At 32.9% G+C, this 144,179-nt stretch overlaps 1 protein-coding gene and 1 pseudogene across 1 annotated transcript; both read right to left on the reverse strand.

Moving 5' to 3' along the window:
• Positions 1-2,425: 2,425 nt before the first annotated feature.
• On the reverse strand, positions 2,426-2,575 carry LOC126780073 (U4 spliceosomal RNA; annotated as a pseudogene).
• Positions 2,576-19,503: 16,928 nt separating this feature from the next.
• LOC126776441 (neuroligin-4, Y-linked-like) lies at positions 19,504-89,901 on the reverse strand. Its single transcript, XM_050498964.1, has 11 exons — positions 89,838-89,901; positions 41,424-41,934; positions 40,553-40,770; positions 28,527-28,679; positions 26,991-27,191; positions 26,397-26,895; positions 26,149-26,239; positions 25,274-25,447; positions 24,150-24,301; positions 22,067-22,185; positions 19,504-21,104 (listed from the first exon to the last, which is right to left on the reverse strand). The coding sequence occupies exons 2-11, from the start codon at positions 41,786-41,788 to the stop codon at positions 20,110-20,112; spliced, it is 2,967 nt and encodes a 988-aa protein (XP_050354921.1). The 5' UTR covers positions 41,789-41,934; positions 89,838-89,901; the 3' UTR covers positions 19,504-20,109.
• Positions 89,902-144,179: the final 54,278 nt, after the last annotated feature.

Consider the following 144,179-nt stretch of genomic DNA (forward strand, 5'->3'; position numbering starts at 1 on the left):
ATAACCTCTAAGTCGTACACATCATAAACGCAACTTAAGTTCACATGATAATATTATTCAACTCCAACGATTTCGTTCTCCACGAGATATTTAATTTTGTTAAATTAATACAAAACACTGTGTTTTTTATACAGCTAAAGTATTTACGAAAATATGAAAAAAATAACTTTATTATCATTCTACTGCCCTATTATATTCTCATTATGTATATATTTCTTTATAAGCTACTTACTTTTACTGCTAAGTAATGTTCCAATATGCTTTTAAAATGGTAAATAGTGCTTTATTATATAAAAATGCATGCATATTAATTAAATTTTATCGTGTTTCCAGTTCAGAGTCGCCTCGTTTTGTACCCTTTGTTAAAACTTTACAATTGCGGCGAATAACTTCACTGGTAGTACATTGGTATCAACGTACGTTTGAGGAACAAGCTTTGTTTTCACGAAACTACGGCTTTATTCAATCAGACTGTTAAAGGAACTTGTATGGTATCAAAAGAGCAAATTCGTTGAACTTTTCAGCCTATGTAAATGGAATTACAAATTGAAATATATTTAGCACAAGCTTAGTTCTTAACTTCCTACGTTTTGTTATTTATATATAAATAGGCGAATATGAAACAGTTCAATAAATATTTCTCCTCTGTGTGGCAACCAATTTTTTTGGTTTGGTATCGTTTTTATTAAATTAATAGTAATATAAAAATAAGTATTTACAATATATTACGAAATATTTAAATTAAAAAATATATGTATTAATCACAATTTAAATAATAAAGTAGTGTGACGATAAAGTGGTGTGTTTGGAGCTTATTTTATCACATACATGAGACTGAATTTCGGCAGACACAAGCAGGTATCTTTCAATGTATTTCTTCACCGTTGAACAAGAAGTTACATTATAAATGCGAAGTGAGTTTTTTCGATTTTTACGCATTGGCGTCTTAACTACGCAATCGATCATTATATAATTTTACACGTTGCCAGGAGTAAAAAAAGAAATACCTAACGATTACCCCCAAAGGCGGATGAAACCGTGGGCGAGACTTTATAAATAATAAAAATAAATTAAGCACTCGAAAACTGAGTGGTGCTTCCCCGGGTTGAAATACAATCTTCGGTTTTTTTTTTCTGCAAATAGTCTACGAAATTAAAAAACAGCTGTATGTAATCGAAATTAGCACAAAACTCTACGATATCATCATCTATACTACTCGTAATATTATAATGATGTAAAGTTTGTGACGGGGGGTCACGGTCCCCCTACAAGGGGTAATCTCTGGATCTACTTAACTGATTTTAAAAATTCTTTTACCAATAGAAAGCCACATCATTTGTGAGTGTCATATGCTATATTAACGTGAAAAATGAAAAGACTTTTTCGTGGTAGTGGGATTTGTAAAGTAAGTCGGAAAAAAAACGGTCGAACGAAAACGTTTCTTACGAACGCTGCTTTAACGATGAGAGATATATGATTGGGTTCTAGAAAAAGTTGTAGAGCTGGATAATGTCTACAAAAAAGTCAGCAACAGCACATGTCTAACTTTTATATTTAAGTCACAAAAAGTTGTTTTATGTATTAAAAAAATCATTACTTTTACTGCATGTAATTTGGACGAATGGTTAAAGAGATAATATGACATAGGTGATGTAGCCGTGACCGTGACGTAATTTCGTATTCTATTAGACTGTTTTTTCATATACGTTAATCTATTTAAAATAAGTTACTTTATTACCAAGGAAATTTTATTTAGATAAAATTCAATTTTTGCAGTGTTTTTTGGCGGCATAGTTTAAGAGATAATTTAAAATATCAAATGCGCGAGACTATTTTATTAGTGTTCGGCCAATCGATCACAAGTAAAAATGTTTACCACCCAAAGAAGTGGGCACGGGTCAGCTAGTACATAATATACAGAAAAACAAAAAATCTAATAGTCTTTGTAGCAGTACTGACGAAAATCGTACGTTTGCAAAAAATAACTAATAAACCTCTTCGATAACATAAGGTTGTTTGTGTAGATACGTAATCGTGTAGACTTGGAGATTGGACGATTTGTATGAAACACTCATAAAATATACGTAAAGGGAAATCAAAATGGTTGCTCATCATTATATATATTTATTATGTTTACATTGAGCTCGCATTGGATGTATTTATAAGGAACTAACGCAAGCCGTGACTTTGTCTTTATGTTTTTTTTAAGAGTTTCATTTTACAGCATACATCTGCTGGTATCAGAGCAAATGAGTAACTGAGTCAACTCTTAAATATTGCCACTGAGAGATAATTCGATTCTAACACGCTCTTAAAGAGCACGAACATCACTAAGAAACTACAAAATCAATATCGATAAAAAGGTGATTATTCTGTAATTAAAAAAAAAAGTTGTAATTGAAATCATCGATACCGATTATCACGTTAATGAAAAATACACGATATATTTTTAGGAGTCACCTCTATACTCACCGTGTTATTGATGATTATAAAAGCCTTGATAAATAATTTCAACTAGCAATAATCGCACCTCGGATTAAGCTCATTGGTTACGATATTGCCTCTGCGCAAAGCTGAAATTCTACCACATGTGAATTCTACCAAACCGCATTGGAGCAGCGTGGTGGAATAAGCTCCAAACCTTCTCCTCAAAAAGAGGAGAGGAGGCCTTTAGCCCAGCAGTGGGACATTCACAGGCTGTTACGGATAAATAATATAGAGGGTATATGATGGGTATTTTAAGCACACATATATGACAGTCCAAGACATGGTATTATGATTAAAAAATTGCGTCAGAAAAATAGACACTGGGATACATATCCCAATTAAATCTGATGATCTAAATCGTTCGTTAGAAAATGTATTCTGTTGACAAAAAATTTTTTTATTAAAAACATCAAATTTATTAAATGAAAAACATTTATAGTATGAAAAATAATAATTTCACTTTTTACAATAAGTGGATACAATAAAATACCGAATGATCAAGAATGAACGGAAATTAAATAGTAAAATAAGGCAATAAAACGTATCGTTCACCCGATCCTTGAACTATAATAAAACTAAATTTTTCCTTTCCTTTAATTATTCAATTCAATTAAGACCTTCTTTATTGGCAAGCAATACGTTGTCTGACTGAAAAAAAAGATCGTTACGTAAGTAGATACAAAGAATATCAGCTTATTTAGGTCAATTTATTTTTAAAGGTTCATAAAAGGTTCGAATACCATTACGATTGACGGATTGTAGAAGGTTTGTCTGTCAAATAATTTGAAAATTATTTGATTATCGCAGAAACTGAATGACAACAATTTATTTCTGTTATTGTATTTGATCAATATTGTAATTAAGGAAGATAAAGATGCCGTGCCTCGAAAAGCACGTAAAGCTGTTGGTCCTGCGCCTGAACACATTCCGGTCGTGTCGGGTTGCCGTCCCATCGGATTATCAGAGCTAGGGAATAGAGAGAGCACCTGTATTGCCCACACACTTGTGCATTATAATAAATCCTGCGTAGCTGGCTAATCTCTCTTGAGATTGGCCGCTGTGGCCGAAATCGGTCTGGAGGACATTATCATTAAGGAAGATAATTATTAAAAATTGACCAACACAGACACCAAACATAGATGTCAATTATTACAATACATAAAAATATCATGCATTCTATTAACAAAATTAAATTGTCTAGTTAAGCCGATATATTTGGGTTATATAGGATAAATAATCGGATTTTGTGTGATTCTTTCCCACTGTGATGGCGGTCACTGGTACGGATCGGAGAGTCTACGGGATTATTTCACATACGCATCCAAACCTACTTAGTGGAAACCTTCAAGAAGGTACCCAGCTCCCATGGGGCTATGAGGGATTCTCCTCACTAGTGGGTACTACTCCTCAGGGGCTGCTGAAATAGGACACGTAAGGTCCTACCTCATTAAGGCCCCAGGGTTACGCCCTATCTTTTAAGGTTGGCAGTATCGTTTCGACGACGCGTTTGCTCGCGTACCGTTCTTCGCAGAGACGGTCGCGCCACGTTGCAAGAGCCCTCCAAAGTATCGCAACGCATCCAAACCCTCCTATATCGTGTTCCACTCGTGGGTCGGTGGAGGACACTAAAGGATATAATAAATACAGCGTGACGTCACATAACCTATAACTAGAGAATGACCAAGATGCTTTAAGCAAAACCTCAAATTATAATTGACAGTTTAGAAATACGCGGAAACAGATGAACATACATACAAATAGCCTGGTGAAATTTTATAGTCTTCATAACCGGTAGTAAGTAAAAAAATACATCAGTAACATTTAAATAATATATAATGCAACGATCAAGTACTATCGTTATGTTTATATTTCATGTATATATCAAAACGCTATTGAAGCCATAACAAGTAAGTTTTATAATGAGTAATTAATTACAGAGCAATGAAGTGAAGAAATATACTATATTTATAAAAAAAAAATCAATCTAACTTCTGAAAAGGAACTTTGATTCGGCTTAAGGACTGTGTCAACACGAATCAGATTAGTTCCAAGTCAATTTGTTGGAAGCAAGTTAAATGTTTAATATCTTTTGAGGATCCTCAGCCGAACCAATACGCTTTTCATCTTTGACAAACCATTTAAATTTTCAGGTACGAGTATTTTGAATTATCAATTTTTGTTAAGGTCACGGCTTAATTAATTTCTCGAAGTTTATAAAGATTAGATAAATTGCTAACTTTTATAATTAAACTTAAATTAAGTAATTGTGTATTACGAGATGATATAGCTCTGCGGATTGAATTTTGTGTGTGTTGCTACATTGTGGTCGACCTTTTTTTTTTTTTTTTTTCGGGGAGGAAAGGCATTTACGCCTGCCGCCCGGTCCGGGGGGACCGGGACGAACTAAAACCTCCCCGGCGGGGTCACGGGAACGTTGTGACTTACAACCGCATCCCTGATGTTAGGGCGCGCCTCCCTCCTCTCTGTGCCTCCGTCCTGTTACGTGACGGACTCCCCCGAGTCCGCCACTGGAGGCTGGGCGTCAGGGCTTGAAGCCCCTTAAAGGGCTTGAAGCCCCTTAAAGGGCTTGAAGACCTCGAGGTCCCATGGCGGGCTTCCGGCGAGCAGGCACGCCGCGGTGTACGCCCGAGCCGCTCTGAGCGCCATCGCTCGCTGCGGACGTCGCAGCGAGGCGACGTTACGGGCGCTCAGAGCGTCCGCCCATATCGGCGCCCCGTAGAGCGCCATCGAGCCCACGTTCAGGAGGATCCTCCCTAGCGCCACCAACTTTGGGGCCAAGCGCCGGAAGTGCTCTTCGAACTTCCACCTTCCGTCGAGCACGAGTCCCAGGTACTTCATCGTCGACCCGACGGCGATGGAAGTTCCGCCCACCGTTATCGCCGCCCCCGGAGGTGGCGCGTTCCGAGGTCCGTGAAAGACGAGGGCCTCGGATTTGTGTAGGGCCACCTCGAGGCCCAACGCGAGATTGTGGTCGACCTTTGTGCAAGTCATTCCAAGTAGGTATTACCTAGTCCACCCCACCTACTATTATATAGTTAAACAGCAATATTATTATTATTGTGTTCCAGTATGAATAATGAGTGAGTCACTATAAATACATAAGGGAGATAACATCTGAACTCCCAAGATTTGTGCCGCATTGGTGGTTTAAGTGATGGTAAATATTTCGAACAGCTCTAATAATAAATCATGATTTATAAGTCGAACATGGAACCTATGAATAACCCCAAAGCAGAATTCTATATTAAATTATAAGTTGTATATGTAATTATAGATAAATATTTTCCATTATTCTTAATTAGCAAGCCTGATTAATTAAATAAACAGCCTTAACGGGAAAACTATTATGAGAATTAATTAAATTATCAAACACTGATTTCTTCATTCACCTTCTAATTATTTACTGGCAAGCGGCCAAAGCCTAACTTTTCCATTACGCTTGGAGATTAGGAGAGAAGCTATTTACAAAACAAAAGTTTCCACCACTTTCTTAGCAACGACATTCGTGTTTTAAGGACAGTCAACTAAGCTATTTAAATTGTTACGCGGAATTGAATCTTTTTATTGTATTGTTAAAGTCTTTGTTGCTCTGTATTGATTCAACTACTTTGCACTTCCTGATTTAGTTAGTATGCTGAAGTTATTTTTAGTTCCGTGAAGCGCAAACTTCTAGCTGATTACGTTTAAAGGACTTACAACTTCTTAATTCAACTCCAAATGATTGAATGTGATTGCACCAGCACAAAACTGGCTCGTAATAAAAATAGACACGTTATTAAAATGATTTTAATTAAAATGATTATATATATAAAATTGGTATTTTTTACCGAATCTCCGGTTATACAGCTTCATGTGTGAGGTGAATATCCGGGTTCCACACACGGTCTATTGTAGATGTCCCACGGTTGGATAAAGCCTCTTCGTTTTAGGCTTATTCCACCACGCTTCTCTAATGTGGATCACTGGATACACATGTAATAGATTTTCATCCAACAAATTCAGATTTTTTCTCGTTTCCCTTCACCGCTGAGCTCGCGGTGGATTATAAAAATAAATTCACCAGATGAAAATTCTGTGGTGATTCCGCAGGTGACAGGTTCGACCCCCCAGTCTTCAGTTAAGATGCCGGTCCAACGAAGTAACCAGTGTAACCTATTATCCATGTTGAAAGACGCTAGAGTATTAAGTGCCAATTCTTTAAGTAAAGTAGTTCACTCAGCATCAGGTGGATATATTTGATTGTCTGTATATATAAAATAAAATTACGTACGTATTAAAAAATCATGAATGTATCTAAAAAAAGGTTTGATAACGAATGCGTATTCCTAAATAATACAAAACAATCGTTTTCTCGATTGCCAAAAGGTATTTTTTTAGGGTTTTCAAAGAAATAATACAAAAGTCACAAACGAAAATTCCCAGCTTAGTTTCCGATGGATCCATTTAAGTTGAACGTAGAGAGCGTTTTGTATTTTTTATCTATATTGCTTTTAGTGTTTCCGCACCAGAGCTAATGGACAGGCATATCTGTGAAAGCCTTTTAAAACCGTCCCACACCGGTAGAGTAATAAGAGAAAATAATTTGTACAAGCAACATACTGCTGAATTAATTATTCCCGTCTTACTTTTAACTTAATTAAATAACTGTTTAATTTTCAGTTTCACTTTTTTATCCAATTACAATGGACAAGTAGATATACGTCTTATATACGTACTAGTGTTTGCTCAGTGGTCGAAATACGAGCATAATTATTATTGAAAATTGAATTTGACATTTTTTTGACCCTTCAAAAGGAAACTAGAAAAAAGAAAACTCGGTTGACAAAGATAAGAGGAAATAGTTACTGAATGAGTAATGAGTGAGAATGGTACTGAATTGTTTGGTTTGAATGGTTGAATTGAATTTTACGTAAAGTAATGTATTCGTACTATTTATATATTACCGTTTTCTTGTATTAAAAATGTCTGGTATTTAAAATTATTATTTGATCCGAAAATCGTTACTAATAATAAAACCCGTTAAGTTCGTGGTAGACTTAATAGAATTTTGCTTGTTTACATTTAAGGAGGGCTTATAGGAGAAGCACTTGTTAAGTAGATTTCCAGTCTTTTGTCACCTTTAATATTTAAGTACTAAGTAATTTGTTACTAAGTTTTTGCTTAAAACAAGAACAAACAATAATATTTGTGTAATAATCAAGTCCTATATCTTATGAAAACTTTACAAGCTATTAAAATTATTGTTCGTGTACTAGCTAGAAGTACTGAGGGCAAGATCACCTACGCTACCCGAGGACCTTTGCCGAGTCACGAGAGGAGTCCAGCGCTGAAAGAGACGTGGATGCGTTTTATCGATACGATAACACACCCTCTCCGATCCGTACAAGAAACCGCTAGCGCAGTGGTTGTAACGAAAGTGCGCAGTGGTTGTAAGAATCCCACATAACTCGGCCCCAGGATGTCGTCCTGAAGGTTTCCACTATGTGAATATAAAAAAAATAATAATAATAATAATAAAAAAAAGTCTAACTTAAATCTACGGATCCATAAAACGTTTTCGGATTTTCTGTCAAAATATTCTCTTTAACAGGCAAGCACGTAAATACGTTGGTCATCTATCTTAATTCTCTCTGATCATGTTAGATTGCCGTCCCATCGAATTATGAAAAGAAAGTTGTTCATAATTAATTATTTTAATTTACTTCACTTATTTTTTATCTATTTAAGAATAGCCACCGTAACTGAAAAAACTCACATCGAAAATTGAGAAAAACTAATTTTAATTTGCATATTTCAATGTTCTATATTTAAAAGTTCAATCTTCATGTTAAATATAAACTGACAATAAAACTATTCACTATATATTCAAATATCAAATATTTCATCCATTCCCACCAAAAAAAACTTGGTATCAGTCATGTTCAGTCAAAAACGAAGAGTACATGCGACATAAAACATTTATTCAATTCATCTGAGTGTTTCTGCTCACATATCACATATGTTATTTTCAGATAAAAATTTAAAGGTCTCTCACAACATTCGGATGTAGAAAATAATGTATTTTTTACGCAAAAGTTCAGGTCATATAAATAAAATATTGGCCCAGTGGAGTGGAAATACGACCATAATCATTAAAAAAAAAGAAGAAAAAACTCACATCGAAAATTGAGAAAAACTAATTTTTCTTTCTAAAAGTTCTATATTTAAAAGTTCAATCTTCATGTTAACGATGAGGGTACGTAAGATGAAATATAAAACAAAAAAAGTGTATTTAAGTAACACTTTTTGTGAATTTTTTCTCGACAGAAACGACAAATTAATACAAATCTGACTTGGAAATTTTAGTTTTTTTTATTGCATACGTAAGTGGCTGAGCTTGTGGGCCGGGCCATCTGGTGGTAAGTGGTCACCCACACCCATAGACATAGACATTGTAAGAAATGTTAACCATCGCTTACATCGCTTCAAAACGGAACACAACAATACCATTGCATTACTCGTTTACTCTATATGCATATATAAATTTTTAAAATTTTAATCTCAAAATATTATCTTGGATATAAATTCCAAACTCAAATCTTTGTTTCATAATCCAAACATAGACAACTTAAGCAATGGTAACCGTAACACCGATAATTTAGTTACAAACTTTTGGGGTTAAGTGGAGGCTTTAGTGAGTATAATTATTATATTCGCAGAGTTCAGATTAAGAGACCTTTGGAATACTTACCATATATAAGACAGATAATTCCATCATATTTGTTTTAGAAAACAATAATACTACTCTATAATAATACACAGTGGTTAAAACACACCAATTTTAACTGAAGATTGCGTCTTTAAATCTTAGCAAGCACCTTTGAATTGACGTATTTTTTGTATATATATAAAAATTAATCATGGCTATGAAGAAATACATCGTGAGGAAACCTGCATGTGGAATGAATATGTAACTAAACAGCTTTGGAGTAGACTAAGCTCAACGCCTTCTGTTCGAAATGAAACAGAGGCCCAGTACCGAAGTATTTATATGCTGTTTTCTTTACTTTTATTTATTCACGATAAATATGTACTCGTAGATTTTAAAATGCAAAAGAACATAGAGATAATAATAATGAGCAGTCTTATCGGTAATTAGCGATCTATTTCCAAACAACCCTACGGGCTTGAAACAAAGTTTATATAAATGTGAATGTTACGTTATATAGGTATAAAAATAACATTAATAAGAAAATAACAAACCTAGAAATGTTAAGAATGTTAAACTATTATATGTTTTTACTAATAAAATAACATATTAATGGCCTTTATTTATAAATATGGCTATTAATTAAAATTGTCTGATATCGAATAGCAAGGAATTTTACAACTTTATAGCCTTGTTTTTATAATATTATATGAAAATATTACTAGCCAATCGTTCTTGCTTCACACGGTTAAATAAAAAGTAAATGTGTTTTAGATAAGATCCGCGTAAAAGCCGATTTATAGTGAGCTGTGACAAATATCAAGTCAATCGGACGGATAGTTTAGATATCGTAATGAGTGGTATTTCGCTTATATATATATATATATAAATAAGAATAGTAATTGATGTTCGAATTTCTGAATTATGAACTTTAACTGTCTTTGAATACGTCTATGTAGAATAGACATTTTCCATTTATCAGTTATTCATGCTGCAAACAGCAATACTGTGTTTCGCAGTACTCCTGTTTTAAGTTTGAGTGAGCGAATGTAATTACAAGTACAAGGAACTGCGTTGCTATTCTGTAAGAACTCTGTCCTTACTCGTGAAATGTTGTAAGGCGAATTATTATATTAGATATGCTATTGCGATGCGTGTATACTTCAAATGTTATAATCGTTATATTCAATATCGTATCTTTCTGTCTGATATTTCACGATCGTGTTCTATGATGTTTTCATGTTTATCTAATAAAATATCAAGAATCTTAAAGATTTCGTTTCTAATTATGATTCCTTTGTTATTTTAATTCTATATTTAAATTTGTCCTAGAATATACGTAGCATGATTTATATTATTTTCGCTTTCTAAGTCTGAATATATAATGAGCCTTGCATAGAGAACCATAGAGTGTGACATGCTTGGCCTTAACCTTATAGAACGATACGAACCGATTTCGAACAAAAGTGAAAATATTTGAAATCGCATAAAGGGGTAAAATGATGTAAGACGCCTAATCATTTTGGGCAGGTTTCCTTACCTGGCTTGGGAAAAAAATTACAAAGATGGAGCAAGACAATAGCTGGATGAATCACAGAACTGGTTACAGAAACTTCAATCGTCCAGCAGCAACATGAGGAGATGATACAACAAATGCCTTACAGCTTACAGCAAGCCAACCAGAAACCGAAACAGTTTTTTTTATTTTTATAGAGTAGGTAGGTGGTCGAGCTTATGGGCTTCCTGATGGTAAGTGGTCACCAACGGCCATAGATATTGGCATTGTAAGAAATATTAACGATCTCTTACATCGCCAATGTGCCACCAACCTTAGGATCTAAGATGTTATGTCCCATGTTGGCATTTGAGCCGATTGGCGTGGTTGGTAGAACACTTGCCTTTCACGCCGAAGGTTGTGGGTTCGATTCCCACCCAGGACCGACATTTGTGTGCATGAACATGTATGTTTGTCCTGAGTCTGGGTGTAATTATCTATATAAGTATGTATTTACAAAAAAAAAGTAGTATATGTAATATATCAGTTGTCTGGTTTCCATAGCACAAGCTTTGTACAAGCTTAATTTGGGATCAGATGGCCGTGTGTTAAAAATGTCCCAGGATATTATTATTATTATTATTATGTGCCTGAAGTTACACTGGCTCATACACACTTCAAATCGGAACACAACAATAACAAGTACTGCTGTTTTGCCTTAGATAGGTAACACTCACTCTGATGACTGGGTGTTACCTACCCAGATGACCTTGAAAAAAGCCCAACCACCAGTGAATGTAGATGTCTATATCAGTGAATGAAATCTTGCCGTGGATGATGAAGACGATAAGATTTAACGTACATGCGAGGACATCAATATGAAGAGATACCTGTTTTGATGGCAATTATATTAACGAAGTTAATTTTATTAACGCTACTTATATTCTTCATTCGTAATAAAGTCTAGTGTAAGTACTGCAAATAAACCAATTTCGCCATTACAGATTTTATTGGTTCCTTTAAAATGACGCGTCATTTTCGAGTTTACAGCGTGTTAAAGTAATATTGTGTCTAACTTTGTTACTTAAAGTTGATGCGTATTTTTATTAATCTTGTAAAATAATTGGAAACATTTCAAACATTGATGTAAGTTTGGCTTATAATAATTATAAGTGTGAGTTTGAATACGCGAAGATGGCTATTTATTATCAGATGACGTCTGTAAAAAACTGCATATTAACTTGGTAAATAATAAATCTTAAAGTATTTTTATGTCAGACTATCAATATTTCTGTATACATGTTTCCACATCGACCTTATTATCTCAGTTTTGAATCGGTTCGAAAATTATAGGGGAGCCTATGTAAGCTAACACGCAAGTCATTTCGCTATAAACATTCCTTAAAAAAAACGAAATAGTTCAAGCGAACATGATTTATTAATAAAACCTCCTTAATGACACTTAATTATTTCCCTTACAATAAACCACAAACACGTATTTATTTATATTTCACAATTACAAATATTTATTCTTTAATGAAATAAAGCTCTGTTAGAATATTTTATGAAAAAATATATTCCTCGTACGAGTATATCAAGTAACTTGGTATAAAAATTATATATATATATATATATATAATTATATATATATATATATATATATATATATATATATATATATATATATATATATACCTTAAAGCAAGGCAACTATATATATATAATGGTAATACACAACTATATATATATATATAGTTGTGTATATGTATATATATCTTGTAATCGGCATATTGCTTAAAAAAAATTAAAATCAATACATTTAATATAAGTGAAATATTCCACTGTTATATTTAACTATACATAGAAACGTTGACCTTAGATTTGACCTTGGAATTTGACATTTTGGGTCAGTGACCTTAAAATTGTAAGATCATTCACCCAAAGTCGTAAAGAATGAAGGTACTAAGCCTTCAGTCTTTACGATTTTGGGTGTAGAGGAAAATTTTATGAGTACTATATGAATTGTAAAGATCCATACACACGTACATATTTTCGTACGTAAATACTCCGCACGTTAGATACTTGGGAAGTATTCGAGTGCCTCTTAAGTTCGCATATCTTCGATGCCAGAATAGGGTCATCAATCAAAAAAAAAAACATTATATTTAAATGGATTTATGAAGAGCACACTTTTAAGGCTTTATTTAATTATTTACACTTAGTTGTACTTGTTTTTCAATAATAATATTAAATATAGTTTTATGATCTATCTAAGCCGAGATGGCCTAGTGGTTAGAACGCGTGAATCTTAACCGATGATCGTGGGTTCAAACCCGGGCAAGCACCACTGAATTTTCATGTGCTTAATTTGTGTTTATAATTCATCTCGTGCTTGACGGTGAAGGAAAACATCGTGAGGAAACCTGCATGTGTCTAATTTCATTGAAATTGTCACATGTGTATTCTACCAACCCGCATTGGAGCAGCGTGGTGGAATAAGCTCTAAACCTTCTCCTCAAAAAGGGAGATGAGGCCTTAGCCCAGCAGTGGGACATTAACAGGCTGTTACTGTGATACTGTGTGCTCTATCTATATTTATCGATGTAAAATAAAAGAGGAAAGAATTTTCATTCATCGTCAATATTGTTAATGCAAGCGGTGCTCTGAATGCGTGCGATTCAATTTCGAAGGAAATACTCTCATATAATGTACATGACATGACAATTGAAAATGGCTTGAGGAGCTAACTTGAGTAAAGTATATTTTGATTTTGACCAACAGAACTATCGAAATTGACATTGAAAATATAAGGAGTAAGGCTTAATTGATTGCTTATTACGGAAGAAATAGAAACTTGTATAAAATATTACTGAGCAAGAGTTGTAGAAATACAAATAGACTAATCACAAAGAGAATATAATATTGTATTAAATAAGTAGCTTAGAAGATGAGCTAAGTGAATTAATTACTTCAATCGTGAAATGTCAGAAAGTGTTATGTAACCTTGATGGCATTGACGATGTTATACGTGCTATCTAATGTTATACATTGATCAAGGAACTGATTAAAGAGATGAAATATGTTTTAATGAGTTCATTTCAAATCGAAGAGAACTTGTTTTATTTCTTTTCTTAGTTACTTTTTTTTAACAAGCCGTATTGATTTTCGCGAGACTTTATATTTATATTTTTCACGAGTATCAATTTTATGATATTGTTAGAACAACTTGAATATATGAAAAATACTCATTACAGTATGAAGGTTGTATTATTAATAACATATATTGTTTTATCACTTTATTGTACGTACTAGAAATTAAGCAGAAAAACATAAGAATTAAGTATTTCTAGAAAGTATATCGGAAGACGGAAAATGAATATAAACATAAATAAAGAGTATATAATCATACTAAATCTAAAATGAAGAATTACAAAGATTCATCCGATGGTATTCTGATGTGTTCGGACATGTATTTTTAACGTTAAATATGTCAAAAGGATATCCATATTTATTATGAAAATTCAACGCGTACCCAACAATATTGTTAGTCCAAATCTCGTTAGGTACTTTCATAAAACGGCATACAGTCTTTGTATTCCAACAGCGTACGAATATGAGCAAAAAACGTTCGACAGAAACTAAAAATATTACACTGGACTTTCAAATTCAGTTTGAGAATTTCACGCGAAAAAAAAAGTCATAATTGTACTAACCCTTACGAAATGCATACGTTGCAACGTTTTAAGCATCCTTCAGTTTGCCGGAGGGTTTGTAATTTGGGTCAGAATATAAGCCTATATCTAGCAAAAAAAATGAATTTGATTACGCCTCACATTTTGAGCAACCGTTGAGGTGAATTATTCCTATTTATTTTATATGTAGCGTTCAAAAAGAGGGTTATTCTTGACCTGGTTTTATAGAACTTAATCGCTAATTTTAGACTGCTTCGGAACATAATGGGTACATTAATATCTCTGCTAAGATGAGATATATATTAATATAGTGGGAAGGAATAAGCTTTGTTATAAAATTCTTATTGATAGCATTATAGTGATAAACTCAATAAAATAATAATAATTTATGTTTGGCTGTATTGACTGATCATAAATGTGCGCCGCTTTCTATGGAATTGAGCAATGCAAGCAATGGTCGACGCTTCTTAAAATTACAATTTTCGTGAGCTGACATTTAAAAATCACCAGCAGTCATCTATGAACTAGTTTCAATAAAATGATGTATCTCTAACTCCAATTCGATTTGTTACTATTTTTTATCGTGTTGCTTTAGCAAAATGTTATATTATATTGGATCTAATTATCCAACTATAAATTATCATTTATAAGTTGAATTATATTAAGAGTGCTTTAAACTAATCTGATCAGTGAAGAGGTAATTTTGACGGACAATCAACAATCTTCAGCAAAGCAGCGTGAGGAAAGCTCTGTATATATCTAATAGAAACTAAAACTAGAATATCCAGCGAGGAATAAAAAAGTCTTATTTATAGTGAGCCCTTGTTTTATTTTTATCTACTATAAAGGATAGCATTTATAGCGTAAAACCGTGTCAGATTTGCTTTCCCATTGGCACATGAGTGTGAGGGTTATAGAGAGTACATCTGTATTTGCACACACACATACACTTTAATATATGTAACTTACCAATGCAAAAATTTGAAACTGGTGGTTGACCGAAATTAGTCAGAAGGACATCACATCTATATGTAAATAAGCAGACAAATATAATATATAATATAATATAATTACTATGTGCACCACGTACCTCATATCCTATGAGTAATTTTATACACCGTTCGTTGCTTGGAAGAGATCGCTATGTAGTGATAAGGATATTTACTGGTAGTAAGGCTTTGTGCAAGTTCTTCTGGGCAGGTACCACCCACTCGTCAGATATTCTACCGCAAAACGACAGTACTTGTTATCGTCGTGTTCCAGCTTGAAGGGTAAATGAGCCAGTAATTACAGGCACAAAGGACATCTTAGTTTCCAAGGTTGGTGGCTTATTTTTTTGTTAACATTTCTTACAATGAAAATATCTATGGGCAAAAAAGGTCGCCAAAGTCATATGCTACTCATAATTAGGTTGTATCTATGTTCTGTAATATTTTTTTAATCTTTGTGGTGTACAAGAAAGTATAATGTAGTTAGGTTAGGATAAGAACCTTTTTTCCTCTGTTTCCCAGCCGATGTTTTTTTATAGTTATTGACGAGCTTAAGTACTATCAATAAGAATAATGCAATAAAAGTAAAAAATATATATTTGTAACAAACACAGTTCATATATGTTTTCTTAAAGTTCTCAATAAAATTATTATCGTTCGATATCGACCACTGGGTGGACAAAAAGTTAAGGCGTTACAAGTGAGATCTCTAATAAACTAGCGTAGCTTTGAAATCTATAAACAACGTACATTTGTGGGGTCAGCTTTATGTGATGATTAATTAGATGTAGATAACGTTATTACTAAGTATTTCTCTTGTAATTTGCATATATAATTACCTCAAAAGTAATTATTGTATCATGTTTTTGTTCAAACTTTTTTAATGTTTTTTATTAACAAGTCTATTAATATTATAGTAAAAAGTTTAAGGTTTTAGATACAATATAAAAAAATATATCAATAACATAATATGTTTAAAAATAAGTATGTAAAAAAAAATGAAATAAATGTATAAAAGTTATTTTATTTATCTGCTGTCGTAGCACTACTACAAATGCGAAAACGTTTCCAAGCTGATTTTGTTTTCGTATGAAAGATATCTAGTATATAATCAACTTACCTTTTGTCAAAATCAAAATTCAATCAAATCAAATTTTACTTGCAGTGCTATTCTGCAAGAACTCACTTCATTTTTCACCCGTGAAATGTTGACCACCGACTTATAGCGATATACTATTTTGATGCGTGTGTTCTTGAAATGTTATGATTATTATGGTCAATATCACTTTCAGACATTTCACGGTCGGTATTGCAGTATGTTTTGAGTTTGTCCTATGAATAGTGCCTGTTATTAAGATACTTCTAATAATTACTGTTGTATCGTCTATTCTTAGCAAAAAAATTAATTATATAATTACAAAATAAAATTACTATGAGCAACTGAAATGAGTTTCTGAGTTTTATTATGTGACAAAACATCTCATTAAACGCCGGCCTTTACCTGTGTCACATAAATAGCTCGAGTCGTTTGTTCATATAAAAGCAGTATAAAGAATATGAAATTTTAAACAAGCTCACGTGAAGTATATACGTAATGAAAAATGACCTTTATGTTAAGGGTATTTAGAACTTGTATTCTTCAAATATGTTTTACAACATAATTCATTAAATATTAAATATAATTAGTGAGCAGTATTTTATTTTTAGGTAAAATAATTATATAATTAAAATACTAATGCCGTGATACAGTTTTAGTTATTTTTTATGTATTAGCCTTTTCGTCTCGGCTTTGCACAAAAGCAAGAGTTAACATAAAACTTTTCTTACTATTATGTATGCAGTCGATTTGCATGTGTGTGTGTGTGTGCCTTTGATGCTATCAAGTGTGATTATCAATATACGAACTGAACTGAAAAATAATAACAGATAGAATGACAAAACTTTATTCATTAGAGTAAAATTAACAGAACCTAAATTGTCCACTATTAGTCAAAGGCTCTTTAGGTTTCAGTCACCTCTGATGATTTGGAATGGTGTGGTGGAATAAGCTTCAAATCTTCTCCTCAAAAGGGAGAGGAGGCCTTAGCCCAGCAGTGGGACATTAACAGACTGTTACTGTTACTACTGTTATTTTATGACGACAAAGCTTATTTAAGCTTAGCAATATAGCTTATTACAAACAAACAATCAATAAAACGTTTTGTACAAATATTTGTGTTCTTATTTTAAATTTCAAATTTAATATATGTGTTGGCCAAAATGGCGGCCATAGGGAGGGAGTGAATAAAAGTTAGTTTGTTTAAAGGAAGCCTGAGGCAAACCGATTCCAGTTTTATATTTCCTGATTTTAATTAATATTGTCGAATTAATTTGATTATTAAATTAAATCAATGATTTTATATGAAATAGTACCACCCACTCATTAGATATTCTACTGCCAAACAGCAGTAGTTGGTATTGTAGTGTTCCGGTTTGAAAGGTGAGTGAGTCAGTATAATTACAGGCACAAGGGACATAACATCTTAGTTCCCAAGGTTGGTGGCGTATTGGCGATGTAAGCGATGGTTTACATTTTTTACAATGCCAATGTCTTTAGGCGTTGGTGACCACTTACCATCAGGTGGCCCATATGCTTGTCCACATACCTATTCTACAAAAAAATAATAATATAAGGCATGATTAAAAACTCTTTTTCCCTTTATTAAATTTAAAAAAAAAATTCATACATAAATAGGCATCGTATGGTTTACATTATTTGTATAAAATAGAATTTATCGTTATATATGTCTATCAATTTTCATGTAAAAAAGGATCCCTGGACAGACAGCAGATAAATTGTCAAAGGCTCGCTTTATAGAGAAAATAGTTTCTCAAAAGCACTTAGCTTTTAAACGTCTTCTTTTTACACCGTTTGACTTGAATTCCTTTCTTTCTCTTGTATCTTAATCTAGATTTTCAAAAGTTATTTGTCGGATGCAGGTTTAATATTAAGAATTAGAATAGTTTTGTTCTCGCGAGAAATTCCATTCTGTACCTCTATACCAATTAGTATTACTTATATTTGTTTGTATGGTTTATAACTGCTATCTAGGCTAGTTTGTACTGCTACTCACCATATGATGCCAATGTCTATGGTAGGCGGTGTCTTAAGATTTAGAATAATTACATTAAAAATTATTACAGTTTTGAAAGGATTTTCTTATTTCTGACTTATTTTGTATTATATATTTATAAAAATATTTTATACTTGTTTATAAATCTTAAAACCATAAATAAAATCCTTATAAGCTCCAATAAAATTGACGTAAGATTCTCGATAAATTTACAAAATTGCTTGAGTGTGGTACTCAAATTTAAAATTTTATACTTCGGTTAGGTTGGATAATTCGGTTGTCCTGAGGAGGACGGCAGACGAGATGGCCTCGCGCTGCCGTACGCACTAGTGATGAGTGCGGCGAGACTACCTTCACCCCCTGAGGAGAGCTCCGCCGAGCCACAAGCGGAGCATAGGAGAGGCCACGGATACGTTATATCAAAACGATTCCGTAGCCTTTCCGATCCATGCGGATGATGGCCATCGCAGTGGTTTTAGTGGGTAAGAATCCCACATAACCCGGTTCTACCCCCATAGGATCTAGGTATCTTAGGTACCTAGGTACCTAGGGGTACCTGAAGAATTCCACTGTGAGAAAAAAAAAAGATAATTCGGTTGTAAATTTTTCAAGAGCCATCATAGTTTTTTTACAATTTTGGTACTTTATATCTTTTAAACAACCACAATATAGTATACGCAAACGATCCCGTGACGTTTATCCAGCGAGAAAAAAAACTTAAATTTTCCTTTTCAGTATTGGTTAGGAAATAAATTATAGGTAGGAAAATAAATAAGTATTTCCATTTGTTATGATTTATTCCATCTTATTTCACGTTTCATTTAATACTCATAAGATTTTAGTAACTGTAAGATAACATAGCGGTTTTCAAAGCGTTCAACGAATAGATGTTTTAGTTGAACAATTGATATACAATTGATTACATAAATACACAAAATTTACAGATACATAACGCAACCAATACATTTCACATAAAACCAACAAACAATTTAACACCCAACGAATATTACACATTTAAATTATTATTACAATTTATTATTTTAACATTTTTAATTGTATGTAATTGTGAATTAAATACTTATCGAATATTCTGCAAGCTTCGCACTTGAAAAGGATTACAGAACAAGGAATATTATAATAAAAATAATTTACATTAATTAAGAATTTTCAAAGGTAAATACAGAAAATTTGACACTTAAACTTGGATCAGTAACTTTGCAATAATACAGTCTTTAGGTCCTAAACTATATACAATGACGTCATTCAAAATGACTTTATTCTAGGGCAAGAACATTTTAGTATTTGATTTTTAATATTGATCTCATGAATATTTTTAAACGATGAAGTTTAAAATTAAATCAACAATGTTACGTAGCTTCGTAAATCCATTTATAATGGAGATGACCATATTTACAACGGGAGAGTTAAATATACGCATATTATGACGTCACGTTAATGAATACAACTATGAACCTTAAAATGTTCATGTTACGGTTCACATTAATTACATATATGTACAAGGATTTATACGATATTCACAACTATGTTTTGTTCAGTGACCATATTATTTTGTGTCCGTATCACAACATTCACTTTACACATAATTGTAAATATCTTCCATTTCTCATACGTTCATTTCTGACATCGCTGCTTGAGGGACCCTCGATTTCTGGGAGAAGTGCTGAGATGGCGGAGAAGAAGATGGAACTGAACCGTTCCCTGGTGTTTGCGACTGTCCCGTTTGGGCCTGCACATCGGGTAAGTTTCCACTACTCACGAATGTAGCATTCTTCGGTAATGTCATACAATTCGACGCATTGCATATCTGATTCTGATAACTGAATCCTACTTTTCTCGGCAATGTTGTACACTGACCTCTGTTCGTCGGACTGGATTTCTGCATTAGATTCGACATTTGAATCCCCGTGTGACAGACATTAGGACAGTTTGAGCTCGTAAAATGTGGCACTCGATTTGTCATAGCGATAATCGCGTTCTTATCTTGGTGATCGATATCGACAATCGTGCTGGAACTTTGAGAATGTCCCACGAAATAATGGGGATGTTTCGAAGATACGCTATCAAAAGTTGCGTTATGATTCCTCTTCTGTTGTTGTAATGCTTTTACTTGCAATCTGGTTTTATCTCTTTGGTAATAAACTCCGGCGAATATTAGAACATTCAAGATTAATAGGGAACATCCAATAGCAATTGTGACACTCAAGGCTGTCGAGTATGCCGTGTAACCAGCGACCTCTAAATTGGAAACGTCTTGAGAATGAGAATTGTTGGTCTGGCTTTGAGTGACAAGTGAGTCGGGTCGGGGCGACATGACGCTGATGCAAGTAGTTACGTAAGTTTCTATCGTAGTAGATGCTATATCGAGACTGACGTTATAAGGTCTTCGATAAAGCTCCAATGTTGGATCATAGTAGTTAGCACGGGTGAGTGGATCAGGCCGAACTAAACCGTCGTACAATTCCGGGTCATTGTGGTTGCGAAATAGGTTGTGTTTCGCGACAACGTCCTTCATCCCGGCCCGATGGATTTCCGGGATTAGCCGTAGCCACACGGACAGCTGGTGGGCTCGGTAATGGTTTTTCATGCGCGGCTTCATTCCTGCAATTGAATTTTCGGTTAAGGCTATTTGGGCAAAATCATTTTTTCTTTTAGATTTTAAAGTACCTTATTCGTTTCAATCGTGTGGGAAATTTTTCAATTAAAATTGTAATAAACTGAATACATTGTTTAAGTTCGTTAATAAACAGGAGTAATATACGGAAGTCGAAATGCCAATAATATTAATTAATGTCATCGATGTGTTTGAATATTAAAGTCATCATTTAACTGAGCTGACGTTATTTAGTAATTGCATTCGACGCATCAATTTACGATATTAATATTTATTTATGCGAGCGTAACCATCGTTAATACTACGCGTAATGCAATATTTTATAATAGGGTTTGATTTAAACAACATTTCCGATTCGTGACACGTAATTACTGTTATTGTGGTGTATTTTATCGTGAATTAAGAATCATTCGTTGATTTACATGAGCAATGTGGTGACATATATCGAACCAAAATGGCGTCCAACTTACTACTACGATTATTATTCACACATTTAACTGACCTATTTATAACTGAATTATAAATTTAAAATTTTTGAGCCGATATGACTACTTAACACTTACACCTTAACACCACTGAATTTTCATTTGCTTAATATGTGATTATAACATCTCGTATGAAGGTGAAGGAAAACACCGTTAGGAAACCTGCATGTGTGTTCACTGAAATTCTGCCACATGTGTATTTCACCAACCCGCATTGGAGCAGCGTGGTGGAATAAGCTCCAAACCTTCTCCTCAAAAAGGGAGAGGAGGCCTTGGCCCAGCAGTGGAACATTCACAGTACACATAACTGATAAAATTTTCGATGAATTTAATCAGTGTTATATTGTTTATATTTATAAAAATAATAGAATGATTCATTTATTTAAATTTTTGGTGATACAACTTATTCTAAATGTTAGGATATTATACAACAGTGTGTTAATAATAAACATCAATAAACTTACCAATTTCTAAATACTTTTGATGTAACGTGTCATACTCGTCCCAGAAGATGCTTTTAAATTTATTTCGTTCTCTTGATATCGGCAACACAGCCTCCTGTTTTTGGGCTTCATTCGGATTTCTAAGGAATAAAATTTCATTAATCAAAGTTAAATATTACATGAACAAATTTTTAAAAGTTTTCCTTATATTTTGAAAATGCAAAATTTAATTTACCAAAATCAATATTGTTATTGAGCTATGTAAACATAATAAATTACGATTAATAATTATTTATAGTTTAAAACTTTATTTATATGAAAATATCAAAACATTTTAGCTTATGTAGTTTAATTAATAAACCTTTATTCTGCCATGAAAAGCCTTTCAGTTCAAAGGAAGCTTAAGACAAAATACTAAAATACCACATGTCCAATATTTCACCATCAAAATTCAAAATCGTGCAGGCAACAGTTGTGTGTAAGCACCGAGTGACCAACGATATAAATTACATTATATTAGAGGCGAGAATGCGGTGAGCCAACCTTTACACAGAGGGAGGCTGTGGCATGCCTACACGGTAGACTGGCTATTAGGATTATGACAATATTTATCTAAAAATATTCATCGTTAACTAAAAATACCCTGTGATAAAATAACAGTTATTTGATTAAAAGTTGTGTATAATAATGATCTCTGTTTTTATTATGACGCAGTTTTGGCGGAACCGGAATTCGTACATTTTCAATGAAGAGAAATATGTTATATTCTTAGAACTAGGATCCTTTATTTTCTACGTATATTAACGTAGAACGAAATTTCAGTGAATGAAATGAATTTTTAATTTCGATTCAATGTTAAATGTAAATAAGTTCGTACGATTTAAATTATATTGGAATATCATTTTTTTATCAAATAACACCAAATACATTTCAAAGCAGCTAAAATACTATAACTATACTAAGGTGCAATGTAAGAAAAATCTTGTCTGAAGAAAACACAAAAGAATCGAGCCATTATATCAAACTACGCTCTTTAATAATTTTCTTTTTTTTCTCAGTTATCAAACGAGGTAAAACGTAAAGACGACTGTAGTTTCTTTTATATTATTTCAGTTTATTCATCTGAATGAATTTTTCTGTGCAATCTGTTGAGTTTATCGTATTACGATAATCAGCTGTCTATTAGAAAATTGGTCTATTCAGTGCATTTTTCAATCTGTATTTTGCGATACTTTATTCTATTGCAACGCTTCAGGAAATATGTATTAAAATATTTTTAAATTATCAGCTTTTAAACGTCTCGACATTGGATAAATGCATTTTATTTTGTTAAGGAGAAGGTTTCGACTTTATTCCATGTAGTTAACGTATTTAATATAAACATGGAACAATTTAATCTGCTAAGTTTCTTCACTCTGTTCTTTTACCAGAACAAAATCCACTAAAAAGTTTTATTAATTTATTAATAGAAACTTTTAATTATGAAAAAGCCAAGTAAACCAGAAAATCTAGGTCACATGTCAGACTATGTTTTTATAACAAAAACTTGCCTACTTTTTAAAGTCAAATGTCAATGTTAATGAAAATATACCAAAGGACACGACGGCTAATGTAGATATCAACATAAGAAGACAAATACTGCACGGTATAGCTGTACGGTTGCTATACTTCTCATTATATAGAGAGCGAAAATTTCTTTTTTGTTTTCTCACACAATACATTCCCAATTAGCATTATTGAAATTGCATACATCTTGTACACATTTCGCATTGTTCCTTTGTGTGTCATTAGTTTTATCTGTATTATTTTCTTGCACACAGGAAGTCTATTGTCTCTTTGTCTTTTAATGTGAAAACTGCTTCGTTGGCGTTTCATTTGTTCTATAATTCAAGTTCTTTCGTTTCAGATTAAGAAACCAGTAGAATCGTATTTTTTATCTATTATCACTTTTTAATTACTACCTAAATACATTATACACTGTATTTATTAGACAAGAAGATTTCTTTCTTTGTGATACAGAAAAAATAATCATTTGTTTGATATTTGAAACTTTATAAATAATAAAAATATTATAACAACAAAATGTGATAGAGACATTACTTACCCAGTTCTTACGAAATTAGCTATATACAGTATAAAAGCTTCAGATAATGCAATTTCGGATTTTGTATAATTCTTGGGGAAGTGACCAAGCCCTTCTACTAATGGTGCTCCAAATAAATATGGCAGTTCTTCTCCATGTACGGAACCCATGCGCTAAAATTAAAGTAAAATTATCGTTAGATAAAATTGATACATAATTAAAATAAACTGATTGTGACTGAGCTTAATTAAAATAAGGATAGGATATAACTAATTGTTGTTTTATATATATTAACAAACAAATAACCACATACTTTAAATATCTGTTAAAACTATAATAAATTAACGAATAACTCTAGAACTATTTGGAATAAAACTTTACATACTCAAGTGTAAAATAATTTATTATTTAATTATAATAATATTTAGACGATTTGTTAAAATATTTCATTTAAATATTATTAATATTCTGTAACAAAACTCATTGAACTGTTTCAATCAAACTAAAATAGCAGATTCAATCATTCCAATTCACGTTTCATTGGACAATGAAAATACGCATTGTCGAATAATCATAGAGAAATTGGTCAATTCTTTTTCATCAAACAAATATATTGAAAATTATTATGTCAATTGAATATGAAGTGCTTTTAGATTTAGTAAATGAAGATTTCACTTCAATAAATTCAAAGAGAAAATCTATATAAACACATTTTGATACTTAGTCATGTTTGAACAGTAAATAGGACTGTATTAATATTTATTCACTAATTTAAATATCGAAGTCTAAAGAAAAATTTAATTAGTAGTCTTGCAAAAACAGGGAGGTAATTAAAGGTATACTCGTTTATTTATCTTTATCTCGATTCTCATCTTAAATTATATCAACCAGCTTTTTGCACTTAATAAGAAGAGTCTAGATGATTAATTTTCAATTGTGCAATAAATGCAAATTTGACATAGCAAATAATGTAGAACAAAATAAATGTTAATAATATTCTTTTAAAGCGTATTCTTTCACTGTATATTTCTTCTTGTTCTAATAAAACTACTATAATCCTATCAATATCCTAATATTACACAATATTAGTATAAACATTATTATTTATAAATATAAAACACTTAAGGCTACTTAATGATACGTACTTGAGGATAATCTCCATCTTTAGTTTGATAATCGAATACATAGAAGAATGTGTTTGGACCAGTTCCTACAGAACTTTTACTGACACTCAAAAAATCTCCTGTCTGCACCAGCGGAGCTACATACTGAGCGTCCGATATCGCCAACACTGCCGCATCTCGAGTATTGATTGGATGCTGTTAAATAAATTAAGGAATACAGCTGTTTTTATAATATAAAATCCTTATCAAATATAATTTTAAGTGACGTATAAACATATTACTTTTTCGTGATAACAGAAACAAGAAATAACGTTTCTTACTAATGAGTTTCGAAAGATTTATTTGTGTAGAATCTGAGGTCTTTGTGATGTGACACAGTTGTTTTGAATCGACATACAATCTAATGGTATCGAATCTAATCTTCACTAGATTGTTGCCAAATGACTTTTGTTTCGCAGCTCACTTAACTTCAATATAAATTGTTTTAGGAATAAAATTGTATCAATCTCGTTAGGTCTAAGTTCTTATTGGACTATTAGCAAAATCGCTTTATTTTATTCGTATCGAAGATTGTCTTGATGCTGTGTGTTTTTTTAAATGATTCCGTGATATTGCAAATATTCTATTTGTATGCTAACGGTACTTTGTTAATATCTTATGTCCAGATGTCTCACTAGAACTATCTTTATTGCAATTTACTACCAAAGTCCTATTACTTTAATTTAAAAAGGCCTGATCTCGGTTTATTTTTCCAATCACGTATGTAAGTAATGTGAAGCCGATAGAAATACTCTGATCAAGAAAATAATACGACATGAAAGGGATTGGCAATCTATGCTCTGACGGGATTTATTGTAGTGCGTAATAAGAAAATATATATAAAGGCGAAATCTCACCTGAACTGTCCGCTCCCAATCTGTATATTCGTTGACAATAGTAAAGAATATTTCACTCAAATGATATGTGTAAGCATTTCTTACATAAGTCCTGCAATATTATAAATATGTAAGGAAAGTTGATTCAGTTTTATATATACAGAAATGTAAGCATTTTATATTACTAGCGATTTTATTCGAGCCATTAGCAAAAGCTATGAAATTTCTTAAATTGCATAAACTCCAATTTGCTATATAAACATCCTTACCTTATTATTCTATCCCGCCTCTCACCCTCGAATCCGTTTTGTATGTCTTGAGCCGAGAATTTCCAGAGAGCTTCGCTCGTTACCACTCCAAATAGCAGATCATATTTATTTTGCCCGCCTCTTATCCCGAAAATCCTATCTCCGCTCCTTTTGTCCGCCTTGATATTGTTGACACCGGACACACTGGTAAATCCTTGGAGGTCGTTTGGTATGAAGAATGTGAGCAGTTCTTTCGCATAGTCAGTCTTTACAACAACACCGTCTACAGACGGACCAAATGCAGTAAGGTAGCTAGGTGTACTAATTTCGGCTGACATGAGTTCTTGAAGAGGAACCTCTCTAAGGCAGTCTACGATTAGTTCGTGGTCTTTGACAACATCTTCAGGGAGAGTGCAATTGGACTGCTTGGCTAGTTGGACGGAATAACTGACAGGATCTTCTACAAGTGCCCATGAGCTCAGCGCGGAGCCTGATAATAAGATTGCTCTATGGAAAAGACCTAAAAGAATATTTGATTGTGCTTTTATATTGGGATACCTATATAAAATAAATTATTTAATTATTTACTTTCTAATTATATAACCATTTACTTACCAGGCATAACTGTTGGTGAGATCATTAAGAAGTTAATACAAGCTGCTCCTGAACCATGTCCAAGCATTGTCACATTGCCAGGATCTCCACCAAATAGAGCAATGTTCTGTTGAACCCAATGTAATGCTGCTATTTGGTCCATTAAACCATAGTTCGCTACTCTTGCTTTCATATGTGGGATGGGATTTGCGTTTAGAAAACCTGTAATGTCTTTCATTTAGCAAACGTAGATTATTTTGTTAATTAGAAAACGTGCATCGTTCGTATTGTATAATATTAAGCATGTAGATTAATATTATTATTCATATGATTTGTTTTCTCATATCCTGTATTCCAAAATAAATATTTCTCAGATGTTTACGGCCAGTCGTCTATCTGAGTATATAGAAATGTTTTTGCTGGTAGGCTAGTTTCATCCTTTCAGATGGGCTATTGGGGCGCTTAGTGCTAATGCTAAGTGCACGTTTGCGTTTACCAGTCCTACAGGCTTAAATAGGTTGGCTATTATTTTACTCTGCCTGGAACTTCCAAATTAATAGTTGCTAAATATTATTAACATTTAATTTATTAACGTGCTTATAATCAGAAAAATACATAAAACCAACGTTAAATTATACTTGAAGAAAAATTAAGACCGAACAGTTTTATTTTACTCAGTTTTATTTTTATTTGGCTCCAATCTAATTATGCACAGCTCTTGTACGATAGCTTCGTCACGTTTCACTTTACTTAATTAAACATTTCTTGTAGCGCTTTTCTATTACAAAATAAATATTACGCGCACATGGAATATGCTGTTCTATTTCTAAAACGTAGAGTACATTTTAGTTTGACGTTCAAGTATACTTTACAATTTTAATGAATTCATTTTCGCGGCAATTTAGAGTACGTGTGCATTTAGGGTGTCACATCCTCTGGGTTCTGAATGACCTGATTACTATTAAATTTAAATTTTGATCTCATGGTCGTTAAATAAAATATGTTAATAATGTCATCAAGCTGAAATATTGTCTAATTAATATTATTACGATACTTGCAACATTTTATTAGAAAAGAAGATGATAAAATTTGATTATATTCATTTTTCGACTAACGTAGAAAATGTTTTTCGTAAAAGCAAATATTTTTCGATAAAATAGTTACTTGGGATTAATTTTAGAACCTTATGCATTAATAATGTTGTTATGAAAGCATAGATTTTCATACATTTTTCAGTATCTGTTAATAAATTAATTTAATTTTAAGCATTCATAAGGTTAAAACTATACAAATAGAAGAGTACAACAAGAAAATTCAATCAAAATAAAATTGGTTAAATATCGATCGAATACATTACTAGCTGGTCTATTTTATTAATAGTGTCAAAGCAAGCAAGTTTTGTGATTTGCTGTCCATTTACGTTTTACGTTTTTAAAAGACTAAGAAAGATAGAACTTAAAGATTTTCTTTTCAAATCTGATTAACAAATATAACCCGAACATATTTTGAAATGAAGTATACAGAAGACCACTAGCTTTCCGCACATGTTTAGCTTACCCAATATTCCGAGACGATAGTTGATAGTGATGACCACAAGGCCCGCATAGCTCGCCAGAACGGCGCCGTCGTACACGTTCCCCGAATTCCACTCGAACGATTCACCGTGGATGAATATCACCACAGGATATTTAGCTTGAAGTGTTGGACCAACTGCAAGAGGCAATTATTTCAAGTTTCTTGGCAGCTTGCAAAACATAAGATGTTAATGAAGAAGCTTTGTGAAACTATTTATACGACTCTCAAACGGGAAGTTTTATTATTTACTCCTATGTTTGTATAATACATCTGTAATCTATAAGTATACATAATATTAAGCTACTGTTCAAAACAGACTAATATATTAATTGAATTGAATTTTCATACTATCCATATTTATTCAATATTAAAACTTGTAAATTTCATTCAATTTCACTTACTATTCATTTTAAACCGAACGATACAGTAACACGTAACCGATTGATCTTAAATATTGCAAATATGTTGACAATGAAATATAGTACAAATTTTATTCAATTTTGTAAATGGATTAAATAATATGCTTATAATAGAATCTAGATGGTACTGTAACTTGGATACGTGCTTTTACTGAAGATTGTTCCACCAAGTTTTCGTGTTTTTAATTTGTGTTTATAATTCATCTAGCGCTCGGCTTGGAAGAAAAATATTTCGGAAAAGTTTTCAATGAAAATCGGTGAAGGAATATATTTTACTCTACACTAACCATTATTGAGTATTATTAAAAAAAATCAAATCAAATTCGTTATAATTACGATTGATTCGCAACAATTAATCCTATTTTATCAAAATATGAACGTTTACCAAATCTCAAACATAATCCAAATATACACTTGCAAAAAAAAATTATCTTTGTTCGAAATACTAGTTTGAAATTGCTTCACATATCGCACAGGAAAGAACCTAATCTTTCCAAGTATAAACAGGGAGACAGTTTATAAATTGCATACAATAAGTTACCCGAGTTCAATTGAAAACTGTCTGTATCTAGCCTATAAAATAGAAGCAACCATTCGATAAAGTATCACACTTTAAGGCAAAACGTGACCCAGATAAAAGTCAATGTCTTTGAGTCTGTTGTCAGCGAAGGTAGGCTTTGTTTACGCTATCAGCGTTTCGCATGACAGATTCGAAGCGTTCCAGATAAATTCCTTCTTTGGACACAATCCAAGGCGATGAAATATCTTTTTCTCATTGAATACGAATGAAAGCGCTCATATTGTTTAAGAAAATAAAGCGGGATTAATATTATGTGACAACGTGCTGGGAAGTATTAGTTCTATTTATAGGGATAGTCAGTATAGTTTTTTTTTTTATAGTCAACTCAATATATTATATATTGTTTATAGAGTTGACTATTTTAGAAAAGTGAGAACAATCTTACTAAGAGAGTACCGTGTTGAGTATAAGTTGTTCATAATTTTATTTATATAATCAATAAAGATTTAAGTTTGTTTATGGAGTCAGCCATTTTAGCAAAGTTGGAATAATCCAACTTTATATTGTGTATTAGTGTGTGTGTAGTAAGAGTATTTATGCAAAAGTTGATCGTAATTGGAAGTTTCTAAAATAACAATGAATGAAGGATTAACAACATTGTTTTTATTCTAAATAAAAGGAATGAAAAGTAAATTTTTATTTAACTTAAATAAATATATCAATTAAACAAACTGTACCAAAAAAATATTGGCAATTGAAACGTAAATACTGTTATATTTTCTGATAAATGTACAATTGAAGCGAAAACACTAAATCATGTGGAGTATCGTCGATAAAATTTTCAACAAAAAAAATATAAAACATATTTTCGAATGCACTATCCGATAGGTATAAGCTTTCAAGTCAATAAAAAGTTTATTACGACCGGCCCTGGTTTACGGAATATAAAAATTCAGTAAATTCAATATGGCGCAAAAAAAATAACTCTGTTAAAAAGTGATTACTTTTGAATATGTTCCGGATACATGTTTGTAAAAACTGTTTACTGCTATTTTGTTTATGATGCCCTGGTTGTATGTATTTTTTTAGTTATTGAACGATTATTTTAAGAATTTGTCACTGAAACAATATTTAATAAGTTACATATGAGTTTTTTTTACAATGAAAACTTTAAAAAAGAAAAAAACAGTGTAAAATCATTTGGAAGACCGTATGTAATTGTGGCAAGAGTGATATCACTAGGCCTAGGTGAAACTCTCCTGCCAAAAGTGTGACACATTATCGGAGATGGCGCGTCACACCCTGATGGACTGTGTCGCATGTGTGTCCTCAGCCTTTTTCCTTGGTGGCCATCGTAGGTGGAAACCTTTCGATGCTGAGCATGATAAACGCCGTTTTTGGTAGCAAGAGGTGCTGGAGGATATAGACACCTTGTGTCATATCACAGTAGCAGGCTGCGAAGCGGAGGCGTGAAAAGAGTGCCTCCGCTAACTTCCTTTGCCAAAGAAGACCGGGGAGAAGGCGTTGGCGCTTTACTCACCATCTACTGCAAAGAATATTAACCAATCAATGCACGACCAGTCATGCGAAGAAAGATGTATTTACACTGACTCAATCACCCTTTAAAGTTGCAGAAAGCAAAACAAATAACGAATGGTTGGCGGTACAATAATCAATGACATAAGGGACTTTGCAAAACAAATATGTGTAGTTACTGCATAGTCAGCTGCCTGAACAACTCGGTTGGTATTATCGATAAAGTTTTTCTAAATAAATCGAGGTATGAGAGACAACAAAAAATAGGTCTCAATAGTGAAGTAGAATAAACGTCAGGCGTCATCACTGCGTCGGACTTGACGCAGGACAGACCTACTTAAAGATATTTTCAAGCAAAACATTGGGACGAAAAATTGTGAATTCCGCTGTCGCTATGCGGTTGTCCAACTCTATTCTCTGAAAATATCCTTTATTTTCTCCACTATTTATCTAAAGTGGTTCTACTTTCAGAATCTTTTCTACGAGGTTGTTAACCTCGGATCCGCACGGAAAATATGTACGATAATAGCAGTTCAATCTTTTCCTTTAATATTTATTTTGTTAAAATAATGATAATTGAGGCATTTTTATTTATTCAAACAATTGATACATATCACAAACAATATATACGATAGGAACTACAATAGTATTAAGCTAACGCCTTCCAATTCGACAGCATATTTATTTAAAAATTTGTTCAATGTAAATATAAAAATAAATATAATTTAATTTAATAAAAACAAAAATTTACATACACATTTTTTTAAATTGCTTATAATAATAATTTTAATAGTCTAACATAAGTAAAATAAACAGTGTTATTTCAAGTTTTATTATTTTTGCGTTTTATTATTGTGGAAGCGGAAAAGTAAAACTCATTTTTTGCATTTTTAATATTATTTACGATTAAAACTAATTCAAATTATATGGATGATTTGTTAACTCGTATACTTACACTATCATTAGACATGGAGGACGATAAGCTGAAATCACATTTGCTTAGCACTTAAAAAAAAATCTCAAGTTTTACAACGAAAATACTATGAAATTGCGGTACTGTATCATACTGACAGTTTCCGTCATAACAGCGGAAATGTATTAAGCCGTTTCGTTTAAAAGAAAATACTTTTGTCGACATTATGACGGAAGATATTATAATGTACCTGCACTCTATTCATAAATAATGTAAAAACGTACATCTTCCATAATTGGTTGTGTACAAAAGCACTCTAACTCAGGCACGAAATGTGGGTCACGTGACGTGACGTGATATGTTCCACATTTACATGCAGATGAGTCTCGGCGCGTCACACTTGTAGTTTACGTTCCCCGCACATCACTGTATTAAATTTCACTAACTGACTCGTGTGGTTTTGACACTACATTATTCACTTGAAATTTCGTGCTTCGACCTCGAATATCTTATTAGTTTTCTGGTTCAGACAGAGGCTGTAATGAAAATTAATTGACGTGAAATAAATTGTTTCATAATAACATAAACTTCATAAATAGTTCAGGAACTATGAAAATGTATATTACATAAAATATGCAAAGGTCTCGACTCCCGATGTTTGATTTATCAATTATTCTATCGCCAAACATTGCCTTAATACAATGGTTAATAAAGTTGTATTTCGACTTATATCGGTAATAATAATGTCCTCCATGAGCTTAGCCAACTACGCAGGATATATTATAGTGCACAAGTGTGTGCACAAACACAAGTTCACTTTCTATTCCCTAACTCTCACAATTCGATGGGATGACAATCCGACACGACCGTAAAGAGCTGAACTCTTTTGCTGGACCAATGGCTTTACGTTGTTTCTGAGGCACGGGAGGGTACACACTTCCAACTTCCAAACTCCTGGCTGCTACTGAGAATTTTCTGACAGGAAAACCCAATAACTTTTTATTGATCCGACCTGAACTGAACCTGAATTGAACCCAGGACCTCCGGGTCTGTAGCCTCACATCAAGCCACTGGACCAACGAGGCAATCACTATATGTTTAGATATATCTGTATTGCCCATCTAAAGGTAACTTATCATCGGATAACACATTTACTCGTGCATATTTAATTAAAAATAAAATATTAAAAAAGCGATATATTTTTTATTATAGCCGAGTTCTAAGAAAAGGTTTGAATGAGTCAAATGAACCTAAACATGGTCAATTATCTCACTGATAGCCCCTAAATTGTTCTAGAATCATCACATTAGGTGGGTAACGATTTAGTCTATTGACAATAATTGTGCGCTATTCATTTTGAGGAGTTTTTAGCCTTAAAACACCACGCTGGACAGGTGGCTTGGCGAGTCTTCGTCAAGTTGGCCTGTTCCTTACCAGCTCCTCCCACGAAGAGAGAAGCTGGTGAGCAGCAGTTACTAAGAGGGAGCACTGGGAGGTGTGACTCGGAATTGAGTTTCTAACGCCATATTGGCGTAAAATATTGATACTGACACATGCAGCATCGCTATCTTCCACCAGTTTGCCGTCAGAAGCCCTATTTTCCCCCGACGGAATGCGATTACCACAGGACCGGGAGAATTGGCGCACTGTGAGGAGGACTGTGTCCAGCACTGGATTATTGTAGCCTGAATATGATGATTCTGAATTCTGCTAACAAATTGTCACTTTATCGCAATTGAATCGAAATGTAATCGTTGCAGGTTATCCTTTATTTGTATTATATAATTTAATTATTGACTACTGGAATAAAAATTAACAATTAAGTTTGTTGTTGACATAACGGTATAAATGTTAAAAAAATATCGATTCGGTTCCGATCCGAATAAATATAGAATAGAAAAAGTTGGATTAGAATTGAATCGGGAACGTATCGTATTGTTATAGATTAGTAGGATTGGCTCCAACTTGAATTTGAGCAAACTACTACGTGCCTCGGATTCTCGGATAGACTAATAGCGTTATTTTGTTTATTATTTGTTTCTTACTAATTATTTCATTATAAAATGCATACAGGAAATTGAAAACTAATGTCATGCAAAAAACAATGACACAGTTAATATAATGACAGCTGAGGAATGCCATAACTCTACGGAGAAATGTTTGTCTACATAAATAATAGTATATTCAAAAATTTACTCTTCAACATTTACTCATTTACTCTTTAATGAGAGGAAAATAAATTTCGCGTTTGAGATGAGGCTAGTGATATAATATCGGAACGAAATATCTTTAACATAAATAATTTGTAGGATGAAAGCGAGGATAAGGATGAACACAAAATGTCTGGAAATGATTTGATGATTATGAAATGTTTTATCTTACGTACCTATAAAAATTAATTGTTTAATTATTTATGTGCTGACGGTACACGACTACGAACGTAAAAAATGTCTAGAAGTTTTTTTTTATAGTATAGGTAGGCGGACGCCCATATGGGCCATCTGATAATGAGTGGTCACCAACACCCATAGACATTGGCATTGTAAGAAATGTTAACCATCGCTTACATCGCCAATATGCCATCAACCTCGGGAACTAAGATGTAATTTGGCTTTATAAATCTGTAAAGTTATTATTGTTTATAGTATTTGGTTTAAGTAACCAGTAGCAAGACAAATTAGTTACGTGTTTGTTTGAGAATTCATTCCTGCTCATTATAATAACACTCCGTTATTAGGCATAATCTACATGAGTTGGATTAAATTCTGCCACATATATATTCCCTAATCACTGTACCAGAATCGTGAATTTCAACCCTTTTCCTATGAAAGAGAGAATTTTGCCCAATAATAGCATGCGATGTATTAATTTTACATCGATATTAATTCCGCAAAATGAAAACATTTTGCCCTCTCGTTGTTCATCGTGTTTAAAAGCACTTGTTTATCAAGTGTGCTTCATAATTACTTTCATGTTTGGTTCAAATTTCGATTCGTCTAATTTGTTTGTCGATAATCGTAACTGTTTAGTTTATATTATTAAAGAATTAGTTTTATCCGTATTCTAGTGTAAACTAATATTCATATTTTTTTTTATTATGAAACACATTTGATATGATAATAAATAATAAGTCAGAGATGACAAGCCACAAATGAAAAATTAAAAAAAAAATATCTTTGACAAAGATGGTAAATCTAAAAACAATCAGAGCTGAACAATCAACAACTATGATGTGCACATATATTAAATGTACTTAAAAATTATGTTGAAAATGAAGGCTTTTTGTTTACGCTGGAAAAACGCATTACGCGTTTCCCCCACGGAAACAGTGGGGGGGTATGTGGGCTCGTCGATGTCCGAGGTGCCGAGTGCGCCCCGAACAACGGAATACCCACTAAAAAACCAGCGGTACCCTTTCCGTCATAATGAGGAGCGCCACGAGATCGCTAGAAAATGGAGACTGAAGATTTATGTTACTGTTTAACTTTGTACTGGTTTTTACCGTCGACATATTAAGAGCTCGTCAAAGCTAGCGAAATTTCAGATTTCACCTTACCCCCTCTCGAAAGGCGATCTCATTTCTAAGTTTTTTTATCTCATATATATTTAAAAAAGATTATTGTTTTTTTTTTCGTGTTGAACATATTTTACAGATTATTCTGAAGAATATGGTGTAGTGTTTTTTTTACTATAATATGTTACTGAATACAAAATGCGGTCAGTATTTTTAGCCGCCGCAGCAACTGATTTAAGAAACATATATACTGTTTACAGTACGGGTGTCATGCGAAAAGAGACGATGTTTTTCGCGAAAATAATAATAATATCCTGGGACATTTTTCACACACGGCTATCTGATCCCATATTAAGCTTGTACAAAGTTTGTGCTATAGAAACCAGACAACTGATATGCTACATTTCTTTTGTAAATACATACTTATATAGATAAGACCCAGACTCAGGACAAACAGACATGTTCATGCACACAAATGTTTGTCCTGGGTGGGGATCGAACCCACAACCTTCAGCGTGAAAGGCAAGTATCTACCAGCCCCGCCAACTGGCTCGTCAAAATAAAATATAGTAAGCCACAAGCCGTTTTTAGTTTTATAAAAATAAAACGAAAGCGTCATGAAAAAAAATCCCAGAGGCAGCCCTAGACAATTTGTAAATATAATTCATTACCCAGTTGTTGTCTTGATGATCTATATCATTACGAGTATAAATCAAAGGAATGTAAATATTAGAAATTTTTCATTTTACCTAACCTCCTTTTAAAATATTTTTGAAAAAATTTGAAAATTTGACAGTCAGTGAGGTAAGTGAAAAAAAAATTGTGTCTGAACTGATGTTAATAATTAAACAGAATATATTTGCAATAAAGAAAGATCTTAAGGGACTGATATTATAACAAATATGTTATTACTATATATGGCTGTTCATACTACTCGTAAGAGAAAAATCGGTACAAAGATTAAGACGCATTTAATATATTATAATATTTAAAGTGTAGTGTATTGTAAATTTTGCACTTATCAAATTAACAATGTAAATATAATATAGTGATGTGCCATGTGGGGAATGTAAATTGCAAGTGTGACGCGCCTAGACTCATCTCCATTTAAATTTGGTACATAACAAATCACGTGACCCGCATTACGAGTAGGTAAGATATTTTCTTAAATATTTATTATAGTGTGGCGTTTTTATTCAAAATTAAGTTGATAATAATTATTTTTTGAACAAGCTTAATTTCTTGATATACTTTTAAGATGACCAAAAAATATATATTTGTACATGGAAATCTGAAACTCTGATTGATAATAAACTAACCAAATAAATTTCTGTAAATGGCCAAATAACAAAACATTTTTCTTTTCATCTTTAGACGAGCCGGTTGGCGTGGTTGGTAGAACACTTGCCTTTCACGCCGAAGGTTGTGGGTTTGATTCCCACCCAGGACAGACATTTGTGTGCATGAATATCTGTTTGTCCTGAGTCTGGGTTTAATTGTCTATATAAGTATTTACAAAAGATAAGTAGTATATGTAGTATATCAGTTGTCTGGTTTCCATAGCACAAGCTTTGTACAAGCTTAATTTCGGATAAGATGGCCGTGTGTGAAAAATGTCCCAGGATATTATAATTATTATTATCTGTTTTGGAAAGTTCGTTATAATAAACTTAACAGTTTTTTTATTAACTATTTTTTTACATATAAATATTTATAATATACTATAAGGCTGTAAGCCTCGAACATAGTCATACATACACATACATAAATAGTGCAACAGTCTATGATGAAACTTTTGCCTGGATGATGTCTAATATATCATACCACAATCAACAATACTACAGTTTATAATTTGCGAGCATTTTTTCTATCATTTATATATATACAAAATGTAACCTTTTCACAGAATCATTTTCATAAAAGGAATTCTTTATAAAACCATACTAGAATGGATGCGCCATTGTAAACTCTGATTAAAATTTTTCGTCTTGAAACGACCGATGGCTGCGGTTTTCAATAGTCTATTGACATCAAGTATTAAAATTTACTGCAGATAAATCACAATGGAATCCCCTTTCATTAAAGCGTTAGACCAGAATTCATTTATTGGTTCGCTTGTTCAAGAAATATGGTTCAAGCTATTGTTTTGTTTGAATTACACTTGATGTGAATATTCAGTACAACAATACGGATACCTATGCAAATAGGTCAGGTTTTTATTTAATAACAATTTTTTTTTCTTCAATTAACGTAAACAGATATATTTTTTCATAATCGTAAAATATATCTTATTTTAAATCAAGTTAAAAAGAGAGAAATCAGTGTTTCAAAACACCTTAACGTTTATAAGTTAAACCGTTAGATTCTGCTGGCTTTCTAATTCCAACTGCATCTATTTCTTCCTCGAACACAAATTAATATTAGGCTATTGATACACGATCATATTTAAGCTTTGTTTGCTCGTTAAATCTAAAACTCAAGCTTTGCGAAATATTTAAAGACGAATTAAATATATCACTAAAACCAAAATAATAAGCTGTAAGGACAATATAGAAATCGATAGGTAGGGCTTTGAGCAAGCTCTTCTGAGTATGTACCCACTCATCAGATATCCTATCGTAGACTAGCAGTAATTGTTGTGTTCCGGTTTGAAGGGTGAGTGAGCATATGGGTCACCTGATGGTAAGTGGTCACCAACGCCTATAGACATTGGCACTGTAAGAAATGTTAACCATCGCTTATATCATTAATGCGCCACCAAACTTGGGAACTAAGATGTTATCTCCCTTGTGCCTGTAATTACACTGGCTCATCCACCCCTCAAACCGGAACACAATAATACCAAGTACTGTTGAGTACCCAGACGAGCTTAAAATTCTTCAAGTTCTTTGAGTGAATATGACCAATTACCATCAGATGCTCTTTTTATATAATGGATATATTTAAATAAATTAAAAAATATATAAAATACCAAAGACATAGTTACGATTATTTATATAATGCACAATTCGACGAATATTCAAACAAAGCCAATTATAAAAACAACGAATAATTCCAGTCATATAATGTTCATTATATTTGTGTAGGAACACACGTTTCCATGCCAGCTTCAGGAATATATACGAATAAAATATACTCATAATATGCAGAATGAAATATTATTACATCGAAATTCAAGCTACGGAATTGCGTCGTCGTTGCATTTTGTAATTTATGAAAGAGAATTGGACCGTTGGTTGAATAAAATATAATAAAAGTTGTATTATTTCTTTCATTGTGACAATTATGAATGATAAAATGATTTATAGGAAAAAAAATATAATAAGTACATATAACTCTCTACCAAAAGACGACGAATATACTCTTCAAAAAACAGACTATTCTGAACTCTTCGTATATAATGAAATTGTAAGGACTAAGTCTATCTCATAAATAGTCTGATTATATTATGTACATATTGAAATAACGCAATACATTTTAATTTACTGGTGGTAGGGCTTTGTGCAAGCTCGTCTGGGTAGGTACCACCCACTCATCATGTATTCTACCGAAAAACAGCAGTATTTGATATTGTTGTGTTTCAGTTTGAAGGGTGAGTGAGCCAGTGTAATTACAGGCACAAGGGAAATAAAATTTTAGTTCCCAAGGTTGGTGGCACATTGGCTATGTAAGCAATGGTTGACATTTCTTACAATGAAAATGTCTAAGAGCGTTGGTGAGTACTTACCATCAAGTGGCCCTATGCTCGTTCACCTTTCTATTCAATAAAAAAAATACAAAATTTAAAGCAATAATATTTTATGATTCGACTAAAATATAATTTGAGGTTATACAAAATACGATGTAAAATGCACTTCAAAGCAAATCTTCAAAGGGTAATAGAATTGCTGCTATTGTTCTTGACCGGATTCTAATGTTAATCAAAACTTAATTAGGCATTAACATTGGAATAAAAAAAATGTTTTGAAATCATCTTTTGATTTATGTCGAAGAACAATTATTTCGATGATTTATCCGCTTCTGTGCAATATTAGGAAAAATAAAATTATTAACAGTTTCTGACGTCTTAACAATTTTATTACTGTGTCTAGTGTCTGTACTGAGAGTGTTAATCCAAGCCAGAAAGGACAAAATATTCGATATATTTTTCTTTAATTTTTTTTAAGAAAAAATCTTCATTCCATCTCATATTTCATTTTGGTCAGAATGTACATGTACGTAAATATTTCTGACAAGGTCGAAGTTGACGGGAGTGTGAGATTACATAAATTCAAATGTATGGCAATTTTTGGTATTGCTCTAAATCGAATTGCTATTTTGAATTTAATTGGTATAGTTTCCGATAACGTTACGATCACCATATAATTTCTTTGACCATTTATCCCGTGAACCCTTAGATGTTAAGTTATTTTCTTCCATGTGACCTAACATTTGCAAAATAACCACCTCGATTGAGTGAAAAGTTTCTATTTCCAAGATAACGCTATGTGCCATTTGTGGAAATGTATTGAATACATTTGTGCGTATTCCCGATATCAAGTGTTCGAGGTTGTGTTTAGGTTCGCCCAGCTAAAATATACATGTAAAAACATTGCGGAAACAGCGAACGTGAAAGGTAGATAAGCAAGTGTCACTATTGTATTGCAAAAGACATTTTCTTCTGTATTTTATTATTTCACGTTACTTAGAAATGTTCAAATTTAGAATTTCAAAAAAGTTAAACTTGTCATAAATTTACCTTTATAATTGTAATAATTTTACATTCGGTTGCTTTTATTTTATGCCCACAATAATACCAGATTCGGATAATTTTTATTTGTTCATTTTCCAATTTTAAATTAATATATTGTATCATTTTTAAAAGAAAAATATAAAAAATGTTCGTGTTCATACAGAAATGTCAATTGTATAAAAAGGAGCTATATTTAGAAATAGCCTGTTTTTTTTTCTATGGGGAATTAGCTTTTCTTTTGTCACAAAAGGTTTCTATAATACTTTATAAGTTTTAATGAAGAATAATGTGTAATATATGGAGGATCTATCGATATTAGTCAGTTTATAAGAGCTGCGTTTAGTAAATAATATTATATAAAATATTGTTATTACCTTGAACGGGTGTATAAATATTCATATACAGACAGTCTTCGCTTTGATTTTTTAATCTGGGCAATAAGCGCCTCAAATACTCGAGTCTTCCTTTCGGCATCCTTTCAAGGGTGACGGTCTCGTTCGAAATGTCGGGTAATCGTTGCGGACAAGCTGGTCCCATTTGGTCGACTGTCTTCACATCATCCCATGGTGCTGGCGCCCGAGTTGGGGCAAACCTTCAAAATCATCAGTCAATAAATTTGTTTCGATTATGATTTACAAATAATTCCTAATTTGAAAACCGTTGTTCGTGTAGTTGGGTTAAGATATTTCATATTATTAATTTATATGATTTCTTTTAAACTAATTTCAAATGTATGTTTATTGCATGATCAATCTTTGATCTTGTAGATGCTAAATTAATCAAGTCTCTAGGTTATCATATGAGCCGTTATGATAATAATTTATGTATGGCTCGATAATATATTATAGTATATATGTATAACCAAACATTCAATTCACGTTCTACAGTTTCAGGACCCTCAACCATAAATTATTATTAATCTAATTGAATTGCTAAACTATTGGATTTGTCATAATATTCGCTTGATACGATATATTTTGCTAAAGTTTGACAATGAAATCCGGGCAAATAAACTCTTGAAACCACTTAACTCGATTCACCATGTAACTTAAACTCGAAGTATTTTATTCAAATTATCTAAATATGATTGAAAGGTAAATTACTTTATCATAGATATTATCTGGTTAATTAATTTCTTGAGTATAATTTGAATGCGGAAATTACTTTAAAATTTACTTCCACTATGATTCACACAGTAGTTCATTGTAATTTAATGTAAAATATTAGTATAATTGACAGTCATACCTATTAGATCCCGTGGGAGGTGTTGCGTATGGAACTCCTAAATATGCTTCTACTGGTTTTAAATATTTATGTTGATCCATAGGTAGTATCACTCCTTGTAATTTACCGTACCTCGTACCTATAATTCTGGTCCTTAGCATAGAATTTCTACCACCACTAAAACTGTTTCCACTCGAATTCACACTTAGCAGTAACACTAATAGTACGACTAATGTAAATCTCTCCTGAGATTCCAATTTGCATTTTCGCTTCACTATGCTCTTCCGTTGAATTTTTAATATTGGATTTAACAAATTGTTCAATCTTATAAACAAATACTGTTTTATTGAATTGCAGATGTGTAATGGCAATTTATTGATAGCCATTGTCTTCGTATATCACCTCTGCGAATACATTTCCTAATTTATCGATAAGTTTTCCTATAATAATTTTCATTGCATGTTTACTTTGATCATGTTAGGAGTCGTTGTCCGCTGTCCGGCTGAGTCGTTGGAGTTTCCTTTTATAATACCTGTAACAAAGGAATTGTTCTAATTGTATTCAAGTCCAATTAATTCAAATCTGTCAAGAGTATCGAGTTAAATCTCGCTTTAATCTCGAGTTTCATCCATCGTTTAACTTATTTGACAAGTTTATACACTAATTAAATTAATTCTAAGTAAACAAAGTCTAAGATAATTAAAACGAATTAGATTGGTCTTCATTTAAGGGAGAATAAATAGCATTTAATAGAAGTTAATTAATTTATTTTCTTCTTATCTGTTTTTTTTAAGTCTCTCTGATCGCATCGTATTGTTGGTTCACCAGATTTTTATAACACGAGAGTGTGTTTGTCGCCACCTTATAAACTATAATATATCCTTTGCATTGGACAAGTCTCCGTTGAGAGTAGTCAAAATTGGTCACGGTAACATATATCCGTTTTAATGATTAACTACTGAGTTTCTAGTCGGCTCTATTGTCTGACTTTGGTTTATGACTTTGATTAATAATTTATGTATCATAATAATTATAATAATATCCTGGGATATTATTCACACACGGCCATCTGATCCCAAACTAAGCACAGCTTGTATTATGGAAACCAGACGACTGATATACTACATATACTACTTTTCTTTTGTAAAAACATACTCATATAGGTAATTACACCCAGACTCAGGACAAACAGACATGTTCATGCACACAAATATCTGTCCTGGGTGGGTGGATCCCACAACCTTCAGCGTGAAAGGCAACTTCGATTACTAGATACTTATACTATATACTATACTACCAAACACACCAACCGGTCCATCTATTGTCTGACTTTGATTAATAATTCTTACTTTATTTTTAATCAAGATTTTTTTTGTTGGTTCTTAATATTGTAGTCATACAATATTCATAAATTAAAAGAAAAATGCTTCAAATTGATATTTCCGAAATCCACAGTAAAATGTTTAAAAAAAAACAAAACATGTTTGTTAATAAATATGATAATAAGGTGAAAAGTAAATGATTTTTATATCATTATATAAATAAATCTTTAAATGAAATGATAATAAAATTAGCTCGACAGTAGAGCTAGCAGTACGTAAATACTTCATATAATTTTATTAACATAATAAAAACATATAATGACCTTAAACACGATAAAATATATATAAATTAATAGCCGTATTTTGTTTATTATATTTTACGCGTGAATTTTAAATAGAAAGGTTCTAAAAACCGGATATAACGTTCGGGGCTACACGCTCGTTATTGTAAATTTATTATGATAAAAATGTATTCATTTTTCGAGGCTAAAACGATATTATGATGTAAGATATTTCTTAAAAACACACTTAGCGTTTTTTAAAAAGACCGATTTATTATTATTACTTGATATATTTTTTATGTAAATGTAGGCTGTCGGACTAATGCCCATTAGTCCGACAGCCTACACAATGGCGATGTAAGAAATATTAACTATTCCTAAAATCGCCAATGCATCACCAACCTTGGAAACTAAGATGTTATTGTATATATAGAATGCATCGTTGGTTTAGCTAGAATCTCTTGAGATTGACCGCTGTGTCCGAAATCGGTCAGGAGTACATCACATGTTATCTCGCAGAAATCATGCGCTTTGCACGTTAATAAGTATTTTGTAACATAATAACAGATTTCAAAATATAAGTGATAAGAAGTTATAAAATAATTTATTAGGGTCAAACAAATGCATTCAATTCGAGTCGAAGCGATTTTTATCACAGTTATATTGGTAAAACTTTGGTCACGTGACCAAAGTACTTAAGTACTTTTGTCATTTCGAATTTGTCAATTGATATGTCTGGGCTCACTGCTTACGATTTAATAAGTTCCAACGTGTACATTTTTTATTGGACGTCCTAAAAGAATCATTTACTTTTTATACGCTTTGTCGTAAAGCTGGTTACAGACTATTTTGTGAATCACAGTGTGAATTTGCGCAGCGATTTTTCCGCAAAATCAGCGTGAAAAACATGATCCTCGACATTCGAAATTGTTTTCACAGATTTAGTTCAGTTCGCCGTGTAATTTACGCACTCAATGAGCTTACTCTAAAATTTAGCTAATGCTATAGCTGTGATTCTGTGAGTTTTGGGTAACTATAATTACGTGAAAATAAAATAAACACTCCTAGTGCGAGTGTGGATGCGTTTGCGTTCACGCTACGGTCGCGGTCAATAAATAAGATGCGAACTAGCGTTAAACGCGTAACAGGCGTGAAAATTATCCACTTTCGAGAATGTGGAACTAGTATTTAAAAAAAAGTTACGAACACAGTTTAATTGTATGGGAATACACACATATGCACACAGATTTGTTTTATACATAAACGAACTATTAAGACCGCAAAATTTGGAAAAAAAAAATGAACTAAGATCAATATCATCAAGTTCTATGATACAAGTAAGCAGATATTCTTGTTAAGATTTGGCTTAGTCTGTTAAGTCAGAATCCCTCTGCACCTATTCATCCATTTACACTAAGCACAATAACACCCATAAAAACTCAGTGACGTAATTATTCCATTTTTAAAAGAGTGTTCCATTATTAAAAATAAAGCAACAACAAAAAAGGTTAGCTTTTATCATTAAAATACCAGAAACAATCTTGTAAAAAACATGAATCCGCGAAATGATTACGAACGAAATTCATTTTTAATTACACAGTTAATATAATATTAAATTGAAAACCTTTTTGTTTCATTAATTTACGATGTTTTTTGGACAAAACTGATTCAATGTAAGCCTTTGATTACGTTGGTGAATGTAAATCAGAGCGAAATATTTTATTAATAACGTTTTTTCGTGTTGGTTATAAATCACGGTGGGTCTTAAGCATGAATCATGGTTCTAAATTTAGTATATGACCAACAACCTCATTGGTCTAGTGGCTAGGTTGCAGGTTTCGAGTTTCTGGTATTAAATCCTGAGTAGCACTAAAAAGTTATTGGCTTTGGGTTGTGCCCCGGAAAGCACGTAAAGTCGTTCTTGTGCCCGAAGTTTCACCGGTTCTGTCGGATTGCCGTCCCACCGGATTATAAAAGTGAGAAAATAGAGAGTGCACCGGAGTTGGCACACACATTCGAACACTCGTGTCTCTTACATATTATACATTCTCTGTCGAGAAGAACAAGTGTGAATGGAACCAGTCAGGAGGACAGCTTCATATTATGATTTTATTATTTGCTGTTGGTTGGCGCTCTATGCAATCTATGAATAACAATACTTTGTAATAGAACTAATTACAAAACGAGGGTTGCAAATTTTAATCCATTTACTCAGCGTTCGCATCTTTGACGGAATTCATAACTGTATAGCAAAGACACATGATAAAACAGTGTGTCCGTTCGTGTATGTCTGTTCGTCTGTCTGATGCAATAAACTCAAAAACAGCCGAACGTATTTTCATACCCATAAAATATCAATATACTTGTAAAAAAAGAAAGCTAAAAAAGACCCTGACTCAAGTCTGTGGACTAAGTAATTAATCTATTAAGAAGAAAAAACTTTGTAAAAATATATACTGTAAATTAGATATTAAGGGACATGACATTTTAGTTCCGACTTTTGATGTCGGTTTGGTAGTATAAAATATTAAGGCCTTCTCTCCCTTTTTTGAGGAGAAGGTTTGGAGCTTATTCCACCACGCTGTTCCAATGCGGGTGGGTGGAATACATATATGGCAGATTTCAGTGAAATTCGACACATGCTGGTTTCCTCACGATGTTTTCCTTCACCGTAAAGCACGAGATGATATAATAATTACAAAATTAGATTATAATAACAATATTAGCACATAAAAATTCAGTGGTGCTTGCCCGGGCTTGAACCCCCGATCATCGGTTAAAATTCACGCATTCTAACCACTGGGCCATCTCGGGTTACAAGAGACTCTCTCTCGGATCACAAGAGTATAAGATTTAGTTAACATACCTAACAACGCCATGTAGTAGTGACCACTAAATATTTGGTGGACTGTGCTCGTACTTTTCGATTATAAAATAACAAAAATTACAAAGAAAATACAATATCATTAAAACTATTTTCGTGAAATTTTAAATTTAGAATACAAAAAGTATTTTCAGAATTAAATCGAGAACAATACCTCTTTCAACAATTCCTCATATTTCTAGTTCTCTTGAAATAAGCAAAGTACGAATTGTACGTACAACAAAAGCCTGAGTAATCAGAATTCAATCTACGGGCTTTTACTAAATGGTCCTTCTACTGTTAAAGTTTTAAGACTTCAAATCTTAATAAAAACTTGCTAGTTGTCTTCACTTTCAAAGTACAAGAAAAAATTCAGTATTTTCTATTTTCTAATTTGTATTATAATTCAAAAATTGATGATTTATCTAAAGCCCTTTTACACTAAATATTTAGTAAGCCACTTATCACAAGTATCAAAGTGCTTAAAATATTTCAGCTTAATCGGTTAGGTTGAATTCTTAAGATTGGTTAAGATTAATTATAATATTTACTTGACATAATAACCTCTATACTTTTGCTTATAATAAAACTTAAAAAAAACATAATTAGTTCGTAATGATTTTCACTAGTTTATGTTAATGTCGAAATTCAGTTATATATTTTGTTAACTTAAATAAAGTTATAGATTTCTATTTTTTTGTTTTTCATCAATTAGAGCAACAACTTTTATTTTAATGTTAAATTAGTCTATAATTGATACATATTTGGTAACACTATTTTATATACGCGATAAGAAAATTAATTTATTAATATATAACGATGGCTTTCTAATAAATAAATAAACTTTAATTATCAAGTACAAATAAAGCAAACACACATAATAATAATAATGTCCTCCAGACCGATTTCGGCCACGGCGGCCAATCTCAAGAGAGATTAGCCAACTACGCAGGAGATATTATAGTGCACAAGTGTGTGCGCAAACAAAGGTGCACTCTCATAATCCGATGGGACGGCAATCCGACACGACCGGAAAGAGTTCAGTCACAGGACCAACGGCTTTACGTGCTTTTCGAGGCACGGGAGTGAACACACTTCCAACTTCCAGACTCCGGGCTGCTACTGAGAATTTTCTGACAGAAAAACCCAATAACTTTTTATTGGCCCGACTTGGGAATTGAACCCAGGATCTTCGGGTCTGCGGCCTTACATCAAGCCACTATACCAACGAAGCACTCAAAACACACATTAACATACATATGAAGAATGTTCGACGAATAACAATAAGGAAATAAAGATATTATCGCTTATTGAAACATACTTCAAAGTCAATCTGAATCAATGGGTGCCATCGTTTATTAAACGATGAGGAAAAACGGTTGAAAGTATACTCTAAGTCCCCAAATCTATCCCTGAATGTCTGAAATATGACGGATTGCTCATTCGATATTCCTTGCGAGAGCACCCGATAAATCAATAACAGCCGTAACTTTGAAGGCGCGTTGATGAGGATATAAAGAGCATTCTAATCAAAAGCCTTCGAAATATAAAATACTATATTTATGATGTAATAGAATAAATTAATCACTTCACACGTTCGCGTTTATCTACGCAAAATTATTGCGCACGATTATGTGCGAATAAATTTCAATTTGTGATGTATAGGGGATGATAAGCAAATTTAATTTCAGCTTATTTGAATAGTATCAATAAAATTCAAACTTTTAATAACTGTGGTTTTATAACATCCGTAAAGTTTATCGTTGAAGTTTTTAATTGATTTAGATTTGAATAGTTACGGGATGTCTAAAACTTGAACGAGTATTCGTTATAAATTTTCAATATTCGATAATCCGTAATGACTTTAGAATAAGTTACCGGCAAAGCTTTGTACTAGATGAAAATTTGTCAGTTAATGTTTATATAATTATAAAGTATATTTCTATATATTTTTTTTTAATTTCCGTTATTTTAGCCATATAATAAACATATTGTATATCTCTTTATTTTAGGTTCGAGCTGTAAAACTGTTCAAGGTTATTTTTTAATTGGCTAGTAGTTTTGTGAACAAATTCATATATTCTCTAATAAATCAATTGACGGTTCTGTATTGAAAGAAAATTTGATAAATAAAAATAAACAAATAGCTTTACCTTAACGATATCATGTAAGAAATTTATAAATTAAAAAAAAAATTAATAAGAAGCGAGATTGTGACTGACTAGAAAGTTTAACCATCACCAATCATGTGCTTAATTTGTGTTTATAATTAGTCTTGTGCTCCATGATATAGGAAAGTATCAAGAGGTTTATCTATTGTAAAGTATAAAGAAAGTATAGTAACAGCCCAAAGTCGCACTGCTGGGTTAAGACCTCCATTCCTTATTGTGTTTGATTTTTGTTCGCCACATAAAATTTTCGTTCTTTGCCGACCGCGAGATGAATTATAAACACGAATTAAGCACATGCAAATACAATTGAGATTCACGTTCATATTCTTAAAAAATGACTCTGGCTCACTCATATTTCAAAACAATACAAGTTTTGCTGATACGGCTGATGAGTGTGTGGTACCTAACCAGACTAGCTTGCATAAAGCCCTACCTAGCAAATGCGGATCAATTGTTCTATGCATAAAATGGCCGTAAAATGAAAATATATTCTTTTAAGTTTGAAAGTACACGTAAGGAATCAATATATGTCGCATAATGAAGATAAGAGCGTCAAATCTAATTGATTTGGGCGTATTTGGAAGGGGCGATTCATTACCTGGAGTCAGAGCAGAGGATATACGTAGAGCCAATCTAATTCCGATTTCACCACGTTCTGAAGAGTAATTTGTACACACGTGAATTTTTAATTGTTATTAATTCATGTAATTATACCTATTTAGTGCACATGGATATTTAGTACATGGATAAAGAAGTTAGAAGCAATGATCGCCCACATACACTCAGGTTATATAGAATTATCTTAATATTATATACCCTCACACACTTTATTAAACGTGCAAAAGTTGAAATCGATTCTGTACATAAATAAACGCATTCGTTTATTTTTTCTGTAGAAATATAATGTTTAGTAAATTGTTGTGTTTATTATATTTCTCTATGAAAACGAAATATATTTAAGATATTGGACTGTCTTTTCTTTTTTTAAATATTTTTATGATGTAGTATGTGTAAAATAAAACTTCTATTCGACTATTAGTACGAAATATTCACGATCGCGGTTCATGAACACTTCGGGCGTTATTGTATTATTTTGTTATTTTGCGTTACTTAAGCTGACTTAACCATCAAGCTATATACGCCCCGTATATTTTATTACCTCATATGTGAGCTATATTAAAAAAAACTTAAGCTATTTGATATTTACTTACATATTAATATATTTTATTAGGCTATATTAATACATTTTAGGCTTAATTTTAAGATTTTAATTTAAAAACTGTATAGTTAAGATTTTCTAAGAAAATTAACAAACAAGAATCTTAATCGAAGATTTCTTATACTTGATGTGTGTTTAAAATTAATCTCGTGGTTGATGATGAAGGAGAACATGAGGAATGAGACCCAAACATTCTCCTCAAAAGAAGAGGAGGCTCAGCAGGATATTAACAGGCTGTTACTTTAAGAAAATATGAATACTTAAAAATATGCGCTAATTTTTTTAAGTTATTATTATATATATTATTTTAAAGATTAACGCCGTCCTGAAGAAGTCATCCATGTGTTTAAACAATATGTCGATTTGTACGTAAGAATCCTTGATAAGGTAGTTTAATAAATATACATTACAAACAAGTATTCTTTTTTGATTATTATATAGCTTAAGTGAACGTGACGTCATCAAATTTTAGTCCTTCAAGACTAATTATTGTCAAAGACAAATAAATCAGCGGATGCTGTGAACAATCTGCGTATAAATGGAATATAAATTGACGTTTGAGTAAGATCCATCGCCTCGTGGAAATGTTGCGACATCCATAATTGATTTCCAATCATCCCTCACAAGCTGACTCCTATTTTAATCTCATCTTTCAAATTGTAATAGCGGCCTAAAACATTCATCGTTCAAATGAAATGTTCTGTCGTCGTCGTCCGTCTAAAATAATTATGTAAAGAAAATAGCAAACCGCGATGTTTGCTTCCGTTTTTATTTACATTTTATTTTTCAACGTACTAAATAAAATCGAACTGTTCTTGTTTTCATTATGATTATTAATTAGTCAATAGATCGAAATAAATTTTGTTTAATTAAAAACAAATAATTAATAATTAAAAACAAGCCGGTTTAACACTTGAATTAAATAAGAAAAAGCAACTGGTTCGGATTTTTTTTCTTTTAATTTATTTAACCTGATTGATAGTGAGTGGCCAGTTGCTATTAGTATTTAAAACCACGTTTCACACCGTTAATAAACCACTACACGGGTTACTACGTAGTAGCACTTCGTGCAAGTTCGTCTGAGTAGGTACCACCTATTTGACAAATATTCTACTGCCTAACAGCAATACTAAGTTATTGTGTTCCGGTTTAAAGGGTGAGTGAGCCAGTGTAATTACAGGCACAGGGATATATCATCTTAGTTCTCAAGGTTGATGGTGCATTTGCGATGTAAGCGGTTACTATTTCTAACAGCGCCAATGTCTATGGGCAGTGGTAATTACTTTCGATCAGGTGTCATATTGGCCCGTCTATCTAAGTTTCGAAAAATACTAAAATGCTATATCCCTTGTACCTGAAGCATACTGGCACGTGCAACAGTAAAAATAAAATATACTAGAACCACCGTATTGCTATTTAATAAAACATACGAGTGAGTGGTACCCAGCTAGTTACACAAAGCCATACTACATGCACGAGCAAGTTGAATTTTATCAATTTATCTAGTCTTCTTTTAATTGAAATCACTTCAACCCAAATATCACTACGCGATATTTATTTACTTAAACAAGTAATTATTTTATGAGTACCTTCTTCATACCGCTCGAGAGCAAAGAGTATATGCGGAAACAAGATACCCGGCTAGGCTGTCCGGACGTGACAGCGGATGTGACGACAAAACCAAGTGCTACGAGCAGAAGCGCTCTCCACTATACTGACTATGTTCGAGCTCAGATGCAATCTTATATGAATCCGCCTTGGGATCGGGATCATTTAGAACCCAAAATGGTTTCAAAGTTGCTTAATATTACAAAGAGAGTGAGAGAAAGGGAGATAGGGTGTTTGAGTTAGTAAAGGAAACAATATAACATATAAACGCGGCCGAGAAGCCCAGTAGATGCTTAACATCAAACTTGGTGATTACTAAGGAATTATCGATATAATGAATATGGAGTAAAATAAATACATAGAATAAAGTTTTTTTTTAAATAAAATAAATATATTTTTCTTACCATTGTAATAATACTTAGCAACGAAGTATACTATATGCGCCACGTACTCACAAATAAAAGCGGTGGCGGACAATAGGCATGACGGCATAAGAAAGCCTCATTCCGTTTGTTATCACGGCAAAAGAGTCTGTCTCACCCGCGAGCCGCGATAGACGTTATCATTAAAAACAATGTTATTTTTGCTTAATTAATTTACTTTCTAATCAACATTTGTTAAAATGCGCTCAGGGGGCATGACGGCTTAAGAAAGTGTCATGCCGTCACTGGAAACGAGTCCGTTTAACCCCCAAGCCACACCAATAGACGTATTATAACAAAATTTAATTAATTTACTGGTTTCAGGGCTTTGTGCAAGCTCGTCTGGGTAGGTGCCACCCACTCATCAGATATACTACCGCAAAACAGCAATACTTGATATTGTTGTGTTCCGATTTGAAGGGTGAGTGAGCCAGTGTAATTACAGGCACAAGGGACATAACATCTTAGTTCTCAAAATTGGTGGCGCATTGGCTATGTAAGCGATGGTTGACATTTCGTACAATGCCAATGTCTAAGGGCGTTTGGTCACCACTTACCATCAGGCGGCCCATATGCTCGTCCGTCTTCCTATTCTATAAAAAATATATATATATTATTTGGGCGTGGTTAGCCCCCAGTAAAATTATTTTATAACTCAACGATTGTTAAAATTCCTCATATCAAATTTGGAATGCCTTCTTCATTGAATCTTACTTAACACACGATACAATATATCCTCAACTATTTAATATAAGTATATATTTGCTACCTACTAATTATTTATAATTATATACTCTAAATTAATTGTTAACCTATAACCACTCAAGTCGTATAATCAAAATCTAATTGATTATAATTGTCCTTATATAATACTAAATCATATATTTTAAGTATGTAAGCGTTGTGACGTATTGCTGATTGGTTCATTATCCTTTTCAATTTACTTCGTGGGTCTTCCGAATAAGTAAATTTTTGTTCTCAATAAACTACAAATCACTTTATTTTTTATTGGAATAAAACACGCTTGTCCACTTTCTGACAAATTATTCCTGTCACTCTTTTTGTCGAATTCTAGAGTTATAACATTCTACGTAATCCGGTACGAATGTTATATTATTTCGTAGTTATTCGTCCCGGTTTCTCAGGGTAGAATAACGGTCAACATAAAATGTTTATATCGTAATACTTATAACTCTACTGGATTACGCGCACGTCACTAAAGCTGCCAATTGATATTTTCCGGCATCTTCAACGATTCCCGTCATATTACAGCCAATTTCCATAAAAACCTTATGAATTATACTAATAAACTTTGATTATGAATTACTACACTCATTGGAGAAAACTCTTATGTAATCAGTTAAGTAGTTTTTTAATTTATCGCGTACACACAGAATGACAGACAAACCGACGTGGCAAGAGGATTTTGTTTTATGTGGTGATTTGGACAAAAGTAACACCGATTACGCCATAGCAAATCATAAGAGCTCCTCACTACGCGTATCCTTCTCTTTTAGAATCCTGCTGGTATGCCAGTTTGACACTCTTGGCTTAAATTTGCCGCATTGCACCAATTTTATTGTCATTCTCAATGGTTGGGGAAATAATATTTTAATTTAATTGTGACGTCATCAGTCATATAAATTTTCAAAATTTAGTTCACACATCATATATTCACCTCCAACTTATATCACCAAGCTTAGAATTGTTGTATTCCGGTTTGAAAGGTTTGTGAGCCAGTGTAACTATAGACACGAGAGAAATCATATCTTAGTTCCCAAGGTTGGTACCGCATTGGAGAGGCTTGATTTATATTTTTTTACAACGCCAATATCTATGGGCGCTGGTGACCACTTACCAGTGGCCCACTTGGCGGTCTGCCTAACAATTGTATAAAAAAACAACACAGCTTTAATTAAAACAATTTATAAAATTGTTTTACCGGTATAAAAACGTAAAGTCTAACAGTTACAAGTCGCATGTAAATGAGACGGTTTTTGTGGATATGTTGTTTTGTTTTACTCGCTCACGTTTCTCGTTTTTGCGTCTAAACAGCAACTTACCCGTGGTCCTCTCATTACAGGAACGACGACGTGAATATTGCGCAGAGATCTTTTTACAAGCGTAATGAATACGTCATTTAACATAAAACGTACGTGCGTGTTTTATGTTTAATGGAGTACATTTTGACTAATTAAATGTAATAAAGTTGCTATACGTGTGTGAATGTGTTAGTTAATTTATGTTCTTTTCTGTACCACTGATATCGTGTACGTACAATTTCATACTAATTTGTTGAGTAGTTCATGAGTGAAAGCGTAACAAGCTTACTCACATTTATAATATTAGTTTTCGCCGGGTATATCAAGTATGATGCATTTCTTTTGATTTCGTTCGTAGATTTATGACAATCAATAAGGAAGTGTAAAATTTTCCTTTAGAATAAAGATATATTATGTTGTGGCTAGTGGAAGTTTTTAAGTTATTATATAGTTACACGATTTAGATATATGTGTATATAACCATTTTAAACTTTAATTTTAGAGAAGCTATGAGCACTATTTTAAAAATAACGTTAGCCACCGTATAGTTAAACATAATTTATACACCTTACTGAACAACGGGATTAAAATATACACATTAGTTCGAGATGAGTGTGAATATTCCAATAGCTAGACGCAGGCTTTAATTGATTATATATTATACTGAATACTGCCAATTATATTGTTAGTAATCTGACTTCAATATATTACACACAACTCTCGTCTAATATTTAAGCAATTAATTATTCATATCAACGAATGATATTAAATGTCAATATATTATATCAATTTTCATTATTTCAATTCAAATGTCTCAGTATCAAAAGACAATTATCATAATACACACATACATACATGCATATAACCGTAATATAATATTAATTTGAATTCTCATTAATCATACGCCTTAGTGATTTCAAATTATTAATTTTACTCATGATAATGTCAATTGTACGTATAACGGTGTTCTAGAACCATCTCGAATTCATTTGTAAACAATAAATAAAAAAAATAGTCTTGAATCACAAATTGCTTAGTATGAAAACGTTGTAAAGATTGAAGTAATTAAGTATTATATCGATTATATATAGCTATGAATAAGTTAATCAAATTTTAATTGAAAACACGTCTTGACGATATATTTTTAATTAATTTTAATGATTCAAAATGTAAGTCGAGATTGTTCAGTTGCTTAAGCACGGTAATCTCATCAGAAAGTCTCGGGTTCAAATCCAAACGCACCAGTGTGTTTAGTTTGTTTTTATAATGTATCCACTTTGTGTCAACTAAGGTGTAAATCCATTAATCCCAATTGGAGGAGAAACTGAAGAGGAGGAGGCGTTTGATCAGCAGTTGAAAAATATTAATTTCTTTCACTTTACATTAAATCTTTATTATAATAATTTTGTTTTTATCAAAGCATAAGATGTCAAAATAAATGACCAGATGGAAACTATTGTCTAAATATGATTATTTTTATGTATAAGAATTCCTGAATATATTCTACCCATTACAATTGAAATACTGGGTAAACCAGTATAGTCTGACCCATAATTTAAATAGAAATATATCTATACAAGGTCCTGTCGATTAATAATGAAATAGTACAAAATTACCCGGAAAAAATAATATTCAATTTAAGTCCCTACGTTTTTACATCAAATTCTAGTCGATATAAACTTTATATTTCAAAAAACATTTCAGAATTGAGTTTGGACATATTTATAATAACAATGGCATTGCTGAAATATATCTAATGGAACAAATAATATTTTATATTTGTAATTTTTTTATTTATGTTTATTTTTTATAAATAGTAATAAGTTCAAAAATAAATAATAAGGCGTATAGCCTTACGTCTTTCATTTAAGAATGCTTCCTGGAATTTTATATACTACTTAAAGATATACGCATTTTACATTTTACTGGTGGTAGGGCTTTGTGCAAGCTCGTCTGGGTAGGTAAAACCCATTTATCAGACATTCTACCGCAAAACAGCAGTACTTGATATTGTTGTGTTCCCGTTTGAAGGGTGAGTGAGCTAATGTAATTACAGGCACAAGGGACATAACATCTTAGTTCTCAAGATTGGTGGCGCATTGGCTATGTAAGCGATGGTTGACATTTCTTTCAATGCCAACGTCTAAGGGCGTTGGCGACCACTTACCATCAGGTGGCCCATATGCTCGTCCGCCTTCCTATTCTATAAAAAAAAACTGACGAATGACTTTTATTGTTGACAACAGTTTCATTATTGGCGACATTAAATGTCGTCTATTTAAAATAAATTTGGCATAACATCATTGAAATGCCAACCAAACAAATACTTTTTTATTGTTTATCCTCGTCACTGTCTCGTGTTCACTCATCCTTCAAGCTGTATGCATTCCGATTTGAAATTATACTTTTCTTTAAGTCGTAAGTTGCAACTTATTCATGCCAAGATGGCTCTATAGAATTAAACCATCTTTGTGACTATTTGTTACTTTAAGAGATACGAGTACAAACATTGATAAAAATAATATATTTAACATTTTTTCCTATTTTCTATCTCTTTCTCGCAATCACACTTACCAACTAAAATACTTAATAAGATAATGCTTACATAATGGTCGCGATGGCTCAGTGGTTAGAATACGTGAATCTTAAAAAAGGATTAAGGGTGCTTATAACTTATCTAGTGCTTTTCATTGATGGAAAACGTCGTGAGGAAACCTGCACGTGTTTGATAAAAAGTCTGCCATATATATCTACAAAACTGCATTCAAGCAGCGCGGTGTAATATATTCCACCTTCATTCCTACCTCCTTCTCAAAAGTAGAGATCTTAGCTCAGCGATATATACAGACTGTTACTTTAATTTTTACTTTTATGTAATCCAGCCTTTACAAGCACATGAATTAAAAGCTCATGCCGTCATTCGTAAATTACGTCGACGACTTCGTGATCTAAATTTCGTAGTCTGTAATTAGTAAACTGTACGGTTGTGTAACTTTGTAATTAACTCAAATACGCTTGCGGCTTCTTTCTCTTCCGAGCAAAAATGTTTTTTCCACGTCTCGATTGCTTTATATTGGTTAATTTTATCTAATAAATGGAATTCGTTTTCTTTAGCTCTATATTGTTAGAATTTTAATGGTTTTTTTAAAAAGGACTTCAGAATATCTTATCCTCGTCGTATTCATCTATATTAGTAAAAAATAATGTTATTTGTATTTTTGTCTCTATCTGTTCCTAAACCATTGACCTTATTGTGATAAAAATCTCGCGTGTGGTTCTGTGTAATCCCACGAAGGTTTCTGATTAAAAAAATGTTTTTATTTTTGTATGTTTGTCTTTCTATACAGTACTTTGATTATCCGCGTGAAACCGGAACAGGTAGTTAGTTAAAAAGTGCTCGCAAGAAAGTTTTTATTTTATCCTCGGACATTTGTTTTCACTCACGACCATCTGATCCCAAATTAAGCTCGTACAGAGCTTGTACTACGAAAACCAGACAACTGATATACTACATATACTACTTTTCTAGTGTAAATACATCAATCAATCAATCAATCAACAGCCAATCGTTGTCCACTGCTGAACATAGGCCTCTCCCAAGGTGCGCCAAAGCTCCCTGTCCTCCGCCTTCCGCATCCAGTTGGTGCCCGCCACCTTCTTAAGGTCGTCGGTCCACCTGGCTGGAGGGCGCCCTACGCTGCGCTTGCCGATTCGCGGTCTCCACTCTAGGACTCGTCTGCTCCAACGGCCATCGGTCCTACGACATACGTGACCAGCCCACTGCCACTTCAGCCTGCTAATTTTGCAAGCTATGTCGGTGACTCCGGTTCTTTTCCGGATAATCTCATTTCTGATCTTATCCTTCAAAGATACTCCGAGCATAGCTCGCTCCATAGCACGCTGAGCGACTTTGAATTTGTGGACTAGTCCCGCAGTTAGTGTCCACGTTTCGGCACCGTATGTCATGGCAGGTAAGACGCATTGGTTGAAGACTTTCGTCTTCAAACATTGCGGTATAGACGATACATACCTATATAAATAATTACACCCATATTCAGGACAAAGAGACATATTCATGCACACAAATATCTGTCCTGGGTGGGAATCGAACCCACAACCTTCGTCGTGAAAGGCAAGCATCCACCAACCACGCCAACCGGCTCGTCAAAAGTAATTAAACAAACTGTTGATATTAATTTTAAATATTGAGATTTCCATTAAAAAACATTAGACATTTAGAAATATATAATGCAATATTTAATAGAATCATAAGAAAATTTCGATTGAAATATATGAAATTGGAATCAATGACAAAGAACGCTTGCGTTTGAGTGAAGAAGGACTGACAGATATCTATGGCTTAGTAATGATTTGACAGTTCAATTACTTTATTGGGACTTAGAAGTAAAATCGATTCAAATCATGATTGGGACACCCTCTGCGTGAAAAGGATGGCTATATTTTACTCTAATAAAACATATACGATGTCTCTTTTTATTAAGTTTATATTTATGTTATAATTTAATACAACATCCACATTCTTAGCGATTAATCTTTCAAGGTGAGTTATCATTTATTTTTTTAAATTACTAAAATCTAATACATATATAAAGCATTAAACTAATTCATGAGAACCTCGAAGGTATTAAGCTCATTACAACTTTTAAATAAAACGCCTTGAGCTTTTTTATTTAATTCTTCATCTTGAATACTCAAGAGGCTGTTGATCTCGTTAATATTTTTTTTTTTTTGATTTTTTTCTGTATATCCATTAAAAGTCTTATTTTCAATTTATTGTCTAATTTCGTATTATTTTATGAATGTATAGATAAGAAATTATAAGAGCTTGTAATAATTTTAGTTTATCATTATATAATCATCATATAATCACAATATAAATTTAAAAAAAAAACTTTAAATGGCAGGCCCATTTAAAGAAAGAAAAAAATGATAATTGCCCCATAGGCATTGGCACTATAATTAATTGTCTGTAATTAAACTGGGTCATTCACTCTTCAAACCGGAACACAACAACACTAAGTTAAATACTTAGATTTATTTATTTTATACTTATTGCATAACATATAAATAACATGCGAGTAATAGGAAACAATCAAACAACAAATAGTGCACAAAAGCGGTCTTATCGCTTATAGCGATCTCTCACAGACAAGCTATGGTGAAATAAGTTTTGTAAAATCTATAAAAAATATGTATAATATATAGGGATTTTCTGCAGTTGCTTGTTAAGTATCATATCAATCTATATCTAAAAATATATGCAATGGCCGTCTTAAAATAATAAAATAAATTAGTGTAAAAGTTCCTAGTCAATAGAATTAGAATTTTTTACGTGAATTGATAAAAATATAGCTCATTGTAATAAATTGTATTTATCGAAATATATAATGATAATCATATATATAACAAGGAATACCCTTGTTATACATAACATAATGAGGATTAAAAATAATAGGAGAACGTAGGAGTATTCGATTACGGTGTAACCAAAGAAGATAATGCTGTTTGCATTCCATTCTGCTTGGACGTGCTTACATGTTTCACAGAAAGACATTAGATGTCGTTAGTTTAATTGAAATATTTAGAGTATGACGTCACTAAAATTTAAGCAAAATATTTTAATGTTTTTCATTGAAGAATAATAATCAAACAATAAACATTAATTCAAAAATTTTAAGAAAGGAAATTTCTACTTCAATAATCCAGTATATAGTATACAAATAAAAAAAAATTGAAGTGAGTGTCTGTGATTCCAGAATAACGGCCTCTTTTTAAGTTGATATGGCTATGAGCGAGTTGTTAAATCGAAAACAAACATTTTTCTCCGTCTGTCTGTTTGTCCGGGGTAATCTTAAAAACGGCTAAAAATTACAAATTTAAATAACTTGAAGCTTACAAGTTTTTTGTCCACCATTTTAGGCTTACTTATACAACTATCGCTGCTAGTTAATAATTTAAATATTTTTATATATAATTTAAATTGACATTAAGTACGTTATAATGGTAGGATTTGAAGGGTTTTCATTACAAAATGAATTCCACGCTAGCGAAGCAGCGGGTTTTGCTAGTTAATAAATATAGCGCTGTTTGGCGTTAGAGTATGTCCTAAGTGGGTGGTACAGCCTAGACGAGCTTGCAAAAATCCCTACCACCAAGTAAACTCAACCCTTATAGCTTACATTTTAATAAAATTGGTAATCTTAAATAACATTTTGTTCCAGAATTTTCTTTTGTCTCATTTACACATCTCATAGTATATCTCATTTGCACATTTCTGATTCGTATAAAATGTTCTTTCAAATCATTAATAAAATATAATCATTTAATCACAAATTACCCAGCTACTCACAATGGAATTTTCTTTTCAATTCGCAAATAGAATAACGCTTCCATTTCGGTACCGCGGACACTAACCTCGGTAATAAGAGACGATCTTAGTTAATATCTGTGGAAAGAAATCTCCCGCTTGGCAAGCAGCAAAATCCGCAGTATTACACCCCTAAGTAAAACGGGTCAAGAAACACTAGTATCAGGGTTGCCAGCTAAAAATGAAATTAAATAAAACTTTCGCTATAAAATATACTACATTTTGACGTTTTAATTTTTTATTTATTGTGTGCAATTCACTAAATTTCATTTGTACGGCCTAATTAATATAGTTTTACTACGTACTGACGTGAATACATTCGAAAAAATAAACGAAACACTATCTTTGGAAAATTGAAGTTTTCGAGGCGATCCAAACTTGAATAACTGAGGAACTAATAATCGTACAGCGATGATATTAATATAATTTAAACAACATGTTCTCGAAGTTTTATTTCTGATAAATGTTTTGTAACTTCTCTCCAATATAAAAAGCGACGTGACCTTGTGTTTGTTATAAATATAATAACTGTAAATTCCGATACAATTTTAAATACCACTTTATATATATTTTTAAATACAAATAATCCTTAAGGAAAAACCAAAAATATAAAGCGTATGCTTTTATCTTCGCCTTTCAAGTTCCCAATTTCTTCCACTTTGTCAGTCTCACTCTTATAAAAAAACATCATAACCCTTTCCATTCTAGATTACAATAGAAAGGTCGATAAAATTGGATCTTTTACTAATAAAAAATTCACTAAAACAACAAAAAGACAATGCGACAATCGACAATTCCACTTCCACTTGGAAGTACTGCAGGCAATGGCTAGTCCGATGATCTATATTTAGCTAATAAATATTCGCTATCGACAATTGTGCCAACCCTAGTTCCAACGCACTTTTATTGCCTCGACCCCATTTAAAGCCGGCTAAGCGGTTTTTAGCGAATGAAATATTTTATAATGTCCCTTTTTGCTTGTTTTTTCTTTGAAATATTGTGACAACTGCCTCGTATTTCGGATGTTGGATACAAGACACGACCCTGTTTTTGTGTCTCCCCTTAATTATTTTAACATTTAATTATCTCGTTATATTTTGACATTTATTACCAAAGGTAAGGTAGCTTGGGTTTAATATGAGACTGATGTTGTATTCTTTATATTCTTTTATCTTCTTCTACCGTAAATATAGTTTACTAGTTTTGTTTTTTGTAAATACAAATTATTATTATTAATATAATAACATAAATTAAGTATTATTATTATAGATTTTCATGCAAAATCTAACTTGGTATCGTATTGTTTTATTTAAATCTATCCACTTGTGACACCAGTGGATAGGTTTGACAGTTATCAGAAATATTTTTATTTTTTTTATTGTATAAGTAGGCGGACGAACGCCCACGCCTATCGATATAGGCATTGTAAGAAATGTTTACCATCTCTGTCTGATATATCCCTTGTACCTGTTATTAAACTGGCTCACTTACCCTCCAAACCGAAACACAACAATACCAATGACTGCTATTTGGCGGTAGAATATCTGATGAGTGGGTGATACCTACCCAGACGAGCTTGCACAAAGTCCTACCACCAGTAATCTGATACATTGCTCATAATAATTCTAAAATGATTATATTGGCTAATAGACTTTCTCAAGGAAAATTATTTTTAAGACACGAATAGCAATATGTGAATGAGGTTTCAACCTCACGATTTTTTTATGACACACGTTCGTCTAAAGTTTTCCTGGTTCTGGCAAGAATCACCAGTTACTCTTACACGCTAATTAGATTATATAATCTATTTATTACTAGTACATTTAAAATTTTGATAAATACAACCTTTCTATGTAGTAATTGAATTACTATGTTTCCATAAATATGTGCTAGTTATTGTACCAAAGATTGCTACAATTATATTTTCTATAAATATCTTATCCATTATCATCTAGACTTGAATACAATGCATGATAAAAATAGTTCTTTTATAAGAAAGTTCATGTTACCAAGATTCCATTAACTAAACAAAGATAATTCATACTTTGAGTAAAATTTCCTTGGATTTTTATATTTTTTATTATGTCCATAATTTCTGAAGACAATGCTATTGTAAGAATGTTTTGATTAGAAGTGACATCAAATATGACGTAAGCTATTCTGGTAACATTTTTCAATGATAGTATGAGTCGTATAAAGTAATCCATTCATGTTTTTTACTCAAATATAATATATGATAATATGTTTTCTTATAATTAAAAATAGATCGCGTTAGTAGTAGCGTAATAACTTGCCTTGCAGCCCCGTGACGCTTTAATAAATGGAGGGTCCAACCTTCTTCTACCAAGCTTTGAGCGAGTTGATGGATAAACATGTGACTGATTTTTTTTCGACGGATATAGGTTTTTTATCGTGTTGTGCTTTCGATCACCGCCAAGCACGAATTACATAAACACAAATTAAGCAATTGAAAATTTAGTCATATGTCTCTTTGCTCTAAAGCTTATGATTGCTTGCTAGAAGTATTAAGTACTAGTTAGAAAGCATTATTTGTCTAGATGGGTGACGAGCCGTAGAGAGCCGTAGCCTCCTTCTGTGAGACCGTCATGGTCCAGAAAGATGGCGGAGCGGAAACGGGAGAGAGCCGATCCTGCTTGGTGGAGACGACGTCGGCGTCGTTTCCCTACAGCCCCGTCGCCCGGGGCTTAGATAGGGCGTAACCCTGGGGCCGTGGATGCGTGAGGTAGGGGCCTCCCGTGTCATATTTCAGACGGGCCCAAGGACAACAGCAGCCGGGATGGTCTCGCGCTAGCGAGGAGTGCAGGGCAGCGAGACTACCTTCGCTCCCTAAAGAGAGCTCCACCGAGCCATGAGCGGAGCACAGCACGGGAGGGGCCGCGTATGCGTTTTATCAACACGATCCCACAGCCACTCCGGTCCATGACGAGGACGGCCATCGCAGTGGTTTTAGTGAATAAGAATCCCACATAGCCCGATTAGATGGGAGCCGGGTACCTATCTGAATAAAACCGAGATGGTCTAGTGGTAAGAACGCGTGAATCTTAACCGATGATCGTGGGTTCAAACCCAGGCAAGCACCACTGAATTTTCATGTGCTTAATTTGTGTTTATAATTCATCTCGTGCTTAACGGTGAAGGAAAACATCGTGAGGAAACCTGCATGTGTCTAATTTCATTGAAATTCTGCCACATGTGTATTCTACCAACCCGCATTGGAGCAGCGTGGTGGAATAAGCTCCAAAACCTTCTCCTCAAAAAGGGAGAGGAGGCCTTAGCCCAGCAGTGGGACATTAACAGGCTGTTACTGAAGGTTTCTACTGCGAGAAAAATATGGCTTACGAGCACGGCATCCTTGAAATATCACTGTGAATTTGTATCAAATATATTAAATGTAGATCATGTGTAGTTACACTGCTTCACTTACCATTCAAACCTGAACACAACAGTACTAAGTATTGCCGTTTGGCGGTAAAATATTGTACTGTAATGGGTATCGTAGTGAGTGATACCTAACCAGATGAGCTTGCACAAAACCCTACAATAACGCTAATAATATGTAGAAGAATGACTCAGTCAGTCAGTAACAGCCTGTTACTGACTGACTGAGAAGAATGACTACTTAAAGTAAATATTTAATAAAAATATCCACTTCTATTATCTTATTTAACAGTCAAGTAAATATTTCTTAAGCGTGAAAGAGATAGCATGTACAGAAACTGCCGTTATTTATTATCCGACCTTGAATTTACGTTTTATAATTTGAACTCAAATAATTCCCGTTCAGCCTAAGGTCTGTGAGGGTTGTAAAAACTTTATGAAGACTGAACAATACCTCGATTTTATCTTCGAAGTTAAAACGCGAACGCTCTAGATACATATCTATAGTACGGTATTAAAACTGGTTCCTTAATTAAGATATCTTTTTACTCTCTGAGAGGAAAAAACATAGTTTTATCTGGCTTGAAGATAATTTACATAAAAGAACGGAAAATTTAAGAAATATTATCACATTCTATTTTTCATAAAAGATAATATTAATCTTCCATTTTTTAATATAACGTCTAATTTTTAAAGACTAGCTAAAATTACAAATTGTAAGATTAATGAGACTTATTTATTACTCGATAATAGATTTTAGGTGATTCAATGTGTGGTGTTTATTTCCATTAAGAAATTATTTAAGTATGTAATTGAAGTGTCGGGAAAAAATAACTACAGAATTTCTTGTCGGTTTTTATCAGAAAAAAATATTCATTTTAAATTTTAATTAATCGTTTATAATAATGATTCAAATGTGCTCGTAAGAGACTGCTTTATAGAAAAAGTATATTTTGATTTTATTTAATGAAATAGATACTTTTTTTTTTTTATATTCGCCGGGAGGGCAAATGACTCTACTCCACCTGATGGTAAGTGGTAGTAGAGTCCAAACGCGACGACGGCCAGTACAGACGGGAAAAACGTTCTGCACTAGCCGCCATCGCCTTGCCGGCCCGCAAAATGCCTCTTCACGCCTCGTTTGAAGGAACCCGGGTTGTAAAAGGAGGGGAACACGTGAGCTGGTAAGGAATTCCATTTTTTGGAAGTGCGACAAAGAAAGGAGTTGCCAAATTTCTTTGTTCGCGATGGAATTGATGTCACAGTAAGGCGGTGACATCGAGAACCAGCTCGCGTGGACTTAAGAAGGAAGGGGGAAGCAGGAATTAGAGAGAATAATTCCTCAGAGCACTCGCCGTGATATAGTCGATAGAAAGCGCTCAGTGCTGCTATCTCACGACGCAATTGTAAAGGTTCAAGGGTGTTTGTGACCTTTACGTCGCCAATAATGCGTACGGCACGTCGCTGCAACCGGTCCAAGGCCTCAAGTAGGTACTTAGCGGAGCCATCCCAAAGGTGCGAGCAACATTCCACGCAAGACCGTACCTGTGTTTTGTACAGCAGGCACAGTTGTTGTGGCATGAAAAAACGCCGCACCTTGTTCAGAACTCCGAGTTTCCCTGAAGCTGTTTTTATAACAGCCTCGATGTAATCCCTTGGACTCAGGTCGCAGCGAACGTCAATCCCCAGCATGGCGATTTTGCTTTGCATCACCAGCGGAATACCACAGAGGGAGGGAAGAGGGGAAAATGTTGACTTTTTCGCCGTGATAGCGCATACCTGTGTTCTCTTGGCATTAAACTCAACAAGATTATCAGAGCCCCATTTGGCGATGAGCTCTAACGTTCTATCGAGTTCAATGACAAGATTCTCCCGCCTCTCCTCAGTTTCCGCCCGCCCAGCCACTGCGCGTCCGTGGTATCCACCATGCACTGTACTATCATCTGCATAGCAATGTATGTTCCCAAGGGAGAGCATATCATTGATATGCAAAAGAAAGAGTGTGGGAGATAGCACAGATCCCTGGGGGACCCCAGCATTCACTACATAGAATTGTGAAGCGCAACCATCTAATAAAACACGAAGGCTACGCTTGTGTAGGAAGCTGGCAATCCAGGTGCATAGCTGAGCAGGCAGACCATATGCCGGTAGCTTGGAGAGAAGACTTCTGTGCCAGACCCTGTCGAAAGCCTTGGAGATATCGAGGCTGACAGCCAACGATTCTCCATGCTTGTCGATAGCTTCACCCCAGAGATGTGTTACGTACGCTAGAAGATCACCTGTGGACCGTTTTGGTCGAAACCCGTACTGACGATCATTAATTAGACAGTGATCTTCTAGGTAATGGATCAGTTGGTTGTTTAAAATCCGTTCCATCACCTTACAAAGTACTGAGGTGATAGCTATTGGCCGATAATTTGCCGGGTCAGACCGATCCCCTTTTTTGGGAACCGCTTGCACATTAGCTCTTCTCCAAGCCTCCGGCACACTTCCCGAAGAGATAGAAAGTTGGAACAGGCGCGTTAACACAGGAGACAGCTCCGCTGCGCACTTCTTCAGCACTATGGCTGGTATTCCATCGGGACCGCTAGCTTTCCGTACATCAAGTGATTGCAGCTCCGCACGCACATCACGTTGCCTAATTTTAATGTCAGGCATCGTATGGCCACATGCAGGTATTGTAGGTGGCAGTGCACTACAATCATCGATGACGGAATTGTCGGCAAAGAGTTTAGCCAGGAGATCAGCTTGCTCTTGCGGACTGTGAGCTAGCGATCCGTCCGGATTTCTGAGCGGTGGCAGCGAAGGTTGGCAGAAATTGTTTTGCACAGACTTGGTCAGACGCCAGAAGCTACGGGAGCCCCTAGGATGCGAAACAAGGTCATGTACCAATCTGTACAATGCGCTGTGCATCCGCTCTTGTGTATGCCTTTCTACAGGACTTGGAATTTTTATTACAGCCGTTGATCCACTTGCGATATGCCGCCTGCTTAGATGATACAGCATCGGCACATTCACGAGTGAACCAACGGTTACGCGTACTCCTACTAACGAGATCTGAGCTAGGAATGTAGTATTCCATTCCCAGCATGATCTCGCCAGCAACAGCAGCGGCACTAGCTGTCGGGTCATTCCCACTGAAGCAACGTTCCTTCCAAGGGACCGACGCATAGTAATCGCGCATACCGTCCCAATCCGCCGACCTATAGTGCCAAACGCGACGTTTGCATACCGCTAGTGGCGGCAGCTTGGCCTGTGGCACTCTGGTAGAAATAAGGCTGTGATCCGAAGAGCCAAGAGGAGCCTGAACCACAACCTGATATTCCACCGGGTGAGAAGTCAGCAGAAGGTCCAGTAGAGAAGGTGCTTGCCCATCAATGTCTGGGATCCTGGTGGGCTGATCAACCAGTTGGGTCAAGTCATGTGTGAGAGCAAAAGCATGAGCAGTCCTTCCAGCATGGTCAGTTTTGAGGGATTTCAACCAGGATTCGTGGTGAGCATTAAAATCCCCCAAAAACACCAATTCCGCGTTAGGAAATTCCTCTTGCGCAGCATCTGCCACCCGACTAAGATGGTCAAATAATCGGCTTGTCTCCAAGTCACCATTGTGACTACACTGACTGTGATACATAAACATTTGAAATTAAATAATTTATAAGTAACTATATATCCGCTGCAACTTCCGCTTTCGACTCGATATTTAAGCAAATAATAATATTTATATGTTATTATATCGAAGACTTAAATAAATGCGTAAATACAAATAATCTTCGTGTCCTCGTAGAGTGGTTGCTAACAGCTTTTCTCCTTTGAATTGCAATTTTAATTCTCTGGGTGAAAATTAATTAGCTCTACTGTCACTGAAATAAATTCATAATCATATATAAGGAAAACTTTTTTTCAGTCTTTTGCCGTCCACTGCTGGATGGAAGCCTCCCCCATAGAACGCCAAACATCCCGAACCTGCCACCTTTATTAAATCATCGGCCCATCTTGTCACAGAGTGTCCTACACTACGTTTGCCTAAGCGTGGTCTCCACTCTAACACGTGTCGGCTCCATCGGCCATCAATGCGCCTGGAGACATGACCAGCCCACTTCCACTTTAAGGAAAACTTAAATGAAGAAATTTAATATAGACAGTTGAGATTGACAGAGCTTTGGTGTTATTTTTTAAAAAGTTTGCTAGCGTTTGCCAGAAAATCACTCGAACCGACGATTTAACCCCAACTGCTCCGATATAACATTTTTTTTTTATAGAATAGGAAGGTGGACGAGCATATGGGCCACCTGATGGTAAGTGGTCACCAAACGCCCTTAGACATTGGCATTCTAAGAAATGTCAACCATCGCTTATAGCCAATGCGCCACCAACCTTGGGAACTAAGATTTTATGTCCCTTGTGCCTGTAATTACACTGGCTCACTCACCCTTCAAACCGGAATAACAATATCAAGTATTGCTGTTTTGCGGTAGAATATCTGATGAGTGGGTGGTACCTACCCAGACGAGCTTGCACAAAGCCCTACCACCAGTATATGTGCTATCTCAAATATTGTACATTTTATAGCGTGAAGAAATAATTATGACACATAAGACCTTTTGGACGATAATTTTTCTACTAAAATAAAACAAATATATTTTTTTATAAAATATATTCTATATATTAATTGAAATTTAAATTCGGTTGCATAAAACCGCCGTGAAATATTAATTAATCGTATAATTAAAACTGAATCGCATAAAAATTTACACAAACTGCTCAAAAACGACGGTAATTTTCAATGTTAAAGCAACAGGGCTGGTATCGTCTGTATCACGGCTAAATTTATCGTGACGTAACATGAACAGCGACGTCAGGTTTGAGCAAACTTGGTAATGAAGCAGGTGTTTATACATTAACTTAGCTTAGCAAGTCAACTTTTAATGTCGTTAATAGCATGATACGGGTATTAATTATTCATGAACATAATGGTACTGAAGTAAAATGTCGTTAAAACTAAAAGTAAGTACTTAGCACTTTAAAAAATAAGCGTTTAAACTCACGCTAAAATGATAAGTAGATTGCGTGGCTGTTATTAGAAGATCACGTTGATTATCTGGTTCATCATTCAGCTATGAGATGTGCTTAATTTGTGATTATTATTCACATCATGTTTGATAGTTAATAAAAACATCGTGAGGAAATCTTGGATCGTCGGATGTAATCTTGCCACGTATGAATACACAAACTTGCTCTGAAGCTCGAAACACATTTAACAGGAAAATATCGCTTCGTTAAGCAACCGGAATTTGCTTCTATGGCTTCTCTATTTTTGTTAAAGGAGATGATACAGTACCAAAATGCGTCAGACTTCTAAATTTCCGATAGTTAATAAGTTTTTATTTTTTTTATTTTGTCACACGAGTTATTTTAGTAACATTTAACGTAAGGTCCTAAAGCAATGTTTGATGTTTGCAAGACAAATCCCGTTGGTGTATAAATGTAGTCGCAGTAATTTAGCAGAAATAACAAAATTAAAAGTGAAATGGATGCGAAAGTAACAGCCTTTAATTATCTCACTGCTGTGCTAAAGACTCTCCTCATGAGGCAACGTTTTGGAGCTCATTATGCGCTCCAACCCACCATATGTGCCAAAAAAAATTCATCCGATACTTGCGGATAACTTCAATCGAGATCAAAAAGTTTATTTAGAGTCATTTAGGTAGACGAAGATAACTCGTGCAGCTGACAGTCAGCTTGTGACTATTAAACAATTCTATCAAAATGCAGGCAAAACAAATGATCGCGGTTAACCCCAAATAGAATATTTAAAATTGATACTATACATCTCTTCTTCTTCCTGCCCTTATCCCACTACATGGGGTCAGCACAACATGTATTTTCATTCCACTTCTCTCTGTCACTCGTTATTTCAGTACTTACCCCTTTCATACACGTATACTTTCTTACGCAAACCTTCCACACTTTCTTCGGCCTCCCCCGTCTCCTATATCCATCAACATTCATGATACAATAAATCTATAAATATGAAAGTGTAAAAAGAAAAAATAACTCAAATACACATATTAAACTGGCAATTTGTATAATTATATCAATTTATATAATAATAATATCATAATGGCAAAAGGCTTTAAGCTATATTGCTAAATGAAAATTAATAATTTGATAGTAAAGTTAAGTAAGATAAACGATATCAATAATAAATTCGCTTGGAATAACAGAAATGATTAGTCTCACGTACCGTTTGACATAATATTATTATAGTTTTGAACCTAAAATTAGTTTAATAATCGTAATTAATTAATCAGATTGCTGTTTTGGTTACTTACTTTAAAATGAAGCTAAATAATTATTATATTAACGAGTACGTTGGCGATAGGATACTGAAGCCGTGAAAGTAGTTGGAAAATAATGCCTTCTCATATAAAGGGGTAAGTTATGTTTGTTTGTTGTTTTATGCAAAAAGTATTGATGCGATTGAACTAGTGATATCGAAATGTTTATATTATTTAGTTTATAGCTAAATATTATCTATTTATATTGTTACTACAACTTTTTTAGACTTTTAACTATTTTAGAATCTATGCAAATAAATAAAATTGAAGTTTATTTCTGTTTTTCAAAATAACCAACTATTTTAAAGTTAATATGTAGCCATATTGCGAGTTACCAAAACCGAAATAACACTCATATCATGTGTGTTTTGATTATTATTATAATATTTTGGCCTTTTTATTTCGTTTAATTGGATTTTTGATTATGTCGCTATGGGTGAAGCCGCTGGTGAATCGCTAGTATATATAGCATGTTATTTGATATACACCACGAGACAATTCAAAATTCTAAACAGTGATTTTAGAAATATTACGGGATGTAAAAGCTGAGGTGGCTAGTGGTTTGAGCGCGTAACCTTAACCGATAATCGCGGGTTCAAATCCAGACAAGTACCACTGAATTTTCATGCGCCTAATTTATGTTTATAATTTGTTTCGTGCTCAGTGGTGTAAGAATACATCGCGAGAAAAGTCGTTGAAAAACGATTTTAAAACAAACATCCGTGACTGTAGTGTCGAAATCTTGACACGATTTTTCAATTTCAATATTATATTATTTTAATGTTTCTTTCATATTATTCTATACACAGATTTTAATCTGAATATTATATATAAAATGAACAATAATATTTAACGCGAGAATTTAAAGTGTACAAATGCTATAATACTAAGAAATACTAGCCTCGCCTGACCCATAAGTCATAAGGTCTTCCTATTAGTATTAGTGCAGTTACGACAATATTCCTTTAGTTTCATAAAGTGCTGGATATTAGCTAATATGTCACTTGATTTTTCTCAGCTCAATGCTTTTTAACAAAACATTTTAATCCTTATTATTCTATACGAATATTATAAATGCTAGTATTTCTGTCTGTCTATCTGTTTGGCTGTCTGTTTCACCTTCACGGCTAAACTACTGAACCTGAATTTGATGAAATTTGCTATGATAAAAATTTGAACCACAAGGAAGCATAAATAAGCTACTATACCTTACACCTAATGAGTAACCTACATGAGTAAAGCTGCGAGCGTAATCTAATTTATTATAAGGCAAAATAAATAATATCTGCAGCATATAAGTAGAGCAGTGTAAAATGGTTATATTAAAAGTGTTTACATATACATTTATGTAAGCTTATAATATTAGAAGAGAATGATGACTTAATCGATGAAGGCTAACCTTGAAACTGGACTCCACGAAGAGTGCGAATATCACGGAGATAAAATTTAATAAAATCTCATAGAGGATTCATTATTCTTACGTGATAAACTTTACAAAACTTGGATCATGACCATGAATCATTTGATTGCAGATTATAATTTTATCCTTCAACTTTAATAAAGTAACTTTTCAAATAAGAATATTATACCTATACAATTATATAGCATACTATATTCGAGCCTATTTGAGAATAAACCGATCTGATCAGATTATAATCTATCAACAGACACATTGATGTTGATTGAAGCATTGACCTTGAGCTACGCTTTGTCAGCATAAGAAATGGTTCATGCCATCATCTATTAGCAAAAGTCATCATCTGACGGCTCGTTTTGTCATATTTTTGAGCTACTTATTTAACCGCAAAATAAACTTCCGAATTATTCATCAAGTTAAAACTTCGAATTGATTAAGGCTTCAAAAACAAATTAAATCCCAGCGAACCGATTCTAACTGAAATACGAGGTAAGCTACGATTAAAATTAGTTACTAAAATAATAATACCGACTGTACCGTTAAAATATTCATTTATTTGTGGCTAACTAGTGCTTGTTCAAATTGTATTTCGATGAAATAAAAACAGAACTTCTAAAATAAAACTTTCTTTATTTAAAACTCACTCTGAAAAATAAGCTAATTCAGATGAAACCTAGAAAATAATTTTAGTAATAATATAATTAGTTATAAAATACTATTTATATTTATTGTCAGGTATAAAATAGTTTTTAATACAGTATATATAAGAAAACAACTGTAACTATTGGGCCCGTGATTACAACCCTTTGCGGGACCAAAATGTTAGATATAATTATTATTATTAAAATCAAACGTTGTTTATTTACCAAGTTCATAGCAGAAATTTAGATTATCGAATAAAAAAATACAGTAGTTATATGAAATTGAAAACATACAAAAAAAAACGATACAAAAATCTTTATTCAATATAGAAACGTTACACCTGAGTGTCGAAAATTTACAACCTGTTGGGAAATAAGCACCTTGGATCAGAGAAGAAGCAGCAAAAGAAACTCAGTGGGTTTTTTATTTGTTTTATCTTTTTAAAGAACTTTGGGGTATAATATACAATAATAATATTATATTTTTTAATTTGAAATAAACGAGAGGCGATCGTTTCATTTTCAATGTTGCTCACATTCTCTATCATCATCTGAAAAGTCATATTTTGTAATATATAATATTAGAGTACAAACGTTCCTTAACGATAATTTCTATTATGTATAATATTCTTCATATTATATATAATATACTTTATGTAAGTCCCGATTTCGATATACACAAATAGTTGTTTTATTTTCGCAAATCACATATTCCCAGTCGAATTTTATTTTGTAGAAACTTCTAAAAATTTTCATTTAATTTAAAATATGATTTCAGTTCGCTTTAAAACTCCGGCAATCCCTAGACAATACTCTCAGGCAATTTATGAAGATGATTCGGATTTATATCTAGAATCTTAGAATTAAGTTGACATTTTTAAAATTTTGTAATTTTTTCTAAATAAATGAGTCGATACAATTTCTCAATTTTGGTGATAGCTTACTTTAAGTAAACAAAATTTAAGAAAGAATAACATCCACATTTAGGTATGCTGCTAAAAGTCCGATTAAATTATTTAATCTGAATGGTAATCTTATTGGTCGATGCCAGCCGACGCCATAACATAATTGGTAGAAAATTAGCGTTCACGATTTTGTTGAATTAGTAAATTCCATTTTGCTGCTTATAGAAGATAAGAAAGAAAAAACAGATGATTGAGATTTATCATATTATAACTTAATATTAAATATAATTTAATATTTATAGCAGTAGATCATCATGAAATAGCATACTATTGACTACTTCTAAAACAATATTTTCCTTCAAGGCAAAGTTTATGCAGAATATAATAGAAAGTTGCATGAAGTTACCAAGTTACTCAGTTGATTTTACTTTACGTCTTACGTGTAACAATCTAGTTACTTTGAAACATTCTGAAGACAGTTATGACTTTCACGGCGTCTTTGTAATATGTTTTAGAGCGCGTAGAAAGAAATAGCGTATGTGGTTGTCTCGCTTCTGCATCAACGGAACTGTTAAAAGACGTCAAAAACTTTTGTGAATTTATAGCACAATAATGAACATTAAATACATTAACCAAGTCACGCTGGTGACTTAATTTGCCTTTATATATTCAGATTATAATCTTGAGAATCAGCTACCAATATACCAAGTTGTGATTAAATCTGTTTAATTGATTTGAACAAAGATTTTCAATACGTGTTTCTTTTTTTATTTTCTTATATTTGGTCATATTCAAGTTATTTGAAAGACCATATGCTGGGTATCGTAATTATATTATTGCTAAATAATATATTTTTCATTGAATCTTATTTTTTCTTATTCATTTATATTGAGGAATAAAAATGATTGAAAATAAATTTTTTTCAATATCTCGTAAATCCGAAGTTATTTTTTCAACGATTAGTCAATAATACAGCCAAGCTGTTTAAAAAGGAACGTTTATCATTTATTCGTAATATAAAGTTATTTACGAGGTGAATGAATAAATTGTATAGAATTTAACAGTGAATAATTCTATAACAACCATTAAAAAACCGTTTTACCGTGAGCGTGAGTACATTCGTGAGGCACGACATTTAACCTGTGTCACGTGATATGAAATGCTTAGGATCGCGAATAAACTTTATTGTTTGAACTTTGAACAATATTCGGCTATTCGATTCTCACGAATTTTCGATAGTGATATTTGAATCGATTTTTTTTCAGTGATTTAAGTTATGGTTGAAAAAAAATATCAAATTCACTTATACACTAAATACAATATAATATTTACTCAAAGACTTAAATAAGCACTTATGAACAGTTATATTGTAAAATTATATTTAAATTAAATGTAAAGCTATCGTCTATTCGAAATTTAAACTATGCTAAGACAAATCGAAAACTCAGTAGTCATTATTTTTCATTAAAAAATACATTTATATTAATTGAAAAAAAGGCATTTATGTAAATGTAAGTCAATGAATGTATTGACTTACTTTTTGACTCATATGAAATATCAATATTATAATTATAAAAAAACGCATGTACAATTATTCAGATTAAGACTATATATCATCATCATCATATATATGTGGGTCTGAGTAATAAAATATAGAACACAAGTGTTTGCTTTTGAATTTGTATTCAAGTCAATTCTCTTTTTCCTGCAGAGATTAGGCGCAGGGCCAATAGACTTACGTGTTACTAGACATAGTAGTAGAAACATACATACTAATTGCAAAATTGTCGTAACAGTCGAAGACCATTAAGCAAAATATAAGTTTGATAAGCTTATATTCATTTTAAAACACTCCATTTATATACAAGAGTTTAAAGGAATACTTACGATGTTTTTGCACAGGCAAGGTCATTTCCATAAACTCTTCTAAACGTCCCAAATGTACGGAAGATTAACACAGTCAGCCTAATGACAGTAAGAAAGTAAAGTAAATTTTCCGAGCCTCTGCAAAGTGCCTCTTTATATAAAAGACACAAATTATTCACTGCGCAGCTATTGTGAGTTTTTTTTATATAAGTTTTTGTAGTAAGCCTGTAAAAGCTCCACTGGTGGGAAAGGAGGAGACGGTTCAGAGCATATTTTACCACGAAGCTCTATTGAGGGGTTATGGAGACAACACTTCGCAGAATTTGAATTCGGCACATGCATGTTTCCTTTACCATTGGGCGTTTATTAAAAACACAAATTCAGTATATAAAACATCAGTGGTGCTTCGGGTTTTAATGCATACTCTTCGGTTGTTATTCACCAGTTGTTACCAACTGGCTTTCGTCTAATGTTTTTGTGAACACGGAAAACCTTTACACAAAGTTTCGTTATGTTCCGTTATCGTTCACCACAAACGCCCACGGACCGTCGTTAACATAATTACTTAACCAATAAAAATTTATTATAACACAAACATACTTTAACCTTGAAAATATTAGCTGAACAACATGAGTTCCATGTAATGGATTTTTGTAATGTAATGATAATAAAACTGCAAGGTCAAATAATAATGCAACGTAGTTTCACGACATACCTGAGCACTAACAATATCAATTTAGAGAATCACAAAGAATTTTCTAGAAAAGCAACTACCAATAATGTTAAATATATTTCCTATTACTATCGAAGGTTTTCCAACACAAAAAACAATGTGATAAATGTAAACTATAGCTATAAATATGCAATATTTGTTATCCATAGCGCGTGTTTTAGAGGATAAAAAAAGAGAAACAGGCCTTGGTAACACGCCAATGCTTTTATGGTTATATGTTGAAATAATAAAAAATATGTATAGATTCGGTCGATTTCACCCGAGGCGTTGTTGAAATCAAAGGGTTTTTAACTGTTTCATGGTTTTCATATTCCGTTATTTTCATTTGAATATTTCGGATTAAATAATTCTATTTAATGCGCAACGAAATGTAAATTGGGTTCGTTTATTTAATATAGTTATTTTTCTTTGTATTTTTAAAGATAACGTTCGTAGTCAATTGATGTTAAAAAAAGCATCCGTTATTAGGTAATTAATTATCAATCAATTATAGAAATTATTATAACTATTTAAATAGCTTTAAGCCTTTAAATATCCCACAGCTGGGCAGATCCTCCTCTCTTTTTTGAGGTTTGGACCTTACTTCACAACGCTGTTCCAATGCGGGTTGATGGATGCACGTGGCATATTGTCATGCATATCCAGGTTTCGTTACGATGTTTTCCTTCACCGCCGATCAGGAAGTAAAATGGTTGTCTATGATAGACAACCCCATCCTTCAGACTTGCCTAGGAGTCCCTAATTTCACTAAGATCAATTAACAACGAAATTTTTAATGTGACGCTCCTTGAAAATTAGAACATGGAGGTACATAAAACAACCAAAAAAATATATATAGAGAAAGAGACATATATATAGGAAAGATAAACGGAAAACACGTCTGTGGAGACAAGAGAACTAAATAAAAAAAAATACAATATCATAATCAAACATACATATATGCATATACGTGTATCAAAACTAAATCACATTCACACATACATGCGGATAAAGTTCATGGGAATAGAGTTCATTTTACTGGTGGTAGAGCTTTGTCTGGGTAGCTACCACCCACTCATCAGATATTCCACCGCTAAGTAGCGATGCTTAGTATTGTTGTTCCGGTTTGAAGGGTGAGTGAGCCAGGGTAATTACAGGCACAAGGGACATAACATCTTAGTTCCCAACGTTGGTGGCGCATTGGTGATGTAAGTGATGGTTAACATTTCTTACAATGCCAATGCCTATGGGCGTTGGTTACCACTTACCATCAGGTGGCCCATATGCTCGTACGCCTTCCTATTCTATAAAAAATAAAATTAAAAAAAAACCTCACCATTACAAATAATTTTACTTGCCACATTACAAGCGAATGCTCTTGTGAGTACTTTCCTTAAAATGTAGACTGAAACAAAAAACAGAACATATCGTTCTATATATCTGAGAAGGGAACGATTTTTCATTTATTTTAAGAAAGGATGATCGGTCCACTGGTTGTCATTGACTACTTTTGCTGTAGAAGCCTAAAACTCTCCTCACACCAACATCGATATTACGTCATTACGCTACCAACCACCCACTGTTAGGCTAGATCCGAATCTAAGATGTTAACCACCCTTCAAACAGATCAATACAGAAAAATATTGATGTTTAGCAGAAGTATAATTACATCGATGAGTGGGTACCTACTCAAATGTACATATACATACCATACAGAGCCAAATCACCGAGAAAGTTTAATTTTGGAATGTGACGAATAAATGACATTTCAAGTCGGCCTTTAAATAATAATATTACTAAGCACAAACGAAAATAATTCACTTCAAAAAATAAAACGAACCGTAGATACTTATATGTATTAGCTACTACTAGTTACTTTCACTTATCCCTTGTCAAGGAGCTTAGAATCTATCGCTGTCGATACCAAAGTATCTCACATTAGCAAAATGAAGATCGTTAGGAATAACCACCGTCAGCTAGGGGTTGTGATTTTTCAAGCACTCGACGGAATAAAAACTAGTGAAGGCAATTTAGTGAGTAAGTTAGATGAAATAGTGAACAGACATATTATAGGTAATATATTTAAGAAGACAATTTAGGGATTGTGAACATTGGAGTGAAGTTAGCATAATTTTCTGAATTCAATGCTACCTTTGTACAATCGAAATTGATTAAATAGGAATTTCGATGAATAAAATGTATAATTATGATTTTATTTAAAAAAAAACCGAAATATTCTGTCATCCTATAACTGACTCACCATGGACAGCTTAGGCTTTGAGACATGCACACCGGAAGTTTAAAGGACACCTTCGTTTCATAGTGTCGAAACGCAATAAGAAGAAGGCTGTACTCCTTCAAATTTTAGTTTCTAAAATTTTTGCATTTTGATAAAATGGATAAAAACAAAAGAGTTCATAATACGTTTTTCAGGTATGACAAGTTAATATGCCCTACGAAAATGCATTCATATACTTTTATTCCGCCTACAACGCCGGGTACACCAAATGTAATTATTATGAAGCAAATGAAGCAATATAAACACAATTTTACTCTAAGAATGGACAGTAATTGAACATCAAGTATATCAATATAACTGGACAACTTCTAATTTGGAATTTCCTAGCGAGATTAAATTTGATAGATACGTCCAGATAGCAGCTGCGTCAGACAGAACAACGAAGTTAAACTTGATGACAGTTTGATTTGTCCCAAAATTGACATAAAGTAACCAACTTCGCAATATCCGAAGGCAAATCTTATAAGGTCGCCGGTCGTGCCGATAAAAAAGATTCCGATGAAATATAGTTACAGTCATCCTATTTACATAAAAATGTTTGTCGATGCGATAACGCTTCGAGAAAACGTTGGACCAAAATGTTTGTATTCATAAATCGCGTCATATCTGTTTTCTACGACGCCTCCGGAAGATCTTTCATAATCTTTTATGTACGAATAGAAGTATTGCTGTTTTGATCCTTATTTACGATTTTCTATAAAATATTCAAATGTCGAATGCGTTAGCTTACTTAACATTTTCCTAGCATTCAGTTATTGGTTTAGCCTAGTAATTATTATTTTTATTGTCATGTACGTCACCACACATTTGCACGATTATTAGTAGTTAAGTCATTATCTTAATCTGTAATCACAGAAATTACTGAATAAGATTAAAAAAAAACAAACTCGATACTCATTGTATACGAATCAATTCCTTTCTGGAAGAATTTACGTCGTATTTCATTCGAGAAATTTCAGTCCAACTTACAGTGATAATTTATTGCGTGTATCTAAGATATATATTTTTATATAATACAATTTAGTAGGCGAGCAAATAGGCCACCTGATTACCATCATATGAGCATCACCGCCCATAGACATTGGCGGTGTATGAAGTATTAAACATTCCTTACATCGCCATTGCGCCACCATTTTTGAGAGGCAAGCTGTTATTTCCGTTGTGCCTAGTTACACTGACTCGTTTATACTTCAAACCAAATACTAATACTAAATATTGGTGTTTAACAGTAGAACATCTGATGAATTGGTGGTGTAGGTACCACCAGATAGACTTGTAAAAAGCTTATTACAGTCAAAGTGGTACGTTTTAAACGTAAGTACTTCTATAATTTATTTCAATACCAGTATAAAGATACATTACATAATAGACTTCGCGAAAGAAACTCAAACTTCTCTTATCATATACTACCTAAGCAGTTTCAAAGTGAAGTCAGTCAAGTGAAGTTTTTTTGATTATAACTCGAAATGTAAGATTTTTAATATAATTTTGTATTATAATATAATAATATATATTTGTATCATTCTATATTTGAATAATATTTTATTATTTAAACAACGATATAAACTAAATTACTGTATGAAAATGTAAAACAAACATACGATAGTTTTTCTAAAACGAAACAAATCTAATTTACTAATATAAAATAAATACATTATAAAATTAAATGAGTAATTCTTTACAAAAAATTATAAAAAAAAACCGAGTGAACCTCGGTCCCCAGGTATTCTTGTTTTATAAAAGTAAGCATACTATATGAAATTTCATTTAAAGTTTAATATATCTGCGTCATTGTTTTTAGATGTTTTTAAAAACAACGGTTCACGTACGTAATATTCTATTAATTACATAAACATGAAATTAAAGTATATTTTTAACGTAACGTAACAGCCTGAGAATGTCACACCGCTGGGTTAAGGCCTCCTCTCCCTTTTTTAAAGGAAAGGTTTGGAGCTTATTCGTATTGGTAGAATACACAAGTGGCAGAATTTCAGTTAAATTAGACATATGCAGGTTTCCTCACGATTTTTTCCTATATATAGTATATTTTTAATAAAATAATAATAATTTAATGTTATTATTGAGCGACTTATCTTAGCAGCTATTAAGGAAAGTAGTAGCAAAAACATAAATTGTTTTTTTTTTTTAAGTTCTATTCTTTTTTATAGAACAATGTTGAGAACTAAGATCTTATGTCCCTTGTGCCTGTAAAACACTAGCTCACTCACCCTTCAAACCGGAACACAACATTAACTAATACTGCTGTTTTGCGGTATAATATCTGATGAGTGGGTGGTACTTATCCCGGCATCTCACACAAATAATAATAATAATAATAATAATACTTTATTTCAGATATCCATATTAAATTAAAATTAACATTAAATTCAAATAAAATTAAAAATAATAACACATAAATTAAAATAAATAATTAAAATTAAATAGATTAGTAACGAATGCTTAAACTATGTTAGTACTTAATCCTAGAATTAGACCCGCTTCACATGTACACCATTCCAGTGTTCCCAGAAGTGACTGTCCAATTTACAAGCCAATGTGCTGAGGAGGGTGTTGGTACTTTTCGAAGTTCTGCTCATAATGGAGGCGACACGCTTGCGTATTATAGAGAAAGCAAAGCTCTACCTTACTTATATGATAAATTTTAAGAAACCACATGCATAGTATATAAAGTATTATATATAATTATAGAAGAGATTTTGTTTTAATTTTTTAAACTTTAATTTTTGAGATTAAATAACTTTTTTTAATTTACTTTATGAAAGCATTGAAATATCTCACCTGAGGTAAAAGGTTTGCCCATTGACATTGCACTGGGCGGTAATACAAGTTGACACCGTCAATGCGACACCAATTACGGGACCTAAATAATGTTTCTTGTGCGTATAATTACGTATTACTGCTTGCCAGTATGATCAGTGAGTGGAGGGTTTAATTCTTGTTGGCCTATACAAAGAGATACCATCTCCATGGAAGTCAAAATTTTCTTTGACACTATTAAAGTTTTAAAGTTTCTTAGGAGTATAAATTTACTACATTCATCAGCCTACTCCTATATCATTTTATTTGGTTTCACAGTGCGTTTCTAGTTTTTCATGAAATAAGATTCGGCCGGACTAAGTTTGGCAGGCTGTCTGCCCATCTCCAAGATTTTTTTTGCTATTGTATTAGATAAGGTGCTCCGATGATGATAAGATCCGATGTCTAAGGGTGGTGGTGACAGGTTTATCGCCTATTTTAAAAAAAATACAAGATGATTTTAAACAATGCTGTTAACAAAAAAACCTATATGGTACTATAATCCGTACGTTCCCACGATACCCACAGTATGCATCTCAGGAAATACTGTACTCTTCGAGAACAACTCGGCATTAAAATTTAATTGAATAAATCATCCCGTACTAAATAGATTCAAGTGTCAGTCGTGATTTATCGGTAGTATATCGAGTTCTTCCCAAAATTACTTCAGTTCTGACAAACCTCATTGTCCCGAGGATCAGCGAATGAAGGGTTAACAAAGGTCTATCCGACCTAATTAGAGAGTTCTCTTATTACGGGGATGGCGTGGGTACGAATTCTCGGCGTGTTTTGCTTGTTAGAACGAATTTCGTGTGGGGAATACTCGGGTTGGAAATTAAAATTATTTATTGCGATCCGTGAGGAGTGAATTGGGTGAAGTGATTGATTATTCGGAAGTGGATCGTAATTTTCATTTTTGATGATGTTCGATCGGACGCAAAATATATTTGTAATGAAAATGAAGTATTCAGATGATTGCGGCGAGTTTGGAAATGTTATAAATTTTTACCACCTTTTGGTATTCCTTATGTTTCTGAAATCAAAATTCTTTATATTGACTATTGACCTATATGTAATCTTCGTAAATATGTTTGAAAAGATATTCAATCTTGTTCCTTATATGGATCCAATATTAGAAGTTACAAAAAACAAATAAACTTTTACCATTAATTTTAGTAGGCATAAAATAAAGAGGCATTTTTTAATCGAACAACAAAGTGGTCTAGAAATAAATTTGATTTGTCTTACTATTATAAAAGTGTTATAATAGTAACAGTAATATAGGTAGGGTGTAATTTATACCTGCTTAGGCCTTGGCCTCTACCCTTGCTTGTGAAACGGCGAGCAGAAACTAGTTAAAATATAAGATAACATCAATAACTCATCGACATTTTTTAAATTAATTACATTGTGACATTTGTATCGGTTCACATAAATACTGGATATAATTATTCTATATATTGTGAAAACTATTGAAGGGATTTTGGTTGCATTAGGTGAAATTGACAAGGTCCCTTTTTATTGATGAACTGATTCGATAAATTAGGGATTGAATGGTATATCGCTACTGTCAAAGCAAAAGGTCGTATGTATGCCTCGTTGAATTAGTAGTAAGCGTATAAGACCACAAATCCTGAGGTTCTTGATCCCTCCTTGAGGTATCTGTGCAAGATACATAAACAGTAAAGGTCTTCTCAAGGAATTTCACGATGACTGGTCTTACGCCGTGGTCTTTACTGGTGGTGGCTTTGTGCAAGTTCGTCTGGGTAGGTACCACCCTCCGACTTACGCAGGTAATGCCCAGTCACGGTTGTTTTGGAGAATACCTGTGTAAGATCAGATGCGAATCGTCGGCGATGTGCCACCTCTGTGGTGCGGACCGGGACACCACTCAGCATACGCCGGAGGCGTGCTCCGCGTGGAATGTGGAGAGGGAGATCGTGGTCTGCGAAGTCGAAGTCCGCGATGTAAGCGAAGGTTAACATTTCTTACAATGCCTATATCTATGGGCGGTGACCACTTACCATCAGGTGGCATATATACTCATCTACCTATACCACCTGTACCATAACAAAAAACTGCCCGCATCCAACGCTTAAACCCTTAAACCCTAACAATATCGTCGGTTCATCTTGTAGGGGGCCTCCCCACGCCCTGTCTTCCGGTTCATGGTCGCTATTCGAGAACCTTTTTGCCCCAGTTCGGTAAGCGATGAGCCCGCCCACTGCTATTTCAATTTAGCAATTCGAGCTATGTTACTAACAGTAACAATATGTTGCATAAAGATATAAGTGTATGCTACGATCTCTTACCGTAATTATATAAAATACTTTCTATAAGAATATAAATTACTACACTGAAATAATCGTAATCGGTATGTCGGTGAAGTCGAGATGGCCCAGTGGCTAGAACGCGTGAATCTTAACCGATGAACGTGGGTTCAAACCCTGGCAAGCACCTCTGAATTTACATGTGCTTAATTTCTGTTTATAATTCATCTCGTGCTTTTCGGTGAAGGAAAACATCGTGAGGAAATCTGCATGTGTCTAATTTCATCGAAATCCTGCCACATGTGTATTCCACCAACCCGCACTGGAGTAGCGTGGTGGAATAAGCTCCAAACCTTCTCCTCAAAAAGGGAGAGGAGGCCCTTAGCCCAGCAGTGGGACATTTACAGGCTGTTACTGTTTACTGTTACTGTTCATGTAGTTTCTGAAAATATTACATACATACAAAGAATCGTTTATTTCATAAACAATCGATTGACAACATGCAACGCAGACCTAATCTCTCAATAATGAGACGCTTTTGAAGTTTAATCTTCAATGCACTCCAATCTAAGGGGGACAATATGACCACGGAGATTTTAGAATATATACATTTTATAAAACTAAACTGTTTACGATGTATTAACTTGAAATGTTATTGTCAAAATTTTTTAATGAAGCGTTGTAAAGTATTGCAAAGGCATTTAGAATATTTTTATCACCAATTTAAAAAAAAAACTACGGAGTAATGTAAAATATTGTATTATTTAATTAAAAAAATATAACCCATATGTTTATATTTTTATGCTCTTAGGGTGAGTACCTGATATGTTTTATATTATATTGATATATATTGTGTTAGTTTCTCATTGACTGAATCGCCTTAGTTTAATATTAAGTGTCCTTCATCCAAGGGCTGTCTGGGTGAGTTTGCTCATTTAATAGTAAGACCTGACCATTGATTAATATTTTAGGTGGTTCCTTATAAATTAATATCATATAAATCCTGCATAAAATATTTGAATATCAATTAATAGACAATCATTTTCAGCTCAGATTAATACTGAAGACTTATAAAAGTCCACAGTTTTCAAAAGTCTCTGAAATTTTTGTATTTATGACAACTCGGGAAAATAAATACGTTCTGATGTAAACCCTTTATGATTATATATATATTGAAGCTACTTTATATAGAAATAGCTACCCGGGTAGTTCACATTGATTGAATGAGGTTCAACATAAAACGTATGTATATATTGTAGTACATATAATTCTAATGGTTTACGCGGCATACATCATTAAAGCCGATAGTCGATATTATTCCAAGCCAATTTTCACAAAAACTTAGTAGTTTTTGAGATTATCGCATTCAGACAGACAGATATACGCGGTGGAGAACTTTGTTTTCAACTATGTAGTGATGAAGCGCAAAACTCTCGACTAACAAATTCACTCAAAAGCGATTTTCAAATTGATGATTGATGACGATAATTTCAAACACGTCTTGATAATCAACGATCAACAATCGACGATTGATAACAAAGAACGATGATCAACGAAATTTAAAATTTAATCTTAATATGTAAAGCGGTTAAGTTAATAATGTTAATTAATTGTATTATAAAATGAAGAATGGAGGTGTAACTTTCGTAAGGCTTTCCACTTTTGTTCGGAGTTCTTTATGTATCTTTGTCATTAAAAACAAAGCGAAGCGGGATTTTACTCGCATGAATATACATTTCTTTTTTACTCGGAAGTTGCGAACTCCGTGTTAACGTAGATAAAAAAAAACCTTTATTTCATATCGCCTGCGAAGAAAATATATATATTCTTGTCCTTGAAGATTCGTATAAAAACATATGAGCTCGTTTGATAATATTACACCAATTATTACATACTTTAATTAAAATTGTGATTTTTAATTTTTCAAGAATAAATATTACAAAAGGAGTAAATATTTATGAATAATATTGCTTAAATATGTTACTGAGTAATATACAATGAAAATATTGTAATCTATATCTACTTAATTCTATATATATAATAAAAATGTAACTGATCGCTGTCTGTAAATGAAATATATTTGAGTATTTTTTATTGGGGTCTTTATCAACGCAATAAAACTCAAAACAATGATTGTTAGAATGTTTGCCTGTTTTTCTGTTTCTCTTTGCGTTTGTGTATGCTAATCTTAGAAACGGCTTAACGGATTTGGGCGCGGGTAACCAATGTATTGTGGCTAACTTCACTTAAAATATTTTGTTTCTTTTTTATTTCAATCGGTTTATGAATAATAAAGTTATATCAATTTAGAGAATCACGTCGAATATTTATTCTATATAGTACTATAAAATAACGAAACGAACACATTCAAGTATGTCGCAATAGATTTAAGGGAAAGATGTTTTTCTCATGGCCAATTGTATGTTGCCCTATCTAGATCCGGATGCGGTAAAAACCAAGAAATACTAATATCCCACGACAAAATAAGTCTGCTCTTAGTGATTTCTTTTTGTTATACGCGGATTAAATAGCGGACACAGCTAATAATATTATATTTTAAAAATAAAAGGGAAAAATAATATCAGTTGTATATATATTTTTTAATTAACTTACCGACTAAAAACATACACCCAGTACTATGCTACGAGGACCGTAGAAAACGGCCGTGAAATGTCATAAAGTGATATGCGACATTGAAAATGATAATTATAAAATCTCAAGACGTATTAAAACAGTATATTGCCATAAGTCGGTTGTTAACATTACACAACCGTGTAATGAAGTACTACTGATTCTTGAATCAAAAATGGCTAGTGGTTTCTGATGGAATTTATCTATATTGGAGATAGAGCTTACTCATACAATTAGTGCAAGTGAGATTAAAAAAAGACGACATAAAACCTTTTTTTAAGCCATGAGTGAACATATACTTACAAAAAAATTTAGATTTTTTTATAATGTACTGTCATCAATACATTGTATGCAAAGTGTGTCAAACATTTCAGCTCAATCGATTTTACTTTCTCATACATACTCACGGGTAAACTTTTGAAGATAATCCCAACTAGATATCTCTTATTTTTTTTATGTTATAGCTTGGTAGATGGCAAATGGGCCACCTGATGGTAAGTGGTCACCACTCAATGGAAACTAGTATTGTCGTTTAGCGGTAGTATATCTGACGAGTGGGTGGTGCTTAGACGAGCTTTAAACTATACAATACGTAATTACATTTTAATTATATTTATAGTATTAAGAAAAATAAGAAAATACCGTCTGAAATAAATGGAAACAAAAACATAATAAAACCTGAAACATCGGTCTCTTGGGTCGGTAAATATCAATATTTCAGACGTAAGATAGAATTCGTTCTTTTTCTTTGTACGTAAAAGTGTATTTCAAGGGAGCTATATGTGTCAATGGGAGCTGGTGGTTGTTTTTTGTCCTATTTTATTCGATAAAAGTTAATTTTTTTTCAAGGACTGTCTAATAAAAAAAATTACTATATTTTGTACTATTTTAAAAGGAGTATATGTAAATTCTTCTAACGATTTCTCAGGGCTTTGCAAGTGCGAGTGCTTCGTTATTCCCAAATGTTGCTGAGTTTTTTTTCCAACAAAATCAAAGGCAGAGAGACAGTACCCGGGATCCAGATATGCAACTTGATAACCACCAGACCATCAACGTAGAATGAACGTTATGGTGGAAAAACTAAAAAAATATTAATAGATTAGGAGTACAGCTATGTAAGTCGACAAGTGTTTAGTATAAAGTATAGATACAAAAATCCACCACAGATGATAGACTAAGAAAACTATACTAATTGATGTATAGCTATGAACATATCTGTACTTTTATACAATTCTCAAATAAGGTAGTAATTATTCTTGCACATAGTAATAATATTTTTTAGAACGATAACTTCATAAATATAATAAAATTGTTTGTTTATTAGAAGCGCTAATTTCTGGAATAATTCCCGAGGAAAGTTGTAGGCTATAAAAATAAAATTTCAATAACAAAGATAATAAATTATGGTCTTTTCACCATTTTCCATAATTAATCATGCAATATTGAATATTCACCTTGCTGTAACTTTTCTTTTATAACATTATTTTTTTTTTAATCTTTAATTTTCTTCATCTTTACGCGATGTCTGTGAATGTTGTGTACACTTATAATTGATGTATTTATTGTTTATATATGTGTGCTGTATACAGTACAGTAACAGCCTATTAATGTCTAATTAGAACACTGCTGGGCTAATTCCACCACGCTGCTTCAATGCGGGTTGGTAGAATACACATGTGGCAGAATTTCAATGAAATTAGACACATGCAGGTTTCCTCTCGATATTTTCCTTCACCATCGCAAAAGCACGAGATGTATTTTAAACATAAATTAAGCACATGAAAATTCAGTGGTGCTTGCCCGTGTTTGAACCCACGATCATCGGTTAAGATTCACGCGTTCTAACCAGTAGGTCATCTCGGTGTGTTATTGTGTAATTTGTATATTGTTATTGTGCTCATTAAATAAATACATAAACATGAAAAGATCAAAGAACAATTCATACTGGTAGGTTCAATTCATAAAGATACTCGAATTACAAAAGAACTGACGAATAATATATAACAATAGAGATAATTTTTTAATATTGAACAACGAATTTTTCTATTACATAATCACTTTATATATATTAATAAAAATAAGCTTTGTAAAAATGTTTAGGGGAGTAATGTTAATCACTAAACTAGATGTGTTTAAGGCTTAACATAGTGAAAGATGCAATGAAGCATCACTGCTATGGGGCCATGATGGCTCTGTAGTTAGAAGACGAGTATCTTAAACGATGATTGCGAGTCAAAATCGCGAGCTAGCATCACTGAATTTTCGTTTGTTTATAAGTTATCTCGAGCTTGATGATGAAATAAAACATTGTGAGGAAACCTGCATATGATGGCCGAAACTCTGTACTCATTGAAGTGGAACATTTACAGAATTACTTATTTTTTACAATGGTAAGAATGATGTTATACAGAAAACGTTTAACCTTGAACCTTTATTTTCTTATAAAACATTTATTTACGTAAACAATAAAAATCTCTACACATTTCAAAAGAGCATTGCTTACTCCTCGCAAGAGCTAGATTTTTTCAAAAGCTACATTATAAATGTTCACAAAGTACAGTGGCACTAATAAAAACGTCGACGAAAGTTATAGCGAAAACGCTCAATCTTGAACTTTTATGTTCCTATTGAATAGTTACGTTTACATAAATATAAAAAAAGCTTTGACCATTTTAAAGGAACATTGGGTGCTCATTGCAAGAACTAGATTTTTTCAAGCGATACTAATTTGATTTACGTCAATTTGTAGATCCATTAGTTATAGATGAATGCCGCCTTTAAGCACGTTACGGAGACTCTTTGACGTTTTTTTCCCCTTTGAAATTGAATTTATTTTCATTGATATCTCGTTTTTATTTTGAAATTTATTACTTATGCTGATAAAAGGTTTATATATTGCTTTACTGGCCTAATTTTGCATGTGAAGGTAAGATTTTTGTATTATTTGATCATGTTATCTATAGTTTGAGATTTAAGTACTTTATTTATCATGTAATACTTTTTTTTTTATAGAATAGGAAGGTGGACGAGCATATGGGCCACCTGATGGTAAGTGGTCACCAAGCGCCCTTAGACATTGGCATTGTAAGAAATGTCAACCATCGCTCACATAGCCAATGCGCCACCAACCTTGGGAACTAAGATTTTATGTCCCTTGTGCCTGTAATTACACTGGCTCACTCACCCTTTAAACCGGAACACAACAATATCAAGTATTGCTGTTTTGCGGTAGAATATCTGATGAGTGGGTGGTACCTACCCAGACGAGCTTGCACAAAGCCCTACCACCAGTAAAAATACTGAGTGCCCTTCACGAATTTCATTCATTTATGCTGAATTTTCCGAGAAATCCTTTCTTAGCGGATTCTGACGTCATAAAAAAATCTATGTTGCATATTTCAGCTTTCTAGTCTCTATGTTGCTGCTGTGCTTTAATAGTCAGTCAGCATATACAATTTTATTAGTATATAATAGTAGTAAATAAGCCGTATCTTTCTGTATAAGTTGGATGATAAATATATAGACCATTCGTTTTTAGGAATACTTTTGTCTGTTTGATGGTTGCACTCAACGGAAATTCTTTTAGTAAGCTGTTTCGTCACCTTTGAATAGAAATGAGGCTCTCATACTAAGCCCGAACCATTCAATTTGATTCATTATAGTAAAGCCGTGCGAAGCCGGATTGGGTAGCTACTATATAAATATGTATATACTAAAAATTAAAATATAGTATATACTAAAAATTGTGAAATGCAATCACTTAAAAACATATTTGATTATTATTAAGTAAGATGCAATTTATAGGTATAGGGTTTTTTTATTAATACAAATTGATACATTTTTGAGGAACTTTTGAACTATACTAAATATTAATTGAGGACAAAATATTTCTCAGATACCATCTACGTAGTACAAACCCACACATTGATCTTAATTTCATCGCACTTATTAGAAGATTAATCTATTTTTAAAAATAAATTAATTTGGAAAAAAAGCTTGTTACCATTTAAATATTAATTTATTGGAGCTTAATTTATTAACTTATTAATTAAATCTTGGAAAAATTAAGGATTATTACTACCCATGTTTAATAATGATTTAGTAACACGACATTTAAATTAAATCATTTCCATACATAACACATATAAACACACATACACACACTCATAAATTTAGTTTATTTTAAGCTATTGAATAAAAATTAACTTAAAATTCATTGAATTTTTTTAATCACTTCAATCAATTCTGATTTGATTTAAAAAAAAAACGACAAAAATGAAGTAAAGCTTTATTTTAAATTAGTGAGCACTTCACTTGTTTTTTTTTGTATTTATATTATAAATAAATGAATGCATGCTTAACATTTACAAAAAAAAAAAAAAACTTTTTTCGAATTTGATTGGTATTATTTCAATATATACAAATTTATGTGTAGATATAGACGATTAAAAATTACAAGAAAAAAAACCATTTGAAATAAGAATATATTTAAGCAATATTTGCTTAAACGATACTAGCGCCACTAACAAGTAATATTAACATTCAGATCAGTATTAAATAGAAACTTTATTACAAAATAAGAATCCATAAAAGTTATGACGACAATTTATCACATTACGTCCAAAACTATACTCAGAATTGAATTTCGTCTACCAAATAGGTTAAGTTAATATAAATATAGCAAAAACATTTAATTTAAAAACATTAATATTACAATTGCGTTGCCTTTATTGAACGTCGCCGTCCCTTATGCCATTAGCCAACGATCCAACCGAAATAAGGTACTAAATTTTATATGAAAACATAACCGTCAAATTTACTCACATAGTGCAAACGGCTCCCAAAGGGCTCGAGTCGCTGGGTCGAGTAAAAATTATATCAACACAACACTATCACTTCACTTATAACTTACGTATATTAACGATTACGAATCGATTAATATTTAAATTACCACCAAGTACGATATTCACAACACTATCTTGTTTATAAGGATATTGTCCAAAACACGCGAGTGTTCGATATTCGAATCTTATAACGCGTTCGAATTTTAGCTGGACGCGTCGTGTCTTTCACTGGCGTTCCGAACACACTGAACAGTGTAGACCCGGCCGTGTGCCTGAGTGTTGCTGCCTCTTTTACTCTCAAACGGATTTGACGTTGTAATATTATGCTTCTCGCTCACACAGCCTGAAAGAGCGTAGAGAGTACTCGTAATACGTATAGGTCAATATGAAACCTCCTCGGGTGCTGGAGGCTGCAGTTAGGGTGACCATATAAAGTTTGATTATAAGTTGGAGCCTACGTCACGATTCGGGGATCAATTTATTATCAGCTTAGAAGTTTAATAAGTGAAATTTCGATTAATTGATAATGTATATTAAATTTATTATGATATATGTATTTTTTTAAACATATCTAAGGTTTTGATAGACGTTACATTATAATCGGCTATTATTTCATTCATACTATTTTTTTTCCTCAAAGTCTCGTATATAAAATGAATACTATATATCTATCTATCTATCCTATCTAATTAATCTAATCTGAATAACAATAATCCATCAAATATATTGTAAATCACAAATAGTAATTCATTTATAACAGTTTAATAACTTCAAAAAATGTCACCATTAAACGAGTTCATACATATTATATACATAAAAAAACCAAAGTTCCTCTAGTATTTTTTTTTAGATTTTGTTAAAAATTCGATAGTCTTAAATGAAGTACACTCTAGCCAACCCGCTTCGTGCCGGCGTTTACGACGCATGCGTAGAGCAACGCAGCGTCACAGAGTTCTACACACCCCGACCACAGAGTATCTACTACAGTTACTTTTCACACACTTATCTAAACTCACGCACACATAGAAAAATACGTAATATGTTTCATAAGAATTTTGTTTTTAACTTTGATTCGAATTTTAAACTTTGACAACGGATTTCATGCCGATATTGTAAGGAGGTAAAAGAAGGAAAAGTTCTATTTGGTTTTTTTTTCGCAAAATTTTTTAATCCGATTGACAGAAAACTTTTACAATGTAAAGTTTGTAGGTTTTAGTCGCACGTGTACTATATGTCGTTTTATTTGGTTGTATATTTTATTATATGTTATTAATTATATCCAAATAATCATAGAGAAGATTATTTACTCATCATATATTAGAATAGTAAACAAAAACTTTGTACTAAAAGATTTAAAAAAAATGCAACGTTAATCGTTGCATTTTTTGTGTTACGATATAACATAATACCTTTAAAAAATATCTCATAGTGAGTTATTATTTGTCATGCGAAGTCGAAGTTGCAAATACATTAAAAATTTGCTAATGTATTTAGAAGTAATTATTCACTTAATTATGAATTTAAGGACATTTAATTGAGACACGAAACGACTGATTCAAATAACTTAATTATGCGATAAAAATAATTTATAAATCAACATATCAATGTCTCACACTGACAGATAATTACGCCTAAATTAATACAAAAAAAAAACGCCTAAATTAATACAAAAAAAAAAAAACAAATGAAGCCGGTGATAGCTATGATGTGTATGCTGCAAGTGCTGTCCACAGATAATTGCAAAAAAATAATTATTTCAAAGTATTTACATAAATGGCTATTCGGATACCGATGAGCATGATCAAGGCAAGGCAAGATTCTGGAGCCTACTTTGCAACCAAATTCAAAATCCGAGGATAAACCACCCAAGTTGTCTCTTCCATTAAATGAGTTACATTTGCATGGCCCAGTGGTCAGAACGTGTAAATCTTAACCGATGATCGTGAGTTGCAAATGCTATAAAGTATATATATATAAGTATATATATATATATATATATATATATTTATATTTAACAATATATATATATATTGTTAATACACCCACTGTATTAATTAGTATGTAACGTTGGCTTCCTAATAAATAAATAAATAATGTGTTAATAATTCATCTCATGCTTCTCCTCAAAGGGTAAGGAGGTCTTAAGCCTAGCAGTGGAACAATCACACACTGATACTCCATCTCATAATCAGCGATGAAGTAAAATATCACGAACAATCTTATTTATGTGTAATGTTAGTCTACATTTATGATATCGTTTCAGCAAACTGCCCAGCTATTGTATCAAGTGTGTAAAATTTTGTTGTAAAATTTTAAATAATTACAATTAATTAAATTAAATCAAATACAGTTTGACACACTCAGCATTGCTATTAAATGTTTTACACTAGATTTTATTATAAATTATGATTTCAATAAGTCTATCCTCTTGGGTTTTAAGGACAAATTCAATGTCAATTCAACATTCCTATTTCCTATGGGAAAATGCTTACATAGAATAAAATTTATAAAGCATCAAAATATATTTGAAGAAAATAAAACAATTAAAATCATTTATACCCAAACGTAGTGAGTTGAGTTTGTTTTATAACCTGCAAACCTTATCCTTAACAAGATTTACATCAATGTATTTTATTGGCAGGGTGTTAGTATATATTTTTACTGGTTGTAGGACTTCATGCAAGCACGTCTGGGTAGGTACAACCCACTCTTTAGATATTCTACCGCAAAACAACAGTACTTGGTATTGTTGTTCCGATTTGAAGGGTGAGTAAGCTAGTGTAATTACGGACTCAATGGATATAACATCTTAGTTTCCAAGGTTGATAGTGCCTTGGCGATGTAAGCGATGGGTAACATTTCTTACAATGCCAATGGGCGTTGGTGACCACTTACCATATTACAACTTACAAATATTTATACTTGTAAAATATAATTGAAAAGTTAATCCTGTTTGGCTAAAGATACCCGGAAAATGCTTGTTGATAAACAAAATTGCAATAAGGAAATAGATAACCCAACAAACGAATACCCTTCATCCGGAAAATTTACCAATATTTTATCCTTCATACAGAAAATTGATCAGCGATTTCTGAAAACCGTAATGTTGGGTATAATTTATATGGATTGAATATGATATTTATTCAATTAACCTCAACCTGGATTACTTCCTATTTATTATTTGTAAACAAGCATCTTTGAATTAAATGTTTTATTATCGTATAAGATTGAGTCTAAAAATATGTATAAATTAAAAATTAAAAATTCAAGACAGAGAAAAAGACTTGATTAATAACAAAAACGTAATTAAATTTAATAACGCCATGGTGTGTTTCAATATTTACTCAGCTTACAAGTTGGGCTTAGAATATCGACTGAGATTTTCAATATTGCTCTTCAGTGTTCAATTAAAATCATTCACTATGACTATAGAGCGATTTTACAAGCTGTTATTTAACTTCACTTTTGGTTTAAATCTTGATATAAATTTGTTGTGAAGAAGTCGAGATGGCCCAGTGGTAAGAACGCGTGAATCTTAACCGATGAACGTGGGTTCAAACCCGGGCAAGCACCTCTGAATTTACATGTGCTTAATTTCTGCTTATAATTCATCTCGTGCTTTTCGGTGAAGGAAAACATCGTGAGGAAACCTGCATGTGTCTAATTTCATCGAAATTCTGCCACATGTGTATTCTACCAACCCGCACTGGAGCAGCGTGGTGGAATAAGCTCCAAACCTTCTCCTCAAAAAAGGGAGAGGAGGCCTTAGCCCAGCAGTGGGACATTTACAGGCTGTTACTGTTACTGTGAATTTTAAACCTGCTCTGCCGAACCGATTAAGATATATACGAAATTCCAGTTTATATACGATAGTGTTAAAACTGACGTCAATAAAATGTATCATTCGAATGATTATTTTTTTAATTGGAGCGAGTAAAGATATTAACACAATACGCACTCACACATACGCTTGCATTTAATAATATTATTTTTTATAACTTGTCAGTGTAGTAGTTTAAGGGTCCGAATCACAGTTATCTAGTTTAGAAACTATCCATTATACTGGCCATAAGTGTTTTATTATGATTTTATAAATGTGATGAGCCTAGATCTTCGAGTTGTTACAATAGTATTTCAAACTTAAGGGTTCAAACCAGCGAAGGGAAACTGAATCGTCTGCTTAATTTATGTTTATAATTCATCGCATTCTTTGTTTAAGAAAAAGTTTCTACACGTGAATCTACCAATCCATATTGTAGTAGTGTGGTGAAGTAATCTCGCAACCTTTGACTTGAAAGAAATATTTTTTTAATATTTTTTTCTGGCATGAAAAAACATAGCTAAACATAGCAAAAAACAAAAACTGTTATTATGATTTATTGATTTTTGTTCTCAAATGTTTATATATATAAATCAAATAATATATATATATATATATATATATATATATATATATATATATATATATATATAAGTACTAAAAATGTATTATGGAAGATTAAGAAAATAAAACTTATTATACAGATTGTTATAAAAAACTAAGATTCTTACAGTCTGGTAAAAATTTCGTTATGAGATAAAATTTAGAATTCACTGTTTAAAATAAGTCTACGACGCTGAGGTTAGCTTTTTCGAATTTATTAGCATTTTTTATCAGTAGAAAAATATAAAAGCTAACATATTATAACAAATAAATTATATATTTTTTTCTTATCTTATATTATTTAGGTATGATTATACAGTGTATGTACATGTATGAGCCCAAGCCCACCAAGCCCAGATGGGCTTAGTGAAAGCCCATCTGGGTTGGTACCACCCACTCATCAGATAATCTACATAGAAATAGCAGTACTTAGTACTGTTGCGTTTTGAAGGGTGAGTAAGTCAGTGTAACTAAACACAAGGGACATCATGTATATGTATTATGTTTGTGGATTTATCGAAGGTGATGACAGGTGGTTGAAAAGTCCATCCACGTACATATTAAAAAAGAATCAGCATGTTCAGATCCATGATCATATGTCACCTTATCGTATGTATTGCTTTCTACTGGATAATGTTATATTGTAATATATTGTCGTATAAACCACCTTTACATAATTATAACATTTCAAGAATGCAAGCATCAAAATAGCGCATGAATATAAGTCGAGAAAATCGACATTTTATGAGTGACATACAATGTGTGACTTTATACAATAGCACAACTGCAGAATTTTGTATGCACATAATATACGTCATATTCACATAATAATTATAAGCATATAATAATTAGTTCCCGACAGCTTCACCCGCTTGTGAGGGCAGGCGCTTAGATACGTTATATACATATTTTACTGTAACCCTGAGAACTTATTTGCAGTTTTTCGATAATTGGTTGAGAAGTAATTCGTGACAGTGTCACAAACAAAATCACTAGCATTAAGTAAGTAAAAAGTGCAAATAAATTTCATTATCCTATAAAGTCATTTGAAATGTCTAATAAATTTTTAAAATGACTGACTGACATATAATAAACAACCTATACCGGTGGGTCAAACAGAATGAAATTTGCACATGAATTCATTTTGTAAAGGGGAGCATTTAGAAAAGATTTTTCAAAATTCTTCTTCAGAGAGGATTATAAACGCTTGTACTATTGTGACTTTCTTTAATATTAATAAAATAAATCTATAATACCAGTACAATAAACGTACAACATTTTGTTTACTTTCAAAACAAACGCAAACATTTAATATTATTACTTTATACGCTCTGCAATCAAAAAAAAATCCAACACGTTAGTTTCGTCTCTAAGAATAGCTCGTGAATATTCATCCTAATATAAAATATAAATAATAATAAGAAAAACACAAAATATCCATTTTATTTGGGTTTAGCAGCAATTACATTTTTTCCCGTCAATATTTAATATATTACTGTCTATTCTCTCATCTCAATTCTGATCTCATTGAAAAGAGTCTTAGAAGAAGAAGGCACAATGTATCAAAAAAAAATAATGCAAAAACAAGAAATATTTTTTTTTTGTCAAACGATTGGCGGGTTAGCTTCACTTTTTATTAAAAAAATGTTCCACAAAAATCTCGTTCACACCTTTTGCCGTGATTGCAAAATATTGACAACATTTCCGTTTCCGTATCAAACGCCGGACGTATAAATACTTAAGCTGTATATATATTGGTCTAACTAAGCTTACCATATTGGAACGAATCAAAAACCACATTTTTATTTATAGAGTATGTAGGCGAGCATATGAGCCACGTGATGGTAAGTGGTCAACGCCCATAAACATTGGTGCTGTAAGAAATGTTAACCATCGCTTACAACGCCAATGCGCCAGCAACCTTGGTAAGCAAGATGTGACTCACTTACCCTTCAAACCAGAACACAGCAATATCAAGTACTGCAATTTTGCGGAAGAATATCTGAAGTGTAGATGGTACCTACCCAGACGAGCTTGCACAGAGCCCTACCACGAGTAGCAGCGGTTAAAAATAAACAAACAAATAAATTTGCACATCAAATGAACATGGGAACAGACTAGATTGATCTCGTTAAGCTCTAATTGCTCTTGATTGAAAAAGTACTATTATTATTTATTAGGCAAGATGTTTTAAATTAAGAATAAAAAAAGGTATCGCAAAGTAGGTTTTACAGTATGACATTGGTGTTACAATGGTATATAGTCTCTTAGTTACTCATACTTACGGACACTGGTACGTATAACTGTCTTCTTTGCACGAATTTTCGAATTTTAATATAATTACACCTTGGAGGTAAAACCGACTTGTATGCCGTGACGGCTAATGACGTACGTGAATGGCATGACGTTTTGCCGTCATTCCTCATACGTATAAAACTCCTTGCTATATCTTAACTACTTGAATGATCATTATGCAATTTTGCATATACTTTATTTTACAAAAAAAATCAAATACAGGTGAAGTCGTGGTTAGAAACTAGTATTATTATAATGATAGGAAGTTATTGTTTTTATCTATATCTTCAATATTTATTTATTGTTTTTCATTAACTATAAATTCGATTCCAACTCCTTCCTTAATATCAAAGACGAAATAATAGTGTATTTGAATGTAATTTCATTTATATTTCATGATTCTTATCTTAATATATACAATATTTCGCATCATTGTTGAGAGGAACTCTTTAGAAATTGCTTTTGATTCGTAATATAAAAAAAAAATCAAATGAATATAAAAGTTTCTAACATTTTAAAATAAGAACACAATACTTATTTTTAGTAAGAAAATGTATACAGTTCGCCATTTTTGAAATGACACGGATTTGTGATGAAAATTATGAATTTATCATAACGGTCGTTCCCGTTAAGAAACCTCGATATTTTCCTACGCTGTTTATTATTACAAACATCAAGTCTTCCATACTAATTTCCGTATCGGGGGCGCATCGGGTAGCTTTTTCTTTGGCGTCCGTATTATGAGAATTTTCTTTTTTTATGAATAAATATATTTTTTATAAGGATTATATTATGTTTTGCAGACACAGCACAGTAGTATAAATTTAAACAGGTCACCTAAATTAATGCATATGACAAGCATGAAAAAATGATTGATTTTAATAAAAAAAATTTTATAAATTTAATTATTTACAAATACGCAGACAGAAAGACAATTGGGCAACCTCATGGTAGGTCACCAGTGTCTATCAACATTGGTACTAAAAACATATTAACCAGACCTTACATCGTCAATATGTCATCAACCTTGGGGACTAAATTGTTATGCCCCTTGCAAAAACTAGAAACAAGAAATAAAAGTTCTAGAGGTCTTGGCCCAGCAGCGGGCCATTGTCAGGCTGATACTTTAATTTTTTCTTGAAAATACACGTTGACATAAAAAAATATTAAAATTAATTTTCATTTTCAATTTTAAATGTCACAAAATAACACCTTATAAAATATTCTCCTTACTTAGTGCCGCCGCTGACTTATTAAATTCTCGGAACACAAAACAGTGTCTATTCCTTTAAAATCCTGTCGTTTCAACGCAAACAAAGTGTGTATTGTTGAATGAAACTAAGTCCGAATGCTTAAGCAGAAGGGCGAGGGTGCCAACAATATAACCAGTTACAATACAGCCTATATACTTCGTATATATTTGCATATAAATACGTTAGTATCTTACGTAATATATAAATTATAAAAAATCCTTATTCTTATGTTTTATTACAACAATATGAAATTATACGATAGATACGTTTTGATGAGATATCAAATTATATAACAGAAATCTCAGAATAAGGATTCTGACGACTTTATGAGTGTTGAATACAAAATAAGGTGTTATCGAAGATTTCTTATTGCTGCGCAGAGCAAGACTTTAAATACACAAAAATGGATAAAAATATTATTTTTTAAAATATAATTATGCAAATATTTAAATCGATATTAATTATTTTTTAATTACACTTCTACGTTAAGTGGTTTACTAATGCTACGATGTGCTACGGTGCTACGACGTAAGGCATGTAGCGTTTAACGATGTATTGCAACGCATCAATTTTGCTGCTTAAATACAGAAACCCAGCAAAGCGTTGTGGTGATGCTACGACAAAATGAAATGTTTTATTTTTATTGCCACATACTCGTTACTTCACTCCACGAACAAACAGCAGTTACGACATTCACTAGCTTGCAAAATATTTTAATTAAAAATAATAAATTATGTTGCATATTTATTTATGTGCTGAAACGAATAATTTTGCAATAATGAAAAATAGCTTTTACTTACTTACTTTTTACTATTTAATTACTTTTTTATAATAATTTATACTCGTCACTTGCTTGCCTTCCTCTCAATCATTTGATATTTTCTCCACCCGTTCCTATATTCTATAGTTACGTCTAAGATAACTAATTTTTTGAATATTTTTACCATAAACATGGACTATGTTTATGGTAAATCCTGATATATTTCGTTTCTTTTTTTCCAAATAAGCAATTATATTCATCTTAAGCTTTTTGTAACTGTTAAAACAATATTAGTATTATATAAATGAATTGAAAAAACAATATATTTTCCACCACAAAGAATAAAACAAATTATAAATAACTAGAAATTTAGTTAGATTAAAACCTATACCCCTATTTCAGATCATTGAGTTATATGAACTGAAAAAATGTATACATAATATTTTTATTGAGAGCTGCTTGGCTTGGCTGATAGATACTTGCCTTTCACGCCAAAGGTTGTGGGTTCGATTCCCACCCAGGATAATCATTCGCGTGCATGAAAATGTCTGTTTGTTCTAAGTCTGGGTGTAATTATATATAAATATATATATATATATATATATACAGGGTTACAGGGTAATATGTCACGATCCTTTTAAAGGGTTATAGTTCAGGACAATAGCTATCAAATGACCCCCAAAATGCTTATGCAAAAGTGTATCGTTTTCGTGTATCTGGTTTACTGTCCACGCGGCTGGATTGTATCCACGAAATAGGGGATCTCATTTTGAACACGAATTATGAATAATAAACAGTGTAATTTCGAAAGTATGGAGTAACTAAAAAGATTAAGTATTTTGTTTTTGATTTAAATTCAAAATTGCAATGACAGCTCTGGTTTATCTCTCCTTTTTTACCTATTACCCCTATTAAAAATAATCTTTAACTACTTTGCATTGAGGTCCTTTTGTCTTTGATCCAGATTTAATTTCTTAACAATAGCATTTCTTAGAATTTCCTACCTGGTCTCTTTGTTATCTAATTTTCTCCTGAGTTTATGATTGTTACTGTACTTTTTATGTACCGATGGATAGCTAAGGAAACGCAGATGTTTTTAAAATGATCCGCACGATAAGAGCCATAGTGATTTTTACAAAAAAATTGCGAGTAACTTAAAGAATCAAAATTAAAAATCGAAAAGTTGTACAGTTTTGGATCTGTAATTTAAAAATGCTTGAAGATTGTTTTTGTTTTATAACTGGTTATTATTAACTAGGATGTACCCTAGCAAGAAATACAAAAAAAATAGGGAAAATACGTTGATTTTTTTTTTATTGAATTTTAGAATCTTAAACATCCTTTAAATAAAAAAAAATATTAAAAAATTAATAACTCGAAAACGATACACTTTTGCATAAGCATTTTGGGGGTCATTTGATAGCTATTGTCCTGAACTATAACCCTTTAAAAGGATCGTGACATATTACCCTGTAACCCTGTATATATAAGTATGTATTTACAAAAGAAAAATAGTATATGCAGTATATCAGTTGTCTGATTCCCATAGTACAAACTCTGCTTAATTTTGGAATCAGATGACCGTGTGTAAATAATGTCCCAGGATATTATTATAATATTCATACTATTATGTAATTAAATTAAGAAAAGATTTAATTATCCCCAAAGATTTACAGCTCGTGTAAAATAGTGTAATCTAAAACAATTTCCGTTTAGAATGAGTTTTGGTGAAAATTTCCGACACAATACAATATAGTCAGTATTTCTCTTTATGGCGTACTGAAGTATTACTTTGCGGTATAATAGAATGAAGTAATAGGTAGGGTTTTGAAGTGGAAAATGCTTAGAGATTCTTACTTACAAACATTTTATATGAGAGCGTGTCTAAATTATTAATATATCTTTATAATTTAATTGTAAATATAACAATATTATAAAACGTCACAATTGATAGATATTTATGTTGTTATATGTTTATGTTTTATTTAGTTTTAATATATTATTTTAAGGCAGCCAACAAAGCATACACTAAAAAAAGTCATGTAAATTATCATAAGTTTATAGCAAGTATTGTCTCACTAAAGATTATGTCTGTAGTAGTTAATAACATGTAGTAAATATATGCTATTAGAGATATAATTGATAGCATTTTTTTAAGTTTAGAAAAAAATATTCATTACTTCTAAATGTGGAGTTGATCTAGTGTTCAGTTCATATGCAGTTCACTAGTCCCCGTTTGCCACCTTGGCCAAATTAAAAAAAAAACATATATTTTAAGACAATTTCGGTCATGACACATTTCGATTAAATCTAAAAACATATACAGAATTAACTGATACCAAATCATTCAGCATTCAAATGTTGAGCATCAAAAAAATAATCATAACGTAACACTAAAACTAAAAATAGACAAAAATATAGTATTTTATGAAGCATGTCTCGAAAACTTTACAAATGATATAACCTCTCCACGGCTCACCGAGTCCGAATTTTCATATCACACCCCGAGGTAACAACAAACGATGCTTAGATTGCACAGTTTATTTCATCTCAGTCGTCATGTCATGTCATATTTACACTTGCCCGCGCTACGTGAGAAGTGGTGTGAGATACGTGAGACAGCGATTTTGAAAACTTAAATGTATGTTAAGTGGAACGTTAGTTAGAAACTTTCATCAAGAATCTCAATTCGATTTTCAAAGTTTGTATATGCTTATTAACATAAAAATGAAAGTAAATAGTAATAATATGGTTGTTAATTTTAATTCAGAATGAATTTTAGATATTATTATGATGGCAATAAAGTTCAATGTTTTATACTAATGTGAATTATAAGAAACTTATGTTCACTGTTTTATAATATCATATTCTAACCTAAGTCCGTAGATTAATACTCAACGCTTATTTTGATATATCAAGAACACGAGAATATTTAAATAATTTCTTTTTCATATAAAATTATTATTTAATATTTGATGTCTAAAGCTACTCTCGCACTGCGATCAAACCCTTAATGCTCGTCCAAATGTGAAAAGGTATGAATTCAGCGTTGATAGAATTCTTTATATCACCGCCTTCTATTTAGAATTACTCCAAACAATACTATACTTCTTCGAATTATTATATTATAGCATTATATTCTTTATATAAATTTATTCATTATTAAATGTTGAAATATTATTTTAAGCCATTTCAGAATTAATATTGGAATTGGATAAACTTTTGTTATGCCTTTTATGATACACAATACTTATTATTTAATATTATTATAAATTCAAACTGTATGTATTATTTAGTACTCAATTTACATAGACAAGGAAACGCTTAAGAAAGGGAATTAAGGAGAAAGAAGTCAACGCAAGCGAGGTTGAGGGAAACAGTTAGTTAACAGTAAAAAAGGTGCATATTTGATAATAATACTCTCAATAATTATAATTAATTAATTTATTGAATACTTTGATAGGAAAAGTATTCTCAACCAAAAAACCGTTACCGTACCGTTGTATTAACCGTGAGTTTTACGGCCTTATTTATAAACTTTGTATCCGCTATACAAATTGGCTAATTAATAAATGTTGTCTTTTTTAGAATGTCAAATCAATAATAAAAGAAATCGTTCTTTAACTGCCAAATCAAAGCTTGTAAATTAATATCATACTATGTATTATAACCATTAATAATACCACTTTTATTAAGTTTAGTTACATGCACTTGAAAAAAGTGTAGTTAATTTCTAGTGATTTATTGAATTTTAACTTATGTAAGACCTTTTTTTTCACTCTTATTGTTACTCTTAATAGGCCAGTTAATTATTAAATTATAAAATTAATTACTTGTATGATGTTAAGCATCGACACAGTCAAGGATGTAGCACGCTTGCCTAAAAGAAACCTGTTTACTCTGGATTTGAAGACACCAACGTTGTACCTATCAGGAAATACAGACTCAGCCAAAGGATTCCACAGTTTCACAGTGCGATTGATGAATGTAGATTCAAAGCGCTTCGTACGTAGGCGGGCACTGTGTACCTATGACGTTTAAGCTTTGATCACTATTACTATATTTATGAGAATATTTCTATGTTTCTATTTTCACTCTATGTCATCCATTATCAAAAAACATTTTTCTTAGATTATTTTATATTTAGTACTAATATGTTGATGTTATATTTTATTAATATGAATTATTTAATACAGTAACAGTAACAGTAACAGCATGTTAATGTCCCACTGCTGGGCTAAGGCCTCCTCTCCCTTTTTTGAGGAGAAGGTTTAGAGCTTATTCCACCACACTGATCCAATGCGAGTTGGTAGAATACACATGTGACATAATTTCAATGAAATTAGACACATGCAGGTTTTCTCACGATGTTCTGGTACTCGTCTGGTACTCGTTTGGGTAGGTATCACCCACTCAACAGATATTTTACCGCAAAACAGCAGTACTTTGTATTATTTTGTTCCGGTTTGAAGGGTGAGTGAGCCAGTGTAATTACAGACACAAAGGACATATCGTCTTAGTTCTCAAGATTGGTGGCGCATTGGCGATGTAAGCAATGGTTAAGATTTCTTATAATGCCGATGCCTATGGGCGTTTGTAACCACTTACCATCAGGTGTAAAAAAAATAATTCATCGTATATCTTGAATATATATTATTTACAACAATCAAATTAAATTTTAATCAATATCAAACGAAATAAGTTATTTATTGTTACAGATTATATGTTTTTGATATCGTGTACGTGATATTTACTATACGATATATAAAGTATAAACAGACCACGTGGAGGTTAATTGCCATTCTTATCTTTACTCATACATAATACACAAAACAAATTAACAATATATTTATTAGCAACTCACCAATCTTATAGACCGAGGAATATAATTCAAGAGTAAATTCTGGTTAAGTATGGCATTGCCCTAATTGTCCTCAACCGCTTAGCCATAATAGCCAGCGCATAAATTAAGAAAATGTTTCTTAATACTGTCTATTTCTTTTCCTAATTTGCCGTAATTATCCTCAATTCCTTTTTACCAAACGTTCGTTGGAACGAAAGTTCGCAAGTGGAATCCGGTAAGTAAATACTAATTTATTTCTTTTTACAATAAAAATAAAATCAGTTTATCAGTGATTATGAGAGGAATGATGTTTTTGCCACTATTCTACGCGGTCATGATTTGTACAGCATCTACTTTTTATGTATAACTCCTTACCGCTTTATTTATCTCGTGTAATCCACCCAAAGGTTGTCTGGAAGAGATCGCTCTTTTAGCGATAAGACTGCCTTTTGTCCATTAATAGTTTTTTTGTTTGTGTTTATAAATGTATGTTTATGTATCTCTTTTGGTGAACAATAAAGCATATTCTATTCTATTTTTCATTAGTCTAGAGGCCAGATATAAGGCCACAGGTTCCAAGGTCCTGGGTTGTAAAATTCCCAGCAGTAGGTACGAGTAAAAAATATTGGAAGTATGCACAATCCCGTGCCTAAAGCCTAAAGAGTACGTAAAGCCATTAGTTCTGCGCTTGAACCTTTCCCGGTCGTATGAGATTTGTCGTCCCATCAGATTACAAGTGACGGAATAGAAAGAGCTCTTTCTATTATATCACTATAATACAAGCACTATGATATATCCTGCACAGTTAGTCTTCATTGTAAATGTAAATAATATATACATATATATATATATCACTATAATACATATATATATAAATGTATATATTATTTACATTAAGGAGACGATAAATGTATACCAATCATTATTAAAAATGCAGTGACCAATCTTAATGAAAACTAGCCAACTGTGCAGGATATATCATAGTGCTTGTATTATAGTGATATACATATATATATATACCTTAGTATTTATGTATTAGATTAACACAAACCAAATATAAGCCCATGTGCTGTGATCTACACATCCAAACACTTCATAATTTCGGCTCCTTATCCGCTAAATTTATTACGAGTCGTTAAAATTTCGTTTCACTCGTCTAACGCAAAATATTCCATAAAACTTTTTTCATACTAAACCTCATAATGTAACTTTGATGTCTGCCTTGAAAATATATAATCAAATTATTCTTTCACGGAGAAAACAATTTAGTAAATCTTCTTTGATAGAAAAAATACTCATTTTTCAACTGAAGAAAACGGTAAAAAATCTGTATATAAGTTATTAGATGATTAGACGCTTTGAGAAAACCATCACCGTGAAAAATGAATTAATTAAATAAAATGTTTAAAAAATTAAAAAATAAATATGACTGATATCTACGATTCCGGTTTATTATTATTGAATTATTGGATCTAAATAAACATTGTCATTTGGTTTTCTTAATGATACAATAAAAATATAACACCTATTCTTATTGCCTCTACTGGTGACAGGAAGACTGGTTAATTTTTCGCCCAGAGGAACGGATTTGCGATTCAAAGGAGAAATATTGCTAGCATTTTTGCCACCATTCCACGTGGTCATGATTTTGATAGTAGCTATTTTTAGTTTTTATTTGTCAAACTATGAATGATAATGATGAGATTTTATCAGTACTCCAGTTGGCTTGTCAATTGCTTACCAGTGTTCATTTTAAACCTTTAACCACGTTGTATAATGAGTGGATTGTATACTCACAAACAGTAAAAGGATATTTATAAAGAGCTGACCACCAGGCAGGATCTACTTCTTGCAAGTTTTATTAATGAATTAAAATACAAATGAACTGGACGAAAATTCAAAATTTGAGCCCGTGATTTTTGCTTAAAGTCCACGTCTTATTGCCACTGTCTTGGTTTTTTTTCAATAATTGTATATGATAAATAACTTACAAAACTATTTCAATCAACAGCCAATCGTTGTCCACTGCTGAACATAGGCCTCTCCCAAGGTGCGCCAAAGCTCCCTGTCCTCCGCCTTCCGCATCCAGTTGGTGCCCGCCACCTTCTTAAGGTCGTCAGTCCACCTGTCTGGAGGGCGCCCTACGCTGCGCTTGCCGATTCGCGGTCTCCACTCTAGGACTCGTCTGCTCCAACGGCCATCGGTCCTACGACATACGTGACCAGCCCACTGCCACTTCAGCCTGCTAATTTTGCAAGCTATGTCGGTGACTCCGGTTCTTTTCCGGATAATCTCATTTCTGATCTTATCCTTCAAAGATACTCCGAGCATAGCGCGCTCCATAGCACGCTGAGCGACTTTGAATTTGTGGACTAGTCCCGCAGTTAGTGTCCACTTTTCGGCACCGTATGTCATGGCAGGTAAGACGCATTGGTTGAAGACTTTCGTCTTACCGCAAACATTGCGGTATAGACGATTTGAGGACTTGACGAAGGTTGCCAAATGCTGCCCATCCCAAGCGAATTCTTCGATCGGCTTCCTTCTCGAAGTTGTTCCTACCGACTTGTATTATCTGTCCTAGGTAGGTATATTCACTAACAACTTCGAGAGGTTTCCCCTCGACGTATATCGGTCCCGGCACGACATGCCTATTGAACATGACCTTGGTCTTGTCCAAGTTCATACCGAGACCGACATACCGGGAAGACTCGCCTAGGCTACGCAGCATTTCGGTGAGTTGTTCCAGCGACTCTGCTATGATGACGATATCGTCGGCAAATCGAAGGTGTGAGATGTACTCGCCGTTTACATTGACTCCATACCTAGTCCAATCCAGCGTTTTGAAAACGTCTTCCAACGCGTTGGTGAACAGTTTCGGGGATATTACATCCCCATGTCTCACCCCTCTGCGCAGTTGGATCGCCTTCGTCTTACAGTCCTGGATGTGGACAGTCATTATAGCGGCGTTGTACAGACATCTCAGTACCTCGATATATCTCCAATCGATATGACATCTCTGCAATGAGTCGAGCACTGCCCAGGTTTCGATGGAGTCGAAGGCTTTCTCGTAGTCCACAAATGCCATACACAGCGGCTGATTGTACTCTTCGGTCTTCTGCACAATCTGCCGAACAGTATGGATGTGGTCCACGGTGCTGTAGCCTGATCGAAAGCCGGCTTGCTCGGGGGGCTGGAACTCGTCAAGTCGTCTGGCGAGACGGTTCGTGACGACTCTTGAGAACAGCTTATACACGTGACTCAGGAGGGAGATTGGTCTGTAGTTTTTCAAGAGGGTTTTATCACCTTTCTTGAAAAACAGTACCACCTCACTCCCGCTCCACGTTTCCGGGGTCTTGCCATGTTGGATGACGGAATTAAAGAGGCTTGCTAGCTCTTTCAGGACCGGAGTCCCGCCTGCCTTAAGCAACTCTGTTGTGATTCCTTCATCTCCCGGAGCTTTGTTGTTTTTAAGCTGTTCTAGAGCCGCCCTAATCTCTCCTTGGTCAGCGACCGGGAGCTCCTCGGAGTAATGGCGCATAAGAGGGGCGCGCTGGTCATCAATACTGATTCCCACGGGTTTATCCGATCTTGAAGAGAACAACTGCCCATAAAACCTCTCTACTTCTCCGACAATCTCAGGCCTAGAGGTAACGACCCCACCATTTTCAGTTTTAAGTTTTTGCCTTATCTGACAAAAACGATGGTAGTTCTCGTCGTTTTCTCATGAGCTCGAGTGTCTCAGCGGAGAGTTTTGGTGCGTTGTCTCTTCTCTGTGGCGGAAAACACTTGCGGGATGTGTTTTGCAGTATTTTGACCAGCGTGTCGATTCTCTCATCAATGCTGCTTATGGTTTCCAACGCGGTGAATTGATTTTGAAGTTCCACTTGGAACTTTTCGGAGCCTTGAGCAGCTTGGAGCATGGTAGGTCGGAGAGTAGACCTCATCATTCTCGATCTTTCGGCTTTTAAGTTGATATTTAGAGTGCCTCGAACCAAGCGGTGATCACTTCCGGTATTAAACCTGTTGATCACTGAAACATCTCTAAATATGTGCCTTTTATTCGAAATAATAAAGTCTATCTCGTTCCTTGTCACGTTATCGGGGCTTCGCCAGGTCCACCTCCTCTGAGGCTTCTTTTGAAAGAAAGAATTCATCAAAAAAAGGCCCTGCGCTTCGAGAAAGTTTACCAGCATTTGCCCCCTGTGATTTCTGCAGCCCAAGCCGTAAGGTCCGACTTTCGATTCACCGCTATCTTGTACTCCCACTTTAGCATTAAAGTCTCCCAAAACAACATTGTAGTGGGCCTTCGAGGTGTCGTTGAGGGCCTTTGCGATGTCCTCGTACATCGCTTCGACCACATCATCAGAGTATGTCGAAGTTGGCGCATATACCTGTACGACCTTCAGGGAGTACCTGTCGGAAAGTTTTAGGACAAGGTACGCTACCCGGTTCGACACACTACTGATTTCCACAATGCTGCTAATGAGATCCTTTTTGACTAGAAAACCGACACCACCCTGGGAGAGGTTATCACCTTCGCGGAAGTAGAGTAAGTTACCGGACTCTAGAGTTATCGTGTCCTCCCCCTGTCTTCGGACTTCAGATAACCCCAGTATATGCCAGTTTATATATGCTGCTGCCCATCCGCCCTTTTCCCCGTCCCTCAGTCGCCTCTTACGACACCCACGGGATGAGATTGGGGGAGTACTATTCTAAGCCGGTACTCCACTATTTAATAAATCAAATCAATTGTAGTTACATATATATATGAATATATAAATATATATATAGTTAAATATAAATAAAACTCAATTTCAAACAAAAAAATAAACTTAGTACACTATAAACAACGCGCAAACAAGTTAGATCCGCCCCCAGAACTTTCTCTATGAATAACATTACGCCTAAAAAACTCCACGGAAACTGTCCACAGAATTTTCTCATAAAAAACGAATTTAATAAAAATGAGAACAACCCTATCGTGATCAGGGAACAATGTTAACAACGGGATGCATCAATCAACGTCTGTTCGATCGTTTCCATTGTAGTCCTCAGTAACGATATTACTTTCTCCGTGAAATATTTAATCTTATACATAAAAGTTAATATTTGTTTTTATACGTTGTATATGCGTTCTCGCATCGTTAATTCGTGTATTGTGAAGTTTATTATCATACATCATTTTTGTAATGATCAAATTCGGCCATAGCAGCCATTCTTAAGGAAGACCAGCCAACTGCGCACATAATATTATTGTGCACAAGTACGTACGCGAACATAAGTACACTCTATTCCCTCAATCTCATAACGCAGTTGAACTGTTTAAAGCTTACGAGCTTTCTGAGGCACGGGAGTGTTAACACAGCCAACTGTCTGACTCTTCTGAGGTTGCTATTAAGAAAATTTTGACAAGAAAACCCAATAACTTTTTAAGTAAAATTATTTTTAACCTAGAACTGGTGCCTTATGCAGTAGCTACTAGACTAACATTACTAGCTACTTTATCTAGGTTAAAAGTAACTGCTACGCCTTCGTACAATAAATGAGTTCACTATTACAATGTCTATGCTTTTTCTTACCAGCACTACTTTATTACATTAAATAAAATTAAAAAGGAGGAAATTCTGATTAAAACCAAAAGAAATTATCTCTTTTATATTATTAGTTAGATTAATAAAATCTTCTGAATGTTATCATGTCATATTACGGAGTATTTATACGCGAACTTTGCTTATTAGTACTGGAAACGTTTGTATACAATGTAAACGAGCATCGAAAGTTGTTCTCGTGAAAATATTGTCGTGACGTCATAATTTTTATATTGGAAAAACTTTTATTACGCTTTGTTTTAACGAAGATTTATTTATACCTAAACTCCACGAGCAAATTTGGCGATAAATTCTAATTGTTTTGTTATTATTTTTTTATAATATTCGAATTAAATAAAAATCGTTATTAATGAGTGATAATTAAATAACTGTTGTAAGTTATTTGAAATAAACTAGCTGCTCTGTATAAGTAAAAAGTATCTGCTACGCCCTTGTAGAATGTTACCTTATTAAAAAAAATATTAGAAAAATTAACGCTCCATTACAATGTAAATTAAATTTAATATAATAAAGTAGTGTTAGGCTTCCAATGCAATATAAAACAGTAACTTTAAGTTAACACGGTGCCTCGTTAAGATATTAAATTTACATGAAAATGCATGGAGTTCTTTGTGTTAGCTAAAATAGAATAGCAGATTGAAAGATATTTTCAAGCATTCTTGTAAATAAAAATATGTGTAGTAGCAATATAGTATATAACGGATTAGAATCCCCAACCGAATTTTTAGAAACGATGTTGTCTGTATAGCTAACCTCACCAACGAGGGTGAAATCCATATTATAGTGTGAATTTAATAAAATGTGAACTTAATAAAAATAATCAATGAAAACAACGGACAATATAACAAGTTTTAATGCACAAAACACTTTCCTTATTCCTAATAAAATCTGAGTTGTACTCACACAGTGAATCCACATCTTGCCTCGACGATGGTTGCCCAGAAAGTAAATCCTCGAATTCCCGTTCACCACTCTAGCAATCATCGCCTGCAGCGCTCAGCGACGGCTATCTTCTCAAGATGGCCGTCACTCAAATAATACACTTACTTTTAAATAATGTAATTAAAGTTAACAGTTTTATCGCAACATAATTTTAATTTATTAAAATGAAACGATTTCTAAGAATCATTTTAACACTGCTTAGAATTTTAAAATATAAAACGAATGATAAAAACATTTTAAAACTTAAAACAAAGTTTGCCGGCTGAGAGTAAAAATGTAAACTATTTCTTTTGATGTATAGAAATTCATAAACAAAAATAACATTTGTTACTTATAAATTGTAAGTTTAATTTTAGCAATCATTTTGTTAATTTGGAACGTAAAATTAATAAGCAAAACATCTTTAAAAACAACTAACGTCCGTCCGTTAACACAACGGAACTTGCCGTCTTCTGATATCTAAAATAATGCAACTTATTTACTTAAATGTAATCAAAATAACTAAACAAGGATGTGTTGTTTTTTTATAAATCCAGATAATAGTTTTAAAATTGAATTTTTAATTTGAAGATTAACTTTTTAACAAATAATATTTTTAATAAAATAATAATTGTTTTCCTTCTTTTTAATATACCTAGTCAAATCATAAATTTTAATCATAACTTATTACTAACTAAATTACTTAGTAAAATAAACTTGTAAATTAATTTATTAATAATCAACATAATAAAGATTTAGGAAAGAGTTTTATGATTTTACGTCGACATATATAATACATGTAATTAAATAGTAAATAAAGAGTATGAAAAATGTATGCGAGATTATTTACCAAGAAATGGGACTGGTTTAGAAATGCGAAAGTAACTCTGTCTATCTGTTAAGCTTTCATAGATATACCACTAAAATATTTTGATAAAATAAAAAAGCTTTTACCACAAAAACGGAAATAGGCTATTTTGTTTATACCTAATACCTGCACAGCTAAGCTGCGGGCCAAAACTACTTGATTAATAAATTATACGCCTTTTTTAACGCTGGAAAAACGCGTTACGCGTTTCCCCCTCGGGAACAGTGAGGGGTATGTGGAGCTCGCTGGTGTCCTAGGTGCCGAGTGCGCCACGAACATCGGAATACCCACTAAAAAACCAGAGGTACCCTTTCCGTCTTCAGGATGAGCTCACACGGGATCGCTTTCGCATGCTACCGTGACGATCTAAGAAAATAAATTACACACCTGTCATGAACGTTCAAAAACATAAGCACAGTAACTCATTCTTAAAGATAGATTATTATAACAATAACAGCTATATTTAGACAAGAATTATATAAACAGTCGCATTATGTATCGCGTGTCGAGTGGTAGTCCTATAAATTCTCATGAAACTATTATTTCTAAACTATTTAGGAAAATGTTAATAAAAGTCCACGGCACTACAATTATAATGCAGTATACATAATGAATAAGCGATTGTGATTACAGACACAAACATTCAAAAGGCACTGCAATCGAATTGGCTTTTATAAATAATATATACAAATGCATTCATTTGCATTTTGGCAAAAATATATATGTTTCTTCTGTATGTATGATCTGAGATCCTTATGAACCATTTATCCATTCGTTTAAGGGTTTCAACGCCTCTGCAAGCTCTCCGGGGTTATTAGATCTCCCTGGTGGTAGTCACACTCCATCAGGTTCCCGTCCATTTTACATAAGTAATAGATGATTTTCCTTATGTGGCCCATGGGTGGTTTAGATTGGATTCACTAGGTGGCTTTTCGATCATGTTCCAGGAAAAAAACATATTTCATCCGTTCGAAGTCGGGACGGTCAGCTAGTATTTTTTTAAGATCATTGTTGCATCAATACCGGGTAGGAATATGTCATATTATAATAAATGGTTAATTTATTTTCGTATGTTTTTTTTTTAATTTTGACGCAAAATTTTACTTATCCAATTTATATGGACTTTTTAGTGTGGCTTAATTTTAGTTCGTTCACAGACTTATAGTGTTAATATATATATATATATATAAAAAAATTTTGTATTTTGTAGTGTTTATATATATATATATATATAAATTTTGAGATATAGCTTGATATACTTAATAATATGTTACATAATAAAAAAGCGTGGGTCGAAGTTAGTACCTGTTTAATCATCTTTCCAAGCCGGTGGTAGTAATATTTAATTACATATTTTAAGCGGGAGTATTAAACAAAATTGTTAATATTTTATTTTGTCTGGGTAAATCCAGATCAAAGTTATAAAAAAATATTGAATGTAATCTACAATGTTGTGTGTGATCAGATAACACGAAATATCCTCTACACTTTACATTTCTTTTATTTATTCTCGTAATGCCATAGGATTTAGAAAAATTTAGTATTTTAGGGTATCAATATAATCAATGTAGGGTATTCTCTTTCTAGAGATTTCTTGTAAAACCCTTTCCATTAATTGTTATAATGGTATAAAACTTTTGGCACTTTCTACATATTCTTTTCAAGTAATATTTCCGGTCGTATGTCACCCATACGTCAAACATGTATTTGTTTCTTAAATAAGTCACTGTGACGTTGTTGAGACGAGAGAAACACGGAAAAAAATTGACAGCACTTATACGACAGACACGAAAAACTATACCATGTTCCTCAGAATTTGTTAAATATGTGTAAAGCAAAACAAAAAATAATAAGTATAATTTTTTGACAAAGAAGCGTGTAAGGATCGCGCGAGGAAAACTTATATTTTGTTAGCGGTATTTGCGCTTTTAAGACAGCAATTCAAAAGTGTTCGTAAGAGCTTACTTAATTAATTTACATTTTGATTTTAATTAGGTAAATAATATTAAAAGTATTTGTATATTTTTTTTTTTAGTACTTTATTTAATATTATATTCATAAGCATCTTTTCTCGATTTAAAAGTGCCTAGATCTGTTGAAAAAAAATATACAAATGCATAAAAATACAACTTAGAGATTCTTCGTATAAGAATATCGTTAAAAAGAAAAATATCGTTGAGCTTTGAATTAAGAAACTGTCCTTGTAACTTTTATTTCACTGTATTTTTAAGATCTTAAAAAGCTCTTATTTAGCTTGCAATGAATGTTACTAATCTTATATCAAATCGTGCAAGCTCAATAAAAACCATTCTCACTAGTCCAACAGATCAAAAATTTTACATGTTGGTTTAATTCCACAGTAGATGACAATGCATTTTTATGATAAGTTTGGTCTGATTTTTCACCCAAGATTGGCTCCAACGAAGGAACTCCTTAACCATTTACAGTGTACACACGCATTGTTTTTTAAATATTTTTTCATGATTGCCATTCATAAGTTTCCCATGACGTGACTGCTGCACTCAGGTTTGACTCTCAACGACCGAATCCTTAACGGTTAACAGTACAGACATGAAATTCTGTTTACGCGTTCAATTGTGCTAGCCCATGTTAATTGGCACCATCTAAACTAGAGATCCGGTTGACTTGACATTTAGTATAATTTCTCCTTTCGCAGCGTGGTGGAATAAGCTCCAAACCTTCTCCTCAAAATGGAAGAGGAGGCCTTAGCCCAGCAGTAGGACATACACAGGCTGTTACTGAAGACACTCGACATTTCCTACCATCCAATTATTTTTCAAAGCTTGTCAAGTGTCGAGTAGAAGAAAAAAGCTACATCATCATGACGTGTTCACACTCACTTTTGTGCGGGCAGTTATGGACGGCGGTATTTAGATAGTTCTTTTATTTATTTGGGAAACAAACAGTGCATTCTTAAAACTATAATATTAACATTAGCACACATACCAGTCAAGTTTCCTTTTCTAACTGATTATAATATTCATGGTACTCTTTATTTTATCTTAGTTTTTTATAGTAGTCTTATCAATTATATTAGTTTCGTAATTCATAATAAGTGCCTAGTTCTAATTAATTTAACGGTTGTGTTGGTTGGATGTGTCCATATTTGTTTTACTAAGTGTAGCATTAGAAATAGCATTAATTTAGGTTTGATTGGGATATTATTTTAAGTAAATATTGATTAAAATGTTAATGTTTTATAAAGGAGATTTTATAATTTTGAATTATAAGAAATCGAGTAGTTGGGGTTGTTTATTTTTTTTTTTAATTATTATTTTAAATTACCTCTGGTTTTTATAATATAATAAGTAAATTTAGTTAACATAGTTAACACAGTTTTGTATTTCAATATTTCAAAAGTTATTTAAGGTTATTTCAATGAAGATTTTACACTACCAATAAATGGTATCATTAATACTGCGCGGAACTGCGCTTAATGTAGTATCATTATCGTTTGTTTGTGATGTTTGATGATCATTGGAACCGACAGTTTAATGTTCTCCCTGTGTTTCCGTGTAATTGACAATTCTAGATCGTTGTATACATTATCAACCATAAATACGGAGATTCAGAGAAACTAAATGAGCAAGTGACTAATTTTAACGCAGTGCTATTACTACCAGGTCTCATTCAAAATAGTAGCATTTTTGTTGTGTCGCATATTCCAAAATATATTATATTATTATAGTGGTAATTTATTAGTTTCCCTATAATAAAGCACTTATTCACTGCTTCAATATGATTTAAGGAATTTTAAATTTGCATGTATTCTGTCATATGTTTATCCAATTTTAATAATTATACTAGCTGCTTCACGCGGTATCACCCGCGTTAGATGATCCTCGTGAACCGTAGCGTGATGTTAAATAATCTATAAAGTTCTTAAGGAATTATGCTATAACTGCATGTGTTGAAATTCGACTGGTAGTTCTAGAGATTCACATGTTCAAATATTATAATATTACTGTACATTATTGATATAATAATTTTAACTGCCACTAAAACATTTGTTTGCTTATAATAATAGAATTAAAATATATATGTATAATGTAAATAATATATTAAGCATTCTTTCTTCCTCACATTGATGATTGAATCAATATAAGTAATAATCATAAAGAAGTACTGAAGTCCTATTTTAAAATTAAAACTAAAAAGTCGATACACTATAATAGTAAACAAATTATAATAAAAAAAAGAGTATCAGATACACTATAATCAATTTTATAAATAAAAAAGTGCTATGATTAATATCTGCTAGAAGTATTATTAAACTTTGTCGAACTCTCATTGTACTTGAATATTTAAGTAGCCTATAATGTATCATAAAAAAAAGATACGTGTGTACACTATTTATTTTTGTATGGGTGTATATTTATAAAATAAATCATTAATGTAATCAAAGAGGTTTCTACTGTTCTATTTTTAAAATTATCTATCGTCTGATCTCACAAAGACTCATCATTGAATAAGATATAACGCACAACAAGCGACATCCTTCTAAATGTATGAAGCGGATGTTTAAGACGAAAGTGCCTCTGAATTGATCGAATTCCTTTGTGAGAGAATGCTCGAGGAAAAATTCCGTTCAACTTCACGGTATATTTGAGAATTTTTAACAAAGGAAAACGTTTTATGTTTTTAATGAGTGCCCATCGATTTGTCGATGCTGCTGTTTTAAGTAAACTTCTGTCGAAAAGCTACGAACCAATTTCTTGATTGGATTTTTTTGAATGAACACAACAATACCAATTACTGCTGTTTTGAGGTCTAATTACTGATGAGTGGGTGGTACCTACCCAGACGAGCTTGCACAAAGCTCTTAGCTCACCGCTCTTAGCTCACTTCCCATAGTTTGGGAAAAACAATTTAAAAATATGTGTTAAATCAAAATTAAAGATTACTTAAAAAATTATTAAATGAAACCAATATCATTTATCGGTTTATAAATATTAAGTACAATAAATACAAATATTAAGTTTTGTTAATTATTTCATAATACTAGTATGAATTGTTCCCAATTAAGACTTAATTGACTCAAGACTCAGTGTAAATAATTCTTTTGTTTTCATCTCAATACTCAAAATATAAACCACTCATTGTCGCAACTAATATCTCCTAAATAAGCAATGTGCTCTGTGATGAAATTCTTAATGCTATGCATCTATTCAGTCTGTAGCGAACGTACCGCCAAACGCTGTAGAATCTTCTCAGAATTCTTAACTATTCAAAGCATCGCATTTTACAAATTCCTCTAAGAGAGATAACACTACACCACGTTCGCTTTTTGAATAATTAAATTTATCACAAGAATAAAACTTCACATTCATAAGACGTCGCAATCTTTACTGGTATTATAAATGAGAAAGTGAATTCGTTTGTTACGCTTTTATTATTATTTTTTTGATTATATTTTTTTGGAGTATATAAAATAGTTAACACTATAACATGATTTAACGTATATAATTAAAAGCCAAGATGGCCAAGTGGCTAGAACAGGTGATTTTTTTTTATAGAATTTTAACCGAAGATCGCGGACTTAAGCCGCGGACTAAATTTTCCTGTGCTTAATTTGTGTTTATAATTCATCTCATGTTTGGCGGTGAAGGAAATCATCGTAGGAAAAAAAGCTGTCACCAAACTGCATTGGAGTAGCATGGCGGAATAAGCTCCAAACCTTAATCGGAAAGGAGGCCTCAGCCTGGCAGGGCAATTACGGGCTGTCCTTTTACTTTTTTGTAATAAAACAAGCTTCGCGTTAACAAGCCATTTTTTAAGCATACTTGAAAGATTCCACTTAACTCAAAATTTTCAACAAAATAAACGTTTTAATTTGAGAGCTTATACAGCAAGAAATAAGAAAATTCGTTTATTACCGAGATGAAGCAAAATATCAGTTTGGGGAACACCTTGGAACAAGAACAACGTTTAAAAAAGTTGGCGAAGTATAATCTGATATTCGACTTTGTAGCTGCATTTAGAAAAGCAAAGGAGGGATTATTTATGAATTATGAAATGAAATTAAACAGAATTTATTTCTGGATTAATAGTATGAACTTTAAGCTGAAAAAGATACAGAAAAGTTTGAAAAAAATTATTAGCTTCCCGCTCCGACTTCGGACGGGTGAATTTTTTATATATTTTATATTATATATCTTCTTTAAAGAAGGTGGAAACCGATCGTCACCTACGGGGTCCAATTTAATCTATCCAGGGACTCATCCAAACATACACAAATAACATCAAAATCGCTGCAGCCATTTAGGAAGACTTCAGTAACAAATCAGGTGACCTATTGCCAATCTACTTTCACTATAAACCTTTAATAAATCAAGAATGTATAAACTTGAAGTACTTTATCGCTGTAATAAAAATATGTTTAATTTGCCTCATTTTTATTGTACTAAAAGACAAAAACACTTTATCTTACCTGTAATATATCCGTAGCACAATTCCTTTGGATTGCGGACCGTTATCGTAGCACTCGCTACCTATCTTCGCGTTTCTGAGGTAACTTGTTTTTCTTGTTACGTTGGATTAGTGCGTGATAACGTCTGAAGGGGTATTAGCTCTGTAATTGCTGTGTTATTTTTTTTAAGAAATTAAGATAGAGAAAGAATTTATATTAGAGAACGCGTGAACTTTTATGTTACGAGTATGTTATTTGAAAAGTTGCTCGCATAGATTTTGGATATACTATTTTATGTTTTAAATAATTATTGGGATTAAATTATGTATAGAAACACAATAATTTTTCTAAAACTACTTTCCCTTTTTTGTACAAAAAATATTATTTTCGGTTACACATGGTTATAAATTTAGCTTAAAAAATTCTCAAGCTACTTGATCTACTAAACAAACTTCAATTTCTTCTTAAATCTTTTAAATGAAGTGTTTAGAAAGCTGTTTGCTCCTATAATCCTCCTTCTTGACAAAAATTCATAGAGCGATCGCAATATTTTGTGTTGAAACACAAAGATACAATACAAAGTATTTTTTCCTAGGAGACAATTAAATTAGTTGAGTAGGGAAAGTAAATTACGAGCTGCGCAAAAGCCTTGACTGTTAATAATCAGAAAAAACGATAAAGCAAAAAACCGATTATCGACTAATCACTATTATCGTAGCAACAATTATAAAATTACAATTGCAACGTTAGGTGAAATTTTGGTTTATTTATTTTTTTACGCCTGGTGGTTTATAATTTTTCTAATAAATTTAAGGTTTTGTGTAAGGTTGTGTATTGGATTCTTCTCTTATTATTCGCACTTACTCCCTATTTCCTTACAACACTTTCATATTTCCATATATTAAGCGTTCCATCGTAAACCTCCCATTGCTCAGTCTAGGTCGTAAACTCTAAGCCCAAACGATTTTACTGCCAATAGTGTAACCTAAAATAAAAATATTAATTAGAATTCTCCCGCAACTTTATTGGCAAAGTTACGAAAAACGGTAAGGTGTAATATATTTTTTTTATTTTTTAAATTATATTTGAGGGCCGTGATGGCCCAGTTATTAGAAGACGTGAATCTTAACCAATGATTCCGAGTTCAAACCGGGCAAGTACCAATGAATTTTCATGCGCTAAGCTTTGTATTTAAAAATCTCGTGCTTGGTGGTGAAGAAAAACATCGTGAGGAAACCTGCACGTGGCGGATGAAAATAAGAGCTTTATATCCACCAACCAGCATTGCAGCAGCGTGGTTGAGTTAGCTCTAAAACCCTTAGCCCAGCAGCGGGACAATTACAGTCTACTGTTATTGCCCTGCAAAAATCAGTTCCTCAAGGAATGGCTGCGATTATTTGAATTCTAACAAATATAAGCAGGAAGCAGCAGTAAATGTTATATGTTGTGCTATGTGCACATGTGCGTATAAAGTTGTATTCATATTTGGGACTAAGATATCAATAAGTAAATTTTTAAAATGTCTGTCGCCGTAAAATCTAACTTCAAATTATATCACCATCGAAAATTAACCAAAAGTTTCAAGGTCTGATTTGAGAACGTTTCTACATGTAACGTTTTAGATATTAACGTTATCGACATTAAATTTTGAAACTAAAGATGTTATATTATAATATTAATATAAAATATATTAAACTAGAAGAAAGTTATTAAGAACCCACATCACTCATATGTCGTTTACATATTTGCGTAAAGGAAGCATATTTTATGCTTCATATAACAGTAGTAATCTATTACATTTAAATGAATTGTAATATTACCGGTAGAGTATTAACGTCATTACATTGTCTATATATTTTTTTAAACATGGCTTTGTTACCAAATATTATATATAATATATTGTTAGGAATGTCTTCCGATGGGGCGTGGCCTGGTGGCGCGACTTGATCACGTGGTGGGGACTGGCTCTGCCGAGCTCGTCGGCTGGCCAGGCTGGCTCTCTGTTGTGGCGGATATCTCATAAATAATATTTCATTTGCTCAGTTTTGATTCCTTTGTTCTATTTGTGTGTGTAAATTGTACGTGTGGATCTACGTTTACTTTATTGTTGTATAGTTGTTTTGATTTATCTCTTTTTTAAAACCTATTTCCACTAACTAACTTATTTCCATATTGATTTCTAACAATGTATTGTCGTTTATTATTTGCCTCATTGATATAGTGCCTACCTTATAAGTTCACAGTTCAGTATGGTATGTCCAGCTCAGTTAGCTAGTATCCCTTGAAAATGGCATCCGTGGCCGAAATTATCATCATCATTATTTATCTGTGGACTACTAGGAACTCTTTCCGGCCGTGTCGGATTGCCGTCCCATCGGAATATGAGAGTTAGAGAGTAGAGAGTGCACCTGTGTTTGCGCACACACTTGTGCCCTATAATTTGTCGCGCGCAGTTGGCTACTCTGTTTTGAGATTCAGGCTACACATCGTCATTAACTATACTACGTTATGTTATTATGATCGGTATGACTTGAGATTCAACCCTAACTAGGGATCTGTAGCTTTCTAAAGGAGACACTAGACAAGTGTGGCAGTTTTTTTTTCATCTCTGTTGTATTAGTAGGTATGCCAAATTTACTAAAAACCCCCGACTGCGTTAGAAGTTTATATCAGAGAAAAATATTTTATTAAGTATTCTTGTCAGTATCGAGCTTGCAATTTTCAATGGATGCACTTCACTCTTACAAATCCTTTGTACTTGTCCCTTTCATCTTCACCCTAGACTTCATCAAAACCTGTATTAAGTACTTTGCTCCGACTTTCGAACGAAGAATAGAAAGACGGTTTTTAGTCATTCCGTCTATAGTATATATTTTTATGAATAGCAAGAAGACAAACGGTCAAAATTATAAAATAACAAAATGTTTTTCATAGATAATAAATATTATTGTCATGAGGCTTATTAAGAAATTCAATACGAGTACATTAACATAAAGAAATAACTCTTTTTTTTTGACACACAATAGAACTAAATAATTTAAATTATAAAATGGCAAGATAGCTGAGCCAAAACAGTACTAGTTTTCAGTTCATCCATACTTCTCAGTAACTTTCACACGAAAGACTAACAATGCAGAGTAACTTATAGAAATATAAGTAATTTTAAAATAACAGTGACTAAAATCATTGAACATTAAAACAAGCCATAATCTCACGACAATACTTCTGTGATAAGAGATAATTGAGTTCTGTGAGGTTATCAAAAGCCATGACAATATAACTTGGCCTTACAAGTATATCTGCGTATAAAAAATATAAGGTCAATGTCCTCTCTGTGATTGCCAATATCAAAGATAATATGAAGTGGTACCCAAGTGGCTATTGTGCGAATGTCTAGACGAAAATACTGCATCTTCTTTATTCATGCCGAGACCTATATTTAATGAATCGTCATTACATAACTGTCCGATCTTTTTTGATACGTCACAGCGACTTAGTTACCTTAGTTTTTTTATGATAGCAAGACAATTCGTCGCTTCTCTACTTTGGTAACAGACTAGTATTAAATAGCTTGATTACAAACACCAATATTACATCATGATATTTCAAATTCCAGTAATGATTCTATTTGCAAAAGATATGTAAAGTAAATTAAATTTATAATGTCAACAATTTGAAATGAATCCTCCTCCAATATTTATTGGTTTTTGAAAATATATATATAATTCTCACAGATTTTACTATCAGAAAGAATATTAGGCTCTGTAACTGACATTTTAATAATTTCTTCATTGGTATTTAAGCAAATCGATTTATTATTACGAAGTAAGGTAGTATTTTCTGTTAAAAATTGAGATAGGCAATCAACTGATGTTAAGCGGTCACCTCTGCCTGAATACATCGACAATATTTTTCCACCTAGCATTTTCCCGGCATTTTGCCAGAGCCCGCTTACTACTCAAAACCAGATTGAACCGGTTTTTACCTGAGCGAGACTTTTATACGTATAATAAAATCGTGATGGGGCCGGACCTGTATACGTATAATTTTTCCATGATCAATTAAGTGTTTTGTTTATTAATTACTGAATAGCATTTTATATTTTTTACATTTATCTATTTCATTATAATCAACAATAGAATCACAGTACAACGGCAAACTATTTTTTAATTTACGTACGAAAATAAATGTTATGTAAGACAGAAGGTTATTGACTTTTCTGACTTGAGTAAAACTTTAAAGACCAACGGATAGGTCCAAACTGAAAGATCGAACGGCAATATTCTAAATTTAGAATAAGGCTATAAGGTACATAGCGGCACGTCTATTTTATATACATAAGGGTAAAACACGCAAGGTCAGAAAAGGTAGCTAGTACTAAATATTTATATTGTTGAATTCTATTTTGTTTGAATACTTGATGATACAAAACATAAGGAGTACAAACGTCCGTTGGATCCCAGGGTGCTGTTCTTTTGATTGATTTTATTAAGTTCTAAAAATATTTGTTATAACAATAATATTAAAATTATTGCTGCATAAAAAACTAAACTGCCATAGTATTTATTATTTACTGAACTAAAATTCAACATCTCTTTATATTAGGATATTTTGATTGTTTAAAAGTTGTTATAAACTATAATGTGACGTCTCTGGATCCGTTACATACCCATCCGCCTTCCTATTTAAAAAAGAAGCTCATTGTAATAAAAGTATTCTATTAAATATTTTCTATATATTTGCTCAACAGGGGAACTTGTATTTAAATTTCAGTCAAATACTTGCCGCTTGCTTCTAAAAGTAAAGATCATAAGACGATAACAGTACTTCGCATGGTTTATTAACTCGAAGGGCTTTTTGGTTACAAAAAGGACATAATTATAATTAAAACTGGACAGTTTTATGGGCTGAGATTTTGGGTTTAAGGAAACAATGGGTTTGCGATATCTTTGAATTAACTTTAATTTATAAAAACGGCCTGTACTTGTTTTTTTTATTTACGATTTGTTGTTTTGCAATAGAGTGAACATCAAAGGTCTTGTTGCCGAATTATTATTAAAAATGATAAAAGAAAACTTTTTTTTTTTCAAGTAACGATATTATTTTCATTAAACGTCTTATATACTGTTCATGAAAAGTTTTGTAGTTTATACAGGCTTTATCAATACAGATTGGTTTCAAAATACTTCTAGAATACATAATACTAATAATCTCGATAAAATATTCATTTAGGTGTTTTTTTATATAGGTAAGCGGACTGAGAAGTTGTAACCACCGCCATAGACATTGGCGCGGTAATATTAACCAAACCTTACATCGTCAATGCGCTACTAACCGAGGGAATTAAGATCTCTTGTAACTTTAATTACACTGGCTCATACATCCTTAAACCCGGAACACAACGATACTCAATATTGATGTGGCAGTTCGAAATGTGATGAGTGACTTGAATAAGACTTATAATAGACTTATAATATGATAATTTTTAGTTTATATTGCAATTTTTTATAGTACAGGTATTCGGACGTAAGTGATCACCAACGTCCATAGACATTGGCAATATATGAAATGTTAACCATCACCAATGCGCTAACGACCTTGGGAACCAAGATGTTATGTCCCTTGTGCATGTAATTACAATGACTTACTCACCCTTCAAACCCGAACACAACCATACCAAGTACTGCTGTTTTGCTGTAGAATATCTGATGATACATATCCAGACGAGCTTATTCAAAGTCCTACCACCAGTATTAAAAAAGAGTATTAATAAACGTTAAAAAGATTAATTGACTCTGCAAATTATAAGAGATAATTTGCAGAGCCTTCACTCGTGTAACACCGTGACATTGGATCTAAATTGTATAAATCTTGATATTGATACTAAACAAAACTTTGATTTGAATTATTTTTTGAATGGTTTTTAGAGAAATTTTATTAAAAGATTAGTTGTAATGAAGTAACATCAATGTTCATGTAAACGGGAGTGAAGGCCTAGTGTCTCGTGGAACAGGTTTTGCTATTGCAAGCACCGGTCTTCACATTATTCAATTGATAATTAAATATTATATGTCATTTTATAAACTTTCTGCAAAGTAATTTAATAAAAATTATTATTATTTAAAATTATTTTTTTTCGTTCTCGTTCGAGCTACTGCTCGACTTAGAGCCGAGATTTACGTCGTACTCACGGGCCGAAGCCAGTTAGGTAGATATTAAAACCTTAAGACTTCAAAGCAATTTCCGTTCACCTTCTGTTGCAAAGAATTCGTTCACAATCGGCATTTGTTCAGTATCACAACATTCTGCAAATTAATTATTAAAACATAATTATTGTAACATTGCACCATTGATACAATTTTGTTACTGATTTGATTACAGCATGGCGCGGTAATCAAATCAGTACTCTTGAAGAAGCTAATGATTGTTCAATGATGATTCACACATAGTAATATGTGTGAATCTAACTTTAGTCGGTCATGTTGTTCGTCATTTAATGAAGCTAGTATATAATTGTTAAACAATTTTTGTTTAATATTTATTATTTATACAATTAATATTAATACATACTTAATCGTTTGTCGTGACTCGCTCGCTCGTGATCAACGCACATCCAAAACTACAGAATACTAGGTTTATTTTGTGACTTAGGTATCCACTACGAAAGAATAATTAATAAATTAAAATATTAAAGTACAAATAATACATTAAAAGTAAAAAAAAAATGTTCTATAAAAACTATAAATGAAATCAAACCTATCAATTCATTTTGATATAAATGCTTATTTATCATGCATTCTCAACCAAACTAAACATGTCCCCAAAATTTCGGCTCAATCGGTTATTGGAAAACTATCATAAAATTAAGTTGCAAAATGTGATCTAAAAATACAAACATACAAGCATTGCAAATTAAATAAAAGCTTGTAAAAATTTCAGCTAATTCAAAAATTAAATATTAACAATAAATCATAAAAACCAAGGAATGTTATACCAACAAAACAAGTTGATATCCAATTTTCTTAACGGATTCATTTCCAAGGCATATTTCGAAACGATCGTAACAATTCGAAACATTTTAAATGCTTCAAAATAATACTTTTATCGGTCCTCGCAGACGGCACTTAGTACCACTTACGTAGTAAAGTTGTGTTTAAACTCGGAGAGAAAAGGAAAATTTATTATAGTATGCTAATAAAAAATCCTAACATCCCACGATGCAACGTTTACGAGTCCGAAGTGTGAACGCAATATCATATCGTGTGAGTGCTTAGCTCGTTTTACTGTATTGCATTGTATACTAGAAAATATTAGCTATTCGACAGATATTCACCATCAATTATGAAAGTACTGGTTACCCGTTACGGCTTCAAACGACAATGTGGAATGACAGCCTTCATAAAACATTTTGATTGAAGGACAAATTACCCAGACGGGTTATGTATATTGCGCACAAAAACCATTGCAATGACATTCTTCAGGTTCTAGCTTATTCGCCATCTCGGCTCACAAACGCAAATGTACACATTAAAAAATTAAGCGTCGTTGAAAGAATTAATAAGAATTTATAATTATAGAAAACAAATACATAAATATGAAGTAAAATGCATAAAAATATAGAATAGTATCATTTTCTTTCTCATTGTTATAATATATAGCGATTAAGTATTTAGTATACGTGCCACGCAAACACAAAGGAGTAGAGCCGTGGAGCAGTGTGGGGGAGGGATTGCGTCATAAGAGAGCATCTTGCCGTTTGCCGACGCGGCTTTCGAGTCAGACTTACCGGGAGTAGGCTCAATAGATGTTTCATGTCAAAGATTAAAACACATCGAGCAGTACACGTGACAGATGTTAAAGCTTATTGTGTCAGAATGTTTTCATTCAAACGTTAAAAAAAGAATTCTATTCTAATAAACCCTTGAAATGTTATCCTCATCTCGTTCAAAGAAATTTCACCTCAATGTTAAAATGCCTGCCTGTATGTTTGAATTATTCAAGTGGTATGTAATTCAAATTTTATAATTATAAATGATATTTTATTCCTGCAGGGTAAATCAGATTTTATTATTCACCTCGTTACATTTTTAATATCCTTTCTCATTTGATTTCGGAAGGGATTTCGATTTATTTATTTATTTGCTTGTTACGCTTTCGCTTCTTAACAATTCAAGTAATCATAAGAAAATTTTGTATATACGTTTTATAGAAATTATATAGAGAACATAACACCTGACACCTAATAAAACTCGAGTGATATAAAACAATATAAGGTTATTACGTACAAAGAGGCAACTGTACTGCTATTTATAATTACGAGTGTATCAATCGACTCAAAAGGGGAGGAGGTCTGTGCGCAGTAGTTAGATTAAGCAACAAAAAATATTAAGATAAAAATTTGACAACTTTTGCTTAGAATAAATATATATTCTTGAATAAAATATTTAATAATATTATATCCATGAGAAGCTGAGGTCTTGCGTTGGATTTAAACTAAGATGGTATTATCTTATATGCAAATAATATGTTGGAATTTAACCCAGCAGAGCGGAGCAAAGCTGATAGAACACGATGCGTCATGACTTGTGTGCATTGTTATAAATATTAATATTCTCGAATGAATTTTGCGCTCCGTCGCCTTAATGAATAGTGGAACTGTTAATTTTGTAATAATAAATACTGGATATAATTATTCATTTAATAATTTACAAGATAAACATTTGAATTAGTTATTCGTTCTTATACTGGTGGTAGGGCTTTGTGCAAGACCGTCTGGGTAGGTACCACCCACTCATCAGATATTCCACCGCGAAGTAGCGATGCTTAGTATTGTTGTTCCGTTTTGAAAGGTGAGTGAGCCAGTGTAATTACAGGCACAAGGGACATAACATCTTAATTTCCAAGGTTGGTAGCGCCTTGGCGATGTAAGAGATGGTTAACATTTCTTACAATGCCAATGTCTATGGGGGTTTGGTGAACACTTAGCAGGTGGCTCATATGCTCGTCCGCCAACCTACACTAAAAAAATACTGATTTAGATATATTTATTTGTATGGGATATTTAATCTTTTGAAATGAATTCAAAAAATGTATACGTGTATAGGAGATTATGTTTTTATTCATTATCTTAAGCCAACAGCGCGTAGCAAAGCCTGTTGAACAGTGCACGTCATTCTAAGCATACACTTTGTTGTATTAATTTAAACACCTATTATGTACTTGGTTTTGCATCTCATCACTATAATGTAAAGCGAAATTGTTAAGATAATATTATAACAATGGAAAGGGTCTAAGGCTTACTAGCGAGTTGACCTGACTTCACATGGCTTATGTCATTGTATTTTATATTTGAAATACATATAATAAAGTGCTCGTTGGAGTTATTATTCTTCTTACATCTTTAAATAGTTTTATATATAAAGTTTAGTACTTTAATTCAATTAATATTATGGTCAATAAATAATTAGTGATCGTTCATAAAATATAAATCAAATTAACATGAAACCAGATTCCGAAATGAGCAATGTCCGATTTACTAATCTTCTTCAATACTGAACGCTCATTGGTTGGATTGCGTCATCAATTGCTATCGACCAATGACCGTCCAATTTAAGTCACACTACGTCATCAGCCGCCATTGACCAATGGCTATTCAAGTTAAAGTCTCGATAGTTAATCGGATTTTGAGCAGCGAATGTTGAGGTATTGTAACTTGCAGAATACAATTTTTTTTCTATCTCATGATATACTAATGTAACATTAGTATGAAGTATTTTAATATATGTTTATTTACGTTTTAAAGGGTCTTTAGGATGATTTAAGTTGGACCCGATTCACGACGATGCACTGCGACCGGAGTCCAAGATTTTTTTAACAATGAAAACAAAATTGTACTTAATTATAAGCATTAATTAAATTAGCTAAAAAATTTTTTTGCTTGAACAAACAAACAAGACTTGCCTCTATATAATATTAGTGTTATCCTAGTTATTTTGTCAGCATTCACAATAAAACCGTCTAAAGATGTTTCTTCAAATTACGCTTATATAAATAGTAGTTTCGCGTGGAACCGGAAAAACAAAGAAATTATTTTCTTGGATTACAAGCATGATTTATCCTTCTTTGTACGGATATCAGACAATATTGGAATTAAAGATTTGGTAACAACTTGATAATAAAAAATGAGGTTAAATTATAATTTCATACAAAATTGTTTAATGCAAATGTTTTTTTTAGTGTAACACGACATTAGCATTTTATTTTGTTGGACAATTCTTTAAAATATAAACACAAATTGTAATTATTTTTAAATTAAATCGAATTTGATATGTAGCAGACAACGTCATAGAAAAGAAACTTCGTTTAACTTCAAATATTTAATATTTCAAAATTTTTATTGTTTTTTGATTTGAACCTTATCGTAAAATTTGACCTTGAGATTACATACCAAGGAAGCTTATGATAAATGTTTGTGACGTCAGCTCGAAACAAAAATATCACATAGTAAAGTTAATTCTACAAAAAGTGAAATTATGATTAAATTAAACGTATTCTAATCTTGTTTTCACAGCGTGAGCGAACAAAGGGTGTACCATTAGCCTCGAAATTACATTAGCAATTAGGAACATCTGTGGTCAAAACAAGCTAACTTGGCTTTAAATTTTTTTCACTATTTGTACCAGAGATTTTACTCAATTCTACTTAGATTAGAACGTCACTCACAGGGATGAAAGGATTGTTTAATTTTTTATTTTCCGACTGTAGTGGCCGTCGTCGTGCTTGGACTCCACTACCACTTACCATCAGGTGGATTAGATTGTGATATCACATTTTTTAAGTGAATACCGCTTGATGGTCGCTGTGAAATTCATTACAGCCAGAATATTCAATTACTATGGCGAAAGGAACTTGATAAAACGCCGTCGTATTTATTTAATGGACTGACAAAAATAATGCATGACAATTTTTTTTTATTTTAAGTTACGGAAAGTGATGATGTAACAAATAGTTATTTTTTCTCACAGTGGCGGAATTTCTTCCAACATTTTAAACCGGGAAAGTAAATGACTTTCACGTGATGATAAGTGCTAGTGGAGTCCAAATTATTTCAAATTATTTCCTTCATCGCCGAGCATGAGGTGAATTGAAAACGTAAAAATCAATGGTTTTTTTTTTATAGAATAGGAAGGTGGACGAGCATATGGGCCACCTGATGGTAAGTGGTCACCAAACGCCCTTAGACATTTGCACTGTAAGAAATGTCAACCATCGCTTAAAGCCAATGCGCCACCAACCTTGGGAACTAAGATTTTATGTCCCTTGTGCCTGTAATTACACTGGCTCACTCACCCATCAAACCGGAACACAACAATATCAAGTATTGTACATGTTTGAACCCGCAATCTTCCATTGCTCTATCCACTAACCTATCTCGACATTTTATCCTTCTTTTAATAATTTTATAACATTTAAGGGTAGTTAAGCCATATTAATAGTTACCTATCACCTGTAGCTTTGTTCGCGAGAGCTTAAGCATTATACAATAATTAATAGCACTTAAGACTTCAAACTTTAAAGAGTTTCTTTGTACCCCCTAGAGAGTTAAATCTGGCGTGAGGTAATTAGGTATGAGTAATAAAGTATTTAGTAAAAGATTTTTTTTAATATTTATTTACATACAAATTTATGTTATAATACATGAGACTTTTGTAAAACAAAAGCCGAGATGGCCTAGTTGAGATGGTTAGAACGCGTGAATCTTAACCGATGATCTTGGGTTCAAACCTGGGCAAGCGCCACTGAATTTTCATATGCTTAATTTGTGATTATAATTCATCTCGTGTTTTATGGTGAAGGAAAACATCGTAAAGAGACCTACATGTGTCTAATTTCATTGAAATTCTGCTACATATGTATTCTACCAACCCGCATTGGAGCAGCATGGTGGAATAAGCTCCAAACCTTCTCCTCAAAAAAAAACGAGAAGAGGCCTTAGCCCAGCTGTGGGACATCAACAGACTGTTTCTGTTACTGTCGTAAAACATGAATTTCACGAGTGACTTCAGATTGAGTATGGAAAACACTTATATAATAGAATACTTTTGTTGCGTAAGGAGAGCTTGTTAAGTTAGTGTTTAATAACTAGAAGGTGGATTATCTTGTACGATGATAAATTTATCTTAATAACTAATACTGTTTCTATAAAAAGGGTTTAAGATACAAACATTGAATAACGAATTTCCTAAATTTAAGGATTTTGTTTTGAGATAAAATTGCAATTTTTCAAGGCCAACGAGAAAGTATTTTAAACGCGAAGTTCACAAAAAGAATTTTTGAAATTAAATAATACCCGGTTTTAATAAAAATAAATAAAAAATAAACTGAGTTTGATTTTAATGATTAAGCATCTTGCATGTTTTTATTCGTTAATTATTATCTTATCCGTATGTAATATTTCCACAAGTATTCATCAAGTTAAATCGAACTGTTAACCTGACTTTTGTGACTGTTAACCAGATGACTGTATATGAATGTTATTACAACTTACTATTATTTATGCTCGTTGTTCTAATAGCCAGGCTCTAAGGTCGCAGATACCGAGATCCTGGGTTCAAAACCCAGGTCGGAAAAATCGGTCGGGGAACGTCATCATCATTGCTACTTACGTGTCTTTAAAAAATATAAAACCGCTAGCACTGAAAATATTGTTCTTATATTTCGTAATCAAGTGTAACGTCCGTAAGTTAATTGAATATTTGGATAACATGATAAAAAAAATACTTTTTTATTGTTACATAGTTTAAAAATATAATATATCTTAAATATAACGTAAATAATATAAAACAATTGTTGTACTATTGATGTAAGCCAGCCTACTCAGAATCCTTATACATTATTTTAATTTTGTACATGTCATGTCATTTATTTTACAAATTAAAACAAACAATAAAAAGTACAATTAGACGGCGTGTTTTTGCTATAAAATTTTAATGTGTATTTTGTTTTTGTTTTTTTATTTTATTTATAATAAAAATTATATAAAAATATATTCGATCAAATTAAATTTTGAAATAAAGTACCAATTACTCTGTTGTTCAGTACCAGTTCAAATACAAAAATACCTGAAATTAGAGGGAATTATATTTATTTCATAATATTAATTATCTTTTTTGTTTAATCATAATATTGCTTCTAAGAATAATAAATAGATACTGACATACCACTTGCTATCATGAGCATCGGCAGATATTAATTGGTAATAATTAATACGAAGATTACACTAATGCAATGCTCAAGTTAAGGATGACATTACGTGCCACATAGGTGAAGTTATAATAGTAGGTGATTACGGTATTAGATTGTAAATGTCCCACTGCTGGGCTGTGCCCTTGGGGTACATGTGGGAAACTTCACTCGACACATACAGATTACTCGCGTGAATTATAAGCACTAACGTAAGAAGTGGGAAACCATTAGTGCTTTTGCGGATTTGAACCCGTCATCATTATTTAAGATCCATGTATTCCGTTACATTTATTTTCATGGTTTTAGATTTAGGAAACTTTGTTTGCATCTTCAGTACAAATGTTGTTAAGATAATATGATCTCATTAAAAAACACTTCATCACCCCGCACACATACTAACATAAAAAACCATTCAACCGCATAAAAACTATTTAAATATAAATAGTGGTAAGAGTCAAATAAAATATGCATAGTGCGAACAAATGAAACTGCAAAGAAAGTTATCAGACGACAATATTTACGGAATGGTATACATCTGTGTTTAAAATTCTGAGACCATTTTGAATTCGAAAGAAACAAATTTTAGCTATAACCCTCAATGACGTTCGCTCCCACTGGACCCGCCGTCTTGCAAGTTTGCCAGAACAATAAAGTTGAATAAAAATTTAAATTTCTTCTCCATGCGAGAGTATAAAAGATATCGGGTCAGGCTCCGTTTGGCGTCTCTCCAGAAAGCAATCGTGTCCGGCTTTTTGTTGATAGACGTCACGGTTTAAGTATGTCGATGCTGAATTTTAAGAGTTGCTTTTTAACGCTACATGCTACCGTTGTATTTGTAAAAGGCTCTTGAAATACGTTAAGGTAGAGTGTATCACAAGTGGATATTATCTCAACATACAACGTTACCTTATTTATTTTTGGAATATTTTTAAATTGATAAATTTGACGCATACAGTACAGTAATACCCACTTCTGGGGGCTAAGTACTCCTCTCCCTTATGAGGAGAAGCTTTGGACCTTATTCCACTACGCCGCTTCAATTCGGGTTACTAAAATACACATGTCGCAGAAGTTCAATTAAATTAGACACATGCAGGTTTCCTCACGATGTTTTCCTTTACTGTCAAGCACGATATGAATTATAAAAACAAATTAGGCACATGTAATTTCAGTGGTGCTTGCCCGGGTTTGAACCCACGATCATCCGTTAAGATTCACGCGTTAACATAGAAAATCTTTAGCGCTATAATTTGAACCTGTCATATAGAGTTCAGATACACGTGTTCTTTTTGCTGGGCCATTTCATCTATTTATCTAGTATATTTACTTATTTCTTCTTTTCTTTATTAGGTATTTTATTGAACAACTTAAAAAAATATTTATATTGTACTAAATAAAGTGTAATGTAAAGTCTGGCTTAATGCTGAAAACATTACCCTTAGGAATTGCGAGTAGGACGTTTGTGCGCGTGCAAAATAAAACTAGATTACTCATACATACAGATACAAAAATCTCTAAAATATATTATACAATCTAATAATGTATAATATTAACGTCAAAATCAAAGCTCGAGTTTGTAAAGACAATTAGTATTTGTGTAAAACATTTTAAATGTTTCCAGTATGAAGTGAGAAATTCTAGATACGATCACGGCAAAGTTTATCAAAAGTACACAATACAAAAGTACGGAAAAGTCCCCATAACAAAACCTTTTTAAAACAAATAAACTTCAGAGTTGTGATTCAGAAATAGTATAGTAAAGGACAAAGCGTTAGCTGAGGCTAAAATTGATTTACCTTAACAAAGTTGGAACGCTGTAGGTAATAACAATAGTTTCATCGATATATCAAAGATTGTGTGGGAACACGGCGGGAATGTTTCGCGTCTGATTCGAAAAGTTGATAACAGTTTGTAACGTGTTGTTTCTCACAAGTCCACTACTATAGGATATCACTCCCCTCGAGAATCTCGTCAGACTAAATCATTGCTGTCAGTACGTATTTTTTAAAGCCGAGATGGCCCAGTGGTACGAACGCGTTAATCTTAACCGATGATCGTGGGCTCAAACCCCGGCGAGCATCACTAAATTTTCATACAAACGCTTGTTTTATTTCTATAACTCCATAGAGCGCCTTGTCATTCAAGGAAAGGTGGATGGCACCACACCACGTGGAAGGACGCCTATGCGATGGACCGACCATTTAAAAACAACTGTTGGCGGTCCTTTGCATGAATGCAACAAGCTCACCACTAACCGGGACATATGGGGAAAGTTCGTGAGGCGAATAACATCTGCGCCGAACAATTTATAATACTTCATGGCGACCACGACCGCTCTGACAAGAGTGTCATGACGAAGAAGAAGAAGAATGAAGAAGTCGGGGTGGGGTGATAGTAATTCATATTTCGGTGATATTGTAAGGCACTGAAGCCGAGATGGCCCAGTGGTAAGAACGCGTGAATCTTAACCGATGATTGTGGGTTCAAGCCCGGGCAAGCACCACTGAATTTTCATGTGCTTAATTTGTGGTTATAATTCATCTCGTGCTGTACTGTGAAGGAAAACATCGTGAGGAAACCTGCATGTGTCTAATTTCACTGAAATTCTGCCACATGTGTTTTCCACTAATCCGCATTGGAGCAGCGTGGTGGAATAAGCTCCAAACCTTCTCCTCAAAAAAGGGAGAGGAGGCCTTTAGCCCAGCAGTGGGACATTCACAGGCTGTTAAGGTAAATACTATTTAGTGTATTCAATCTTTTTTAAAACACATTAATATTTAACAGATAGGTTATGTTTCGCAGCGGTCACTTCAATAGCGTTCAGACCGACATTTATAGCTCCGAAAAAATAAACAACACATAAGAACAATGTTCTATGATGGACATTTCTAGAAGTATAAACTATCAGATTAGAAAGTTATACAACATTTACGTTTATAAGATGACTCGGTGTTTGGACGCGACGGGATATGGAAGGCCGGGTTATGAGAATCGTGAGATTTATCCACCCTTTGCTAGGATGCTCCTGGAATTTTATCTAATAGCAATAAATAATAAGTGTTGTTACAAAATATAGAAGGTACAATGGGACTGACGTGCCTGTGTAGGACAAAAGTCCCTAAATTACATAAAGAATAAACAATTAAAAAAACCCACCCAGGTAATTATGGTGATTTTATCCAATCAAAACGTTTTTTGGCAACAAAACTGTATTGTTACCGAATATCAAAATTGACCGCAAAGTTATAAAATTGAGAGGAATAATCATTCTAAATAAAATATGAATGTTAGTAGGGGCTTAATTCTTGATATTGCCTTTACAAATGACTAAGCACTGCTGAAGTTTGATTAGCTGTTACGGTCTTATAATCATCGTTAGTTACGTGTTTATAACTGATACCTATTTAATAAGCAATAGGTGCTACGATCTGATGTATACTTTTGATATATTGGTGATTATATACAAAGCTGACGAAGTGTAATTATAATATATTATTAAACCTGCTCACATACATTCTGTGAACTGATTAACTTCATTGGTTTCTTTATCGGACGGTTCTCAAACATTGACGGCGTAAAAACCGTATTAATCACTTATAAATAGTATACGCGACAGCTTTAAGTTACTCATCTATTTTTCCCATTTAGCTTCTAAACTGGAGTAGCTTTGAATTTTGACGGGTGTTGCTACTGGGTCTCCAAGCTGCAAGGGTGAATCAAGCGTGTGCTGCGGTATTACCAGCGTACGTTCTATGCAGCACATCCCAATCGAACATATATATTTTTTAAATGTACTTCTAAAAACGTTAGTATATATCGAAGCAACGTTTCGTTCGAAATTGATTCCTTCAGGTGCACTGAATAAGTAACCGCATCAGAGAATAACACACAGTAGCCTAACGTGTGTCCTCAGGGGGCCAATTCCAATTTTATATATATATGGAGCCTTTCTTGAAATCCGCTTTTTTTTTAAATATAAAAAATAATTATTAGATCTGAGTACTGCTCAGTCGCTTAGGTGCTATTTAATATTGAGAGAAATTCAACTATTAATTGTGTGCTTGATGCAAAAAAAAAATTTTAGTGTGACTATTGATTCAGAGTTTACGTTCTTAATAGCTCCGTTAGTCTAGTGACTATCAGGCTGCAAATTCCGAGGACATAGCCTCGAATCCCCGATCCTACTGCTAGTAGGGATTTGTGAAAACTCGTCTGGGTAGGTACTACACAGATTGCATTCAAAACTACAATTTTAATATCTCCTACATAAAAGGCGAAAAATTTATACGTTTTGAAGGGAAACCAGAAGAAGACTGGGGAGAAGAATGAGGAGCTATGCGCACCTTCTCCCTCCGCCGCAATAAGCGTCGCTGGGACTAGGGGGTTCCCAGTACCCTGGTAATCCCCCTAGAGAATGGAGGCCTGCATACGCAGGCCGCCCGTCAGAGCGTCGCGGTAACATGCGTAAGCGATCCCGTGGCGCTCCTCGTTATGACGGAAAGGATACCGCTGGTTTTTTAGTGGGTATTCCGTTGTTCAGGGCGCACTCGGCGCCTCGGACATCGGCGAGCCCCACATACCCCCCCACTATTCCCGTGGGGGGAACGCGTAATGCGTTTTTCCAGCGTAAAAGAAAATCTCCTACATTAAAAGTATGATAATTAGTTAGTATTAGCGATTAACATTGCCGATATATGGTCATTAAAACATTATTCAAGTGTTTCTATTGAAGTGTTAACTACATTCCTGATTAAATTTCTGAAGGAAAATTCTCGACAATATTATCGATGGAATAAAAAATACAATTATGAAACCGAGTTTGAGGCTTAGAGATGATTTAAAGCAAATGTCTTTCTCAGATTCTTAATGACAGTCGAACTGCTTCGTTGCCAAGAAAAATGACTTCAGCCAAGAACTAGTCTTACAGTTATTTAAACTTCAGATGCGGAGCACGTACGAGTATCAGACTTAGATATTGTTTTCTAAAAAAGATTAATAACAAAGTAAACGAGAGTTCATTTGTTACTATAAATTTCTTAAAACCCGCTCGTTACAGACAATAAATCTCCAGGTTTAATTAAAAACCAATACAAACTTATTCGACTGTCGATTAACCGAGTCGGTCGACTCTAAGTTAATTTCGTTTAAATACATATTATTTTATTAAAATGTGTTATTGAATACAATTATGTAAATAGTGTACATTACAACTGTAATGTTTTGGGCGTTTATTAAAACCGTGATTCGTTTTCATAGTGTACTTTATTTCGACGAAATTCGTATTATTTAATGTATTAACATTTTAGCGTATTTGTTTTTAAAATAACTTTGCTTGTAATAGTTTTTGTTCGAATTTCTCGTGTTACTGTATCATTTAGATGTAACAATATACTCGAGCATAAAATGCTTCGTTTCTATATACTAACGTTTTAAAATTAAATGATTCTGGCGAAAAAACGAGTAACATGCGCTTTATTTCCCCGAAGAACTTGCGCTTCCTTCAAACGAGGCGTGATGTGGCATCTTGCGGACCGGCAAGGCGGGGGCGGCTAGTACAGAACATTATTTCTGACTGAACTGGCCGTCGTCGCGTTTGGGCTCTACTACCACGTACCATAAGGTGAAGTCTTCCCGGCAAATATAAAAAAAAATAAGAGCCCAAATGGATTTTCTTTAGGAACCACTAGTTTTTAGTGAGTATTCCAGCGGAAACCTCTTGAACGATCGTACCATATTTGCCGTTCCATCGGATTATGAGAGTGGAGAGAGGAATAGAGAGAACACTTGAGTTGGCGCACACACACCGTAATCGTTCAGGAGGACAATATTAGCATTATCAGAATCCTTAAAGAAATATTATATGCGAATAATATATTTCAAATTTGCTTATTTTAAGCTTTTAGATTAAACTGCTTATTATATTGATACCCAAGTAATAAAGTAGTCATTAATAGTTAAATATTTGATTCTATTAACTTTTATAAGCAGTTGCAGTTTCTCTTTAAGCTAGAAAACAAACATCGCTTTTTGTTCTTTTAAATTTTAGATTACTATTTTGAAGATACAAATCGATGTAGCTATTTTATTATTTATATACTTTTAATGCGGAATTAATTAGCTAACTTGTTATTAAGAAGCAGATTTATTACTAGGCTTGGTTTATTAAGAATTTGCTATAGTATGAATTTAAATAATCATTGAATAATGATTTTATAATTATATATTTAAATAGTTTACACAAAATGATGCTTATTGGTAGTACTTTTGTGATTATTAATTAATAATACGCATAATGTATGAAACTTATTCACTAGAATTTTTTATGATTAAATAATAATAATATTTATGGTACTATAGAATCAAAATTTAAAAGGTCCCACTGCTAAATAAATATTTTCTAATCGTATTGAGAAGATTTCGACCGAAAATTAAGTAAAAGTTGACCATGTTTCACCTTTTTTTAACGCCGGAAAAACGCATTACGCGTTTCCCCCACGGGGACAGTCGGGGGTATATGAAGGCTCGCTGGGCGCCAAGTGCGCCCCGAACATCGTAATACTTACTAAAAAACGAGGAATACTTAAAAAAAAAACCCAATGGTACCCTTTCAGTCTTAAAGAGAGCTACGCTTGTGCATGCTACCGTGACACCATGTTCCACCTCACTCAAGGTCTGCAAAACTTTATCACAAACAATCATCCAGACGGGCGAAGCCGCGAATATAAGCAAATAATAATATATATAAATTGATACTTATATGGTGATAAGTTATGTAAGTCAGGAAATACGTTATTGCTATAATCAATCTTAATGCAGTTTGACATTTGAAAAATGACTTCTAGTATAGAATTGTAGTATATTTCCACTGTATTTATAACGCTTTAACGTCACTGTTTGCTCATAAAATAATTCAATATAAAATTGAAATTAAATATATGTGACACGCGGTCTGCAAGTTGGATCATTCTAGAAAGAAAGTTAATTAAACGATCACATACTTACTTTTACAACGGTATATTTTCTTATTACGTTTATTACTATTATTACTGAAACAATATTAGTTTTTATTTTTAAGTGTAAAAAATTTTTTGCTTAGTGTTTGTAGAAGCCCGTCACTGCCCAGCCACTTATAATTTATTCTACCGTTAAACGTCACTAAATTGTATTGTTATGCTCTGGCTTAATTAAAGGCTGAATCTGTGTAATTAGAACTTAACATCCTAATTCATATGGTTGGTAGAATATTGGCGATTAATTAAATCATAATAACTTCTTAAACGGTGTATGCCTGTATGTGGTGGTGTAGTTGCTATCAGGTGATCAAAACGCATGTCTAGCACAAAGCAACACATTTCGATGAATTGTTAAACAAAATTCCAAATTAATATTCAACAGTTTATCATTATGTTAAAAATTAAATTCATTGCAAATTGCTGACATTTATAAAAAAATAACCAACCGTATTACCACCGTATAGTTTATCTCGTTAAATATATTATACGCCTTTTAATAAATGGAGAGCAAATTTTCATGTAATGGAATTTGCAATTAAAAGACATGAAACAGTAATCTTTTAAATTATATCAGGATTTTTATGGAGCATAATCTAAACATTTAGATTGATAGTTTGATTGCAAATTAGTATTTGCTTAAATTAATTATATTATAAAATAATTGTACTTAGCAAATGTTTCAAAGAAATTTAAACTGGCTTATGAATTGATTTTAAATTCAGTCTAGTAAAATGTAACATTGACTATCTAACGTTAAAAGACTTTTATTTTATTTGTATTTTCATTACATAAAATTTACACATATTTGAATATAGTAAAATCCTCCAGACTGATTTTGGTCACGGCGGCCAATCTCAAGAAAGATTAGCCAACAATAGCGCAGGACATATTATAGTGCACAAGTGTGTGCGCAAACACAGGTGCACTCCTTATTCCCTAACTCTCATAATGCGATGGCACGGCAATCCCACACGACCGGAAAGAGTTCAGACGCAGGATCAACGGCTTTACGTGCTCTCCACGTGGACACACTTTCAACTTCCAGACTCCGATCTACTATTAAGAATTTTCGTCAGAAGAACCCAATAACTTTTTATTAAAAATAATAAATAACGTAAGGTAAACATAGGAATGATTAAATCGTTTCACGTTAATCAACTAATATTGCTCATAACAGCAATATTAGTTGATTAACGTGTCACCTCGTAAAAATTGTTTTCGCCGTGATGAGTTTGAAGTAACCACGATATGTGAAAGCTAGTTTGAGAATATGTTAAAATCCTAATTAATACAACCTTAATATACAATATATTATAACAGAGAATATATTAAAACATACCTATATTATATAAAATTCATAACTGGCATTTCTGCATAGATTATTTAATGTTTGTATGAGCTTTCTTTTTTCTTTTGCGCAATATTTTGTTTTACACCTTTATTTGTATTGGTTGAAATCCGTCGTCTGGCAAAATGAAAAATGTGATTGAAACCCGAATATAACACACATAACTTTGTAATTTAGTTATACTATAATAACTATGTATATATATAACTTTGTATAGTCGAAATGGCCCAGTGGTAAGAGCGCGTGAATCTTAACCGATGATCGTGGTTTCAAACCTGGGCAAGCACCACTGAATTTTCATGTGCTTAATTTGTGATTACAATAATTCATCTCGTATTTGACTGTGAAGAAAAATATCGTGAGGAAACTTGTATGTGTATAATTTCTTTGAAACTCTGCCACATGTGTATTCCACCAACCCACATTGGAGCAGCGTGTTGAAATAAGCTCCAAAACATTCTCCCTAAAAAAAGGTAGAGGAGGCTTTAGCCCAGGGACATTCACAGGCTGTTACTGGACTGAAACAACTTCATGACATTAACGTTTGTATTATGTGTAAATTCTGTTCTTCCTTTTTAATTCCATTGTTTCCTGTTTAATGACTCAATTTGTTTTTAGTTTATTTTACTTACGAGTATAAAGACATGCACTACATTTATATGCTTTTCTTATTTTGTTTTCTCATCTCAGGTACTTTGAGCACTTGCATTGTCGTTTCAATTTTAAGTATTACTAATAAGTTTTTGATAAAAAGGGGTATTATATATTAAACCTTTGTATGTGTGTATCTGTCTGTGATATCGTAGCTACAAAACGGATGAACAGATTTTTAGCGTACATTTTGTTGCTGGACTAGCAATATTGTTATAAATGTATGTAAGTAAATAATATTACCAAATCCTAGAATTACTTTCATTGTTTTCTCCCTACACTAGGATGCAAGAACAGTTTACGATTAAATCAATCGTCGAAGTTCGTCGATATGGTGTTTCGAAGAAATTTACGGGCACCCAATAAAACCTTTATGACGGTAACATGGATTTTAATGACTCGCTTAAGCGGTAATATCTGAGCTGTGATAGAATTGAAATCTCTTGTCACTTATATTACTTGTTTTAATAATGTAAATGTGATGTGTTCATTTTATTGTTTCTATAATAATATTTCTACAATAATTTCATACTACAGAAAACTTTAATTTTGTATTTATAATTTGTTTTTCTTAGCTTGAATACTGTAGCGAATAGAGTAATTTAATGGTATAACTTTTTCTCTATTCAAATAATGATGTAACTTATCATCTTATACATATTTTTATATTATATGAACATTTTCTTGTGTACAATTACGGAATTGTACATTCTTGTACTACAATTACGGTCTGGCATTTCTTTCAACAGTAAATTTTTTTATTAAAAATATAATTAGACGAGGGACCTGTTTCAAATTGGTCGAAAGTTAAAATTTTTAAAGGCTCAATATTGAGCATACAAAAATTCAAAGAATTATAATTTCATGGCAGGTTTCAGCAAAGTCACAGGCAACAAATTGTGTATATAACTATTTGATATGAGTTTTTTTGCATATTACATAATCAAAGTAAGAATTACTCATAAAATAAGAAGCAGTAATATTTCTCATATATACTGTAGTATATATGACTGTTTCTTCTATATTTTGAATTTATTGAGAAATTGAGATAAAATTTTAATTTTGTATACAATTACCGGAATCACTGGTAGTAGTCAAATTTATATATGAAACAACGCAATATCATGTATTTACAAAGTTTAAATTAAATTTCTCCATTGTGAATGAACATGTCTTTCGTCTGTCTTAAGCACGATTTAAGTTTGTGTGAGAGCGTACCACCCGCAGATAATTACGCGGTCCCAGACAAAAGGATCGTTTGCTACATTTTTGGATTCCTCCCTACACAAAGTTGTGTAATTGTCATGATTTAAAGCACTGCAATCTATACAGTTATATAAAGCTTAAGAATTTGTTTATTTCTTTGAACAGATTGCGTTCAGAGAAATAAACAAAACTACTCACTATCTACCAGTCCAATTTGAAAAAAAACCTTCATCTTAACAATGTCACGGACAAATTAATATTAATATAATGTCCACAAAGTATAGAGAATATGTCATATGACTAGAAAATTAGATAGAGGTACCGTCTTTAAATTTAACATGACATATTTGTTCAAGGACGTTGTTGCTAACAGCCCTATGCTCGAATGTGGATTATTGAATACACATGAGACATTTTTATAAAGGCAAATTAAGCATGTGATAATTCAGTGGCAAAAAATAGCCGAGGTGGCCCAGTGGTAAGAGCGCGTGAATCTTAACCGATGATCGTGGGTTCGAACCCGGGCAAACACCACTGAATTTTCATGTGCTTAATTTGTGATTATAATTCAGCTCGTGCTTGACGGTGTTTTCCACCAACCCGCATTGGAGCAGCGTGATGGAATAATCTACGGAACCTTCTCCTTAAAAGGGGAGAGGAGGCCTTAGCCCAGTAGTGGGACATTCACAGGCTGTTACTATAATTCAGTGTCGCTTCCTTATTTTTCAGTCCGCTCAATAAAGGCGCAATATAAAATGATCTTTGGATCACTGGACATGCGTCGGACTTGTAGAACTTACTAACTACAACAATCAACAATATGATAAGAAAACTCAACAAGCGACTATAAAATTAAATAAATAAATAAACTCTGGCTATTCCAGTCATAAGAGTATTTAGCAAATAATTAAACTACATGTTCATGCAATAGAGTCCACCAAGCCACGTCCACAGCTTCCATGATTTATTAGAAAACTTCGCATTGTGTCCAACTCACCATTGTGGACAACTGTTTATGATGTAGATTATTCCCTTATTTAGTTGTGTTTTTGATTTGCTACGTATGTGGGAACTCGTGTGTATTGTTTGTTAGAAAGTACAACGAGGCGAGTTAAATTTATTACACGAAGTATGTTATAACTTTTGATTAATGAGGATAATAACGTCGGTCTCTTTAAAGTGAAAATAAAATAAGGAAAAAATGTTTTCAAATGAAAAATATGCACATTGTTTTTAAAGATATTTCTTATGAATCTCAACGGTACTGAATGAATATTCTAAGAATACATAACAGCGGATATGACTTTTTATTTGTTATCAGTGGACTTATTCTGTAAAATACTCGAAACTCACCGTAGAGCTCGATCGTGAATTGTCAGAAAGTGATATTAACTATAATAATAGCTTTAACACAGTGTTAAAAAAACGCGCATTAAAATAAATTAGTTGGTTTTCAATGTATTCTCATTAGCGAAAAACGAAAAAAGGTCTTGTAAAATAATAAAGAAAATAATACTCATAAGACGTATGCAATTATATTATTATTTCTTGTTGAATAGGACTTTTCCATAAAGCATTACAAAAGCTCTCCAACAGATTCCTTCGCAGAAACAATACTTGTTCTCAAATATAAAATAAAAACTATAAAACCAAAAACTTTTCCCATTTTGCATCTACTAAGTAAATATTTTAATTTCGAAACAGCCTTTTATAGGATGTAAGTAAAATCAAATAATGGTAATTAATTGCTTTTTTTTTATATATATTTGCCGGGAGGGCAAATGACTCTACTCCACCTGATGGTAAGTGGTAGTAGAGTCCAAACGCGACGGCGGTTTTACATCAATAGCATAAGGCAAAATTATTTTTGATCGATCGTATTTTGTATATTGAACTGGTAGCAGACGAGTATATGGGCCACCTAATGGTAAGTGGTCACAAGCGCCCATAAACATTAGCATTGTAACAAATGTTAACCATCGCTTATATCGCCAATGCACCACCAATCTTGAGAACTAAGATGTTATGGCCCTTGTGCCTGTTATTACTATACTAATAATATAAAGAGATAAGATTTGATTTTCTGTATGTTCGTTTATGATGAATAAACTCAACAACTACTAAACCGTTTTTAAAAATTCTTTCAACTATAGAAAGCTAAATGATCAGTGAACGACAAAGTTTACATTTAATTTTTTTTAAAAATTAGGGGTCAATACGAGAATTGCAATAAGGTAACCCAAGGTATAAAAAAATCCTATAACATATCTACTAATGAAGAAGTATGACGAAGAAGATGATTGTAGACCGGGCGAAAAACAACTCGCCCGAGATCACTCAGATTGCGAACTGTGAGGTCGTCCAATCCTATATATATCTGGGAGCTTTAATATCGAATAATGGCGGATGCGTAGATGAGGTCAAGCGACGTATGACAATTACGAGAACTGTAATGAAGAGGCTGAAGAAAATATGGAGGAACATTACCAAAGCAATCATGATCCGGCTCGTACAAACGCTTGTTTTATTTCTATAACTCCATAGAGCGCCTTGTCATTCAAGGAAAGGTGGATGGCACCACACCACGTGGAAGGACGCCTATGCGATGGACCGACCATTTAAAAACAACTGTTGGCGGTCCTTTGCATGAATGCAATAAGCTCACCACTAACCGGAACATATGGGGAAAGTTCGTGAGGCGAATAACATCTGCGCCGAACAATTCATAATACTTCATGGCGACCACGACCGCTCTGACAAGAGTGTCATGACGAAGAAGAAGAATGAAGAAGTCGGTGATATTGTAAGGCACTGAAGCCGAGATGGCCCAGTGGTAAGAACGCGTGAATCTTAACCGATGATTGTGGGTTCAAGCCCGGGCAAGCACCACTGAATTTTCATGTGCTTAATTTGTGGTTATAATTCATCTCGTGCTGTACTGTGAAGGAAAACATCGTGAGGAAACCTGCATGTGTCTCATTTCACTGAAATTCTGCCACATGTGTATTCCACCAACCCGCATTGGAGCGGCGTGGTGGAATAAGCTTCAAACCTTCTCCTCAAAAAGAGGAGAGGAGGCCTTTAGCCCAGCAGTGGGACATTCACAGGCTGTTACGGTTACGGTAAGGCACTGACACGGACAAAATGTGTAAAAATGTTATTATTATCATAAATATAACAACCTACCTTCGTACTGATAAAAATTAGGATTTTATATCGTGCTATTTTAACCTATCAGATATAATATAAATATTCGCCAGCCGATCTATAAGCTCGTTTTGTATTTTTTACGCGTTAATTTAAACTAGTGTTCAAAATTCAAATATAAACGCTGTTGAAAATTTGAGGGAAAAATATATTATGATTTTAAATAAACTATTTTTTTTTTTTACTCCAAAATGTTTTACTTACCTTTTTTGCCTTTCATCATCGTCATCTGAGGCGTTACAGCCGCGGG

The sequence above is a fragment of the Nymphalis io genome, chromosome 2 (genome assembly GCF_905147045.1).
Source record: "Nymphalis io chromosome 2, ilAglIoxx1.1, whole genome shotgun sequence".
Classification (NCBI taxonomy): domain Eukaryota; kingdom Metazoa; phylum Arthropoda; class Insecta; order Lepidoptera; family Nymphalidae; genus Nymphalis; species Nymphalis io.

What these genes read in the sequence shown, in the direction of transcription:
- LOC126776441 (XM_050498964.1), bottom strand. Translation starts at nt 41,788, where the DNA reads ATGGCTATCAATAAATTGCCATTACACATCTGCAATTCAATAAAACAG. An exon ending in CTATCGTCTCGGAATATTGG is followed by an intron (nt 27,192 to 28,526) that starts GTAAGCTAAACA and finishes AAGACATTACAG; the next exon opens with GTTTTCTAAACGCAAATCCC. An exon ending in AGGCGGGATAGAATAATAAG is followed by an intron (nt 26,240 to 26,396) that starts GTAAGGATGTTT and finishes ATAATATTGCAG; the next exon opens with GACTTATGTAAGAAATGCTT.